General features: G+C 44.4%; 1 protein-coding gene across 1 annotated transcript; it reads left to right on the plus strand.

Moving 5' to 3' along the window:
• The first annotated feature begins 17,556 nt into the window (after positions 1–17,556).
• Positions 17,557–91,834, plus strand: MRPL44 (mitochondrial ribosomal protein L44). Its single transcript, XM_069213737.1, has 4 exons — positions 17,557–17,815; positions 27,853–28,321; positions 42,595–42,773; positions 90,811–91,834. Exons 1-4 carry the CDS (start codon positions 17,640–17,642, stop codon positions 90,980–90,982), a joined length of 996 nt encoding a protein of 331 aa, XP_069069838.1. The 5' UTR covers positions 17,557–17,639; the 3' UTR covers positions 90,983–91,834.
• Positions 91,835–144,179: the final 52,345 nt, after the last annotated feature.

Raw genomic sequence — 144,179 nt, forward strand, 5'->3', positions numbered from 1 at the left:
AGTGAGGTGCTAGGGTAGCAAAGTTACTGATGAGATCTGCAGTTCAGGTTTACCTGTCCAGGAGCATCTGAGTGCAGTGGTGTTGGTTGTGTCAGGTTCCTGTGCACTAAACACTTAGGGGGTCATTATGAACTACCGCCAACAGGCTGGTGGTCTGGACCACCTAATAATGAAGCACATGAAAAACAGGCAGCCTGAAAAACACCCACTGCCAGCAGAGGAGTGCCGACAATGACGGAAGAGGCCGCCCACAGGCCGTGGAAAGGCCCCCCGCCCAACAAATAATGAAGCACAGGATTGCCATCAGTTCCGGGGCGGGAACCACCGCCACTCAAAGCCTGGCGGAAACAAACCAAATAAAAGGAAACACTCACCGTAGGCACACACAACACACCAAAGCAGACATGGAGAGAGAATTGGAAATCATGCCAGTGCTGCTCCTTGCCATATACCTCCACGACCGTGAACGGCAACGATGGTAAGTACCGCAACCTACCAAACATGGGACAGGCACAGTTACATACCCACCCACCCCGCAACACACCCACAACCCCTCACAACATCACAAGCCATACACACCTGAGCAAGAGGTACTTACCCGACACAAGGCCAACACAACCTGCCCAAAGTACACACATGTGCACAACACCCCCCACAATGAAACAATGAACCACATATCCAGAGTGTGCCAATACCAACACTCGGCACACAAACTTTATTACATTCGAAGTAACATCAGATTGTCCAAATAAGGTCATCGGCCAGTCCAACTCAATAAGGCTGATGGGCCCAAATGGCCTGAACTTGACTCCCACATGTGCACATGGTACGCCACCATAAAGTGACATCAATGGGGCAGCCAGGCACCTCAGGGAACAGGGGCATGAGGTGGCGGGGTGGGGAATTACATCTGGGAGGGGGGCTTGGGCTTTTGTTTGGGAGGTGGAGGGGTTTTGGGTTTAGCCTTGGAAGGTAGGGGAGCGGGCTTGGACTGGGGCGTGGCAGATGGACCAGGGCCAGCACGTGGCTTCTTGCTCACTGGGGAAGGGACAGGGGAATAGGAAGGGTGGACAGGGGCAGACATGGACATGGAAGGAGTGGACAGGGCAAGGAGGTGGGCACGTTTAGGGACGAGACCGGTGGGCCAGTGGGTTCAAAAAGGTCAACACGGGACAGGAAAAGTTTTTTAGGGGCAGTGGGGTGGACTCGGAGGAAGGTGTGGGAGTGGTTGTAACAGGTGTAGGTGTGCGTGATGTGGATGCAGCTGCCTGTACAGTATTCTGAGGTGTGGTGGATGTATGTTGGGTGGGTTTCTGGGAACATTTGAGTGTCCTGGAAGGAGGGGGGTGGACACAGTGGGACAAGACAGGCTGCCAGTGTAAATGGATGTTGTCTGGGTGTCTGCAAGTTTGGTGAATGTGCTGCAAGTGTTACTCAAAGTTGTTGTGGTGAGTGCAGGTGTGGTGTTTGGGGTGCATGACAGGATGTCTGATGTTGTGGTGACTGCAAGAATGGTGCCAGCAACAGGGAATGAGGGTGCATTGCTTGTGAGTGAGTGTGCATGTAGAGGTGACAGACAGGGATCCGAGAGAGGTGGACACATTGGGGGAAGTGGATGTTGTTGTGTGTGCCTCTGTATGCTGGCTGCGTGTATGCCTGTGGTGGGAAGTGTGGTGCTTGTGTTTCTTTGTGTTTTTGTGTGTTGAGGTGTGTGCATGGCTGTCTGAACGTGTGCTTGAGATGGGTGAAGGGAGTGGGGAGGTTGGAGGGGGGACGGAAAGACCAGGGACACTGGCAGCCATCAAAGAGGAGGCCAGAGCCTGAAAGATCTCTGTAGGCCATACATGGCACCATGAATGCCTTCTAGGTATGTATTGCACTGCTGCATCTGGGACACTAGCCCCTGGATGGCATTCACTATGATTGTCTCCCCTACAGAGATGGTCCTCAGGAGGTCAATAGCCTCCTCAGTGAGGGCAGCAGGGCTGACTGGAGCAGGGGATGAGGTGCCTGGGGCGAAGGAGACTCCCACCCTTCTGGATGAGCAGGCATGGGCAACTGGGTGGGGTACAACTGGGAGGGCAGTGATGGTATGGGGGTGGCGGAAGATGTCAAAGATTGGGTGGTCCAAGTAGGGTCCACCACCACCAGGGAGCTCCCATCGGAGGAGGTATCAGAGTCACTACCTCCAGTGGTAGTAGCCTCCCCCGTGGTACTCCCCTCACCCTCCAACCCACTGGTCCCCTTGGCGTCCGTAGACTCTACCTCCTTGGAACCGTGGGCCGCTGCTCCCTCAACAGATGATGCTGATATACACAGACAACACAAGAGTACAGGGGTGGGGAGACAAAACAGGAGAGAAATATGTTAACATCTGAATGGATGTACATATTTGGTTCACTCATACTCCCACCCAGCTAATACACCAACATGCAGCACCTACAGCTATAGTCATGCCTATGCCCCTGACTAGTGGCAACAACCCTAGCATACAACCAGCTCGCACATTACAGAAGGACCTGAGGAACTGCAGACCTGTCCCTTATCATCTAATTGCCCATGGGGGCCATATTGCTATTAGACACCAGTCAGAGTCCCTGCCACTAGACAGCATACATACTACAGCACCCTCAGACATCCATCCTTGTGTCTGCTGTGCAGCCTTCAAGCGCCCATCCAAGTCTGGATATGCCACCACCAGAATGCAGCGCATTAGGGGGTCAGAGCCTGACGGGCACCCTTTCCTCGTTGGGAGGACTTCCCTAGCTGGGCCTTGCAGGTCTTCCTGGCCCAGCGCTGCAGGTCCCCCTACAGCTTCCTGCGGTGGGTGCTCCGACGGTTGCAGACCCCCAGGTTCTGCACCTCCCTGGCGATGGCCTGCCAGAGTCCCCTCCTCTGATGGGCGCTGACCTGTAGGGGACACACAGAAAAGTAACATAGAGGTCAGACACTGACCATTTGATACCGTTGGCTATAAGTCCCCTATGGGACGGACACTTGACAACATCATTCCACCACCTCACTCACGTTGATTGGCAAACATTCAACGCCTGTGAAGTTACAAATCGTACACACATGCATACAGGCATCCACCACCATCACAAACATCCATGCATCCCATCCGCCTACTCACCTGCACCTCTGGTCGTCCATACAACTTGGCATACATGGGTAGGACCCCCTCCACCAGCTTCTCCAGCTCCTCCGTGGTGAAGGCCGGGGCACTTTCCCCTGTGACTCATGCCATTTGAGTAACCAGAGTCAGGACACAGCAGGACACTCAGTGGAGTACTTGCATGCACGGAACCCGGGAGTCAAGTGAACCTGGGGTAACGAAATGGCGTACGCTCCGCGGCGGTGTGCACCATCACCGTCGGCGGCGATCATGATAGGCCCTTATTCCCCATTGACATCTATGTTAACCAATGAATGGGTGCACGGCAGTGAACACCGCCTTACGACATAATAACAACCGCTAGCGGTATGAGGTCACTTCCACTGCTATATATGTAGATGACCGGGGGCTGCCATTTTGCAAGTACTATGTAGATTTTTCCTGGTCATGGGCCCCATGCAGGCCCTATGGACCCCAGCCCTCAATCCCATGCCAAAATTACTATTTACTCACTACAACAGTCCAGACGCATCAGTTAAAACATGTCACTCCAGTTGTAGATCCTACAATGCTTATGTGTAACCTACATGTTGGACAGCTGTGTTTAATACACAACAGGTTGTGCAAATTAATGTGTATCCCTCACGTGTTCTCCACTCCTCCTACGCACAGACCCATGTGGCGAGGGAGGGCCCCATCAGTGTACAGATCTCTTGTTGATTTGGAGACTATGGTGGAACGTCACATCAATTACAGACTCACTCGTGCTACTATCCATGAACTTTGTGCATTACTGGATCCTGCACTGAGACCCACAAATCGGAATCTGCATGCCATCCCTATTGAAGTGCAAGTGCTGTCTGTACTCCATTTCTTTGCTACGGGCTCATTTCAGGTGACAGTGGGCATGGGTGCAGGGTTCTCACAGCCAATGTTTAGCCTCATCCTGTCCAAATTCCTGGATGCATTTGTACAACACCTGCAGACATATGTGAGGTTTCCACAAATTGCTGAACTCCCTGCCATCAAGTCAGACTTTTATGCCTTTGCCAACATTCCCCATGTGAAAGGTGTCATTGATGGCACCCACTTAGCTCTCACCCCCCCCAAGGGTAGATGAACTGGTGTACAGAAACAGGAAGAACTTCCACTCCATGAACATACAATTGGTGTGCACTGCAGACCAGTGCATTTCACATGTGAATGCCATGTTCCCTGGATCAGTCCATGATTCATTTGTCATGAGGAACAGCAGTGTGCCACACATGATGGAACAACTACAAGGGGATAGAGGATGTGTTTTACACTCTTTCTGTACATAGCTGACAGCCAGGCTGTCTGCAACTAAGGGTGTTTTTACAGTCCTATTTTACCCACTTTTGCAGGTGATTCTGGCTACCCCAACATGCTTTGGCTCCTGCCGCCAGTGAGGAATCCTAGGACAGATGCTGAGAGGAATTTCAATGAAGCCCATGGATGTATTAGACAGGTGATAGAGCACACTATTGGTCTCCTGAAGGCTAGATTTAGTTGCCTCCATCTCTCTGGGGGGATCCCTGTGCTATGGCCCTGAGAACGTGTGTAGAATAGGGGTGGCCTGCTGCATGCTGCACAACGTGGCTGTGAGGAAATCCATCCCCCTACTGGAGGAGGAGGGTGCTGTATATCCAGACCAGCTTCCTCTGAGAGGGGATGAGAGTAATGGGGATGACGAAGAGGGGGAAGATGTTAACTCCAGGAACCAACTGATCCAACTATACTTCCAGTGACTATGAGGTACTGTTCACTGATGATGTTGTCTGCACTGCATAATGTCAGTCTGACTTATTCTCAATGGGGATGTGGGGTCTGTAGTCATTGACACTGTTACATGAATTTCAGGTACCATGTGACATGATAACCAACAAAGTGTACATTTCTGTTTACTCCACACAGTGTTGAGCGTGGGGTGCCATTCCTGCAATAAAGATCTGACTTTTAATTTAACTGGCAAATGCATTCACACTTACAATTGATTCAACATAATGACAGGGCACATAGAAATTGGTGTACGTGTGTTTTAATAGTTGTCAGGGATGCATTGGTGCTCTTTACAGTGATAGGGAGTCGGCTGATGGTGGATGTCCATACTGGCTACATGGTTTCAGCGATTGGTGGCAGTGGGTATATGTCCATCTGTACCTTGCAGCTTGTTAAGTTGACATTGGCCGATGACGATGGTAGCACAGTGGCACACTTGGAAGACAGTTTGTGTCAAAGTCACTTCTTTGAGGGTGCCTTGGTCTTGGCAGGTGTTCCAGTGCCATACCTGGGTCTGAGGGACCGTTTTAGTGTTTGGTGCTGGGCTGTAGGGGTGCTGGTCTCCTGTGTGTCCTTAGACAGTGACACCAGTCCAGTTGCTGCTTCTGATGTTGATGGCTGGTCTGTGTCCTGGGCAGTGGTAAGGGCTTCCTGGTTTGTAGGGGTCTCAGGCTGGGTTGGGTAGTGGTGATGTAGCACCCCTGCAATAGTGGCCATGGTAGCATTGAGTTGTTTCCACTGCTCCATGGTCTCTTGATTTTGGGCTATCTGCAGCCTTTGACTCTGCTCCAGGGTGGCCAGGATCTGGCCCATCCTGTCTTGGGTATGGTGGTATGCTCCCAGGACCTCTGATATCACCTCCTGGGCTGCTGCATCCATATTTTGGCCTCCCCTCTGGGCCACTGATGCCCTCCCACTGGGCCTAGCCCCCTGTGCCTGTGTCCCCTGCACAGGTTTGGCGGTACCACGTTTGCTGGGGCCATCGTCATCCTGCCTGTTGGTAGGTGGAGACTGTGGCCTCTGTACTTGTGTTCCACCAGTCTGTGGCCTGGATACACTGGTGTGGGGTCGATTGGCATGTGCAGATGTTGGCTGGGTGGCAGGGGTGGCAGTGGTGTTCTGGGTGGGGCTGCTGGAGGGTGACAGTCCAGGACCGTGTGACGGACCAGGGTATTCCTAAGTGTCCACTGTTCTCTCTCCAGTGTCCTGAGTGGTACCTCTGTCTCCATGTGGAGCGCTGCCACTCCTTGTCCTTTCTGTCAGGGTGGCATGGATGGTGGTGCCTGTGGGGGGGAATGGACATGTATGTTACATCTACTAATTCGAATGAGGGTGCACAGGTCAGGCCTATTGTGTGCAGTTTAATCCCTGTTGTGCCATGCAGGGACTTTTTGTGGGGTTGCCATTGCATTTTGCATGGGATGTGGTGGTGCATTGTGGGCGGTGTAGTGCCATTGTGATACCTTGCAGGGGTGGGTGGCTGTGCACAGGGGCAGGGATGTGGGCCTGTTGATGGTTTTATGGGCATGCAAGGTGACTGGATGTAGTGATTGAGGCCAGGGTGGGGTGTGATCCTGGTGGTAGTTGGAAGGGTGAGGTGGTACATGCATTACAGGTGTGGTGGATATGGTGTAATTGTAGATAACTTACCCGAGTCCATTCCTCCAGTGAGTCTAGTGAGGCCCTCAGGGTGCAGGATGGCCAGTACCTTTTCCTCCCAGTCGGTGTATTCAGGGGGTGTAGGTGGGGGTCCTCCCCCAGCCTTCTGGACTGCAATGTCGTGCCTCGATGCCATGGACCTCACCTTCCTGCTCAGGTCGTTCCATCTCATGCGGATGTCGTCCCTCATGCGTGCATGGTTTCCATCTGCGTTGACCTTGTTCACTATAGTCTGCCGTAACTCCACCTTCCTGGCGATGGGTGTGTGCTGGACCTGTGGCCCGAAGATTTGCGGCTCGACCTTGAGTATCTCATTCACCATTGTTCTTAACTCCCTTTCTGTGAAGCGTGGGTGCTAAGGAGGTGTCATGGTGTGTGTTGTGGATGCTGTGTTGTGTGGATATTTATGAGGGTGCTGTTGTGTGGTTGGGTGTGTGAGTTGTGTGACGTGGAGTTCAGTGTCTGCGTCTAGTGTTGTCAGTCTGGCTTCTCCTATTGGCGATGCAAAGGATTGTGGGGTGTGTCTGTGCATGTTTTATGGTGTTGTGGATGTGCGTCAGGTGTGTGGATTTCAAACTTGCCAATGTGTGCATTTCTTGCTGTTGGGTCCCATTGCTAGCCGTGGCGGTTTGTACCGCCAGTGGTCGTTCGACTTCCACTAACCGCCGTGATGATATGTGCATCAATATATGGTGGGAAGGGGGATTTGTGTGCTTGGCAGTGGCGGGGTGGGATGTGCAGCCTTTCCGCCGACAAGGTCTTGGCTGTGGCTGGTGGTTGCAGAATTTTGGGCGGTTTCTGGATGTGGCATCTTTATATGGGGGGTTTTTGTTCGCCGCCAATGGCGGTCTTCTGTTCACCATCGCCACAGCGGCCGACGGTGTTTACCGCCATGTTCATAATGACCACTTAGTGATGAGGGGGGACACCTGGAAAATGCATGCAAGGGGAGACTTGGGGGCAAGTCCATGAACTCCCCATGGAGAGGTCTCGGTCAGTGGGAGTCCATAGAGCAGAGCGGGATACCATTGCAAGTCGTGGACCCAGGCTGGGGTGCTCAGGTGCAGTGGATCCTTAGTGGATGGTGCTCCTGCGACAAGGCACGCACAGATCTTTTGAGGACAAGCAGTACGAGAGACAAAACAAGACAAATGGACGACTGTGAAGGTGGTTGTAAGGAAATGCCTCCTTGGCATGGTTACCCCTTGACTTTTTGCCTTTGCTGATGCCAAGTTATGATTTGAAAGTATGCTGGGACCCTGGTAACCAGGCCCCAGCACCAGTGTTCTTTCCCTAAACTGTACCTTTGTCTCCACAATTGGCACAACCATGGCACCCAGGTAAGTCCCTTGTAACTGGTACCCCTGGTACCAAGGGCCCTGATGCCAGGGAAGGTCTCTAAGGGCTGCAACATGACTTATGCCACCCTGGGGACCCCTCACCCAGCACATACACACTGCTTGCCAGCTTGTGTGTGCTGGTGGGGAGAAAATGACTAAGTCGACATGGCACTCCCCTCAGAGTGCCATGCCAACCTCACACTGCCTATGGCATAGGTAAGTCACCCCTCTAGCAGGCCTTACAGCCCTAAGGCAGGGTGCACTATACCACAGGTGAGGGCATATGTGCATGAGCACTATGCCCCTACAGTGTCTAAGCAAAACCTTAGACATTGTAAGTGCAGGGTCGCCATAAGAGTATATGGTCTGGGAGTCTGTCAAACACAAACTCCACAGCACCATAATGGCTACACTGAAAACTGGGAAGTTTGGTATCAAACTTCTCAGCACAATAAATGCACACTGATGCCAGTGTGCTCTTTATTGTAAAATACACCCAGAGGGCATCTTAGAGATGCCCCCTGAAAACATACCCGACTTTCAGTGTGGGCTGACTAGTTTCTGCCAGCCTGCCACACACCAGACATGTTGCTGGCCACATGGGGAGAGTGCCTTTGTCACACTGTGGCCAGGAACAAAGCCTGTACTGGGTGGAGGTGCTTCTCACCTCCCCCTGCAGGAACTGTAACACCTGCCGGTGAGCCTCAAAGGCTCACCTCCTTTGTTACAGCACCACAGGGCATCCCAGCTAATAGAGATGCCCGCCCCTCCGGCCACTGCCACCACTTTTGGCGGCAAGGCTGGAGCAGATAATGAGAAAAACAAGGAGGAGTCACCCCCCAGTCAGGACAGCCCCTAAGGTGTCCTGAGCTGAGGTGACTCTTACTTTTAGAGATCCTCCATCTTGTAGAAGGAGGATTCCTCCAATAGGATTAGGGATGTGCCCCCTCCCCACAGGGAGGAGGCACAAAGAGGGTGTAGCCACCCTCAGGGCCAGTAGCCATCGGCTACTGCCCTCCCAGACCTAAACACACCCCTAAATTGAGTATTTGGGGGCTCCCAGAACCAAGGAAGATAGATTCCTGCAACCTAAAGAAGAAGGACTGCTGACCTGAAGCCCTGCAGTGAAGACGTAGACGACAACTGACTTGGCCCCAGCCCCACCGGCCTGTCTCCCTACTTCGAAGAAAACTGCAACAGCGACGCATCCAACAGGGCCCAGCGACCTCTGAAGCCTCAGAGGACTACCCTGCATCTAAAGGACCAAGAAGCTCACGAGAACAGAGGAACTTTGAAAGAACACACGTTTCCCGCCGGAAGCGTGAGACTTTCCACTCTGCACCCGACGCGCCCGGCTCGACCTGTGGGAAACCAACACTACAGGGAGGACTCCCCGGCGACTGCGAGCCTGTGAGTACCCAGAGTTGACCGCCCTGAGCCCCCACAGCGACACCTGCAGAGGAAATCCAGAGGCTCCCCCTGACCGAGACTGCCTGCTTCAAGGAACCCGACGCCTGGAAACCACACTGCACCCGCAGCCCCCAGGACCTGAAGGAACCAAACTCCAGTGCAGGAGTGACCCCCAGGCGACCCTCTGCCTAGCCCAGGTGGTGGATACCCCGAGGAGCCCCCCCTGTGCCTGCCTGCATCGTTGAAGAGACCCCCGGTTCTCCCCATTGATTCCTATTAGAAACCCGACGCCTGTTTGCACTCTGCACCCGGCCGCCCCTGTGCCGCTGAGGGTGTACTTTCTGTGCCTGCTTGTGTTCCCCCCGGTGCCCTGCAAAACCCCCCTGGTCTGCCCTCTGAAGACGCGGGTACTTACCTGCTGGCAGACTGGAACCGGGGCACCCCTTTTTCCATTGAAGCCTATGTGTTTTGGGCACCACTTTGACCTCTGCACCTGACAGGCCCTGAGCTACTGGTGTGGTAACTTTGGGGTTGCCCTGAACCCCCAACGGTGGGCTACCTTGGACCCAACTTTGAATCCTGTAAGTGTTTTACTTACCTGTGAACTTAACATTTACTTGCCTCCCCCAGGAACTGTTGATTTTTGCACTGTGTCCACTTTTAAAATAGCTTATTGCCATTTTTGTCAAAACTGTACATGCTGTTGTGATTATTCAAAGTTCCTAGAATACCTGAGTGAAATACCTTTCATTTAAAGTATTGCTTGTATACTAAGAAAATATATTTTTCTATATAAAAACCTATTGGCCAGGAATTTGTCTTTGAGTGTGTGTTCCTCATTTATTGCCTGTGTGTGTACCACAAATGCTTAACATTACCCTCTGATAAGCCTACTGCTCGACCACACTACCACAAAATAGAGCATTAGAATTATCTCTTTTTGCCACTATTTTACCTCTAAGGGGAACCCTTGGACTCTGTGCACACTATTTCTTACTTTGAAATAGTATATACAGAGCCAACTTCCTACAGTTGTCCTCTGCGATGCTGATGTTCCTTCCTGGCAGGTCTTCGGATCTGCTGTTGGAGTCCAGAGTCAGCTTTAACAAGCCTTAGTTGGGTCAAGGGGTCTAGTACCCCAGGTGTCGGTGCAGCTTGGCCCCGGTGGATCCTTGGGCCTTCTCACTTGGTGGGGGGACAAGACGGACTTCTTGGAGCACGGAGATCTTCTTCTGGTGACTGATGCGATGGTGGACCCAGGGGTCAGCCTGCTGGTGGACTGGACATTTGTGATTGGTGCCTGCAAAAAGTAGGGAAGTGGCTACTCCACTGCCAGGGAGATGCTGACGGGCTGGCGAAGTGCTGGAGAACCTCCAAGGCTTTTGGAGTCCCCACCACTGTAGGCCGAGTCGTGGTGTTGGGATTGTTGGGACGGCAGCAGGCAGGGTTTCGCACCCAGAAATTACCAGGCATACACAGTTCTCAGTCATTGGGAACTTCTGTGTCCTCTTCTTGTTGTCAGGGGAATCTGGCTTCTGGTGTTGGGGAGCTGCCTAAATACTGAATTTAGGAGTGTTGTAGGATAGTAACAAATTAGCTACTTACCCTTGGTGGTGCCTATACCCCATTATGACCACTTTCTGTGAGGAGTAGGCATATCCCTATCCCAGATGGCCTAGTTCTGACCAAAACCAAGATGGTGGAACCCTTCTTCAAGTGTCCACCTCGGTAGCCCACCTTAGGGATGTATTTAGCTCAGAGGTGGTACACGCCCACTGACTAGCTAATTTTCCCACCTGTCCTGGTGTCAAATGGGACTCAGGGCAGGGGGTGGCTACACCCAGGAATGGGGAAGCTGGGTCTGTGCATACCAAAGGTGGCAGGGTCTTTGTTAGATCCTGGTCTTGATTTGCAGATCTGCTAGCCATCCTGCTGGAATGGGTGGTAACACCCTCTCGAGATCAGTCATTGTTTCTACCCTCTGAGAACGCGGGCTCTCACCTCCAGGAGGTCAGAAACCCATCTGGTGGTGGCAGACTGGACCAAACTAGTCAATCACCACAACAAGAGACTGGTAGGGTTCAGGGGCACCTCTAAAATGCCCTCTGGGTGCATATCCGAACAGACCCAAGGATGGCATCAACCTGGATTTGTTAAGACGAGGCTTTTGATACCAAAAGCCATAGGGTTCAGTGAAGCCATTATGTGACTGGGTCACTCATGTTGTCAAGTATCCAGCACATGCCTTAAAGTGGCTTCCTGGTTCATTTGCAATGCTCAGCAATGGGGTTAAGCATCACATGGTCATATCCACTCATGCAGATATGGCCATGCAGTAAGTGTACTGCACCCTGTCTTAGGGCTTCTAGGCCTGCCTTAGGGGTGACTTACAGACACCTAGCTGCCTTGATGGGGGCATGGCGCACCAAGGGTGTGCATGTCATGTTTACTCCTAGCTTGAACCAGGGCACGCAGACTGCAATGGCAGCTGTGTGCTTCTAATTTTTGGGCGCGCCCCTGAGGGTGGCACAAGCTGTGCTGCAGGACTTAGGAATCCACTCCTCTACCCAGGCCCTAGGTACCAGGGGTACCACTTGCTAGGGACTTACACGGGTGAAGGAGTGTGCAAGTTCTACACCATGTTACCTATTTTTGGAAAAGAGCACTGGCACTGGGGAGCTGTTTAGCAGGAAACCAGTGAGTCTATTTAGCAGGAGCTCAGGGCACCTCAGTCTAAAAACCTCAGCACCAGTGGTAAAAAGTGGGGGTTGATTATGTCAAAAAGGGGCATTTTCCTACAAGAGCTAACTATAATTTGCGCCTCTGTTATGCACTGCTTTTTACCTCTGTCATGCACTGCTTTTGACCTGACACATTACATCACAGATGACATGTCCTATGTCATAATTTATAACATCTCTGATGGCATCTAAAACGACATCACTGACGACCTCACTGATGACATTATCCAATGAGTGTGCTAGTTCGTTTTATGGTGTACATGGTGGCAGGCAACTACCATATTACTTTTCTTCCCAGTTTTGTACAGTTTGGGTCCAGCTAATGGGTGTAAGTGTTTACAAAATGCATGTGCTCATAATGCATCATAGGTGTGTAGAGGTATTGAATATGTTATAAATGTTTGAACTAAAGAGTTACACTGTGTGCGGGTGAGAGTTGACAACTTGTGTCTATTATGTTTCACACACGTTTTTAGACTCTGCAGAAAAAGGTTGCAACAGGGCAAATATTCTACATACAATTTACTAAGTATCCTTGAGTTATTAGACAGAATCTTCTCAACATGACAATTTCTTCTTAACATAGAAGACTGTGTGCACCAGTGTAGGGAGCTGGGTTTTGGTTGCAGTACCCCCGACTTTTTGCCTGGTTTTTAGATGCAAATTCGACTGAAGTGCACTGGGTTCCTACTAACCAGGACCCCAGTGTCAGTGTTCCTTTCCTAAAACAAGACACCTGGTCACTTGAACCCCAAGTGACCAGGCCCTTCAGCCCCCTATAAGTCCCTAGTAAATGGTACCCTTGGAATTTATGTCATGGGTACTGAAGAAAACCCGTCAGAGCCGCAGCACAACTTGTGCCACTCTGAGGGACCCAGCACCAACCTTATGCAGATTGCCATTGTAGGCTGCAGGACAAGGTGCTTCCAAAAAAGAAAACACAACATCGCACACAGTCTGTGTGTCATTTCCCCTAAAAACTGCATGCAACATATGTAACTTACCGTTCTAGCACGCTTTACAGCCCTAAAGCAGTGTGCCTTATATTACATGTGAGGGCATATCTGCATGAGCAAATATGCCCCTGCTACGTCTCTGTCGATTCTCAGAAATAGTAAGTGTCCAGGGAAGCCATTTTAAATGCATGTGCTAGACACTGGTCATGACGAGTTCCCTAGCTACATGATGTCTTCTCTGAATCCTGGGATGTTTGCTATGAAACATCTCAGAATAATAAACCCTCACGACCCCAGTGATGGATTTATTAAAAAATGCACCCAAAGGGCACCTTAGACGTGCCCCCTGAAAACCTACAAACTGCTGGTGTACTGACTGACTGGTCCTGACCAGTTCAGCCACCACAGACGCATTTCTGTGCCCCCCTCCCTCCAAGATGAAAGCCAGTGCTCTTGAGGGCGAGGGGCTGAGACAAAGGCCTGCACTGAGTAGAGGTGTGGCCTCCTCTCCCAGGCAGAATGGACATTCCAGGATGGGGAGCTTCAAAGGCCTTGCCACCTTTGTAATGCGACCCAGGTCTCTCCAGATGGTGGTGGTGACTAACCCCCCTGTCCTGACCCCACTTTTGGCAACAGCACAGGCAGGAAAATTAGTTAAATTAGGAGGAGTGCCCATTTCATGCCAGTCTCAACCCTAAGGTGGACGACCTGAAGTGGGCATTACTTTAATTCCTCCATCTTGCTTGGAGGGGATCGGGTCACTAGGGTGAGAGTTATGCCCACTTACCTGTGCAAGAGGTCATAAGAAGGGTGTAGTCACCCTAAATCTGATCAACCCATTGGCTAAGGCCTGGCACTCCCTGTAATGCCCCTAAACTAAGTATTTCGGTGACACCCATGAACCCTAGAACTCAGATTTCAACAACCTAAGAAGACCCGGACAAAGAAGAGTTGCACCCGCAGAAGAGGAAAAGACAAAGTAGCTGACCTTGAACAAGCCCCTTCGGCCTGCCTGCTGACATCGAAGGATCCTGCACAAGAATCCAACTCGTCCAGCCTTCAATAAAGACTTAAGATTCCTGTGGGCGGCGGACTTGCCCTGCAACAAGAAACTTCAAAGAAAAGACACCATGGCTGCTAGAACCCTGGAAACCTGACACCAGAAGTGACCACTGCACCGGACGTCCATGACCGGAGGTGAAGCCAACCGGCTGTGCCACAGCGGGTCCCGAGCTGACCAGAGGCTGAGTCCAGTGTGGTCTCACCCATCTTGGACTCTCCCAAGACACCTGCAGCCTCTGCATGCAGCCCCCCTCTCCCACAGGCTTTTGGAGAGAGAAAATCCGGCAACTCCAGCAACCACTACACCCTTGACCGCAGCTGAGGTGGGTCAATGGTGCCAATGATGTCCTGTGGCTCCTAAGAGCTTGATTCCACCCTGGATCCACCCCTGCTGAGTACCCCACAACACCTGCAGCCTCAACACACAGGACCACCGACCGTAAGTGCTCCTGGACGTGAAAACCTGATGCCTAAAGTCACCCCTGCATTCGTCGCCCCTGGGCACAAAAGAAGAGGACCAAAGGTACACCTACATCCCCAAGCACCCCAAGTTTACTACCTACCTGTGTGTTGTCCCAGACTTCCTCCCAGCCAGAGCCTGCAGCCTTTTTGTCACAGGGTCAAAATCTCATAGAAAACCATTGGACACCCGACACCTTGCTGCACCTCTGCAGAGCAGCCCCTATGCTGCCTGGTGGGACCTGTTGGTGTAGTTCTGATTAGTGCCCATTACTTACTGTAACTCCCTGAGACTGGCTTCGTAAGTGGTTGTTAACCCTGTGTTTACTGAACATTGTTTTTCCTCAACAGGATAACATTGAGAGAACTCTGAAAATTTAACTGTCTATTTCTGATACTGCAAAGTATTTATACTTAAAAGTCTACTTACCTGATCGTGAAGTTCTTGGCTTTGAAACATGCATAAAAAATGTATTTCTCTAAATTGAGCACGGATTTATTCTTTGAGTCTGTGTCTCATTTATTGCCTTTGTGAGTACAACAAATGTTTAGCACTATCCTCTGATAAGCCTAACTGCTCGCCCAAACTACCACAAATAGAGCATTAGTCCTCTCTACTTTTGCTTCTGGAATACTAAATTGGGGATCCACTGGACTCTCCGCACATTGTACTTCATTTAAGTGCACTATATAGAGAGCCAACTTCCTACAACCAGGTATTAAGGTATGTACCTGTGCTTGGTTTGCTTCAGAAGATGAGTTATCTGTAAAGTTTTCACCACAGTATGAAGACTGCAGGCAGTATAATCTTGAGCACTTTCAGACGTTGCTAATTATAAGCGAATATTGCCTTTGGCAGGGGGTTGTCTATGGCCAGGCCTTGTGCCCATCCCCCTACAGACAGCGAACTCCATGCTATGCACTGCCAAAGGCCGTGCGCAGCGGGCGGGCCACTGGGCTTGGCCTGCTGCCAGGTCTTTTGGCAATATTGGTAGTGTGTTTTTGTAGGTTGTCCTTTGCGAGGACTCACTGTCACTGGTTTGATCAGTTCCTACTACGGGCACTAGGGACAGTCACACTAGTTGGGTAGTGTTTTTATTGAGACATGTGTGGGAAGACTGGGTGGCAGAAATGTTGTAGATCCCTGCACAATCCAGAACTTTTGTTCACAAAAATGTGAGGAATATACATGATGTAGGCAAAGTTTGAGGTTTGCATGGCATTGTGTGTAAGAAAGTGTTGTGGGATCCATGAAAGATGGGCACACTAACCTGTATTTCAGTGGGTGTCTAGTTTTCGAAAATGTCTGGGTTTAATAGGCCTCTATAGGAGGCCGCCAGGCCTAGGCACAATAAAGCAGCTCCCTTATTGACAAATCATGTCTTCCTTGTGACAGGAAATGTTTATGCCTTCACATTATGTTTTTGGGCCTTTCCTGTCATGGGCACGAGGCCCACTCAAACAAGTGGGGTATCTTTTTTATCAAGAGACATTTGGTAATGCTGTGTGGTAAGAATTTTGTGGATCCCAGCAAACCCTTGAACTTTCCTTCACTTATATGGGAGGATCATGTTGTATTTAGCCAAAGTTTGAGGTTTGCAAGGACTTCTAAGTAAACAAAAACCCTCCATATCACAGCATCCGGAACTCTCCCCAGTATCTAGTTTTCAGAAATGTCTGTTTTTTGTGGGCTTCCCTGGGTGGTAGCCGAACTCGTGCCCGAAATACGCAGCTAACCACATTTCAAAAATATAATTTATTTTGCTGGGTGAAATGTGATGTCTCCAGGTTGCCTTTTGATGAGTTTTCTATCACATGCGCTTGGCCCAGCCACACGGCCCAGCCACACAAATGCAGTCCAGTTTTTATTGGGAGCTTTTGGGAACACAGAATAGTAGAACTTTTTGGTATTACCAATTGGATTTCTTAGCATTTGTGGCTTCCAAAAGTAAGTCATTGTGTAAAAACCAAGATATTTTCAAAAGGGCCCACAAAGCACAATATTATGGGTAAGCACAAATTCAGAAGTGCACAAACAAGCGCTGCTCCTAAATGCAGAATCCTGTGTACATTTTAGAAGTGCATAGGTTTCTCTCATAGCCATTTTTCATTTGTTATATTGTATTATTTTAATTGCTGTATAGTCGGTACACAGTGAGAAATCCTTATGAGGTACAGCTCAGTTGTTGGCTCTGGGATTTTGTGTTTGGAGAACCAGCTAATCCTATATATTCCTGTAACCAGAAGAGTGTATTGGACGTAAACAGCATTGCTTTTGTAAATCAGATAATGACGAAATAATTATAGAGAAAGGGTTGTCTAAATAGCAATTTTTCTCTGCTCATTTTCATTCTTTTTTCATTTAAAAAAGTAGTGCCTCTAGGAAAACCTGAGAGGTGTATACAAATGAACACTTCCTGAATTCAAAATTGTGTCTGTTTTTCAGAAATGTATAGCCTTCTGGGATCACGCCTGGGTTACAGACATGGGTTTCATACCTGTTTTCACCACAAACTGCAAATAGTTTGAAGCCAGAAATATTATGGGAAAATGGACTACCTCTTAGAAAAATGCAAAAATTGTGGTGGTATTTTTAAACAAATCTACTTATCCTGGAAAACTGTGAAGATGGTGATCCTAGGACAACAACATTTTCGTTGATAAGATTGTTAGAAAAACAAAAACATTCCTTTACTTGCACAAAACTTTCCTACCCCCCACCCCCTTAAAATTGTCCTATTTATGCTATATTCTAAGTTAGCTCCAGAGGTACCTATAAACCCTGGGTACCGTTAAAATCCCCGGGATGTTGGGGCTGAAAATGACACAAATGTGGGGCGGATACCTTTAGTGAAAAAAACAGTTATGACCGTTTAAACGTGAACTACTGTAAATAGCCAAACAAGGTTTAAGCACCAAATGTGGAAAGACTTTACAGCCAAGAGTGTGTTTGAGTTGGCGTTCTAGTTTTTCCATCAGTGGGCACATTGTATTTGAAGAACATTGTCCGGTGCTTCCGGGTCAGGCGTGTGTGTTTCCGGTTTAACAAGGCAGCGATGTGTGCAGAGCACTCCTTGTCTTGACCCAGCAGCTCGCTATGGCCTTCCGTTGGTTGTTGAGGGCTGGACTCTCTCCTCTTCTTCGTGGGTGCCCGCCATGCCCCCACGGAGTCTTGCTGAGTCACTCTCGGGGAAAGAAGCGGTGGCTGCGCCCTTATCTCTTGTACATGGCAAACAAGAGCAAGTTGGAGGTTCCCCCGCCACCAGTCCCTCGGTACGGGTGGGGAGGGTGTGAGGGGTGCGCTGCTACAGAAGGTAGAGGATTCAGATGTCGTATGGGTAACTGATGGGAATCAGTGGAGAACAGCAGTTGAACACCGGAGCATTCTAGCAAATCATGCGGTGACCCGTAAGAGGGATGCTGCGGGGTTAGCATACCTCGAAACAGGAAGTGGTGAATGGGCAGAGCATGGTGGGATATTAGGGTATAGATTTTGAAGATATATGGGACTCTATAAGAGGGGAGGAGTTAAAATGTCTGTATTCAAGGCAGGGTGTTTGAACGCTCGTAGGCGAATAAGTGGTGTATAATGTGATAAGGTGGGTTCAAGCGGAACGGTGGCCTGACTTGTTATTCTACTGAAGAACCCTTCACTCACAAGTGCAAGCCAGTATCTGATTTATCCAATGCACTTTCGGCCACTTTCTCTTGGTGTCCTCTTGAAAAGTATACACTGTTCTAAACTCCGTTAAGTAGTGATCCCATTGATCCACCAGTCAGTAGGGGTCAAAATACCTAATTATGAAGGTCTTTCGGTGCCTCATATGACATCTTTTTTTTCTTCTTCCATGCCCCCCCTTTTTACGCGAGCAGAGTGCACAAGAGTCTCGCATCTATTTTTGCTAAGCTCTACTCAGATGGAGCTAGCTGCAGGAGTTGATTAAATGAATAACGTCTTTGAAAGGCAGCAACATTGATTAGCAAACTAAGCAGTCGCTGCTGACATCTAATGTGACCTCCACGTCATGATGAGTTTGATTCCCACAAGGGCCGACCCAGACTTTCAGCATTCTGACGTCAATACTTTTAGTTCCATTGCACTGGCTAATAGGGACACCAGTTTACAGAGCTCGATATTTTACATAGCGCCGCATACAATACCGGGGTTCTCCACCAAGAAGTTAACAAATACATTGCGTCAAACACTGCATTTTTGAGCGCAGAGTCAGGAAAATGAATTAAATCTGGTATGATTCAAGTTACTCTAATTTTCGGGTTTGGAATGCCCCTTTTTTGTCAGTGTTGGGTACATTCACGTATTTGCTGTTCGCTTTTTAGGTGTTGTCATATTGTACTTTTTATAAACATTTATTTCCTTTTTGTGTTGTTTTATGTACATTCACATCGCGCCCCACGAGTGTTTCTTTTAGTGTTACGGCAGCTCGCGCTTGTAGAATAATCACACCTCGGCAGGTAAGTAGAGGAGATCCTTTATTTAAGAGCAGGCCTTCACACGTTCATCCTGGTCATAGGCTAACGGCCGTCTGCCAGCCGCTGCCTCCCACGTTCTCGAATTCCCCCCAACAAAATTCCACACTGTAATCACGTGGTGATGTTTGGCACGTGCTACGAACACCACAGCACACTTGTTAGCTGTACTGTCTGCATTTTGGTGGGAGAATATCAATGGTTGTGGTCCACCCACCATTTCAATAGAGACTGATATCATCTTATTGGAAAGTCAGGAAAAGTTTTTTTGGAGCCTAAAGATTGTTTGTGGTTCAGACTTCTTTTAAACCTTTGCATATGCCAACTGTACTAATAGCCAGTATGCGTGCTGTTTCTTCATCTCAATTGCCCCATTTGTTAATTTCTGTTACCTTTTGTCGTTTTGTCTATTTCTCATTCCATTGTGTTTCTTCCTTACCAACATCATACAGCTTCTATCACATTGAGCAGGATTTTATCTGTTCAGAGTTTGCTTTACTTCATCTAGAACTCACATCTTACCACCCTCTATTTTAGGCCCTTAATATCTATAGCACAATTGTATTATAATGTGTCTCTTCAATCTATAGTTTCAAATTGTCAGTGAATCTAACTACCAAGGTAGAATCGTTTTATGATCACCAGCTAGTTGCATCTTTGGTTATTCAGAATATTTAAAGCTGCATTATTAGCCCTGTATTTATTCCTGCAATAATGGTTAAATCATGCTTTAAAAATAATAGGTCGTGATCATTCTCTATTTGAGGTCCTTTCTACACGTTTACAAATGAGAACCAGTGCTTATCATCAGAGAAGTGCTTACCATTGAAAAATATATAATCTCAGTTTTTTTTAAACTGTATTGATCTATACATACACCAACTCCTATAAGGAGGCTTTTGGGCAATTGCAAATGCTGGAGAGCCAGAAAATATGCCTGTCTGTGGGAAATTTTGTTTGCCTTTCACCGAGGGCTAGAAATAAATATGGTTCATTGTAATCCCTTAGGATTTGACTTCGTTTTTAAAAAAAAAACTTTTTAATTTCTTATGTATTAGCTTGTAATCTGCCACTGGCATGTCCTAGATGTATTGACTCTAATGGATATAACTGATTTTATTTTTTATTTTATTGAATGTTTTGAATTCTGCTATATTATGGAATGCAGGGTTCGAAAAATCGACGCAACTGATTGCTATGGTGAGTCATTTTTTATGAGGTCGAGCTATTTTTAGAACCTACTCACCCCTTCTTGCGAGCGGACAAAGAACAGGTGTTTTGTTCAGACAGAAACTGAATTAGCAAGTAATATGCCTTTAAATCTTTTTCTTGTCACATTTGCTGTGTGTTTAGAGACAGAGGTCAAAAGTCAGTTTGTGTTCTCGCAAACACATACTTTTCCTTGTGACTGCAGAGGTCCAGGATTTTGTAAGGTGAACTGCCTGACCTGTGTGAAATGAAAGGCTGTGGATATCAGGTCTTTCCTAACACACAACATTTATATAACTAAGTCAACTTAACAAACATTTCAAACTATATTTCAGTAGCTATGAAATATCATTTTGTGTACTTGTGTGATGAAAAAAATATTTTAATAGGATAAAAAAAAAGTCAGAACACTTTACTTGGTGATGTGCAAATGATATTTTTTCTGAAACCTAATTTTCACAGATTGTTAATATACTATAGTTTTATCAGTAAAGCTGCAAGTTAGTGGGAAGGTTTTTGGACATTTCTTGGATATTTCCTGTCTGTAAATGACAGTTCGCTACCACATCACGCTTTAGTAATATACTTATTAAAAGTGAGTGTTTAAACATAAACTGAGAAACACTCCTGCTCTGATGGCAAAGCTATTAGAAAACTAAGGGGTAAGTCATGCATGGATCATGTGTACCCTATACGTGGGTAATATTTATTATACTTGGAGCAAACGTTTAGTGTATTTAATCAAACAAAAGAGGACTTTTTTTTACAACAGAAATGCTGAACTTGCATATTTGAAGGTGCATTCCTTTTAGAATTAAGAAAAAAGCGACTGTAAAATACAATGTTTGCATAGGATCACACGATTTGAGACTCTTTTCTGGGTCAAGTACGTTATAGTTAGGTTGAGTAGATTGTTCAAGCTACTCGACCTGCAGTTCTAGCAACATTTTAATGAATTTTCGAGGCCTAATGGAATGTTTTTATCATCTGTACTTTTATGGTTGTGTACAGCAGGATAAAGTTCCTGTGACTGACTGTCTGATCTATATAAATCCTGTTGTCGAATGTCAGATGTTTCCTGCCATTAAAGTCACATATCCCCCTCTCAAGTGACGGCATTGATAGCGTAATTGCTGTCATGGTTCAGGGGTGGCTTATTCTAACCTGGTAATACTTTTTCCTCCCTGCTAATGCCTTGATTGAGCTGGCCCTGTATTCAACAGCCCTCTGAACATAAACATTTGTGCAGAAGGTGTAACTTCCAGTGCGTAGACATTTTCCCTCCATTACACATCTGTAGTTAAAATCTGCCAATATGTACCTTTTAGTTCAAATAATAGCTACAGTTTGTGATTTTGTCTCTGCAAAGGTTGTATTTTTTATTATATATATTACTTATTTCAGAATCGGTGATAGCCAAGTGTTTGGTAACCTGGTTATGGTATCTTTAGTTAGATTCGAGGTGCAACCGCAATGGTTTTCGCATCTAAACTCAGTAGATGGTTTTGCTGACGACTCATGTTATTAGGTTGTTTCGTAATTCTGGCATCTCGTTTCCATCAATCACTTGAGATCTAAAAATCATTCAGACTTTCTTTTTGTAAGACCAAGTACTTCACATTTTCTCCTCTTGGATGTGGGCAGACTGTCAGTAATATTACCACCCACATCATTTTCACTCTGAATATTATTCAGCCTACACTTTTCTTGTTGCAGTTACTGCATTCTTTTTGGATTGTTTAAACCCTCCCATTTGACTTTGGAGTCCATTATGGCCAGTTACAGGTCATGCAGTTATGACTTCAGTGTTTTCCATCAGTAAGAGGTAAATTCAATGCTTTCATGGTTATTTAGGGTTTTCTTTGATGTTACTAGGGTTCGCTTTAAATTCTTCTTTTTTTTTTTTTTTTGAAATGCTATTTTAAGGGACTCTGCCATAGTCTTTAGCATTCGCTACTATTTAACTATGATTTTTATGTATTTCTTTGTTGTTCAATGAAATTTTGTTAAGACATTCTGAAGGTGTATTCCCTGGTTTGGGTGTAGGACTGAGGAGTGCTTCTATTGGTTTGTACTATCTTGGTTTAAGAGCGCTTTTTAATATTTTTGTGCTTTAGTCTGAGAGAGCCATTGAAACATTAATTTATGGAGGTGCTAAAGTTGCCTAACAATTCTGCTGAGGTGGACTCTAAAAAGACAAAATATGGGGATACACTATTGTCTAAAGTACATCTTGCCCATTACGGTATATCATAACATATTTAAAACGCCAAAAGATTACAAGAAAGCAAACTCAAATGGGCCATGATTACCTCTATTCACACAAGCTTATAAAAATGTTTATTTTGTGTCAGTGGTATTCAGCACTGATTTTTTTCCCCCACTTATCCACAAGCATTAATTTGTTTAAGGTGACTGGGTACTTGATCGGAAACACAAATTTCACCATACTCGATGTTTTTCATGAATTTTCTTTGTCTATTCTTGTACATAAAGGAAGAGAAACAATATCAAAACAAATGTATTAGTTGTGTAGTGAGCAACTTGATATTTTAATTAGACATCCTAATAAAAATGGAGACGCTAAGACTTGTTTTTGCACATTATTCTAGCTAATGCTTTTCAGGACCGATTGGGGGTTCCTATAACTTAATGTTAACATTTTACCACCTTTGTTTGAACATGGCTAAACCTCTTTATCTTTACCTTATTAAAATGCAGACACTGATAGTCAGGCCTCCTGTAAAATACATATTAAAGTGCCATTTATAATTGGTTTAAAGTTATGCTTTATGACTCTCTGCACCTCTCCTCAGTGTGCAATCAGAGCGCTATGGACCCACTGTAGACAATCCAAAAGGGCCTGTGTAGAAATATAACTACTGAAAGAGTCGGGTAGTTCCTTTCTACGGCTATGAAAGGGCACTATGAGGCTCTTGATGAGGGCCGACATATTCTTTATTGGGTTGCAGCACTGCACGCCCCTCTCTTCAGCTCTGAACCTTATGTACTGCTACATTCTCAATTGACAGTGGGTGTATCTATCCATGTATCTGAATAATTGTAAGTAGTAAAATAGAAATCTATATTTTTACAAGTTGCTCTTTATTTGCATTTTATAATTTAGATTGTATGTCTTTTATATTAAGAAAGAATACTATCTGTTCTTACAGCAATATGATTTTGCTAAAGTACACCATTTTTTTAAACACTTACTTACAGCTGAATGTGTGTGTTCCCCTCTGTGGAAGTCATGTGTAATAGTTCCTTCATTCTCATATTCACTGTGCAGTCAAAACATAAAGGTAGCGAGAAAAGAATAGGAAAGTAAAATGGAAACATCTACCTGGTTGTCACTTTTTAACCACACATCTTCCTCCACATTTTAAACTGCTACCCATGCATTACAGTGGGTATATATATAACTGTCAGACCACATGTAGCTCTTATCACCCATAATTTATAGTTTTATATCACTGGTGAATAAAGTAGTTCATCATAATGAGAAAACCTCTGCCCGCATCTACTCGTCATTCACTTCCAGTCTTCCTTAGTTCAAGGTGGCCTCGTGTTTCCATCTCCAGCATAGGATTGTTCCAGGCCACACCTCCTGGTGACCCCCCCCCCCCCCCTTTCTCTTCTGCAAGGCTGCAAGTATGTCAGCCTTAGTAGTGGCTCACTTTGAGTACCCTGAGCCAGGCTTCTACCTTTGGTACCCCAGCTGATTTCTACAACATGGCCATGCGGCCAATAATCAGAACCAGTGGCAGTTCTAAACCTGGGTAAATATTTGGTCTTTCTATACCAGGCTAGTGCCTTCAGAGCCTCCACCAAAACTGTATTGTTATGGGCAACACCACATATGATATCCACCTACCCCTGGTGACATTGGGGGCTCCTAGTACTGGCTATCTCAAGAATATGTGCAGTGTGTTTAGGGGTGAGGTATGTCTGGTATAGAATGTTAAATTGTGTATATTTAAATTTTGGGTTTGGAGCGACCTGTGCAAATTTCTGACTAAGGGACTGTCTGGTCTGTAATATCTTGCCATATATGTTGCAGCTATTTGTCCCGCTAAGTCAGTTGGCCAGTGACATGTAGTATCAATGATAAAATGTATTGTCCGGTCACTTTTTGTTGTTGCCAAGGGTAAGCATAAACTTGAGGATGTATTATGATTGTTTCAACTTTGTTTGACCAGGTGTGATGCAGCATGCATACCAGTGCATTATATATGAGGAACTGGCCAGGCCCCAAGTCATATTTGTCTTGGATGTCTTGTAACGTGCCATCCCATGTATGCAGAGGTCACTCATGGTTCGTATCCCAGCTTCCACTCAGTCTGTTGCCATGTGTATTGGTGATTGACCTGAATGCGGGTATAGACCACGGAGTGTTGTCTAGAGTGTAAGTGTACATGTGCCCCCTCGGCTGGACAGAACACCGCCAGCAGATCTTGGCAGTCTCTACCAATCTGTGTTCTTTGCCGTCCCAACCCTGGAGTCATCAGACACTTTAGTGCCTTGGTCCCATGCCACTCCTCCACAGTCCGTGCTTGCTTGGAGTGCGGCGTACTGCTCAACTATTTTGTCACCCAGTGCAGTTGGGCCGTCACATAATACAGATCATAGTTTGGTGCGCCCAACCCGCAACCCCACCCACCCCCCAGTTGGATTCTGTAACTTATGTATTGCTACCCTTTTCCTACCTGACCTCGATATCAGATGTGGCAAATTCACTTTGAACTCTTTGAACAACCACTTCGGCAGTTTTACGGGCAATGCTGAGAAAAAGAATAACAGTCAGTTCATTCTTTATTTGCTGCATTTCTGCAGCATAGAAGCACAAATACAAATACATCAGCAATCAACAGAGCTAATTTATAGTAAAAAGAATAAAAGTTGATAACAATTATTAATAAAAAATTAATAAAAAACATTCATACAGTAGGGAGAGAAAACCATGCCTACGCTTGCGTTACTCTCGCTACCTACCCCCTATGCACCAAATCTTAGTCTAAGAAATTTTCATAAAGATAAAAAGAAACCAGCCATCATGAAAATACACCTAAAAGTACCATATAGAGTGTGCATTCTTAATAACTGGCCAAACAACTACCTGCAATCCTTCTTAGTTTCAGTACTTGCCAAATTAAGTTTGGCACCGAGTTGCACACCAGAGGACACTGCAATTGCTGGGGAAATAAAAGCGCTGGTTTACATTGACAAAAGTTAAATAGTTTAAAGATTTTTTCTGGGTGTTAAGTAGAATCGGCAAAAGAACAAAATGTGCAGGTTTCACTGAACAGATTTACCATCACGGGGACAGAGGGCCAGCTCTGAAAAGAAGTGGCAGTTCGATGGATATCTCCACATAATCAGAAGATAATTAAAACAAAATCTTGTAAGCATAAAACGATGTTGAGGATTTCGAATCATGGCTAGATACAGTTGGATTTCTCCCTGTGGGAATAACTGTTTGTAACTAGTCCCTATGGTTTTGTTATAGTCGGCAGCTTCTCAGTAAGCCAGAGTTCTCCCACGAACTTCTCTAGTAGCCTCACTGCTACAGGACCTGGGTCAAGTAAATAACTCAGGTAGCTCAATGTCTTCTAGAGTTCCTTCGCATACTCTAGCCAGGGGATCTCAAGAGCTGTGGAACATTTTAAACAGTCCTCAATGACCATCTGATTTAGCGGGCAGATTCCCTGGCCCAAATAGATCGCCAGAGCGAAAGCAGTGCCAGTTTAATCTTGTCTTCAATGTAGGGCATGCCTAGCTTCCCATGGCACATGGAGGTGGGCCATCCTCCTGGGATGGCTAACACCCTTTTGAAAAAGGCATTTTCCATGTGCTGAATCCCAAGAGTATCCACCACACCTCATATGCCGGCCCCATTGATAGCAGTAGACACCGATTTTACCAATAGAAGCCACCAATGGCTCCTTCACAGGTTTGACGCCCAGTTTTTCTTTTATAGAAATTCTGTAGCCCTACTATGGTATTTTCAAGCATAGCAAGCCTGTTAGACACCATTGGCTTCCATGTGCATTTAGTTAAAATAGGACACCAAGATACGAAAAGGCCGCTGTCTCCACAACTCTGATATTATTAATGTGAAATAATGGAATTTTCTTAGGTCGCTTCCCACACCTCATAATAAATGTTTTACTTTCATTGACCTGTAAATTGAGGCTGGTGTAATCATGCATTAACCCCTTAAAGCTCTCCCCGTTCTTGCAACAAAAAATGCATCATCGGCGTGGTGCAAAAGCGGGAGGGGACGGGTTCTCACATAAGGGCTATATGCAGGCATTATCAGTTTAGAGGTTCACAGTCTGCCACTGGTAGCTCCTTCGGATGCCCCAGCCTCCTATTCCTTTGCTCTGCAGGTGACAAGCCAGCGAGTTCATGGGATAGTGAAAACGAGCATAGAGACTTTTTGATTAACATCTAATTAACAGTACTGGAAGTGCTACAGCAGTCAGTCCAGTTCACTGTTCTTACAATTTCAGAACAAAGCCGCAGTCCCCAACTTTTTTGATCAAGCGGAATCATTCGTTAATTGGAAATTCGCAGGCACTAATTTACCACTCCCAGTTGGCAGTTGTGGACTCCATGATTATATCTATTCCTCCCCAGCCAAGGTATTTCCAGTTTCTCTTCTCATCAACTCCCTCTGCTCTTGTGACAACATGACATATTGCTGTCTTACGACAAATTACCTGGGTCTGTTGGTTAGTGTGGGGGGGGGGGGCGGGGGTGATATTGATTCCTTTTTGGTTGACACTATCTTGTTTACTGGATTCACACCTTGGTGATTGTTTATTTTAAAACAGCTTTTAAGACTGCTCTCAAGTCAATCACTAAAAGAGTTCCTGCTGATGGAGAGTCAGACAAATTCTTCTCAAACATGCTGTGGAATGAAACAAGTTGAAAAATATGTTAACTTTCAGAAAAGGGATTAATAGCTTTCTGGCAACCTTAGTATAGATCAAAACCCCAAATAAAGGAACAATAGAAACATCCTAAGAACTCAAGCAAAGGTGATGTTGGAACATACCTGTTCAGATGTGTTTCCTCTTATGAAGAGAAGCCCTATTTCATTATGCAGTGACTTTGTGGAAAAAAGAATGTTAGTCATGATCTGAATAAAATACGAAATCAATGAGTTGAACTTCAGCACAGTGTTCCATTATAATCTTTCCTGCATGAAAGATGGAGCTGTTGCTGACAGTTGGGACTAAGCTAAACTTTCTTTACTTGTTTTAGTACAATTAGAATATGAATCTGCTCTGAGATTTTACTTTGACTACTTTTGTTTATGCCCATCTGTCATTTGATCAATTCTATGAGGCAGTTGCAAGACTGACAGGTTTGATGACATATAGCCGTCCTGCCACATTAGTTTGAAGGCAAGTGAATTTACATGTATTTAATCTCTTTGTAATTTGACAAACTTCTGCTTGTTAATGGAAACAAAAGACCCTGACTTGGAGTACTTGATGTTTTGTTTTGTCTTCAGGCATTGAAGAAAGCATGTTCAGGTGTTACCATATACTTAAGTTTGTCCTACTGTTCCTGTCTAAATGTTTTTTTTTTGTCCTGTTTAGTTCAGAGAAGCCAAACTTTGACTATCATGCTGAAATAATTGCGTTTGGGCACCGACTGCATGAAAACTTCTCCCTCAACCTTCTCAAAAGAGCCTTTGTGAATTCCTGCTATGTCAAGCAAGAAGAGGCCAGGAGACGTGACCTTGGTGTGGACAAAGAAGTAGTTGCCCTAAACCTTCATGACAACCAAGAACTGTCTGAGCATGGGCTCTCCTTCACTCATTCTTATCTAAAAGCATGCTTCGAAGAAGCCTATTCAAAGATGCCTCAGGCAGGGATTGAAGCAATTTTACATTTTCTCACTGGTGAACATGTTGTGTGTCGTGTTGCATCCAACTTAGGAATTGAAGACTTGACTCTGAGCTCAGAGTTTCCTGTTCCACAGAACGTACTTCAACAGACCTTCTTTGCTGTGATAGGAGTTTTGCTCCAGAGCAGTGGGCCTCAGAAAACTGGAATTTTCATAAGGGTACGTTTTTCATTCTGTTCTATGTTTCCTTTGTCCGCTGTATAAAAGTCCATATACCACACGGTTTGAACTAGCATCAGTTGTAGACCTTTGGTTATATGGTGGTGTTTGCAGTTCTATCTTGATGCAGTAGCATGCCAGTGATGGGAAAGAAAGAGTGGCAAACGTTTGACTTTGTGTCATTTTTTAGGTAAGTAGGCCTTGTTGTCAGTTGGGTTATTAGGGCAAGTTTAGTTTTAACCACAGATTTTGTAGCAATGAGTCTTACTAGAGTCTGACTGGAATTAGTGCATGAGACTGTAGTGAGTGTTTGGATTGGAAGGTTACAGAGCTCTGGAATCATTTGGTTAATTTTAGAGGCCCTGTTAATGAGCTGATTAATATTATCTCAGTGAGTAGAATGCTCTTTGCAGTGCTTAATAGTACAGTATTGTTACTGTTGGGTAGTGTTTGACTGTGCAATTGTTTGAAAGTCTGTTGTGGAGAAAATAAGAGAATTTGTTTGTAAATGGAGGTGTAAACTTTAAGGCTTCACAGTGTGTGGATTTTTTTTGTTAATTTTAGATAGGACATTTTAATGGGAGTATCTCAAATGTTTGAAAATTGGGCACAATTTGAGCGCACAGGTCTTGTATCACTCAGAAGATTAATAAGATGTAATATGATAAAAAAAAAAACAACAACTTTTAAGCAGTAAAGAATGATGCATTGTGAAGGGAGGTGGGTTAAAAGTTCCTCACACAAGCCCCACATCACCTACTAGTTTGTGTTTGGCATGTTTTGCTGCATGTGGGGAAGATATTTGGAAAGCTGTTAAATCGTATTTTTTCATGGTTCGAATGAAAGAACAATTTCATATTGCCAAGTTAATTGTAAGGCTGTGCCACTGAGCAATGTTGTTTATGTGAAAGAATGAGAAGTGAGGCAACAATGATATCACAGTGGCACATCTACACTAGTTGGAGTAGTAGCAACGTGATGGTCCTCAAAAAAACAGTACAACACACCTGTTGCCAAGATGCGTATGTATCGATCAGAGTGAACTCTGCCCAAATTCATATGAAAAGAAGAAGTAGCAGAGCAAATATGTTTTTTCTAAAAATAAGGTCCAGGAATATAAGCGTACTATCCTTATAAAGTATGTTGCATTCATGAGAAATACAAAAGTTGATATAGTACAACAAAAATATTTAGAAAATATTTGTTTGAAATGAAGGTTGTGAATTGTTACTTAGCGAAACATTCTCTTACATATAAGTAATAAATATGTGCAATGTGTACAGCAGCACAAAATTATGAATATGTTGATCGAAAGAGGACTGCAGGCGACACGTATTTCGTCCCTTCCAGGGACTTTTTCAAGGCTGATAATAAAATTAAGATTAAAATATAGTATATTAAAAAATGATACCTTAACATTGCCATGAAGATAAACTTTGTAGTACAGAATGCTAAGTCCTAGGTTCCACTATCATAAAAAAATAAAATAAACTGAAAACACCAATGTGTATATCAATCCTAAGGGTGAGAAAAAAAAAATAGAAAATAAAAAATTAGGACAAGATACACATGGATGAGAACTCCCATGTGAGTGATATAAATGGTGATTATCACCACCTGAACCTGTTCAAACCAATTAATAATTCAGACCAGAAAAGGGAATAGAAAAATAGCAAAATAATAGGTTGTATAAAAATGACATTCAACCTCATGTCTGCGTAAAAAAACTATATACAAACTCCACAGGCCCAGGCATAGTGAGCATACAGCCCCAGGAGAAACGTGTGGGGTGCTGGTTCTCGAGTGTTAATTACCAAAAAGTAGCCTTTAGTCAGCAATAAAGGCGCAGCCTTTAGAAGGATAAGGACCCTGATAAGTCCATTTAGAATGCCTTTAGATAAAACATGAAATGTATATTAAGGATTGAAGTATATACGATTGTAATGCTATCTGTATTTAACCACTGATTCTATCTTGACCATTGACTCCCTTTTGTGCTTAGCTTAGCTTCAAATGCTGTCTTTGGGCAGGTATTTTTCCATGCTCAGCTTGTTTTCCACTTTGAACGTGATTTCACTCTTCTCACCAGAGAAGGGAACATATCATGGGGGATGCAACGGTAAGAGTGTACACGGATAAGAATGTTTGTAGCAGAGAAGGGTACAGCTCTGTTTTGGAAATGCACATTGGGATCTGGCCAAATCTTTTGTGTGTTTTTCAACACAGACCAAGTTCAGTCAGCGCTTGAATTTCACAACTTACTCAAAGGGAGAGGGACGGTGACCAGAGCCTTCCTCTTGGGCTTGCTTAAGTTATATAAGGAGGGGAAACATGGCACTGAGGCAGAAGAAATTAGGTTTTGAGGATGGACGCACTACTCGAAACAAATCAGTCCCACTGGGAAATATTTCACCTGTCTCAGTTGTCCAGGGTTCCACAGCTTGATTTTGGCAAGGAAAAGCATGATGTTAGATTTGACCCCCATAGTGATGCATTTTTATTTCTTAATTATCTAGCTTTGCTGAGGCATGGATATTTATATATTCACTGCATACATATTCATTTTCATATATTGCACTTTTTCTTCTTGTTATTATTCAACTGCTGTGATTATTTTAGTATCTGCACATGCTTTGCTGCTTTCAAGTTAAATGCTCACATTAATATTTATGTATGCCCTCGTTTGAGACCTGGGAAGTGCCTCAATAAATTCATCACTCAGACTAAAAGTGCTGGATTCTTTAGCCTCTTCCCTCTTAGTTTGAAGCTAAGCAGAACACTGATACAGAATATCCGTTGAGTAAAAGTCAGTCAAAATACTATAAAATCTATGGCCACTCCGTAAAAGTCGATATACTATCTAAGTAATGCACCTAAGGCACCTTCTTTGAAGTATATGTAAACCTTTCTAAAACATATAAACAACTATAACCGAAGTGTAATGAGCAAAATTACAGTACATAGAACAAGACGTGTGCCCACAGGCACTTTACCAGGCTTAAGCTATGTAAAAGGCAATAATCGCGTTCGCAATACAATGCCAGTGGAAATCAGCAGACAAATTTGCAAGCCCCGGTGACGATGTTAATAAAAATTTTGTCGCTACGATAGTTTTGCTTCACTAATGACCAAGCTGAAACACTCATGCACTGACAGAAATCTCTGGAATGCACTTCTTAGTCTACAGAAGACATTTATTATTTCACTTCGCAAGGTTCGTAAAGGAAGGTCAGCATGTTGAAAGAACACGTTTAAAAATGGACACAGCAATGAAATGAAAACGTACAAATGGTTCCCCATGGCAATATTCACATCAATTATATGTATCTGTGTGTGTATATATGTTCGATGGCATGTGTAGCTGCAGATTCACATGCTTTGCACATCCCGCCATCTAGTGTTGGGCTCGGAGTGTTACAAGTTGTTTTTCTTCGAAGAAGTCTTTTCGAGTCACGAGATCGAGGGACTCCTCCCCTTTCGGCTCCATTGCGCATGGGCGTCGACTCCATCTTAGATTGTTTTCTTTCCGCCATCGGGTTCGGACGTGTACCTCTTCGCTCCGTGTTTCGGTTCGGAAAGTTAGTGAAAATCTCGGAAAATTTGATGGTATTGTTTGCGTTCGGTATCGGGTTAGTTACAACAGATCGACACTGAATTTTGAAGAGCTCCGGTGGCCCTTTGGGGTTTTCGATTCCCCGGCGGGGCCTGGTCGGGCCGACCACGTGCGTCTTCAAGGCTAATGGAACGGACCCCATTCCGCTTCTGCCCGAATGTCACAACAAGTATCCTTATACAGATCAGCATCTGGTCTGTAATTTGTGTTTGTCTCCAGAACACAAGGAGGATACCTGTGAGGCCTGTCGAGCGTTTCGGTCCAGGAAGACCTTAAGGGACCGAAGAGCAAGAAGACTACAAATGGCATCGGTGCCGACAGGACAAAAGCACGTCACGGAAGAAGAAGAAACCTTCTCCATCGAGGATTCGGACTCTGAAGAGGTCGATCCTGAACAGACGCCGAAAACCGCGAGTAAGACGTCGATACACAAAACTCACGCAAAGACCACTAAAGCCCAGGGGACGCCACCTCCGGCAGGCCATGGCTTAACCCGAAAAATAGGTGACCGAGCATCGGCACCTAAAAAGGGCATGCATGTGTCGAAGTCATCCGACTCCGGTCGAGATACCGGCACAGAGCAGACTCGACCCCGCAACACCGGGTCAAAGCAATCCCGGCACCGAAACAAGTCAGCACCGAGAGATCAGTATGCCGAAGAGCAAAAAAGTGTCGTCTGAACCAAAAAAAGCAGCCGAAAAGGTTTCAGTACCGAAACATCCGGTCTCGGAACCGAAAACAAGTTGCTACACAGAGGAACAAGGCCTGTCCTCATAAATGCAAACACATAGATTTGGTCAGGAGCTAGAGACAGTGGAGCCAGATTACACTCAAAGAAGGCTCCACATTCAAAAGGAGACAGGGAAGACCAGTACTCTCCCTCCGATACGATTGAAACAGAAATTTGCCTTCCAAGAGAAAGACAAGCAGCCACAGGCAAAGGTGGCAAGACAAGTAACCCCGCCACCATCTCCACAGCGCTCTCCACAACCATCACCGGTAGCCACTCCGCCAACTCATACTGGGATGAGTCAGGATGATCCCGACGCGTGGGATCTTTATGATGCGCCAGTGTCAGATCACAGTCCTGACTGTTATCCAGCTAGACCGTCACCACCCGAGGACAGTACCGCCTACACACAGGTGGTGTCAAGAGCAGCGGCGTTTCATAATGTCACCCTGCATGCAGAGCCATATGAAGACGACTTTCTATTTAACACACTGTCGTCCACACATAGCCAGTACCAGAGCCTCCCCATGCTACCTGGAATGCTAAAAGACTCCAAACAAGTGTTTGAGGTGCCTGGGAAAGGCAGGGCCATTACTCCAAGGGTGGAGAAAAAATATAAACCGCCACCAACAGACCCTGTGTACATCACACAGCAGTTAAAACCAGACTCAGTTGTAGTAGGGGCAGCTCGCAAGAGGGCAAACTCACACACCTCAGGAGATGCACCACCTCCAGACAAAGAGAGTCGTAAGTTCGACGCGGCAGGGAAAAGAGTGGCGGCACAAGCAGCCAACCAGTGGCGCATTGCCAACTCACAGGCCTTGTTGGCGACATATGATGGGGCTTGTTGGGACGAAATGCAACATTTTATAGAACATTTGCCCAAGGAGTTCCAAAAGAGAGCACAACAAGTGGTGGAGGAAGGACAGAGTATCTCGAACAATCAGATACGGTCAGCAATGGATGCAGCAGAGACAGCTGCTAGGACTGTAAATACAGCAGTGACAATACGGAGACATGCATGGCTGCGTACATCAGGATTCAAGCCGGAAATACAACAAGCCGTGCTGAATATGCCATTTAACGGACAGCAGTTGTTTGGGCCGGAGGTGGACACTGCTATCGAAAAACTTAAAAAGGACACGGATACGGCCAAAGCCATGGGTGCATTCTACTCCCCACAGAGCAGAGGCACTTTTCGGAAATCACAGTTTCGAGGGGGGTTTCGAGGACAAAGCACAGAACCCACAACCTCACAAACAAGACCCACTTATCATCGCCAGTACCAGCGGGGAAGTTTTCGGGGACAATATAGAGGGGGATAGTTCCCAAAAAGTAGAGGGAAGTTCCAAAGTTCCAAAACTCCACAAAATAAACAGTGACTTCGGTGTTACAAATCCCCAACACATAACACCAGTGGGGGGGAGACTAACCAAGTTCTACAAAAACTGGGAGGAAATAACAACAGACACGTGGGTCCTAGCCATTATCCAGCATGGTTATTGCATAGAATTTCTAGAATTCCCTCCAAATGTCCCACCGAAAACACAACATGTCAAAACAACCCATGGATCTTCTACAACTGGAGGTCCAAGCCTTGTTGCAAAAAGATGCAATAGAGCTGGTACCAATTCATCAGAGAGGAACAGGAGTTTACTCACTGTACTTTCTCATACCCAAAAAAGACAAAACTCTAAGACCTATATTAGATCTCAGAACATTAAATATCTACATCAAATCAGATCACTTTCACATGGTGACACTGCAGGACTTAATCCCATTGCTCAAACAACAAGACTACATGACAACACTAGACCTAAAGGATGCATACTTCCATATACCGATACATCCTTCACACAGAAAGTACTTAAGGTTTGTATTCCAAGGGGTACATACCAATTCAAAGTGTTGCCATTCGGGATAACAACTGCGCCAAGAGTTTTTACAAAATGCCTGGCAGTAGTGGCTGCTCATATCAGAAGACAGCAAATACATGTGTTCCCGTACCTATACGATTGGTTAATCAAAACCAACACGCAGGAACAGTGTTCACAACACACAAAGTATGTCATAGAAACCCTTCACAAACTAGGTTTCTCACTCAACTACAACAAGTCATACCTTCAGCCGTGTCAAATACAACAATACTTAGGAGCGACAATCAACACAACAAAAGGGATTGCCACTCCAAGTCCACAAAGGGTACAGCCATTTCACAATGTAATACCGGCCATGCACCCAAAACAAAAGATACAAGTCAAGATGGTGATGAAACTACTAGGCATGATGTCCTCATGCATAGCCATTGTCCCAAACGCAAGATTGCACATGCGGCCCTTACAACAGTGCCTAGCATCACAATGGTCACAGGCACAGGGTCAACTTCAAGATCTAGTGTTGATAGACCGCCAAACATACACCTCGCTTCAATGGTGGAACACTATAAATTTAAACAAATGGCGCCCTTTTCAAGACCCAGTGCCTCAATACGTAATAACAACGGATGCCTCCATGGTAGGGTGGGGAGCACACCTCAACCAACACAGCATCCAAGGACAATGGGACACTCAGCAGAGACAGTTTCACATAAATCACTTAGAACTACTTGCAGTATTTCTAGCGCTGAAAGCATTTCAACCTATAATAACCCACAAACACATACTTGTCAAAACAGACAACATGACAACGATGTATTATCTGAACAAACAGGGAGGAACATACTCAACACAGTTGTGTCTCCTGGCACAGAAAATATGACATTGGGCGAATCACAACCACATTCGCCTAATAGCGCAGTTCATTCCAGGAATTCAGAACCAGTTAGCAGACAATCTCTTTCGGGATCACCAACAGATCCACGAATGGGAAATTCACCCCCAAATACTAAACACTTACTTCCAAAGATGGGGAACACCACAAATAAACCTATTTGCAACAAAAGAAAACGCAAAATGCCAAAACTTCGCATCCAGGTACCCACAGGCTCAGTCTCAGGGCAATGTGTTATGGATGAGTTGGTCAGGGATATTTGCATACGCTTTTCCCCCTCTCCCACTCCTTCCATATCTGGTAAACAAATTGAGTCAAAACAAACTCAAACTCATACTAATAGCACCAACTTGGGCAGGACAACCTTGGTACACAACACTACTAGACCTCTCAGTAGTGCCTCATGTCAAGCTACCAAACAGACCAGATCTGTTAACTCAACCCAAACAACAGATCAGACACCCAAATCCAGCATCGCTGAATCTAGCAATTTGGCTCCTAAAGTCTTAGAATTCGGACATCTAGACCTTACACTGCCGTAATAATCAAATTCAACCCTTACACGCATCTGCTAAATACATCGTCAGCTACCTACTGCACTTACAAAAGTCAAAGCTAGCTTTTTCATCCATTAAAATGCATCTCACCGCAATTTCAGCTTATCTGCAAATTACGCACTCAACTTCACTATTTAGGATCCCAGTCATTAAAGCTTTTATGGAGGGCCTGAAAAGAATTATCCCACCAAGAACACCACCAGTTCCTTCGTGGAACCTCAACATTGTCTTAACACGGCTCATGGGTCCACCGTTTGAACCCATGCACTCATGTGAGATACAACACTTAACGTGGAAAGTAGCATTTCTAATTGCCATCACATCTCTAAGAAGAGTAAGTGAAATACAAGCATTTACCATACAAGAACCCTTTATTCAGATACACAAGCATAAAGTAGTTTTACGAACAAATCCTAAGTTCTTACCAAAAGTCATATCACCGTTCCACTTAAATCAAACAGTAGAACTTCCAGTGTTCTTTCCAGAACCAGATTCTGTGGCTGAAAGAGCACTACATACATTAGACATCAAAAGAGCATTAATGTACTACATTGATAGAACAAAGGAAATTCGAAAAACAAATCAATTGTTTGTTGTTTTCCAAAAACCTCATACAGGGAATCCAATATCCAAACAAGGCATTGCCAGATGGATTGTTAAATGCATTCAAGCCTGTTATCTCAAAGCAAAAAGAGAACTGCCTATAACACCAAAGGCACACTCAACTAGAAAGAAAGGTGCTACCATGGCCTTTCTAGGAAACATTCCAATGACTGAAATATGTAAGGCAGCCACATGGTCTACCCCTCATATGTTTACCAAGCATTACTGCGTGGATGTGTTAACACCACAGCAAGCCACAGTAGGACAAGCAGTACTACTAACTTTGTTTCAAACAACTTCAACTCCTACAGGCTGAGCCACCGCTTTTGGGGAGATAACTGCTTACTAGTCTATGCAAAGCATGTGTATCTGCAGCTACACATGCCATCGAATGGAAAATTTCACTTACCCAGTGTACATCTGTTCGTGGCATGAGACGCTGCAGATTCACATGTGCCCTCCCGCCTCCCCGGGAGCCTGTAGCTGTTTGGAAGTTGATCTTGAACATTTGTAAATTTGTAAATATATTGCTTTAAACCACATTATGTACATACATATTTACGCCATTGCATGGGCACTATTGCTATAATACACAACTCCTACCTCACCCTCTGTGGGGAAAACAATCTAAGATGGAGTCGACGCCCATGCACAATGGAGCCGAAAGGGGAGGAGTCCCTCAATCTCGTGACTCGAAAAGACTTCTTAGAAGAAAAACAACTTGTAACACTCCGAGCCCAACACTAGATGGCGGGATGTGCAAAGCATGTTAATCTGCAGCGTCTCATGCCACGAACATATGTACAATGGGTAAGTGACATTTTCCATATATATATCTATCACAATGCAAAGCAGATAACATGAATTAAATTGTATGCATCACCATGAGGCAAGGGCACTTAGGCTTCATCTCCCTCCTATCAGCATCAGATCAGAATCGATCAAGGCGAGGTAGAGATCAGTTATCCTCACGGGAAGGATGAGACACCCCAGTGTCCTGGGCATGTCGGAGGTCTGAATCACTCTCCCCGGTCCATCTGGTCTCGGCCTCTTATACTTTGAACAATCAAGAGAGGAAAATTCTAGAACCTCCCTCTCACTGCAGAAGTTTATTATTAAAAAAAATGTGGATTACTTTAGGCCAGCTTTGAAAAGAACATGTCTGGACTTAGCCACAATCCCAAGGTGCCCTTGCAAAACAAGACCGTTCCCTGCCGTCCTAGTACATTCTTATCAGCTTAAGACCTTGGTGGGAAGGAACACTAAAAATAAAAACATGAGCACATTGCACAATGTGGAAAACTACTTGCAGCTTTTAATGTGGCGGTGGCTAATGCTAAAATAAAGTCAATAGGCAAAATGAAGCTGGTGGCCACTAATGTAACGGTGCACTGCTAGGCTAAGTGCAACATGGGGTCAGTGGTCAAAACACCAATATCATTACAATGATGTGTTAACTAACACAAATGCGGGCGCACCCATGATAATTCTTAAATATGTATGTAAACCTTCCCAAACATATAAACACTCTAATCCCCCCCCCCCCCCCCCCCAAAAAAAAAACCATGATGAACAATTTTCTGATTTGGAGAGTGGGACATGCACCCACAAAAGCCTCTACCAGGTCTATGTTGTGGGGAAGGGAATGTTATTTAAGCGAAATAACAATGCGAGCGAAAATCAGCAGGACTGTCATGCAAGTACTGGTAACGATGTAAATAGAGAAGTGGTCACTACGGTGTGCTAGATAACACAATGAAAACGCTCACACATGAGTCCAAACTTCCCTCTGAAGGCTTATAGAGCGCAAACCAATATTTAAAGAATGCCACAACTTCAGGATACCAAAAAGATCCCATTACTGTCAGTTATGAATTCATAAAGTGGCTACTTGTCGAGGCAAACCTGTCTTTCATATAACTTAGTAAAAAGAAAAGCCACCATTAACAATTTCATTTAAAAATACAAACAAACATTACTAATTATCCCAGCTTACCATATTCAACACTGCTTGCCGTGCGACCCGACTGTCTTCTCCCAAGTCCAGAATACACAGCGGCAGACGCACCCCATATTTAACAACACAACTACGTGCTCAGGTAGCTTAAACACAAAAAAGGCCAATGGTAGAAACAGTTGAGATACTAAAAAGTACCAGGCAGCAACTGCATGTTCCAACACATTCGCAAGTCCTACATCTACAATATACTGGGAATGGTGGAAATGCCGTAAAAGCCAATTTAAGATTTATTGAAGTATTTTAGACGTGCAGTCCTAATTCATATGTCAGTTCTGATTCATTCAGCTATATGTCTAATATAATTCTTTAGTACAAATGATAACTAACATTATCCACAAAAGATCAAGCCAGACAAAGCAAGAAAAAAGATAGAAAAAGACAAAAGGTGTGCCTATAAAATAAAATCAAAATAATTTCACTAGCATGTTCATAATTTAAATATGTACCATGACAGCCACAGCAAATATCAGATTGTCATGACATCAGGGAAACTGAAGATGAGTTCAGAATCACCAATATCCAGGGACCATAGCACACCCATGTGAAAGTTTTAAAAAGCAGAAATAGTATTAAAAACAAGGCATTAGACAAGCCTGAACACAAATATGACACAATTTGTAATACACTTACCCATAATTTGAAATTGGGAGCATTCCACGCCATATTAGTTGATAATTGGCTGAAAGTGAAGAGCAGTTAATAGCAGAAAATGAGTAATGGACACATCCACATGTAGTAGAATCATCCATCATGTTGAGAATGTGAATGTACATAAAAAGCACCCATATTATAATAGTTGGCATGACCATATCCAAATCAGTCACTGTAATAATAAATATAATCCTTTATAAAACTGACAATTGCCTAATAATGAAGGGCAGCTAATAACAAAAAATGAGTAATGGACATATCTGCATGTAGTAGAATCGCCCAGTAAAGTGAGAATGTGAATATACACAAAAATCATCCATGTTATAATGATTAACGTGATCATATCACAATCAAAGTCACTGAAACAATATGCATAATCTTTTATAAAAAAATTTAAAAAAGTGCTACATTTCACTGCTCTCCATGGTCCTTAGTTTAATTATCCATTGCGTCTCAGATCCGCTCTACGAACCCCCACCCTAGGATTGGGTTCCGTCCGGCTTATTCCCAAGAATTTAACAAGTGGAATTTCAGATATTGAGTGCATTTCATTCATGTGCCTAACCAGTTGGGAAGATAGATCATTATGTCTTATGGACCACATGTGTTCTTGTATGCGTTCTTTCAGGGCCCTAACTGTGCTACCAACATGTATAGCCCCACAAGCACAAATTAACACACAAACCACATACTTGGTGTTGCAATTAATGAAATATTCTGTCTGGAATGTTTTGCTAAAAGCTACGTTTTGGTAACTGTAATACTCAAGAACTGGCACCCCACACGTTATCATTCTAGATTGACTGTGAATTGACTGTTTCTTAACGATGCAGGATATTGTCAGTACTTATACCGTTCCCGACCCTACCCTTTGTTGGTGCCCCTACGAGCAGTGAATAATAAATGATTGGCTCTTGCCACTTGTTTTATATTCATTGTCCCTTTTTTTTTGTTTTTTGTTTTTACAAATTACATTATTATTGTGAGTGTCTTTGTCCCACCTGGGACACCCACCACCTTTTTTTTTTTTTTTTTCTTCTCGTTGGCGTCCTGGGTGATGTCCCTGGTGGGCCCTTGCTGTCCTGCTGGCTCTTTTGCCAGCACCCATCCTGGGTGCCAGGGAGGAGCCGCCAATTCTATTTTTTTTTTTAAAACAAAATGTTTTAATGTGTGCCGCAACCCCCTTCCTGTCTTGTGGGACCCCATTTCTGGGACAGTATTTATTTACTTTTTATACGGAGTAGGCATGTGACCTAACTCACGAGCCAATACTGGCCATGGGGACCCTAATAGAAGGTGGTGCTTGGCTGACCTCCCTGCGCCACCACTGGCGCAGGGAAGTCCCCACCTCAGTCCCCCATGCCCCCTCCCAACAAGACCTAGGAGGGGCAGAGTATCCTTAACCTGCCCCTGTTTTTTTAAACATCTTTTGGAAATAGGTAACTCAGTCCTAGAGTCCTAAAATGGCTACAGTCACATCATTTTTCATATGGTGGCAACCAATCAGCTCTCATCTTGAGATCTGTTGGCTCTGCACAACCTCTGCAGCTTGAAATATACGAAAGATTTGAGTCTTAATTTTTCAAAAACCAAGATTGTGTGTGTGTGTGTGTGTGTGTGTATATATATATATAAATTTTATATAATTTTGGTTATTAATATTTATCTATATATTTGTCTATTTTAGATATCATTTTTATGGGTATCCTTTTCTGAGAATTAATCGAATTTATTCTATTTATCTAGTCATTTATTTATAGCTTGTATATAGATTGAATGTTGTGTAATGAATTGATAGCACATATATTTATTATATTATTTATTTATATCAGGCTTTTAAAACTACTAGGTAAAAAGTGGATAATATGTTGACATTAAGAGCAAAAGGTAAAAGGAAGAGTGAAAAAGAGGAAAAATATCACATATGGGATATTCTCTCCCCTGTATTTAACAATTATTGACTGTGATTATAATCAATTTTTATGTATGTATAGGCGACCAGATCATATTTGTGATATTGCATTATAACATGAAAGAAATATATAATGTCATATTTGAATTTTTATTCTAAATATAACACAGGATTAGAAGTTTATTATTACTTCTTAAATATAGAACTGCCACGTTACAAAATGTCCGCACCGTTTGCACCTCTCCTAAGTCATGTAGTTTACAACAAAGAAGGACTATATGGTTTAAATAGTTGAGTGTAAAAATGGTTGCCAATGTCCTGTTGAGGGCTTCGGCCGAAACGCGTAGACATTTGGTGGGGACAGCGTGTGTTTTTTGTATGGTGGGCACATTATTGATTTCCTTTTTGTGCTTATGTACCAACTTTTGCGGGTTCTTATTTACCTGCATACAAATCTTTTTCATTAAATAAGCAGCCGATTAAATTATTTAAAAGTGTTTTTTGATTATTTTACGAGCTTGTTTTGGATGATGTGCAGCCCTTGGTGTGCGATTACAATGCACCAGTTTCTTTGAATAAAAAAAAAAAAAAATATATATATATATATATATATATATATATACAGAGCATATGTTCAAAATGTTATCACTACATAATGATTTTGTCTTGTGTGGAAGCAGCGGAATGCCTTTTTTTGGTATTTTTTTTTAAATGCCTTCCTCAGTGCAAACTTATACAGCACAAACACTCCATCCCTCTTATTTGAACGGTATACCTCTCTTTAATCTGTGCATTCTAGTTGTATTTTACAGTTTCAGGCTTAGCATGGTTCACTAATAGAGTCTCTGGAAAGATAACCTTGCTATTGAGAAGATGCAGTTCTGCAAAGGAGTACTGTAATTTAATTATGTATATGTCGCATAGGAGTCACTTTGGGATTCAAGTAATCATCTGTAAAAAATAAATAAAAAAAAAGATGCATCTTGTTCAGCGTTCGTCTGAACTTTGTGTGCTGTTGTGATGTAAGTGGCGCTCTGAGAACTCGGACTCTGAAATAACTGCTGCTTTAAAAAATGGTGCCTCGGATACATTTGCAGAAACAAGATATTTTCACTACTAGAAAGGAAACCTTTCCACCTCAGTCGACTTACATTATAGTAAGCGTGTTTTCGTTTTCTTCTTTTATGTGAAATTCCTTCCCTCGGTCATCAGTTTGGGATGCTAACCAACAGGGTACAATTGCCATCAATTTTAATGCCTAAAAATAGCAATCATTAGCCGAACTTTTTATCCATTTGAGCTGTGAAAACCGTTGTTTTCTCTAATCAGTAAATAATGCAGTGGATGGTGGATTATTTTGAGTGTTGCAAATGCACATGCTTATAAACCCATTTGTATTGTGTTCATTTATTTTTTAGGATTTTTTGATTACTCAGCTGATTGGGAAAGACATCTTTGATGTCTGGACTGTTTCAAATCCCATGGGGTTACTCGTAGAAGAATTAGCCAAACGCAATCTTTCTGCTCCAGAGCCTCGAATCACCAGGCAGTCAGCAGCCAGCACAGTGCTACCAGTGTTCTTTGTAGGATTGTACTGGTGAGTGCAGTTGTCATTTGCAACCATCACTTTTGTACAGTTCAATGCTGTCTGTTTTTTTCTACTTGTTTAGACTTTGCAAATTGTATGCTTTTTGAAAGATCAATATTGTAATTTTAATTCTAATGTTGTTTTTCAGGTTTTCTAATGAAAATAGATTTCCAGTCTGCTGGAAATGGCTCAAGGTTTGACATGTTATTATTTGCTATCTCAAGCAGTATTTTTTTTATTGTAAAAAAAATATTGCCTATAATAGCTGTATAATACCGAAAAGTAGCTTTAAAAAACATACAGTGATATAGCAACTGGAACCCATTGGATATTGAGTAAAAATATTTTTTAATGGGGTATTTTTGTATGACGGCTGCAAGTCAACTAGCTCCAGAGGGTAGTGTGGCATCTTGGGGTAAGGGACAGTGTCATACCACACAGGGGTTGGGTATGAAACTGTTTGGGAGCAGATTAGGGGCAGGTTAGCATTGCTTTGTCCAAGGGGGTTCACTTAGTGTATGGTGTAGCAAATTCATGTCCTGAGTCAAGCATTGTGTATGGTATGAGTGAGCTGAAGCATTCCGTAGAGAAAGATGATGTCTCAAGAATTGCTGGAGGTTTGGAGAGGTGCAAAGACAGGGACATTTTATTGTAAAAAAATATTGCCTAAATGTAGGATGCTTTCTTATCCACCTATTGTGTAGCTTCTGGAATTTCATTCTTACTAGATAAGTGCTCTATGTGGTAAAAAGTGATCAGGGATTCAGGATCTACTAGGTACCTGTTACTTGGTGTTTATGGCTTTGACCATGATACAGCATTTAGTGGAAGGTACTGCACTTTTTATGTATTTGTTGGTGTTAATCATCTGGTTGTAGTTCGGTTGAACAGTTTTTAGATGAGTGGCTGCTTAAAGGACTGCCTTCGGAGTGACCAAAGTGGAGTCATAGCAATTAGTAGAGTCGTTATCTGTATGTGAAAATAATGGGACCTGGACAGAGAAATGGGAGTTGGCAAGTTGAGTAGAAGGTCCCCAAGAAACAAATCAGAACCCTGTTGTGTTCTTTCTCTTCTTCTGTACCTTGAAGTAATCCAAACAACCTTACATATTTGGTAAATGTGACAGTCAAAGTACACAGAACCTGGTTGGTGGGGCACCCCTGAATCCTGGTGTGGGAAAATTCTTCATTCCTAAGAATAAACTTTGCACTGTTGGGCTTTATATGTGTATGTGTGGAGAAAAACCAAATTATATGAAGATCAAGCTGTGTCTTAGTCACAGGAGATAACACTTTGAAGTAAAGGTGTGCGTCCTCTGGATGTTGCTTTCTCGTTGTGTAAACCAAAGTCTTAAAAGTTCTTTGTAGCCACCAACCAAAATTAATTGAGCTACGATGAAGTCCTTTACAACACTGCAAGCCACTGGAAGTGGAGAACGTTTTAACTATTCTGTTCAAATTGGTGTCCACTTGAGAAGCACAAGGGAAACCGCTCAGAGACAGTGCAGAGAAGCCTGTGTAGCAATGTAAATTGTGAAGAGTATGATAATCCACCATGGTGAACATGGTTACAACGTGGAGCGGAATTTATGGTCAGGGACCTCTGTTGTCTGCAGTTCTAAGAGTATTCATGACCAATTAGGTTAATGGATAGGCATACAGGGAGTGCAGAATTATTAGGCAAATGAGTATTTTGACCACATCATCCTCTTTATGCATGTTGTCTTACTCCAAGCTGTATAGGCTCGAAAGCCTACTACCAATTAAGCATATTAGGTGATGTGCATCTCTGTAATGAGAAGGGGTGTGGTCTAATGACATCAACACCCTATATCAGGTGTGCATAATTATTAGGCAACTTCCTTTCCTTTGGCAAAATGGGTCAAAAGAAGGACTTGACAGGCTCAGAAAAGTCAAAAATAGTGAGATATCTTGCAGAGGGATGCAGCACTCTTAAAATTGCAAAGCTTCTGAAGCGTGATCATCGAACAATCAAGCGTTTCATTCAAAATAGTCAACAGGGTCGCAAGAAGCGTGTGGAAAAACCAAGGCGCAAAATAACTGCCCATGAACTGAGAAAAGTCAAGCGTGCAGCTGCCACGATGCCACTTGCCACCAGTTTGGCCATATTTCAGAGCTGCAACATCACTGGAGTGCCCAAAAGCACAAGGTGTGCAATACTCAGAGACATGGCCAAGGTAAGAAAGGCTGAAAGACGACCACCACTGAACAAGACACACAAGCTGAAACGTCAAGACTGGGCCAAGAAATATCTCAAGACTGATTTTTCTAAGGTTTTATGGACTGATGAAATGAGAGTGAGTCTTGATGGGCCAGATGGATGGGCCCGTGGCTGGATTGGTAAAGGGCAGAGAGCTCCAGTCCGACTCAGACGCCAGCAAGGTGGAGGTGGAGTACTGGTTTGGGCTGGTATCATCAAAGATGAGCTTGTGGGGCCTTTTCGGGTTGAGGATGGAGTCAAGCTCAACTCCCAGTCCTACTGCCAGTTCCTGGAAGACACCTTCTTCAAGCAGTGGTACAGGAAGAAGTCTGCATCCTTCAAGAAAAACATGGTTTTCATGCAGGACAATGCTCCATCACACGCGTCCAAGTACTCCACAGCGTGGCTGGCAAGAAAGGGTATAAAAGAAGGAAATCTAATGACATGGCCTCCATGTTCACCTGATCTGAACCCCATTGAGAACCTGTGGTCCATCATCAAATGTGAGATTTACAAGGAGGGAAAACAGTACACCTCTCTGAACAGTGTCTGGGAGGCTGTGGGTGCTGCTGCACGCAATGTTGATGGTGAACAGATCAAAACACTGACAGAATCCATGGATGGCAGGCTTTTGAGTGTCCTTGCAAAGAAAGGTGGCTATATTGGTCACTGATTTGTTTTTGTTTTGTTTTTGAATGTCAGAAATGTAGATTTGTGAATGTTGAGATGTTATATTGGTTTCACTGGTAATAATAAATAATTGATATGGGTATATATTTTTTGTTGTTGTTAAGTTGCCTAATAATTATGCACAGTAATAGTCACCTGCACACACAGATATCCCCCTAACATAGCTAAAACTAAAAACAAACTAAAAACTACTTCCAAAAATATTCAGCTTTGATATTAATGAGTTTTTTGGGTTCATTGAGAACATGGTTGTTGTTCAATAATAAAATTAATCCTCAAAAATACAACTTGCCTAATAATTCTGCACTCCCTGTATATTAGCTGGTGCCTTCCTGCAGGGTGTCAGCTGCCCTTTTGGGGCAGCATTTTGGGAGTTAAAGCCGAATGTAGGTTTCATTAGGAAGAAGATGATTTTTTTTTTTTAAATAAAGGGAGGGTTTAATTCCTAGGGAAGTAATGGGGAATGCATGTAAGTGTTTCAGATAACCCAGGTTTTATGAGGCGCAAAACCCTCATGCCCCCCTCAAGGTTGTAGTTGCAAGTGAGTTCCCATTGTTTACAAGGTTGTCGCATGCCATTGGTTTGAATGTGTGCCTGCTTTGAGTTTCTTACATAGATATGCATGGGTTGTTGGTGAAATCCATGTTGGGAAGTGAAGTATTGAATGTGGAGTGGGTTGGTGCAGTGCTTGATTGCCTTCAAGAGGACCTTCCATTTGTATAAAATAGAAGTCTTATTTTACGTTGTTTTGAAGAGCATAGGCACTGTTTTGAGTGGTCTGAGACATAAAGAGTCGGAGTTGCTCCTTTTTGTTTTAATCTCTGCCACCTGTTATTGGTCCTATTCTTTCATGTATACCAAATGACTGATGAAGTAGGTTGGGTATTGGGGCAGTTGGTGGTGTACTGTGGGCCTGTCAAAGGATGTTTTTTGAAGTGATGATGATTTACATTGCCTTGCTCATCCTTTTATAAGGCAGATTGTGCTGTGAATATTAGACTGTGTGGAAAAGTGGGTTCTACAGTTCAGATCTAGAATGTGACTTCTGTTTTGCAGGAAATGATTTGGAGAATGTTTCCTTTGGATTGAGTATATGAGTAATGACCCGAGTTGTCTGCATCACTCAGTCAAAGACCAACAACAGGGTGTAACAGTGTTTCTTAAAGTGGTTTCGCCAACTCACCAAGCGGACGTGCTTGATTCATGGCTGGAGTAGGTGTAGAAACTTTGATATTTTTTTTTTTTTTTTTTTGTAATCTAACTCTCACCCAGCAATTATGACACTTTAAACTATATTCACAAGCTCTCTGAGATATGTTTGAAGGAAATCTCTGGCCTCTCATAAGTCACCTGACTTCCTCACACTTTAAACCCCCTTCCGCATACCTCCTTATAACCTCTTCTAGGAGTATATGCCTTACATGAAGTTTACACCCCCCCTTCTACACTGGAACTCTTAGTCTGTGACATGGCCACTGCATCACCTTTGGACTACAACATCTTTGAACTACATCTCTGGTCCTTACTCACCACACCTAACATTTGCTGCACAGCGCACAATTCATCTGCACTCATGCCTCCAATCACTCCGAAACAAAGCAATGATGCTACAGTGCTGCATCCAGGGGCAGTATTCGAACTTTACTAATACTAGCTAATATAAAATAAGGTAGCAAAGGAGATCCAGTGAAGTGAAGCGCTCCATGAAGCTTTCTTTCCTATTCTCTGGTGAGGGATTCCCTGGCAAACTAAGGTCTGTGAAACAGGTTGTGTTGCTGATGGTTTGGTGGTGGTTAAGTCCAGAGTCAGTGGTGAGTCTGATTAATGACAGAGGGCGTGTTCAGTTATTACGAAAGGTTAATCAACCATTGCCTTACAGTCAGTAGTGCGAGTGTGAATCACAGAAAGCAGCAGTCACCTGCACCTTTCTTTTTGCACAGCTTCATCCTGTTTGAGTTGGAGCTTCATTTACTTCGAGCGTTGAGTAGAATAGGCTGTTTATACTGGAGGGGTGAGCATGTGTTAGGGTGAAATTACTTTACTGTTCTATTCCTGTCTTGCAGTGCCGACGGGTAGTCTTACTTCTGGCTCATGTTGGCTTATTTGGATATTTATCCAGGTTCATGCTTTGCCACCTACTTTAACCTCTTTCTGCCTTCAGGTAACACAGGCTTACTTTTCTTTTTGTGCATCTCCTTATTCCTCAGATTCCCTCTACAGATTTTGTAACTAGGGCAAGGAACACACATGGTTGCAGGTACATGGTCAGAAATATGATTACTTCCCTAATGCTTCACAGGAGTGGACAGCAGACAATGCCAAACACATTGGGACAGGGTTCCCCTGCATAATCAGCTGAACTGCTAATGAAAATGTGATTTCTATGTTTGAGGACGTAGTCGTCATGTAAATAATTGAAAGACTTGTTAGTGTTTATTTAAACCAGTGCTGGATTTGTGCTTCAGGGTCGCGAAGGCAGCTCTGTAACCAACCTCATTAGTAGTGGCACATGGAGGATTCTCTTGGCACTGCTCTGACCTGGTGTCAGAAACCTTCTGAAAACACAATACCTAATTTGAGTATTACTCAAGCCCACTTTATCTAGACTGCAAATTTCAATAGAGATGAAGCTAGTGGTTAGTGCACTGGAGCTTTGGCAAATCCAAGTCAGGGTAGTGAAACAAGGGAGCAATTCTGATCTAAGCAATCCATCTTGTCTAAAGATAACAGGCTTGTTTGAATGAAACATTTTCCTGTCAAGCAGGAAGGAATTGTTGGTAGAGTAAAAGGCAGAGTTATCGCCATGCATATCTGAGGATAAATCCTGCATCTTGTATCTGGCAGTCTTCCATTCCAAGCTCCTCATTAACCTTTTTCTACTTGGTAATAAGATTGGAATATGAGGCCCAATAAGGATACTCTGAGTCATGATTCCATCTACTTTCTGTCTTCTGTATTGCAGTCTTATTTTTTACTGACTGAGTAGCAACATAGACGCCAGTGGCTTTTTGTTATTATAAAGTGCACCTTTTAGGACACTTATTAAAGCACTGCTTTGTAACTGACACAAGGTGGTCTTACTTATAGTTCCTAGAAGAGGTCCTGCCTCCGATCGTATTTTTTTGATGGAGATAATTTGTGATCTGTATTTTGTGACATCCACCATCCTTGAGCTCTGCTGAAGGACTGAGGCAACTGATGCTATGGAGGTGTTTAATCGGTAGTAAATGATGAATTGGTAAAAAAAAAAAAAGCAGTACTTGTTCTGGTTTTCTGACATTCTAAAGACATGAGCCTCAAACTATTTAACCCCATGTTTACGCTGAAGCACTGAATTAGACAGTCCCAAACAGATTTTTTTTCTGGTTCTTGAAAAGTCTACAAATGAAATGTCTATGGTACCTTGGGACTGCACCTCTGTAATTCTTTGGATAGAGGGGCGGGTGTATACATAAAATATGCTCAATCTTTTCATACACATTTAAAAACACCATAACATGTCCAAATCAATTAATTCAGTGAATTTGCTGAGAAAAAGTATACAAGAATTTCAGTGGAAAATCAAAAATAATAATTGGAGTAATAGCTCTTTACTACATAATGCTTTCTCTGTAGCTCAGGAATGAGAGGGTGAGAGGGATTTAGGGCCACATGTACAAAAATCAGGTTTTGCAACTCGCAAATTGCGAGTTAGAGCGACCCGCAGTTTGCGAGTCGCAAAACCTTATGTACAACAGTGTCAATGACACCGTTTGCGATTCCCATTGGGGTCGCAAATGACCTCCCTCATGAATATTCATGGGGTAGGCTGCAATTTGCGACCCCATTGGGAGTGGCCACCTTCACAGGGATGGGGGCCTGCTGGAGACAGCAGACCACCATGTCTGTGACTGCTTTTAAATAAAGCAGTTTTTGTTTTTTGAAATGCAGCCCGTTTTCCTTACAGTAAAACGAATGCATTTCAAAATCAAAAATGAAAAGTTTTCTTTTCATTTTTTCAGAGCAGGCAGTGGTCCGTGGGACCACTGCCTACTCTGAAAAAATATTTTCGCTACCATTCACAAAGAAGAAGGGGTCCCATGAGGACCCCTTCCCGTTTGCAAAGGGTTACCACCAGTTTGAAATGGGTGCTAACTGCGATTGTTTTGCGACCGCATTCGTGGTCCCAAAACAATCATACATACCATCTGGATTCGGTATTAGGAAGGGATGCCCTTTGTCACAGCCCTTCCTAATACCGAGTTGCAAAACCCAAACTAGGATTCGGTAACAAGTTACCGAATCGCAGTTTGGTCTTTGTACATCCCAAATAGCATTTTTCAAGTCTCAAATGGGCCACTTTGCCATTTGCGACTTGAAAACTGCTTCGTACATATGGCCCCTAGTGTTTAGCAGAGGTCTGAAATCTACCCTCCTGTTTCAAAAAGACAAAATCACACCATTGCAGAACCAGCAAGAAAGTGTGATTTAAAAGAGGTCGCCAATGATACTGAAATAAATCTATTTATAGTTCAGTTTAACTGAGTGCACAGGTACTAAGGCCTATGAGAGTTCCATCCCAAAGAGCTTTGTATGGTAATTGAACCCATTCCAAGTGAAGCCTTTCACTTTGTGTGAGAAGCGGGTTCGATAATGAAGCATGCCATCTATTATGGGTGAGGGCTCAGTTATCTGTTAATCAACACTTGATAAAATCCCATACAACTATTAGGAACATAGATCTTTCAACTTGACTGATGACCTCCTAGTCACACTTTGCTTCTGATTCTGAAGTCCTATGGTTGATCAGTGCTGACACATGGCAAAACAATGCAAGGACGAGCAATCAAAAACTAAGATTCTTCCTTTGTAAAAGTGTATGTAGGAAGCTGGTTGTGCAGTGTACCGAATGTAGGAGTACATTATGCAGATAGGACAGACTATCCTTTTTGCTTTCAGGGCTTAAAGTAATCCCAAAAGCTCTCTTTGTGGTACTGTGGGCGAGCAGTTACACTTTTTATGAGAGGGAAGTGCTAAGCATATGTTGAGCACACAGTCAAAAAATAAGATGCACCAAAGAAGAAACTCTAGACCAATGTTGATAAAAATATAGTTTTTCTTTATAGGATGTTTCAATACCAGAAAAACGTCAAATAAGGTAGGTACAGTTTCAGTTGTCAATTTTGCAAATAACAAACACTTTTACTCAAATGTGCTTTTACGTGGTAAAGAATCTAAAGTACTTTTACTGCAAGGGTGTCGTTGCAGGCGTTCTTGGGGGTCCCATGTAGATTGTAGGTTGCTAGCGGAGCAAGATCACTAAAACACCAGCAGTACAGCTTTAACTGCCCTGGAGAGTCTGGGTGCAGTGATGCTGGTTGAGTCAGGTGCCTTGTGCACTGCGACAAGGGCAGCTAGAAAAAGACTGCAAAGGGGGACTTGGAGACAAGTCCAGGAGCTCCCAAAGGAGGGCTCAGGCAGTAGAGGTTCTGGGGGCAAAAGGCACAGTCAGTTGTCGTGGTGGTGGGCCGTGGAGCTCACGTGCAGCAGGTCTTTGTCGTCAGTGCTTCTACACCAAGATGCCCACAGTTCTTGAGTGGACCTGCAAAAACAGGGACAAAACAGGACAGCTGGACAACTCTCAGAGATCTTCTCTCTGATGCTCATGTCCCCCCAGCGGCTGCTCTTCAGATGCGGCGTTGGAGTCCGGATTGGACTCTAAACACGCTTTGTTAGTACGAGGGGCCTGGTACACCAGGTATCCGTGCAGGATGGATCCGGTGGGTCCTGATGTCTTCAGTCTTGGTGGGGAGATGGATCAGACCTCCTGGGGCACAATGATCTTCTCTTTGGTTGCTGCTGCGTCATTGGACCTGGTGGTCAGCAGGGGTCGCATTTTAAAGGAGGCAGGAGCTTTGTAGCCCCTGGCTCTGATATGCTAATTCACTAGCCATCCTGCTCAGGGAGGTGTTATCACCTTTCTCTGGAGCAGGCTTTGTTTTTGGCCTATAAGAGCGTGGTCTTGCGCCTCAGGGGAGGGAGGGGAACTCGTCTATGGTGGCGGGCAGATCGTGGCGTCAGCCAGCACACTAGAGGACTAGTAGGTTAGCCCTCTGGATGCACATCAGATTGGCATCAGCCTGGATTTAAGACAAATTGTTTTGTGCGAAACACAATAGGTTTCAGTGTAACCCTTATATGTAGCTAGTTAACTCGTAATGACAAGTCTCCAGTACACACCCTAAGATGGCTTCCCTGTTCACTTGCAACATCTACTCGAACATCTGTCTAACTAGACACTACAGGGGCATGTCTGCTCATGCAGATATGTCCACACATCGAGTATCATGCACCCTGCCTTAGGGATCTAAGGCCTGCTGTAGGGGTGACTTACATATGCTTAGATGCAGTGAGGGGGGCATGGCACACAGTTTGGGCGTCATGTCTTGTTTTCTGTCATGGCTTGCACCATGACTCACAGTGTGTGTTGGCAGGCTGTGTGCAATTTTTAAGGGGGTCTCTGAGGGTGGCACAGTACATGCTGCTGCCCTTGGGGACCCTCTCCGGGTACCCAGGCCCTAGTTACCAAGAGTACTGTTTACTAGGGACTTACAGTGGTATTGGAGTGTACGCAAATTGAATGTAATTGGACATTTCATTCGTTTTAGGGAAAGCGCACTGGCAACCTGTTAAGCAGGAAGCCGGTGCACCTCAATCGAAAAAATCTCTGTGCCAGTGAGCAAAAAGTGGTGGTGACCATGTCCAAAAGGGGCACTTTTCTACAGTGTACAAACCGCTGTCTAATGTTGCAGTGAGCTGCAGTTTTGCTGGATGTGCACTGATTGCTTACACCTATGCGAGGCACAGAACAGTTATTGTAGCCTCCTTTGGTTATGCTGTACCATGGTAAACAGTGATAGACTCTTCTGTCCCTTGTTGGCTTGCCAAAAAGTCATCTTTAGCCGTGGAAGCTTATCAACATATGTTGAAGGCTCAGCCAGCTTTGTGAGGATTCAGACTCTACCCGCAACACTGGCAGATATTCACTGTGATCATTCAAATCACTCTGCTTGCTTGCTGCTCTTTGCTGGATACTTTCATCCTGTTACCACCACATACATGATGCAGGCTGACCTGTAGGTTAGGTTTATTTGTTCATAGTTAGTATTTCAACCAGCAATGTTGGCAGGTCATAGGGTGCTTAAAAAGATGTAGTGATGTTAGGGTATCAAAAAGATATAAACAGGGTCAGACCATAGATGGCTTTATATTTCATAGTAAGCAATTTGTATTCAGCACTGTATTTCGCATAGAACCATTCAACTTGCTGTAATTTGTAGAAAATTTGTGTGCATGTTTTTGTGCCATTGTGTGCGATTATGTGGCGCTTAAGCTGGCTATTGGTAAGGAAGCTTATCAATTGTCATGGGGACAGAACAATTTGTTTAGTAGGCCAACCAGTTGTCAATTTTACTTACAACTAGTGTGTTGATTGGAACTTTAGACATGTGGAATTTAGCAAGTGAATGATTCTTGCAGTTGTTAAGCCCCTAAAACGTGACGAGCTTGGCAGTGCAGGAAATTAATTTATAAGGCACAGTATGAGGGTAACGATAAAACAAAGCATGTGTGCAGAATGAGGTGGCATGATTACCTAATGTTGGAATATGATATGTTTTCGAATAGGGTGGTAAGAGCAGTCTCGACTCTAAAATCATTTGCAAGCAAAGTAACCAATTCTAGTGTGTTTGATTACAGACAGGCCTTCCAAAATCTGGAGCTGATATTGACGAGACACCAATTGTAATGAGCAGCTAAATTGGGTGTAACCCACAAAGTACCAGTATGAGAACTTGAGAGGTGGTTTTGAGTTGAGAAAATGGCCAAGGACAGAATTGTGGAATGTGCTAATGGATAAGAGGTTGGCTGGAAATTTGACACACACCGGAGGCTGAATAATGTTAGTCAGAAACGGATGATGTGATCAAGCTTAGTGCCTTGCTGGAGATTGTAGTGATGCAAGTAGAATGGGATGTTATGTTGGTTGTCTTTATTCTGCCTTTATTATAGTCTCTTGCACTAATGGAGTCTGGTATCTTCCAACCTTTTTCAAAGATTCCATCACAGACTGAACCCTAGTTTGATTTATGAGCTTTAACATTGGTAGTTCATTTATGATTGTTTACAATAGGTGTATTTTAACCCCTTGGGTACCCCAGACGAGGTGGTCTTGTCCTCGGCACCGGTTGCCCAGTGGCGAGGACGAGACCACCTCTTCCGGCTATGGGCCCCCGGGGGAGAGCACTAGCGCTCCCCCCCGATGGCCGAGAATACCCCTCCCCTGGGCAGAGATGGAAGGGGAATCGCTTCCCCTTCCAACCCCTCCCATCCCCCCCCCCCCCCCTTGTAGACCTGCCTGTGGCGTCAGATGATGTCAGCGCACTGACATCATCAGAGGCCTTCCCCCCCCGGAGCTGGAAGCTGAGCTTCCAGCACTCAATCGAAGGAGAAATGCAAAAGCATTTCTCCTCTGATCACGTGGAGGGGGCAGAGAGGCGTGAAAGGAGAGGAAAGGCCTTTCCTCTCCTTTCATGTCTCTCTGAGCATTTCTGCTGCCCGATTGCGATGCGATCTGGCAGCAAAAATGCCACTAGACACCAGGGAATATTTTTTTTTGTACTTGCGCATAAGGGGAATGGCCCCTTGGGCAAGGGCCGCTCCCCGGGGGGGGTGTAGGAAAGTACCATCTTGCCTGGCATGTTACCCCCATATTTCACTGTATATATGTTGTTTTAGTCTGTGTCACTGGGCCCCAGTGCTCATAAGTATGTGCCCTGTATGTGTTCCCTGTGTGATGCCTAACTGTCTCACTGAGGTTCTGCTAACCAGAACCTCCGTGGTTATGCTCTCTCTGCTTTCCAAATTTGTCACTAACAGGCTAGTGACTACATTTACCAATTCACATTGGCATACTGGTACACCCATATAATTCCCTTGTATATGGTACTGAGGTACCCAGGGTATTGGGGTTCCAGGAGACCCCTATGGGCTGCAGCATTTCTTTTGCCAGCCATAGGGAGCTCAGACAATTCTTACACAGGCCTGCCACTACAGCCTTAGTGAAATAACGTCTACGTTTTTTCACAGCCATTTACCATTGCACATAATTTATAAGTCACCTATATGTCTAACCTTCACTTAGTGAAGGTTGGGTGCAAAGTTACTTAGTGTGTGGGCACCCTGGCACTAGCCAAGGTGCCCCCACATCGTTCAGGGCAAATTCCCTGTACTTTATGAGTGGGGGGGGGGGACACCATTACACGCGTGCACTGTACATAGGTCACTACCTATGTATAGCGTCACAATGGTAACGCCGAACATGGCCATGTAACATGTCTAAGATCATGGAAATGTCACCCCAATACCATTCTGGTATTGGGGGACAATTCCATGATCCATCGGGTCTCTAGCACAGAACCCGGGTACTGCCAAACTGCCTTTCTGGGGTTTCCACTGCAGCTGCTGCTGCCAACCCATCAGACAGGTTTCTGCCCTCCTGGGGTCCAGGCAGCCCTGGCCTAGGAAGGCAGAACAAAGGATTTCCTCTGAGAGGGGGTGTTACACCCTCTCCCTTTGGAAATAGGTGTGAAGGGCTGGGGAGGAGTAGCCTCCCAGGGAAGGTGCCCAGAGCCCCTCCAGTGTGTCCCAGACCTCTGCCATGTTGGAAACAGAGGTGTTGGGGGCACACTGGACTGCTCAGAGTGGCCAGTACCAGCAGGTGACATCAGAGGCTCCTTCTGATAGGCTCTTACATCTCTTGGTAGCCGGTCCTCCTAACTTGGTAGCCAAACCTCCTTTTCTAGCTATTCAGGGTCCCTGCTTTGGGAAATTCTTCAGATAACGAATGCAAGAGCTCACCAGAGTTCCTCTGCATCTCCCTCTTCACCTTCTACCAAAGGATCGACCGCTGACTGCTCCAGAACGCCTGCAAAACCGCAACAAAGTAGCAAGACGACTACCAGCAACATTGTAGTGCCTAATCCTGCCCGCTTTCTCAACTCTTTCCACGTGGTGCATGCTCTGTGGGTAGCCTGCCGGTGCAGAAAACCACTAGACACCAGGGATAAATTGTTTTGTTTATTTTTATTTTTTATGTTTGGGGAGCGACCCCTTGGGCAAGGGTCTCTCCTTGGAGGGGGGAGAGATGGGGGGGGGGGGGTGATAGGGTGTCAAATTATTATTAGGCCATTTCTTCCCTAAAGGTGGGGGGGGGGGGGGGAATCAGCCTATTTTTGTTAGGCCAATCTGTCCCCAAAGGGGGCAGAAACCTCTAGACACCATGGATTGGTGTGTGTGTATGTGTGTGTTTTGTTGTGGGGGGCAGCCCCTTGGGCAAGGGTCGCTCCCCATGGGGGCACATTACTGTTGGCCATAACTGCCCCCCTTGAGGGCAGATTAGCCTTTTTTTGGAAGGCTCATCTGCCCCCAAGGGGGGCAGAAAGCCCACCAGAGACCAGGGAAGATTTTTTTTCTCCAAAATAAGTGGTTGGGGGTATGGCCATACCCCCACCCCAAATAAGTGGGCCCAAAGTTGTTTTGCCCACCAGTGGGCAGATAGGGCAATTACCCTTGATCCACACCCCGGGGGGTGGACAGAAAGTCTACTAGATGCCAGGGAAAAAAAACAATAAAAGAAAATAGTTGGGTGATGTCTACCAACAAGTATGGGCCAGGTTATGCCCCCTCCCGAACTTAAGGGGCTAACAGTCATTCAGCTCTCCCCCGCACACTAAAACATCTTATCCCAAGGCAAGCAAGAGGACATTTGATTATTTTTGTTTTTTGTTTTACATTTGGGCCATGAGAGCTTGGTAACTCTCAACATCGTCCCACTTGGAATGGTGAGGGCTGCACTTTTTTTTTTTTTTTTTTACTTTGAGAAGCTGCCATGTAGAAAAATCCACAAGACCTAGACACATCTGAAAACTAAACATCTAGTTGATTCCAGGGTGGTGTGCGTCACATGCACCTTGCACTATTTCCTTACCCAAAATGCTCTTCAAACCTTCAACTTTGCTGGAAAGCACGCATTTTTCCCACATTTTTGTGATGGAACCTTCCGGAATCTGCAGGAATCCACAAAATTCTTACCACCCAGCATTGTCTCATCTGTACTGATAAAATTTCTGCTGCACTTGTCTGCCTAAAAATGTTTTTTTTCAAACTGCCCTTTTGAACCCACTTTGGTTCCCCCTCAATTTTGACGTGTTTTTGTCTCTTCCCTGTCACAATCACTTGGCCCACCCACACAAGTGAAGTACCATTTTTATCGGGAGACTTGGGGGAACGCTGGGTGGAAGGAAATTTGTGGCTCCTCTCAGATTCCAGAACTCTCTTGTCACCGAAATGTGAGGAAAAAGTGTTTTTTAGCCACATTTTGAGGTTTGCAAAGGATTCTGGGTAACAGAAACTGGTGAGAGCCCCACAAGTCACCCCGTCTTGGATTCCCCTAGGTCTCTAGTTTTCAAAAATGCACAGGTTTGGTAGGTTTCCCTGGGTGGCGGCTGAGCTAGAGGCCAAAATTCACAAGTAGGCACTTTGTAAAAAACACCTCTGTTTTCTTTGAGAAAATGTGATGTGTCCACTTTGTGTTTTGGGGTATTTCCTGTCGCGGGCGCTAGGCCTACCCACACAAGTGAGGTACCATTTTTATCGGGAGACGTGGGGGAACATAGAATACCAAAACAAGTGTTATTGCCACTTGTCTTTCTCTACATTTTTTCCTTCCAAATATAAGACAGTGTGTAAAAAAAGACACCTATTTGAGAAATTCCCTGTAATTCACATGCTAGTATGGGCACCCCAGAATTCAGAGATGTGCAAATAACCACTGCTCCTCAACACCTTATCTTGTGCCCATTTTGGAAATGCAGAGGTTTTCTTGATACCTATTTTTGACTCTGTTTCAGCAAATGAATTGCTGTATACCCGGTATAGAAGTAAAACCCCTGCAAGGTGCAGCTCATTTATTGGCTCTGGGTACCTAGGGTTCTTGATGAACCTACAAGTCCTATATATCCCCGCAACCAGAAGAGTCCAGCAGACGTAACGGTATATTGCTTTAAAAAATCTGACATTGCAGGAAAAAGTTAGAGTAAAACGTAGAGAAAAATGGCTGTTTTTTTTCACCTCAATTTCAATATTTTTTTATTTCGGTTATTTTCTGTAGGAAACCCTTGTAGAATCTACACAAATTACCCATTGCTGAATTCAGAATTTTGTCTACTTTTCAGAAAAGTTTAGGTTTCTGGGATCCAGCATTGGTTTCACACCCATCTCTGTCACTGACTGGAAGGAGGCTGAAAGCATAAAAAAACTTAAAAATTGAGTATGTCCCAGTAAAATGCCAAAATTGTGTTGAAAAATTGGGTTTTCTGATCCAAGTCTGCCTGTTCCTGAAAGCTGGGAAGCTGGTGATTTTTAGCACTGTAAACCCTTTGTTGATGCCAAATTCAGGGGACAAAACACAAGCCTTCTTCTGCAGCCCTTTTTTCCTTTTTTTTTTTTTTTTAAACAACATTTTCACTGTATTTTGGCTAATTTCTTGGTTTCTCTCTGGAAAACCCACAAAGTCTGAGTACCTCTAGACTCCCTAGGATGTTGGAAAAAATGGACGCAAATTTGGCGTGGGTAGCTTATGTGGACAAAAAGTTATGAGGGCCTAAGCGCGCCCTGCCCCAAATAGCCAAAAAAAGGCCTGGCAGCGAAGGGGTTAATGACTATTATGTCATTGTGTTGTAAAGTTTGATGGTTGTTGCTGGAGATTTTGCCAAAATGCTTAGGTACTGCCTCGATTTGTTTTGCATGTACATTCGAGCATGATGTTGTTGTGAACGTCTTAAATGGTAGGAGAGGGTGGGCTTGGGGTAACCATAATCTACTGGCTAATCTGGACAGTGCTGACTTGGTATTGGGTGTTATGTATAATTGCTTTATTAGTTTGCAGGTTGAGTATCGTGTGTATGGTTTTGTGAGCATGGGCGTGTACAAGTGTGCTGCAACTTAACTGTGGTGGGCCGGTGGGTATGTGTTGAGGTCTTTGCCAAGTAAGTTGTATTGAACATTGAGTGTATCTTAGTTGTTAGTGTTACTGTGAATATGATGATTCCAAGCTATATAGCATGTGTTAGGTTGGATGTTTGTAGAATTCTGCCAAACAAATGCTGTAAGATGTTTCGTCAGGGGCACATTGGTAAAACGTTCTTCGGTCTATGCTGTGTTCGATGGGTGCCGCGTGTAGTGCCAAAAGTATTCTTTAGAATGCTGGTCTAGCCTAAGAATACTGAATGACACTGCTGGCCATTTTATCAGAGAAAAGGGCAGATGAGATGCTTCTGCTGTCCTGGCATTACACAAACACTGACATGGCTGTACTGAGTCAACGTGATTATTTTACTGAAGTAAATGTGCGAGGTTTGTATCGGGAAATGTTGTCTCCCCCTGAAAGTATCAGCCTGTGCAACACACTTCTCCCAGACTCTTGCAAGCATTGTTTGAGTCCCAACAGCCCTAGGCACAGATCGTGCACTCTGCCCATTCTAGGAGGGTAGTATGAATGAAGATACAGTGATATGCCCATCCAAAAGAATATGTAGAATTTACCATGCCAGATAAATTCCAAACCTGGGGGTATTGGATTTTATGATGTGTGGTAAATTCAGACTTCTCTCTGCACTTGTCTTCAGGCCTTTTGAGGGGTATGTCTCTCCACATTTCCCTTAAAAGCCAACTACTGTGTCCATAGGTAATTGGTCTCACAAGATTGAATGGGGCACATCAAACAGAATGCATTTAGAGCACTAGCCAAAGCAGAGCATGGCCACAGACCTCAGAGTTCTCTTGTCGCATTCATCACATCATTCTTTTCATTGCATCACAAATTAAATTCACTTGAAAGGATACTCATTCAGATAATGATTTAATGTTTTCCAGATGCAAACTACCATAGCAAATTAGTAAACTCACTGTATTCCCCAAAAATTGCACATTCTATGTTTGCATGGCCACCAGATTCATCCATCACATCTGAATGCAGGTTCAAGTAGTGTCTAGCATCCACAGATAAACATGAATGTGTGGTAATACGAGAAAATATACATTGTGTACCATAAACCGGACACATCTGTACCGAAGTGAAAGGCATGATATTGCTTTGGCATAACCAATTGCTAGGAGGTGAGACAAACTCACACTGCCTAGGTCAATTATTTCCCCTCATAAGTTGCTTTCTGCCTAGAAAGTGAGGCATCCCAGAGCTACTTGTTTGTTGTGGAGAAGATCAATATTTGAATGTTGTATTCATGGCTTAGTTTCCTAGCATGATGCAGCAACACCAAAGGCCTAGCAAAATTACAAGAATTGATGGATGAAATGCTTGTATTAATCGTGCCACATGTAATTACTCTGGGCTGCTTTCCAGTTTTCTTTTTTTGCTCAGTATGCCACAACTGACAGTGACCATCTATATATTTGTTTCAGTTCACCCGAACTGGCAGACCATATGCCCTGTGCATTGGAACACAAGCAGTCCAAGAAATGTTTGACATAATCACTGCTGTGCAACTTCAGTCCTGTGCCACAGTTAGTTAGGGGTCTCTTTTCTAGGCATGTGTGTTGAATGTGCACTGAAGGGAAAATTGGAATGGAACCCTTGGATGGGTATAGAGCTATGTTTTTGAAGATCATGTCAGCTGGTAGTTTTCCAAGAAAGGTGATTGCATTCTCCTTCCAGTAGATACCCTCGCTCCTGCTAATAAGCATGGATGATTACATTAGAACAACATCAACTCATGACCTTACTAGGATCTACAACCATTAATAGAAACTACATTCCTGGTTCTGGCTCACCATCTTCTTTTCTGATGCAGTTGTCCGGTTATGGGCCAAGAATATTGCACCTCCATTTTGTATCATTAGCAGACTTAGCAGGTCCATGCTTTCAAATAAGAATCTTTTTAGGAGTTGGTACAATAAGGAATGTTGTCTGTAACATTCCAGCTGTGATACCTCATCTAGAAAAGAAGCACAAGGCTCTGGATTCAGCTCCGGCCTGTCTCACTTGTCTGACTAAACCAGATTCAGTAATTACTGCAGTGGCTCAAAGAAGAACCAGAACCCCAATAACGCAGGCCTATAGTCTGCCTGACAAAGATAGCAAACGCATTGATAATCTGGGCTGGAGAATATCTTTTGTGGCAGCAACCACAATAAAGACAGTCAATGCCCCAGCAATTCTAGGGAGTTATGATCGACAGATGTGGCATGACATAGCTTCATTACAGGATCTAATTCCTGAGGGTAAGAAGGAAATGGCAAGAGCCACACTGAAGGAAGAACTGAATTCTTCTTTAATTATTGAAGAAGCGATGGATGCTTTGAATACAGGCTTTCGCCAGTTGGCAGGAGGTACTGTGCTAAGGAGGCAAGGGTGGTTAAAATTTACAGCCTTCTATACTGATATTCAATCTAAGTTGTTGGGCATGCCTTTCGATGGCCAAGCTCTATTTGTTAAACGTGTTGAAGAGGCTTTGAAGGGCCTTAAGACCGAAATTGATACTGCAAAGGCGTTCGGACTCTTGCAGTCTCACAGATTTGGAGTTTGTAATTTACATGGAGCAAGAAGATCTCAACACTTCAGAGCAGGATTCAATCAGTACAGAGTCAAGGGTGGTCATATTATCCTCAAAGATAGTCTGGATATGTTAAAGGATATTCCTTCGGTCAAAACCAAAGGCAAGCTTTTGGGAGGTATTCAGGAAGGAAGAAAAGTTCCTTATGGCCCACTTTTTCATCTGGACTTCAAAAGTTGGTGGTGGAGAGTTTCCCTTTTTTCTCCCACATGAAACTATAGAACATCGGACAAATGGGTGAGACAAATTGTTTAATCAGGCCATACTTTGGAGTTTATTCAGAAGCCCCTAGTTTGTCCACCAAGAAAAGAAGATCATCTTCATCCACCAAAAAAGGAACATCATCTTCATCTGAAGGAGCTGCAAAAGGAAATTCTCATGCTTCTCTTCAAAGGAGCCATAGAGATTTTCCCCAAAGCGCAAAGAAACCAAGGAATTTTATTCCTGGTTCTTACTAATCAAGAAAAAGACAGGACAATGGAGACCATTACTGGATTTGAGAGAACTCAACAAGTTTCTAAAGAAACAGTCATTTTGGATGCTTACCCTCCAAGAAGTTCTTCTGTTAATGAAATGGGATTTCTTGACCTCCCAGGATCTTCTGGATGCTTACTTCCACATTCCTATTCATCACAGACGCATACAGTACCTGTGATTTTCAGTAGCGGGTCAGCACTATCATTTCAAAGTGATTCCTCTAATCAGCCCTGAGAATATGTACCAAGTGCCTCGCTTCAGAAGCTGCTTTTCTTAGGGGAGAAGGTTGTTACCAAATCTGGACGACTGGGTAATCAAAGCGCGATCCAGGGAAAGAGAAGCAGCTTCCACGAATGCTTGCTTCAATCTCTTCCAAAGTTTAGGTCTCACTCTCAACAAGGAAAAGTCATTGTTTGAACCGTGAACAAAGATCCAGTTTCTGGGAGCAATAATCAACACTCAGTTAGAGAAGGGCTTCCCCTACATGGAAAGTGTGACAAAGTTACTTGCAATGTCAAGAACTATTGCCGGAAAGCAGACGGTCATAGTGAGGCGTTACAAATCCCTTATAGGCCTGATGGGTTCATGAATGTGCCTCATCCCCTTTTGTAGACTTCATATGCGACCTGTTCAGCAGGAGCTTGATTTCCAATGGTAACTGGCAGAAGGTTCATGGGAGTATACGGTCTGTGTCACAAGGCATTTGAAACGGGCTCTAGTGTGATGGAGGATTCTAGAAAACCTAAACTCAGACCTTTCTATTTTATGGATAACAGAAAGGTTGTTACTTTCCTCAGATCCATCCATGAATGGATAGGGAGCTCACCTCCAAGAGCTTTCAACCAGAGGTCTTAGGTCAGATTCAGAAAATAAGTTGCACATCAATGTTTTGGACATCTGCACCATAAGACTAGGTTTACAGCGTTCCTTTTCAGATTGGAAGGTTAAGCAGTCTTAATCAGATAAGACAACACAACATCCATGTTCTACATAGCCAATCAAGGAGGAACATGGTCCAGGATCCTTTCAGAGGAAGCACAGCTGCTGTGGAACTGGGCCATTTCTCACCGGATAGACATTACTGTTGAACATCTGCCAGGCTGCCGGAATGATCAGGCGGATGCACTCATCCTACAATTGACGGATTGTCCTAAGTAGGAATTGGAACAGAAGGAGGTAAACTACATCCTCAGTCAGTGGGGTCACACCACATATGTTTGCCACTCTAGACAACAGGGAATGCCCCTGCTTCCCAAGCAGTTTTTAGCATTCAGGGATGATCGGCAATGCTCTTTCGATCAGTTGGTCCAAGATATTTGCTTACACCTTTCCACCTTTTCCTCTGATTCCAGGGGTGTTAAAAGAGGCAAAGGTAGACCATTGAACTCTGATCCGCATTTCTCTGACGTGGCCTCACCAGTACTGGTAAAGTAAGCTGCTGCAGGTGGCAGCATTTCCAGCCATTCCTTTAAAAATGCATCCAAGGATGTTATACAGACATCAGGGAGAGATTCTCCACCACAAATCTCAAGTCACTAAATTTTACAGCATGGTACCTGACCTAGAATTTGGCTATCCTGATCTTCCACAGGAGTGTAAACCGATTCTGGCGCAGTCTCGTGCACCTGCGACCAATAAGACTTATAACTCTAAATGAAAGCATTTCTGTGATTGGTGCAAGGGTAATGGTCATCTGCTTCACATAAAGCCTTCTCAGATCCTGTCATGTCTGTTAAGTCTGGCCAAAAGTGTTCTCAAACATTATTCAGTGAAGGTCCATGTGAAAGATTCAGGCATTCACCATCCGAGAACCATTCCTTTGCTTCCCTAAGGACAAGGTTATACTCAAAACTAACCCTAAGTTCATTCCTAAGGTACCTACTGACCTCCATTTGAATGAACCTGTCATTGTTAAATTTTGTTTTCTAATCCATCCTCATCAGCAGAAAAATCATTTCATCCACCAAATTTGGACAGCTGAACCTTTAGACAGTCAGGATTACTTTGGTCCACCACCTGTGTTCCAGGGACCATGCTCGTTAACAGGAGTGGCGTCCCAGAGTACCGGTTGTTGTTGCAGGGAGGTGCCTGCTGAAGCAGGAAGTGACTCCGTCACTCCACAGGAGATTCCTTTGGTCCTTCTGGTGCAGAGTGAAGACAGGCAGTCCTCAGAGCGTGCACAACCTGGAAACTGTTGCAGTTGCTGGCTGGAGCTGAAGTTGCAGGGTCACAGTACCCTTCCCGGATACTTTGTTGCAGTTACAGCGGTCCTGGAGCAGTCTGCTGTTGATCTGACGGTCAGAAGCTGAAGCAGAGGATGCAGAGGAGTCCTGGTGGAGTCTTGCAACCGAATTTGAGGAAACCCCCAGAGGAGAGACCCTAAATAGCCCTGAGAGAGGGATTGGCTTCCTACCCAGGTATGCACCTATCAGGAGGGGTCTCTGACGTCACCTGCTGGCACTGGCCTCTCAGATGCTCCCAACACCTTGGAATACAAGATGGCTAACACCAGGGACACTCTGGAGTAGCTCTGGGCACCACCCCTGGGGTGGTGATGGACAGGGGAGTGGTCACTCCCCTTTCCTTTGTCCAGTTTTGCGCCAGAGCAGGGGCTGGGGGTTCCTAAACTGGTGTAGACTGGATTATGCAAGGAGGGCACCGTTTGTGCTCTTCAAAGCATTTCCAGAGGCTCTGGGAGGATACCCCTCCCATGCCTGTAACACCCATTTCCAGCGGTAGAAGGTGGAACACCCCTCCCCTTAAGGAAATGCATTGTTCTGCCTTCCTGGGATTGAGCTGCTCAATCCCCAGGAGGCCAGAAAAATGTCTGTGAGGTGGCAGCTGTTGGGGCTGCAGTGGAAACGTCAGAGAGCTGGTTTGGCAGTACTGGGGGTCCATGGTGGAGCCCCAGGATGCATAGAATTGGCCCCCATACCAGATTTGAATTGGGGGTTCAATTTCACAATCTTATACACCTCACATGGCCATATTCGGAGCTACCGTTGTGAAGCTACATATATGTATTGACATATATGTAGTGCAAGCTTATAATGGTGTCCCTGCACTCACGAAGTCCGGGAAATTGGTCCTGGACAACGTGGGGGCACCTTTGCTAGTGCAAGGGTGCCGTCACACACAGTAACTTTGCACCTAGCCTTCAGTAACTGAAGGTTAGACATATAGGTGATTTATAAGCTACCTGGTGCAGTGAAAAATGGCTGTGAAATAGTGTGTGCACTATTTTACTCAGGCTGCAGTGACAGTCCTGAAGGAGTGTTTGTATGAGCTCCTTATGGATGGCAAAAGAAATGCTGCAGCCCATAAGGATCTCCGGGAACCCCAGTGCCCTGGGTACCTAGGTACCATATGGAGTCACTAGACTATAGTGACAAATTTGGTAAACAGAGAGAGCATAAGCACTGGAGTTCTGGTTAGCAGAACTCCAGTGACACAGTCGAGCATACTGACAACACAGTGAAATATAGGCCACAAACTGAGCTCTGGGGTCCTGACTAGCAGGATCCCAGTGTGACAGTAAAAACACACTGACAAACAGGAATATGCCAAGAAGGATGTAGTTTCCTACAAACGCCTACAAGAGATGGACATTAGAGATGGGTGGGGCCTTGGCACTGTTTTTCCTTCTTTAAAGATAGGTCTCCTAGGGTTATGTTGAATCAAAACTATTCAGATGTCTTCTCCTTGCCCTGTGGAGTACCGCAGGGCTTTTCTTTGAGCCCTACATTGTTTAATCTATATGTTTCTCCATTCGTCACCAGTATCCGTTCCTATGGACTGCAGGCGATATCCTATGCGGATGACACCCACATCATTGTGGTGATTCTCAAAAACTCTGCTGCCACAGCAGTGAATTTCTTACATTGTTTGTCTGAAGTATCCGAGTGGATGGGAAGAAATTTCCTTAAACTCGGTGGTAAAAGTCGGAGGTGCTGCTTTTTGGAGCGCACTCCTCGATCTGGAACAAAGCTTGGTGGCCATACTCCCTTGGAACCTTGCCTGTCCCAATTGATAAGGCTAACAATATTGGAGTGATTCTTGATACAGAGCTCTTGCTTAATGGACAGGCCCATCACACAGTTGCTGCATGTTTCTGGCTTATTAGAAGGTTGAAAAAAATCTTTCCCTTCATTCCCATTTTGGCCCGGGAGCAGGTTGCTGTGGGGTTGTTTAAGTCAAGAATTGATTATTGTAACACTCTCTGTCTGGACTCTAACGTCACAACCCAAGTAATATTGCAAGTAGTTCAGAACGCTTTTGCTAGGGCTGTTCTGGATATTCCTAATCGTCTGTCTGCGTCAGCGGGGCTGGGTGAGCTTCATTGGTTTCCTATTAAAAAGTGTTTAAAATTTAAGGCCATCTATATGGTAAATAAGACTTTATCAAGTTTGCCCAGCTGAGACCTATGTTCTGCCCTTCGCAATCTGGTTACTATACCCATAGTTCATAAGGTGAAATGGGGTGGTAGAGCTTTTTCAGTTGAGGCTGCTAGACTGGAACTCGCTCCCCCAATCTTGGACTTCTATCAAAGGACATTTGCCATTCAGAAAAGCATTAAAGACCTGGCTGTGCACTTTGTAGGCTGCTCCCTTTTTGGCCTTGTAGCTGTGATTTACCGCTGGATTGTGTGAGCGACTGTTACTAAAGCGCCTTGACGCTTACGGGCAATTGTTGAGCTGTATAAATTTAAAATCAGTCAATCATGCATGTAAATTGTGTTGCTAAAGACTTATATGCATTCAAAATCAGAACATGACCTCCTGTCGACTGTAATATAAATGAAGCTTAGTTTATTTAGCATTACTCGTTTCAAACGTCGTGTCATCTAAAAATGTAAAGACATGCCTTCTAGTAATGGCATGTCTTATGCAAGTAGAAACAGCACAAAACTTAACAGTGGTCTCCAGTTTACATAATAAATTAAATGCATCCTGATAGAATATAAAAATCTCTGGTAAAAAAAAAAGTGGGCGTAAACAGCACTTTCTAATATCATTATAAAATTTACAAAACAATTTAAAATGTACTGTGAATTTAGTAGCTTTCCCGTCACAGGGACGCTTCTGTACATTTTTTTTTTTCTTGTCCATGTCCCCGACTTCGGGATTGCAACTAGGTTATGCAAAATTCCCAACTTTGGTCTAGTAAGATAAAATCTCTTCTGTGTGTTTTGTTACTGTTATCAAATAGCACTCCAGGCCTTGTTGCATGGCACCTGTCATGTACCTGGGTACAGTCAATTTCTAGCTTTCTCTACTTTCTCTTTAGTATCCTGTTTGTTTGTAATAATCTTTTCAAATTCTTTTTACTGTACTGCAGGATGCTTGCAGGTCTCTCAATAGAAAAATTTTCACCCATTTTTTAGGTAACCTGCCCATATCAGCCAACCGAGGAATCTTGCTGTGGTGCTCAAGGGCAAGATAATCTTCAATAATTTCCTTTGTGAATTTAGTACCTAGCTTGCTTCAGATATTCTACCAGGTAATAATTATGCTTAGGTAAGTTAGGTCTTCAAGATAAGGTATATCCAGTTCCATGCGTCATAGGGTAGCCCCATGTATAACAGTAGAAATGCATTTTGTCCTATACAGCTGCACCATTTCACATACTGGTTTGTTCCCTAACCTTTTAGCAAATCTAAACAGGACTTTGATTGTTCTTGTATATTTACGATTTGCTATTCCTATATTTTTTGGAGGGAGGGGGGCATATGCCAGTTCCAGTTTGTGAAAAGAGTATGCCCAGATAGGAGCTGGTTTGCACCTCCTCTAATTTACAGCCCCTGACATAGTGAGTCATTTTCCTCACTTTCCCCTTATCACATACCACTGCAAACGTTTTGACCAGATTTACTGTTAGATCTTCCACCTCCATGTATGTGATGAATATGTTATTGATCAGATGTTGTAGACCAAGAGTGTTTCTCGATATTAAGGCCATGTCATGCTCATACAGGAGCACAGGGGATGGACGCGAGCCGACTTGGGACAACAGCTTCTGCTTGCTGTAATAACCTATCTACCCAGTGTAGGAAAGTGCCCCTTTTTTATATCGTTAGCCCCCACTTTTTGCATGGTACCTGGCGTGATTGTGACTGAAAGTGCGCTTGGTTCCTCCTAACCAGGACCACAGTGGCAGATATCTTTCTCCCAAAACTGTACACTTGTTTCCCCAGTTGGCAAAACTTTTAGCACCCCCTGTAAGTCCCTAGTAAATGGTACCCCTGGTACTTAGGGCCTGGGCACTAAAGAAGGTCCCTTTGGGCTGCAGCACAAATTGTGCCACCCTAAGGGACCCATCACCAAGCACATGACAGGCTGTGTATTGATGCAGATAAAAATGAATTCACGACTGTCCCCTAACACTACATAAATAAGTGTCACCCCTCTAGCAGGCCTTACAGCCTAAGGCAGGATGCATTATATTACATGTGAGGGCATATCTGTGAGGGCATATCTGCACAAGCATATATGCCCCCGCTATGTCTTTGTCAATTCTCAGACATAGTAAGTGACCAGGGAAGCCATTTTAAATACATGTGCTGAACACTGGTCACTATGAGTTCCCCAGCTACATGATGGCTTCACTGAAGATAGGGATGTTTGCTATCAAACATCTGGTATTGGTGAACACACACTGATTCCAATATTGGATTTACCGATACACGCCCCCAGAGAGCACCTTTGGTTCCTCCTGAAAACCTACCAACTACTAGTGTGTTATGTGTTAGCTGAATGGTCCTGACCAGTATAGTCCCGTTAGCCACGTTTCTGACTCCCCAAGGTGACAGCCAGCGCTCTCGGGCCAAAAGACTAAAGCTTGCACTGGACAGGAGTGTTGACACCTCCTTGAGGCAGGATGGACATTCCAGGGCAGGAAGCTTCAAAGACCTGGCCGCCTTTGAAATGCAACCCATGTCTCTCCAAATGGTGGAGATGACCGACCCGCCTGTCCTGACCCCACTTTTGGCAGCTGCAAGGGTGGGAAAATTAGGCAGATTAGGAGGTTTTTCCACTTCATGCCCGTTCTACGCCTAAGGTGGACAAGCGGAAGTGCACACAATTATTTTTTAAACTCCTCCATCTTGGCTTGGAAGGAATTAGGCCACTAGGGTCATGCCCAGTTGCCAACAGAAGTGGTTATAGAGAGGGTGTAATCACCCTAAAGGTGGTCAGCCCATTGGCTACCACCTGGCATTCCCTTTAGCACTACTAAATTTAGTATGTAGGCGGTACCCTAAAACTCAGATCGTGACAGCCTAAGACGAAAAGGACAAAGAGACACACTTTGCGTAGGCTCTCATTGTTCTAATGAGACTACTGGATTTGAGTGGCATAATCACCTGCGGTGTGGGGGACTGAGTCTCACCCACTACAGGTGACACCGATCGGTCTAATCTGGGTTTTGCACAGGCTAACTAGCAGTGCCCCATCTCTACCCAAGAGCAGGGATGATTGGGCGGCCGAGAGCATGACACAATTGATTCCTCAGTGAAATTGTGGTCAATCAGATCACATCCGTTTCACATATACAAGGACAATCGGAGGCAGTATATGTTTCAATAAGATTTTAATGAAGCAACTGCATCTTAGAAAATAAAGCATGTACTGCAATAACCACGACGATGAAGCATGACCGGATTAAAATTGTGACAAGGAGAATAAAGCATAAAAATAACGTTACCATTTTGGCACTAGAGCCATTAAAAATAATTCCTACCTAGGCTGTGTTAGAGCACAGCATGTTAAGCACTAGTTCTGTCCTTCAGGTTTCCCTGGGAAGACATCATCCCTCATACGTGAGCAAGAGGCCTGTAGTTTACAGAAGCAGCTGTAGTGAAGCGTTCAGCAATCAGCATACAGTTGTGGTCATCTGACTGGAATCCCCATCTAACGTGTATGGGACAGTGAAGTGGTTTTATAATAAAACAGCCCATGTTCCAAGATATTGTCCCTACGTAAGGATATGTATGTTTCTGTGAACACCAGAGACAAATCCTTACCACGTTTACCTGCAGCCTTGAAAAACGCACAGAGTGGAATAAGTGTCTCGTTTAAGAACGCAGTGCTGACCTAGGCAAAGAACAGCTAGATAGAGAGAAATGAAACAAGACCGCAAATGTGGCTATTGTTAAAATAATAAGCAAAGCTGAATAAAATATATCTAGGTTATAATGCACAGCCACAGGCCTGATTTGCTAAAATAACATGTATAAAGCTATAACTAAAATGGCTACACAACAACACCAGCAGAAGCGAAGGAGCAGCTGACCTGGTACCAATCCCACTGGCCTGTCTGTACTTCTCAAGGGACTCTACCCCAAAAGACGCCTTGTCCTGCAGCTGAACCTTCACAAACCTGGGAGGAATGCCTGCTTTTGTAAAAGACAAGTCTACCATGAGCAGCGGACCTGCTCTCCAACTAACCCAAAGGAAAGGACTCTGCAGCTTCAGGAACTGCACATATCCGACACCTGTAGACACCACTGCACCAGCAGCCACCCATGCTAGTGGGAATGGACCTCCGGTGCCAGCAAGGTCCCCTAGCTGTCCAGAGTTTCGAGTCCACTGTGGTTTCACTCCTCAAGGACTCCCTGAAGTCACCTGCAGTATCTGTACGCAAGCCCGATCTTCCGCAGCTTTGGAGGTGAGAGAAACCATCTAAAGCAACCACTGCACCTGTTGCCGCCAGCCTGAGTTAAGTGGACCCTTGGTGTCATTGATGTCCCCCGGCTCTTCTGAACTGGAGTCCACTGTGGTTTTCACCCCACCATGACTCCGCGACAATGCCTGCATACTCAGACCACAGGATCTCCCCAACAGTGAGCCCTCCTGAGCAGAGAAACCAGACACCAAAGGACACCACTGCATCCATTGCCCAGGTGAAGAGGACCAAAATTGCACGTATGTCCCCGTATGCCCCCGAGCATCCCACGTTTGTGACCTACCTGTTGGTTACCCCCGACTGGCCCCCCAGCTGAAGCCGGCAAACAAAATCAACAGAGACCAATCCACATTGAAGTACATTTGCACCCGGCACGTACTGCACCTCTGCTCCGGGCTGCCCCCAGTGCTGTCCGGAGTGACCTGTTGGTGTGGTCCTGACCCTTGCGCAGTACTTAGCTTAAGTCTACAAGATTTGTCTCGTGAGTGGTCAAGAAGTGCTTTGTTTGCTGACTGTTTTCCTCCCATAGGTTAACATTGAAGACCTCTAAAACTGCACTAGGTGTCAATTTTTGCAACAAAAACTTATTTATGCTTGTAAACGTACTTAGCTTATAACAAAGTTCTTGGGTTTAAAGTATCTATAAAAGAAGTGTTATTTTTCCAAATTGGTCTCCATTATTCTTTGAGTGTGTGTATTACCTCTGTGAGTACAACAAATGCTTATCACTACCCTATGATTAGTCTAACTGCTCGCCCACACTACCACAAATTAGGGCATTAATCCATTCAGTGTAGAAAACAAGCTTTGTGGAAAATTCCTGCGCCACCGATGTGACGGCACCTGAAGCGAAGCACCAAATGGAGTCAATGGTGAAGATGGTCGGTGGTTATTTACAAATAGCATTACATCTATCTGCGAGGAACTCCTAGTTCCTCGAAAAGTGGGCAGGGAAACATTTTCCTTTTTAACACATCGTTCCAGCAATTCTAAGTTCTACTTATAAAGAACTTCATTTATAGAGTCTCCGTATCTGTCATAGGGAAAATGAGGCTAAGGCATCCGTGTAATCACATACACCTATTGGGTGCTTGAAGGAGGCCGGCCTGGCTTATAGTGGGTATCTTGTGGTACTTACACCTTGTGCCAGGTCCAGTTATCCCTTATTAGTAGATTAGAGGTGTTCTAGCAGCTTATAGCAGAGCAGCTTAGGCTGAACTAGGAGACATGCAAAGTTCCTACTATACCACTTATATCACTTAGTACTATATCATAAGAAAACACAATACTCACAGTTACTAAAAAATAAACGTACTTTATTTTAGTGGCAATATGCCAAAAGTATCTCAGGATATACCTCCCTTAGGAGGTAAGTAATATACATAAATTATATACACACAAACCAAAATCACGTAAGTAACAATTAGAAAAGTAGTGCAAACAATGTAAAATCACAATAGAATGCAATAGGGAGAAATAGGCCTAGGGGCAACACAAACCATATACTCCAAAAGTGGAATGCGAACCACAAATGGACCCTAGGCTTAGTGTAGTGTGTAGAGGGTCGCTGGAAGTGTAAGAAAACACTAAGGGTGTCCAAGATACCCCTCCCCAAGACCCTGAAAAGTAGGAGTAAACCCCAGAAACACAGTAAAGTAGAGATAGGGGGTTCTGCAAGGCCAACAACTGACTGCAAAACACTGAAGATGGATTCCTGGACCTGAGGACCTGTAAAGGAAGGGGACCAAGTCCAAGAGTCACGCAAGTGTCCAGGGGGCAGGAGCCCACTAAACCCTGGATGAAGGTGCAAAAGGGCTGCCTCCAGGTGGAAGAAGCCGAAGAGTCTGCAACAACGGAAGGTGCCAGGAACTTCCCCTTTGGTCAGAAGACATCCCACGGCGTGCTGGAGGATGCAGAGTTGTTTCCACGCAGAAAGACCACAAACAAGCTTTGCTAGCTGCAAGAGTCGCAGTTGAGGATTTTGGGTGCTGCTAGGGCCCAGGAAGGACCAGGAGGTCGCCCCTTGAAGGAGGAGACAGAGGGGGCGCTCAGCAACACGGAGAGCCCACGCAGAAGCAGGCAGCACCCACAGAAGCACCTGAACAGGCACTAAGAAGATCTGAGGACAGCTGTCGACTCAGAGTCACAAAGGAGGGTCCCCCGACGTTGGAGTCCAACTCAGCGAGTTGGGCAATGCAGGGCGGAGTGATGGGGGCCTGGGCTAGGCTGTGCACAAAGGAAGTCTTGCAAAACTGCACAGAAGCCTGAGCAGCTGCAGTTCACGCAGTACACAGGATTACTGTCTGGTGTGGGGAGGCAAGGACTTACCTCCACCAAATTTGGACAGAAGGGCCACTGGACTGTGCGAGACACTTTGACCCAGCTCCTGTGTTCCAGGGACCACGCTCGTCAGGATGAGCGGGGACCCAGAGGACCGGTGATGCAGATGTTTGGTGCCTGCGTTGGCAGGGGGAAGATTCCGTCAACCCACGGGAGATTTCTTCTTGGCTTTCAGTGCAGGGTGAAGGCAGACAGCCCTCGGAGCATGTACCACCAGGAAATAGTCGAGAAAGCCGGCAGGATGAGGCGCTACAATGTTGCTGGTAGTCTTCTTGCTACTTTGTTGCGGTTATACAGGCGTCCTGGAGCAGTCCGTGGTCGATCCTTGGCAGAAGTTGAGGAGGGAAGTGCAGAGGAACTCTGGTGAGCTCTTGCATTCGTTATCTGGTGAGATACCCACAGGAGAAACCCTAAATAGCCCTCAGAGGAGGATTGGCTACAGAGGAAGGTAGCACCTATCAGGAGGGGTCTCTGACGTCACCTGCTGGCACTGGCCACTCCGAGCTCTCCATTGTGCCCTCGCACCTCTGCATCCAAGATGGCAGAGGTCTGGGACACACTGGAGGAGCTCTGGGCACCTCCCGTGGGAGGTGCTGGTCAGGGGAGTGGTAACTCCCCTTTCCTTTGTCCAGTTTCGCGCCAGAGCAGGGGCTGGTGGGATCCCTGAACCGGTGTAGACTGGCTTATGTAGAGAGGGCACCATCTGTGCCCTTCAAAGCATTTCCAGAGGCCAGAAGAGGCTACTCTTCCCAGGCCCTTCACATCTATTTCCAAAGGGAGAGGGTGTAACACCCTCTCTGAGGAAATCCTTTGTTCTGCCTTCCTGGGACCAGGCTGACCGGGTCCCCAGGGGGGCAGAAACCTGTCTGAGGGGTTGGCAGCAGCAGTAGCTGCAGTGGAGACCCCGGAAAGTTAGTTTGGCAGTACCTGTGCTCTGTGCTGGAGACCCGGGGATGCATGGAATTGTCCCCCCCAATACCAGAATGGTATTGGGGTGACAATTCCATGATCCTAGACATGTTACATGACCATGTTCGGAGTTACCATTGTGACGCTACATATAGGTATTGACCTATATTTAGTGCACGTGTGTAATGGTGTCCCCGCACTCACAAAGTCCGGGGAATTTGCCCTGAACAATGTGGGAGCACCTTGGCTAGTGCCAGGGTGCCCACACACTAAGTAACTTGGCACCTAACCTTCACCAAGTGAGGGTTAGACATATAGGTGACTTATAAGTTACTTAAGTGCAGTGTCAACTGGCTGTGAAATAACATGGTCGTTATTTCACTCAGGCTGCAGTGGCAGTTCTGTGTAAGAATTGTCTGAGCTCCCTATGGGTGGCAAAATAAATGCTGCAGCCCATAGGGATCTCCTGAAACCCCAATACCCTGGGTACCTAGGTACCATGTACAAGGGAATTATAAGGGTGTTCCAGCGTGCCAATCAGAATTGGTAAAATTAGTCACTAGCCTGCAGTGACAATTTTAAAAGCAGAGAAAGCATAAACACTGAGGTTCTGGTTAGTAGAGCCTCAGTGATACAGTTAGGCACCACACAGGGAACACATACAGGGCATACTTTGAGCACTGGGGTCCTGGCTAGCAGGATCTCAGTGACACAAGCAAAAACAAACATACATACAGTAAAAATGGGGGTAACATGCCAGGCGAGATGGTACTTTCCTCCAGTGCTGACATTTACCAACATTAAAATCCCCCGCCCACATATGCACACACTCTGCCTCATTTCACTTAAAAAGTTATTCATCTCACCCAGCAAGCAGACATCCATGAAAGAGGTAAGAAGGTAAATCAAGCACAAAGATGAGCAGATAGTGATGGCTGGTAAAACTCTCAAAGGCTACAAAGTTAAAAAAGTGCCCACCAGGTATTTCTTTAGGCTTTCAGATTAAGAAATCTTTCTGAATTCATGTGCACTTTATGGTCTTTTTACTTCCCGGAAAGCAGTGGGCACTAGTTGATGCACGCCTGATCACTTGTAACCAACATCCATTCATGTACATACTAAAACCGTGTTTGAAGCATCATTTGTTGCTTGCTCATCTTTCTCTGGTGCCAGTTTGTATCATGATCCATCTGTTGTTCTATAGATTTCTGCTACCTTTTGATCAGAGGCTGTGCTCAAACCCGTGCAAGTGTACTCATCTGTTGTAATGCTTTCTTTGTCAATGTCAGCAGTTGTATAGCACTGTGAGGTTTGGGTGCCTATGTGCCCTGTTCTTGAGAATCCCATCAAAGATCAGCATATTGCTTGGCTATATGCCATATGAAAAGTTGGACTGTTATATACTTAGCAACTTCTAAATATCTGTCTCATCCTTGCTGTTCTTTGACTTTTGATGGATACTTCCACTTGCAGATTCCTCATCTCATGAATATCTTCCAGTTGCTAGATTTGATCTGGGAAATTTGTAATAGCAATACTGTAGAGGCTGGTGGCATTATAGCTCAGAATCTGCTTTTACAACTCCCTCGATGTGTCATCACAGATCTATGTGTGACACCAACTGGTGTTCTGATGTGTATTCCCATGCCCTTTGAGCTCTCGCCTGAAGTTTTCTTCTGTTCAAAGTGATTGTGCAGTGCCTGTAGATGTTCTTTCTGGTGGTTTGCTCTTCCTTTCGATCTCTTACCGTTGTGGATGCTGCCGGTCCAGATATCATTCTAGATTCTACTCCAGAGTTAATCTCAAAAACTATCCCCCACCTTGGGGTTGCCCACTTTAGGTCAAGCCATCTGAGGTGACCCTCATGTCCAACGTCACTTTCTTCCTTGGGGCAGGTTACCATTCAACTGTGACCCAGTCTTCAGATTCTACTACTGCCCAGCTGGACAGAGGCCAGGTGCTGGTGCCAGACACTGTTCTGGTGCTACCCCTTAGGCTTCCAGATACACTTCTTGCTTTTCTGGCACTTGTTACTGACTGTTCAAATAGTGGTGTACGGCCGTGGTCCTCTTAGCCTCCCTGTGGTGCATCTTTGGGCCGTGAGGAGCTTTTTTGTGTGCTGTATGCCCTCCCACTGGCAGTCTCTACCCTGGCACTGATTGTTGGCTCCGGTCAGCTGGTGGGATTTGTCTTGTCCACTTCTTGTTCACTTTGAAACCAAAGCCCTTGTCAGTTTCTTTGTCCTCAGCACCAGTGATGGCACCGTGGCTGTGATCTGCACAGGGTCTTCATCTGGCCTTTGAGGCTTCAGTTCTTCCATTGCTCAATCAGCCAGGCATTTAGGGCAGATTTTGCGGCTGTCTACTCATGATCTCAACTCAGAGTCCTAGGCTCTAAGCTTGCTTGTCCGATACTCCCATGCTTCTTGAAAGATGGCCCTGGTGACCCTGCTCCTTGCTGATCATGTGAATGGCCTCTTTGCTGAGGTGGTTTATGATGGACTTAGGTTCCTTAACCTCTTCTTAGGTCCTGTCTTGACAAGGTGAATTCAGTGGCCTGTTCTATCGTCTTCTTTATATTGTACCAATGTATGGCTGGGTTTGGTCCCTCTCATCTTATGAGGACTGCTGATGTTGACTTGTTAGATTTACTGTTTAAAGGTTTCTGTTCGTACTCTCATTTTAGCATCAGTATAGTGTGTTTGCACTCAAGTGTTGTGGATAGCAAGGGTATGTCTTCTGTTCACAACGGTTTTGCCAATTTTGTTGCTAACATTCTGTGGGGACAGTGCCTTGTTTTACTTGAAGTCCTTTCATAGACCATGGCTGCCTAAGCCGACATAGGATGCCATGGCTCGGCTTGTTCCTTTGTTGTCTTCTCCATACCGCAATAATATTATTTTATTGATACTATACATTTTATTAAGGAATGCCCTCCATGGGTTTCTGGTTTGGGAGCCTATTTGCGTCTGCCTTGGGTTGCTCTTCGTTGCTGAAGTCTACAGCTGGCTGGTCGTTAATTGTTTTGGGTTTTGTGCTGTTATTCCTTCCTTCTTTCATTTTCTTCTTCTGAATTTTATGTCTAGCTTTAGGGGTTGCAGATTAACTATTTCTGTGCCGATTCTGTTGGTTGTATGCTGCTCAACCATATGGGGTGCTTCCCTGCTTCCACTTCATAGTTTCTTGACCTCTGGAGGAGTGTTGGAAGGCCTTCCTCTTGACCACCTTCTGTTGGTAGCTTGAGCAGGTGACCTCTAGCGGCTTCTTTCTCCTCTGCGTTATAAACCGGTCTCTGGTATGGTGCATTGAGGTTGTTACTCTATACGTGTCCTGTGAGGCCTTTTTGGCTCGTTCATTGTCTTCCCCTTGTTTCTTAATTTCTTTGTTTTTCCCCTTGGCTCTGGGACGGGACCAGAGTATGGGCTACATTTGCTGTTTGGGCACTTCAGTGGTCCAGGTGAATGGATCCTCTCTGGACACTCTAGTATTCAATTTTCACTTCTGCAGGTGGGTGTCTGTCACTGACTTTGAAATGTAATCTCTCCCATCTTTGTTTTCTTCATTTGCCTTGGCATTTGTTTCTTATTTTTTTTTTTTTTTTTTTTTTTTTTTTAGTTTTTATTGATTTTTCAAGAGAACCATACATTATACTACATACAGGTGTTATCAATGACAGGATGTTAATGGTTTCAGTAGATCGTTAGGTTCTCACAGATTAAGGTTAACAAACAACTAAAGACATTCGTACACTTCCAGGTCTGCACAATCTAATCAGTATTTTTGGGTCTTGCCGGCGCAAGTGCTTGGCGCGTTCTATTGTGGCGGGGCTCCAACGACGCTTAAGATGGGGCCCCAATCTCCGTGCGGGGAGGAGGAAAGGGGGGGGAGGAGGAAAGGGGGGGGAGGAGGAAAGGGGGGGAGGAGGGGGGGGGAGGGGGTGGCGCGGAACGCCGGGGTGCTGGTGTCTATTGATTAGGCGTACTGGCCTGTAGGTACTACTTGACGTGTGTGCGCTTGGGGATTTGGTGTATTATCAGTAAGGTCGAGGCGTTGTTGGCAAGTGTGTGTGCATCCCCTGACGGAGTGCTGCATTGTAGCCGGATCCGAGCCCGTGACCGTCTACGTGATTGCGGCTGTCCACAGTTCAAGTGGGTCTTTCATCGTTTTTTGCCTCTAGTCTAGAAACTAGCGTGCTCCAAGTTTCGCAGCCCGCTTGTCGCAGTCCCCCTCGCGCTAGGTTCATTAGTACCTGGTACTCAGCACTGGTCCAACGTAGCGTGAGGGTGAGCCAGGCTTTCAGGTCGGGTGCATTGGGGGCCTTCCAGTTCATGGCTTTCAGTCTTTTGTACATTGCATAAGCTACGTCTACGAACCTGTGTAAGTGTTTTTTTTTTTTTCGTCCTTGTCCTGAGGCCAAGTAGGCAGGACTTGGTACTCGCGTCCAGGTCGAGACCCGCCATTTCTGTTAATGCTTTAACCACCCCAGCCCATTCCCCTTGTATCCGCGGGCACTCCCAGACCATGTGATAAAACTGTGCTACTGGTGTTTTGCATCTGGGGCAGGCCGGGTCCGTCCCGGGAAACATACGTTTGATCCTGGCTGGCGCCAAGTATGTCTGATGTATGTAATTAAACTGTGTGTATCGGAATCTGGGGTTTCTTGAGACCTCACGGGTGTGGCTCAGGGCTTTTGGCCACTCTGCCCTTGGGATCGGGGTAGGCAGTACGGCGTTCCACCTCTCCCAAGCTTTTTGCAAATTGGATTCCGGGGGCTTGTTCAGAAGTTTATGAGTTTGAGACTGCTTTTGCTTGGATATCACAGCTCAGCATATGATGGAGGGTAGCTGAGGTGTCTGGCTCTAGATCTCCAGACGTCCATGTTTTTCTAATTGCGTGGCATATAGCATGGTAGGCCAGGAATTGCCCTGGGTTGACCTCTGTGAGGGCCTGCATGGATTCAAAGGACATTCATTTTCCTTCCTCGAAGCAGTCTCCCACTCTATTTATGCCCGCATCTATTCAGGTTGTGAGCGAATGTGATCCAGTTTCCGCCCACCCCGGAAGCCGTTCTAGCGGGAGAAGCGGTGAGTAGGGAAGTTCTTTTGCGTCTTTTTGAATATGCCTCTCCCAGCATGCGTGTGCCGCTGCCATCAGTGGGTTTTCGCGTGTGCTTTTGGTTTGCTTGTTCATAAGCCATACGAGCAGGGAGACTCCGTGAAGTCGGGATTTCAGCCAAATAGATTCCGCTGAGCTGGGTCTATGGGCCAATTCAATATCCACTGCAACTGTGCGGCCGCGGAATAGAGCTCAAAGTTTGGGGCGCCCAGCCCTCCCGCAACCACCGGATAATGTAGCGTGGTGAGTGCGACCCGCCTTCTGCCCTCTCCCCACACAAGTTGCAATAGGATAGTGTTCAGACTGTTGAAAAAGCTTTTGGGAATAATGATTGGCAAGGGCGCGAAGTGATACAACAATCTAGGTAGTATCAGCATGTTTGCTAAAGCGACCTTGCCCAATGGTGAAAGTGGTAGTTTATTCCAGAATCGCATTGAGCCCTTCATAGAGGTCACCGCTCTTCCCAGATTACCATCCCTGAGGTCTTCTGCTCTGTGGTAGATATTGACCCCTAGGTATTTGAATGTGTCGAAGCACCATTTTAGGTGGCCTGACGGGGCATTCTCTTGTTTCGCTGAGGGCCAATTGGCCAGCGGGAATATACAGGATTTTCCCCAGTTGACTATTAGGCCGGAGATCCCTCCAAACTCAGATAGCAGCGACATCACCGGGGGCAACACCTCCTCCCCTCTGCGTATGTATATCAAGGCATCGTCTGCGTATAGTGATATGGCGTGGAAGGTGCCGCTCCTTACTACCCCCCCATTCTTCTTTTTTTGCACGAACGCGTGCGCCCAGTGGTTCCATCGCTAGGGCGAACAAGAGGGGGGATAGGGGGCATCCCCGTCTTGTACCCCTGCTGATCGAGAAGCTCCCTGATATGACTCCACCTGTTTTCACCCTGGCCTGTGGGTCAGTGTACAGTATGCGTACCCAGCGTGTAAATTTTGGGCCAATACCCATTAGCTGCATGGTGGCAAACAGAAAATCCCATTCTAGTGTATTGAACGCTTTTTCGATGTCAAGTGAAATCACCGCTTCCTCAGATGCGTTCGGGGGAGTGTCGCCCATTACGCTTAATAGCCTCCGAATGTTGAGGAAGGTGTTGCGCTTTAGGATGAATCCGTTCTGATCCTCGTGTACCAGAGTGTGCATGTAGGGAGCTAACCTATTGGCCAGAATTTTACCAAGTATTTTACAGTCTAGGTTTATCAATGATAGGGGTCTGTAGGATTTAACGTCAGTGGGGTCACACCCCTGCTTCAGGAGGACCACTATCATTGCCTCCCTCATTGTGGGGGGTAGAGTCCCGTTGACCCCTGCCTCTTCAAACACTTTCAGGAGATGTGCGTTAAGGTGTGTCGCAAAGGTAGAATAGTATTCTGATGGTAGGCCGTCTGCACCTGGAGCTTTATTCCTAGGTAGTTGTTCAAGGGCCTTGTTGAGTTCTACTAATGACAGGGGGGCCTCTAGTATCTCTCTGTCAGTTTGTGTAAGTTGGGGCAGGGAGGAGTCTGCCAGAAAGGACCTGAGTTGTTGGGAAGTGCATGATGTACGTTTAGCGTATAATTTTGTATAATATTCCCTGAACGCATCGTTTATTTCTTCCTGTGTGGTTGCCAGTACGCCTGTGCCTATCCCTATTGCTCCGATTGGGGGGCGCTGCCGGTCCTCACGCAGGAGCCATGCGAGTAGCCTACCCGATCTGTTGCCTTCCATTTGTAGACGGGTCAAGTGGTATTTGTAATCGTGGAAGCGTAATGTGGCGTCGGCGGTAGCGTATTCTGCGCGCGCATCTTTTAATGTTGTGTATGGTGTTTCGTTGCAGGCTACTGCATTTTCTAGTGCTCTTAGTTTCTTCTCCAGCTTGCTGACCTCTGCATGGAGTGTACGTCTCACCCCCCATGTAGTAGAGATACAGTGACCACGAATCACTACCTTGTGTGCGTCCCACTCCACTGCTCTTAAATTTGTGGTGCCAGTGTTTAATTCCCAGTACTGTTTTAGCGCTTTTCTCAGTGTGTCTGTGAATGCTGGGTCGTGTAGGGCTTCCACTTGTAGCCTCCATGTTGGGATCGCTTGGCGCTTCCTACCCCAGTTTGCGTTGGCATTTGTTAACACTTTCTGAATCTAAATCTGTTTTCTCCTCTTTGAGGTTTGCTGTCATTTTGTTTTTCATTCATTGTGCAGGCCAGCAGACATGACCTTTTGGGGCTCCATGTTAAGTGTGGTCCTGCTGCGGACGTTGTTTCAATTGTGCTGGTTTACAGGCTCTATTTGCAGATTATCTTCTTTATACTACTGTTCTGTGCAGTATGGTTGGAGTTCTAGCATTTTATAGAGCTGGTAGATGTGTGTATTTTCCTGACTGATGTTTTCCTTACTTGTATGTGTGTGTGTGTATGTATGTATGTATGTATGTATGTATATATATATATATATATATATATATATATATATATATATATATATATATATATATATATATTTTAAATAAGTTCAACAGGTGCTTTTACATGGCTAGGCCGTTGTAGTTTAAGGGGTGGTTGCTGCCTATAACAAAGTACCCTTCTGATGTTCCTTTTTATCGGACATGATTGTTTAATTGACTCATTTTATTCTGGGCTGCCTTTTTGTTCAAGGATTGGGGGGTTTGAACATGACTATTTTACCATCAGCTTGTGTGGCTTTTGTTTTAGTCTTTTTTCGATGGGCATTGCTCTGTTGTCTGCTCTGCCATTTTTTTGTTTTCGTACTGAGCATTACTTTCTATGTGTTTATTACACTTTTCTGCTATGCACTGGTGTATTACAGTGATTTCTAGTGTCCAGGAGTTGGTAAGGGTACGTTCCACTGCTTAAGCGTACTGCCTTGGGACTGTGATGTTGTCTTTGACCACTCCCAGACTAGTATCAGAACAGCATTCCTAATTACACAGCGACTGTCTGTTGGTTTCTATGAATAGATGGTCACATAATTTGCTGTGGTGAGGATCGTTTGGCTTTTTATCTTCAGTCTCCCCTCCACGAGCTCTGTTTTGGTACTAAGTCCCTGAGGTAAGGAATTTGCAGATAGAAGTAGCCTTCAAAATATCCACCATATTAATTTCTTCTAAAGAAAAATACCTTTTTTTCTGCTGGATACTTCTTCCTGCAGGTTCCTCAACCACCTGACTGCCTCACCACTGTGAGTGGTTACTATACTGTCAATGTAGTACCCCAATGGTTTTGTGCCCTGCATTCCTTTGAATTCACCTAGCTCAGCTCTGCCTGTAAAGGTGTGCAAGGGAAACAAGCATTTGCATTGCAATAGGTCTTGCATTTGTTTGAGTTAGAGCTATTGGCATTGTAAATTCTTAACTGGACTTTTCTTGCCACATAAATTGGTCAACCCTGCTTCATAATTTCGTCTTTTACTGCCATATAATTCCAGTGGCCCTGCATATAACTAAAGTACTTACGTTTACCTTCTTCTCCTATCAGCTGCTAAAAATAATTTTTTTGCAATTTAGCATTTTTATTTAAATCGGCCATGCTATTTCCAATGGAATGCCACTTTAATCACCCCACCATCAGAGTTGCTGGTTGGCTAGCACAATTCCCCAAAAAAGATTAACGACAGCCTCAGAGGAGAAATAAACTACAAGGGTCACCCAAACATATGAAGAGTGTTCAAACAGTCATAGTGTTATAAGGATTATGTTGGCCTGAATCATGGCCATAATTGTAATAAGGAGAGATTATTAAAACATTTACAATTATCATATAAACCTTTATCAGAAATACATTTTGGCATTAGGCTGTAATGTTCCAAACAGCCCCTGGAGGGCACCATAACAAAAACATAATTTCTAAGAAAGATGGTCATGTAACCATATTGTTAGCCCCTAGCGATCATAACCCCATGAAAAAAACAGGAGAAAGTAATGCAGTCTGACCATATATTTAGCCCATAGAGGGTGTTTTAGGGCTAGCAGGCTTACTGCTATGATACTACAAACGAGACCTTCAAAACAAAATATCTCTCACCTGTAAAACAAAGGTTCTAGCCATGAGAAAGCTTAAAAGACACTGAATGGTTGTAGGGGTTATTTTTGGGGGGTTCCCCACTAACCTAGTATGGGGACCCAAAAATGATGTAGACTGAGCGTTTTGAAGGTGGTCACTTCTTCCTAGGACAACCACAGGTTGAGTCATGAGTAAAAATGTTTTGTAAAAGTAATGCCCTGCAAAGCATTATGTGGGGAGTTTTTGTGCTGTGAGTATTGTAGTATGTTGACAGCAATGCTCAGAACTGCCCCTAGATGACACCACAATAGAAAAAAGCATTTTGAAGAAAGATGGTCATGTAACTATACAGTCAGCCCTTAGCGAGCATAACCACATGAAAACAAATGAGAGAAGGTAATGCAGTATAACCATATATTTAGCCCCTAGGGGGCATAGTACACTACACATTTTCAAGGCTAGCAGGCCTATTGCAATGAAATTACAAACAAGGTCCATAAAACACAATTTCTCCCAGCTATCGATCAGAAGTTCCAGCCATAAGAAGGCTGAAAAAGATAATGAATGGTGGTAGGGGTTACTATATTGGAGTCCCCGCTAACATAGTGTGTGGACCCAGAGATGATGTAGACAGAAAGGGCACATTGTGGTCAATGTTTTGAAGGCGGTCCCATTGTCCCAGGACCACCATAGGTGTGTTATGAGCAAACCTGTTTTGTAAAAGTAATGCCATGCAAAGCATTATGGGGCACGTTTCCATGCCACAAATATTTTAGTGTGTTGATATGACTGTAATGCTTAGAACAGCCCCTAGAGGGGCAGTACAATGAAAATATCATTTGTAAGAAACATGGTCATGTAATATGTAGTTAGCCCCAAGAGAGCATGACCACACAAAAAGAAAATGGCATCAAATAATGCAATGTAACCATGTATGTAAGCTACTCCTTGGAGAACAGATAGACATTACAGCAATAGAAATGGCAATGAACAATCTGCTCACAGGGAAGGCTACTGGCCCTGATGCTATCCCCTTAGAATTTTATAAAGTTTTTAAGTCACCTTTGCTTCCGGTAATGTTGGAGTTGTATGTTCAGGTACAAAAAGGAGGGAAAATCCCCCCGTCTTGGGACCTAGCTAACATAGTCATATTCCAGAAGAAGGGCAAATCCCCGTTAAATCCTGCCTCATATCGATCGCCCGATCACATTAATAAATAGTGATGCCAAGATATATTCAAAGATCTTGGCCGCCCGATTGTCATTGGTGATCAAAAAGCTGGTTTCTCCGTGGCAGCACGGGTTTATTCCAGGGAGAGACACGACTAATCATATTCAGAGAGTCCTAGCACTCTTCGACTCCACGGAAGCTGTTAAAGAGCCTATGGCGGCTATCTTTCTGGATGCAGAGAAAGCTTTTGATCGGGTAAAGTGGAAGTACTTGTGGTTTGTAATGGAACAGCTTGGGCTAGGGAGGCAATTCATTATAGCAATTAGGGCCTTATACAGATCCCCAGCGGCGACAATACAACTAATGGGAGGACAATCTGAGACTATATTGATTAGGAGAGGAACCAGGCAGGGGTGCCCCTGCTCTCCTCTTCTCTTTGCTCTGTATATAGACCCTTTGCTGAGACAATTGGAAGCGAATAATAAGATACCACCAATTCACAGGCAGGGATGGGATACCAAAGTTCTAGCATACGCAGATGATATAGCCATACTAACCCCATCCCCTGATTCAGCACTAAAAGAAATAGAAGTGGTGGCGAAAAAATTTGGTCGGTTTTCTGGATATTCGTTAAATGGAGCCAAGACACAACTGTTGGCTAATCAATATACAAATATTAAAGATACACGGAGGGTGGATCATGCAGTATACCTAGGTATTAATATCACACCAAATGTAGATAAAGTAGTAAATTTAAATATAGATCCTATACTTGCTAAATTTAGAGAAGATGCACGTAGATGGGATAATCTACATTTAACTATTGTAGGACGATGCAATATGATAAAGATGATTTTCCTTCCGAAGCTGTTGTATTTATTTCGCACTATCCCATTGTATTTCTCCAATCTAAAATTTAAAGAGATCGACAGAATGATCATGAGGTTTATATGGGCATATGGAAAGTGCAGGAGAGCGAGTAAATATATGTCTCTTCCACGGGAAAGGGGTGGATGGTCCTTACCGAATATAAAATTATATCAATTGGCAGCAGCCTTTCAATACATGCGTCCACTATTCGGATTTGATATGGAAGGTACTACAATTGTTGACAGCCCCAACATATATGAGCTGCAGATAGGAGAAGCTGCCAATGGGTGTCTAGTAACATACCATGAGCCTGGATATTACAAAAAAACTAGGTATAAAGTGTTAGAAGCCGCTCACAAGTGGTGGCGATTTTGGTGTAAAAAAAAAAGGACTAGGTAGATATAATTATTATACTATGATCAAGAAGAATCCATTACTCCCAGAAATATTTCACGATAAATATATGGCGAAGTGGTGTACATTAGGTGTAACTCGGTTAGGAAATTTTTTTGATAACTCGGGGGTCAAGACATTTTGAGACCTACAGGAACAGTATGGGCTACAGAAAAGAGATTTTTTCAAATACTTACAGATAAGGGATTTTTTAGGGAAAAAAACAGGGGGGGCTCAGGGATTTAAAAGTATCCAATTGTTGGACGACATGTTGGCAAAACCCAGCTTAGCCATTAGGTCAACCTACCCTATCTTTTTAGTAGAACAAGCTGACGATTTAGAAAAACACAAGGAGAGGTGGAGTAAGAAAATGGCAGAGGGTAGTAGCAATTTCCTGAGTTCATTGGAGTTGGGATGCACTACTTTATTATCATCTTCCCTACAAGCGCAGCATTATAAGACTATATTTGATTTGTATTATTCACCAGCCCATCTTGTCAAATGGGGATGTACGACAGGAACAAGCTGTCCGAGATGTGGGATGTACGGAACAGATATTATCCATATGATGGCTACCTGTGGGGAATTAAAAGCTTTAAGGGAAGGGATCCAATCTGTTTTGAAGGAAGTAGTGGGCTATGATATAGACCTTACACCTGAAATTATGGTCTTTGGGACAGATGGCGAAATCGCTGGACCTTGTAGGGCATTTATATTCATAGCCATGGCGGTGGCTCGAATTTGTATAGCAACGGCATGGCTGGATCCACGACCCCCGTCCTGGCAACAATGGTTGGCTAGGTTGCTTTCCTCTTACTACTTGGAAAAATCATTGTATGAACGGAAGGGGAGACAGGCCAGGAGGAAGGGGAAGACAATATGGGGTCTGTTTCAGGCCTGGGTACAGGCCCATACCGGCTGGGGTCACCCATCTTCGAATTAAGGGGTACCATTCCCAAGTTAGTATTTGTGGGGTGGTTAGGCTTTGTATTTGATATGAATGATTTAATTTGGTGATGTTTTTTTTTTATTCTGTACTTTATCTTTTATCCCTTTTTCGTTTATCTTTTCTCTTTACCCCCATAGATTATCTTACTGTAAGTTTTCAGTCTATAATGATTTAAAGATGTATATGTAATATGTTTTCTTCCACCAATAAAAATAAATAAAAAAATAACCATGTATGTAGCCGCTAGATGGCATGGTGAATTACACATTTTCAGGGGTACCACGCTGATAGCAATGATATTACAAACAAGGCCCTTAAAACACAAACTATCCAAGCTTCAAAACAAACTTTCCAGCCATGGAAGCACTTTAAAAGACACTGAATCGTGGGAGGGATTATTTTGGGGTCCCCACTAACCTAGTGTGGGTACCCAGAGATTATGTACACAGAAAAAACACATTGTGCTGAATGTTTTGTAGGTGGTTCCATTGTCCTAGGACCACCACAGGCTGAGCAAAAATGTTTTGTGAAAGTAATGCCGTGCAAAACATTACGGGGCGAGTTTCCAGAGTTCAGTGAATATTATAGTATCAGCTCTACTGTAGGAAGGTAGCCTCTTTCTAGCCTTGTTACCCCCACTTTTGGCTTGTTTGTGAGTATATGTCAGGGTGTTTTTACTGTCTCACTGGGACCCTGCTAGCCAGGACCCCAGTGCTCATACGTTTGTGGCCTATATGTGTTCCCTGTGTGGTGCCTAACTGTATCACTGAGGCTCTGCTAACCAGAACCTCGGTGTTTATGCTCTCTCTGCTTTTAAAATTGTCACTGCAGGCTAGTGACTAATTTTACCAATTCTGATTGGCACACTGGAATACCCTTATAATCCCCTAGTATATGGTACCTAGGTACCCAGGGAATTGGGGTTCCAGGAGATCCCTATGGGCTGCAGCAATTCTTTTGCCACCCATAGGGAGCTCAGACAATTATTACACAGGACTGCCACTGCAGCCTGTGTGAAATACCATCCATGTTATTTCACAGCCATTTTACACTGCATGTAAGTAACTTATAAGTCACCTATATGTCTAAACCCTCACTTAGTGAATGTTAGGTGCAAAGTTACTAAGTGTGAGGGCACCCTGGCACTAGCCAAGGAGCCCCCACATTGTTCAGGGCAATTTCCCCGGACTTTGTGAGTGCGGGGACACCATTACACATGTGCACTACTTATAGGTCAATACCTATGTATAGTTTCACAATGGTAACTCCGAACATGGCCATGTAACATGTCTAAGATCATGGAATTGTCATCCCAATACCATTCTGGTATTGGGGTGACAATTCCATGCATCCCTGGGGCTCCAGCATGGACCCCGGTTACTGCCAAACTAGCTCTCTGGGGTTTTCTCTGCAGCTACAGCTGCTGCCAACCCACAGACAGGGTTCTGCCCCACTGGGGCCTGGGCAGCCCAGTCCCAGGAAGGCAGAACAAAGAATTTCCTCTGAGAGAGGGTGTTACATCCTCTCCCTTTGGAAGTAGGTGTGAAGGGCCTGAGAGGAGAAGCCTCTCCTGGCCTCTGGAAATGCTTTGAAGGGCACAGATGGTGCCCTCCTTGCATAAACCAGTCTACACCGGTTCAGGGATCACCCAGCCCCTACTCTGGTCCGAAACTGGACAAAGGAAAGGGGAGTGACCACTCCCCTGTGCATCACCACCCCAGCGGTGGTGCCCAGTGTTCCTCCAGTGTCCCCCAGACCTCTGCCATCTTGAATGCAGAGGCGTGAGGGCACAATGGAGACCCCTGAGTGGCCAGTGCCAGCAGATGACGTCAGAGACCCCTCCTGATAGGCTCTTACCAGGTTAGGTAGCCAATCCTCCTCTGAGGGCTATTTAGGGTCTCTCCTGTGGGTTTCTTTTCAGATAACGAATGCAAGAGCTCACCAGAGTTCCTCTGCACTTCCCTCTTCGATTTCTGCCAAGGATCGACCGCTGACTGCTCCAGGATGCCTGCAAAATCGCAACAAAGTAGCAAGACGACTACCAGCAACATTGTAGCGCCTCATCCTGCCCGCTTTCTCGACTGTTTCTTGGTGGTGCATGCTCTGAGGGCTGTCTGCCTTCACCCTGCACTGGAAGCCAAGAAGAAATCTCCTGTGGGTCGACGGAATCTTCCCCCTGCTAACGCAGTCACCAAACCTCTGCATCACCAGTCCTCTGGGTCCCCTCTCATCTTGACGAGCATGGTCCCTGGAACACAGGAGCTGGATCCAAGTGTCCCCGACAGTCCATTGGCCCTTTTGTCCAAATTTGGTGGAGGTAAGTCCTTGCCTCCCCACGCCTGACAGTAATCCTGTGTACTGCGTGAACTGCAGCTGCTAGGGCTTCTGTGCACTTTTGCAAGACTTCCTTCGTGCACAGCACAGCCCAGGTCCCCGGCACTCCGTCCTGCATTGCCAAACTCGCTGAGTTGGACTCCGACTTCGTGGGACCCTCTTTTGTGCTGAGACGACCGCAGTGCTCAGATCTTCTGAATGCCTGTTCAGATGCTTCTGCAGGTGCTGCCTGCTTCTGCGTGGGTTCTCTGTTGCTGAGCGCCCCCTCTGTCTCCTCCTCCAAGGGGCGACCTAGGCCTTGGCAGCACCCAAAATCCTCAACTGTGACTCTTGCAGCTAGCAAGGCTTGTTTGCGGTCTTTCTGCGTGGAAACAATTCTGCATCCTCCAGCACGCCGTGGGACATCTTCTGACCAAAAGCACCTTCCATTGTTGCAGACTCTTTGGCTTCTTCTACCCGGAGGCAGCCCTTTTGCACCTTCAGCGGGGGTTTAGTGGGCTCCTGCCCCCCGCCCCCCCAAGACACTTGCGTGACTCTTGGACTTGGTCCCCTTCCTTTGCAGGTCCTCAGGTCCAGGAATCCATCTTCAGTGCTTTGCAGTCAGTTGTTGTCTTTGCAGAATCCCCTATCTCGACTTTACTGTCTTTCTGGGGTAGCAGGGTAACTTTACTCCTACTTTTCAGTGTCTTGGGGTGGGGTATCTGGGACACCCTTAGTGTTTCCTTATACTCCCAGCGACCCTCTACACACTACACTAGGCCTGGGGTCCATTTGTGGTTCGCATTCCACTTTTGGAGTATATGGATTGTGTTGCCCCTAGGCCTATTTCCTCCTATTGCATTCTATTGTGTTCTACAGTGTTTGCACTACTTTTCTAAGTGTTTTTCTTACCTGATTTTTGGTTTGTGTGTATATTTTGTGTATATTACTTACCTCCTAAGGGAGTATATCTTCTGAGATACTTTTGGCGTATTGTCACTAAAATAAAGTACCTTTTTATTTTTGGTAACTCTGAGTATTGTGTTTTCTTATGATATGGTGCTATATGATACAAGTGGTATAGTAGGAGCTTTGCATGTGTCCTAGTTCAACCTAAGCTGCTCTACTATAGCTACCTCTATCAGCCTAGGCTGCTAGAACACTACTAATAAGGGAAAACTGGACCTGGCACAAGGTGTAAGTACCATCAGGTACCCACTATAAGCCAGGCCAGCCTCCTACATCTACCACTGTGCCGGGAGAACAGCTTTAGCTTTGAGGATTTTTGTTTTACGTAAAGCATTTACCAATTTTACGTGTTTTAAGGGGAGAGCCACATGAAATGACTCTGAGTAGGTAACTGTGAACAATGTGACCAGTGCTCCAATACTGCCAATCGAGTTCATGCTGTTGTGCCTGTTCTCGCATTAAGCGCCATGCTGTATGAAAGGGAGAGACAAAAGAGAAAAATAGTTTGCCCATGCTAAAGTATATTGGCAATCGTACAGTAATGCATGTAACATGGGCAAGTCTGCAAGGCATGGCAAAAACAGCCTCAAGGCGGGACAAACCTAAAGCATTTACCAATGACATCTAGTGATTTTTGGAAGGCAAGTCCAGGAACGAATGAGTGTGATGGGCGTGGTTAAAGCCCCACAATAATTACAACAGGTCAGAGCGCTTGCACACTTGACCTAAAAAGGAGAACTAGCATCAGCATGGCTCTTTGTTACCATACAAGATGTGAGAGCAGATTTTGAGTCATGGCGCCACATGTTGGCTCAGGAGCACTGCTGCACGTTTGCTATACCTAGTTTGGCAGCTAAAAAATTAGTGTTTTAAGGTAGATGGAGTATCCCCCTGTGACATTGTTTCTGAATATAAGTAACTTTTTCATGCTGCTCAGAGGTATGCACAACTGTGTTTACTGTATGCACTGTTGATACCTGCAAATGTGAAATATTTTGAGCTTAACAAACCAAATGGTGGCAAAGAGCTATTCAATTAACAGATGAATTACAAAACATCTGCTTTAGCTGGCATTGCTTTTCTAGTGCATTCATCTGCTGACTCCTGTGCACATGGAAATATTTTGATTACACAATTATATGGTGGAAATTACAGATTGTTTGATTCAGGATGATTTACAGAATGAGCCATCAGTGAATGCTTCACATGTTGTATATCTAAATTCACCCGCATCTAACTGTATTTTGTATTGATTTTTTTGTTATCATTTGTTAGTGATAAGAAGATGATTGCAGAAGGACCAGGTGAAACCCTGTTCGTAGCCGAGGAGGAGGCGGCTCGGGTCGCCCTCAGGAAAATTTATGGATATACTGCAAACAGGCGGCCGTGGGACTATTCCATACCCAGTCAAGAGCAGGCATCTATACAGGCCTTCAGCAACAACTAGATTGCTATCTGCTTTTCAGTGGCATTCAGTTCTTGTGGTCTGCAGTAGCCAAGTGCCACAAATTAATTATTGACTTCCGTGTTCGAATTGTTTTACCACTGAACACTTCTGGTGTATTCTTAAACAGATATGTTTTAGTAGCCAAAAAAACAAAACCATTTTGTAGATTATAACAGCGAGTATTCCAATTACCTCCAAATGCACCGGTGAAGAGTGAAATCTGCAAACACTGATCATCAAGCAGTACCATTTTCTGCAATTGTTATTGCAGACACTTGGGTGGTTCATGGTTTTCCATATTTGGACTGGTGTAGTACATGTATCCTGTGTAAAGGGCCTTCGATTCTGCATAAAGGTTCCTTTCTCATCATTGTTCCGATTAAGTTTTGTGCTGGAGCTACACACACACACCCTTTATTCAAAATGCTGTTCCAGTTACTCTGCATGTCCTTAGTTTTTGATTTTTTTTTCAGGCCCCAATTAATAACAAAGTGTCTATTGAGACAGTAAGTAAACCTAAGCCAAATGAAAGCATGGGTTTCTCAAGCTCATCTGCATAATATATTTGTGTGTTGGTCTGATGTTTTCCCTGATCTTGCCGACTGAGCCAGTTGAAAAGGTTTACCCAGATATGCATTTTATCTAGGGTTGTGAATAAGATAAATGTTTGGGAACCTTTTGGGTCCCTGAGGATTCCTGCACATTATTTTGATTGTAACTTTCATTTTGACCTTCTAAATGAGTGCTGACTTTTCTGCTAACAATGTTTCCTAATTAATTTTGGTCATTCTCCCTCTCAAAGAAGAAACTTGTGCTTTACAGTTATCACTTACAATAAAACTTTCCACAGTATTGTGCGGTGATATCCATCACAATTTGAGTTGATTTCTGCTATTAACGTTAATTTCCTATATTTGAACAAAATCTTCATAAATTAGTTTGCCCATTTGGATGCAGCCCTTGTAAATCAGGCAGATGATTCATTGGAACGCTGCCTGAGATGCACAAATGCTGATGTAACATATTAAAGCCCTTCCTAAGGGTTGGTCAGTAGCAGCAAATGATTGCTTTCTGTATTGAATGGAAATAGCAGTAAAAGAGCAGAATGTGACAGACTGTGTTGTTTGAGTGCACTTTTCAAATGTAAAATGGTGCCTCTGGTATTCCAGTGCAGGCACTTCTTAGCATTAGGGCTCTTCCTAGCATGGGAAAGATGCACCAAACAACCGGAAGCATAAGGTGAGAGATTTAAATATTCTTTCAGTGGAGTTTGGCTCAGTCCAAGAATGCTCTTAAAGAAAAGGGAACAATATGTCTTGTGGGCTACATACACTACCTCAAAAGAGCATTTGGGAATTTTGTTTTAAATTTTTTTTTAAAGTGGGGAGTGATGAGTTTACACTCCCAAAAATAAAGTAAGGATGTGTAATGATTAAATAAAAAGATGGGTACCCCCAAAACGGTAAGATAGAGCATATGTAAAATAAACAAGCATTGGCAAAGCCAGTAGGTCTCGCATACGTGAGTGTTGGTTTTGGTCATAGTTTTTTGGTTCCACACAGATCCCCTCACAGCGACATGGCATTGGCTGTCAGCCAGCGAGGCAATATAATGAACTGCTGATGACACTGGTCTTGAGGACACTTCTTTAGACTAGATAGTAAAAAGGAATGATTACCAATAAATCAAATTATTTTAGGATCTCCATTGAAGCGAATCCAAACAGCCTAATGGTCCCCAAAATAAATGCAAACATGGTGAAAGAGCTATGCATTCTGGGGATGTAAGTAAAATATTTTTATTTTCAATGTAATTTTCATTTATTACAAAGTGTGAGCTCGGCCCAAGAGGTATTGGAGCACTTTGAGCACCAGATGCATTAGATGAGGTCAGATTTCTTTTTATTTTATATAAAATAGCACATGGAGTTAAGTGCCAAATACAGAAATCTGCATTGATTTCGACTGTCACAAGTGTAGGTATGTGTGCATCAAACCTTATTTTACTGACGCCACGGAGATATGTGCGTGTTTTTTTTTCCCCTTTAAAAAAAAAAAAAAACAGTCCTGTGTGAGTTAATTTGCAAGTTGAGAAGCGAAACTACATATTCCCTAATAGAAAGTGCTCCTCACCTACTGTTTCACAAATAATATGGGGCCTAACGGCAAAGATCCCACGTTCAGTCACGGCAGGGATAATTCGAGCGTTCATCTGTCTTGTTCTATTGACTTATGTAATATCAAAGGAACAACTTCAGCAAACATTTCTGTGCAATACACAAGTTCATTATAATTTTCCTGATCTTCCTCAAATTGCCAGAACCCTCGCTTCAGCACTGCAGCCTCCAGTGGCCTGGACATCTTCAAGGGTTCGTGGTGGGGGCCCCTTCTCACTGCAGCCCATTTTAGAGCTGTCTTCAAAAACGCTATGGCTTTGGGCCCGCCTAAAACCGGCTCTAGGATCTTATATAGGGCTTTTATTTAAAAGAATGCCCTTTTAATGATACAATTGTGGACTCGGAGAGGGAAAGTTGAAAAAGAGTGCAGGGTAGACAGAATGAGAAAGGAGGAGGAGGAGAGCACGAGGGAAGAGAGATTGAAAGAAGCGGGGCAGGGGAAAGGACAAACTTTGCGACAGACTGCACATAAAGGTTCACCCCTCATGCATTAAGCAAGAGTCCTATTTGCTACAATGAAATCAATACAGGATGACCCGATGTGCCAAGAATGCTGCTGAGGTGCCCCAACCAGCCACGGTAGCAACTGCTGGATGTCTAGCGTCTCCCACACAATGCCAACCAACCAGCCAGGGTAGCAACTGCCAAGTCTCTAGTGTCTCCTGCACAACCAGCAGGGGCTGCCGGGTGGTGGTTGCCTGGGGGAATCCACGTCAGCTCCAAGCCTCAACCCCCTGGCCTTGATCTTTGTACGTTCAGTAAGGCCTCGGGATTGTTATACTGGCAAAGGAACTAATAATCATCTGACAGAGTGTGACGTTACAGTCATCCGGGAAGCAGATGACTTGCTTGGAATGTATTGACCTCTTCCCGGATGTGGGCTCAACAAAATTTGGCAGATGGGCCCCAAAGCGACGTGGTCGATATTTTAAATGTTTATATTTCCCCACGGTGTTCCCCCAAGGTGCAGGTGAATTAGGGGAGTTTTGTTTCTTACATTGATAGTATAAGGAAGGATGAGGCCATTTGCAGGTGGGTAGGGGTGGGCAAAGGGGAGAAGTATACACTGTTGATATGCCGGGATTTTTAACACACAAGTGTCCGATGCCATTCTAAATTGTTAGGTTTTAAAGGAACATAGTAGACGAGGTATCCCTGAGTCAGCTATAGGTAATTTGAAATCTACCCAGGAGGGTAGCGTGTTCTCTGAGTTCCTTATATACTATCAGCTACACTTCCTCTGTTCCCCTACTCCCTCAGATAGCGTTAGGGCTGCTTTTATTAATGGGAAAAGCTTATCATTAATTGATTTTATTTTAGTTAACATAGAGGGAAGGGACCAAGTGCACAATTTGTCTGCTGCCAGGAAAGTGGAGTGACCACGATCCTGTGGTACTCTCCTTGAAAGTATGTCTGAGGGGGGGGGGGAAGTTTCAACTATCTCAAGGGAGAGGAGCTACGGGCAAACAATTGTTCTGTTTAATAACAGAAAGAGAATAAGATGGAGCAGTGAGAAATTCTCATGTGAACTCCCTCTGTTAGAGTGTGCAGTGACTAACTATGGTTCAGTTATTGTGTATTCCCCCTCTGATTACAACAGTGTAATTTTAATGGATGATGGATGGGATGGTTAATGGACTGAATTCTATATGCTCTAGGCTTGTTGGCACCAATTCTGCAAGGTCAATGGAAGGGAAACCGAGTGCAAGGGCAAGCTGGTATGACGAATGACGTAGAATGAATGAAGTTGTGTTTTCTGCTGTAGTAGAGCGTCGCCCTAAGCAAGTTGACATTCTGAAAGTATAGGGGTGAATACAAACGCCTTTTGAAAACCAAGAAGTCATTGTATCAATTGGCCTTCTGGTAGGAATTGAGGGAGGCCTTGTATGAAACAAATTCCAAACTATTCTGGGAATAGTACCATAGAAACTACTTATATCTGTCCTACTGCTTGGATCACTCTCTCTAGTGCACTTTATAGTCTTTCTTCCCCTGTCCTGGGGCAGTCTGAGAGAATGGTTCTGCTGTGGCTTATGCAACTAATATTCTAGCACCTGAGGTGAAAAAAGCTATCCTTGAAAATGAAGAAGCATAAGGCCTCAGGCTCAGACATGGTGCCTAGCGACCTATATCGAAAGGAACCCCACTTGTGGGCTAGGATCCTCACTAAAGTGTTTAATGCAGCACTTGCTGGAAATGCTGTGCCCTGTTCATGGTGCGCAGACAGTATTGTTCCGATTTATAAGAAGGGTGATTGATCTGGCCCAGCCAACTATCGCCCTATCTCCTGCCTGGATGGCACAAGTAAAATCTTAGATAAAGTTCTGCTCAATCGCCTCCAGGAGTGGGCTGATGCCCATAACATCTTGACGGAGACGCAAGTTGGCTTTCGGCCGCTTATAGGGTTTATTGACTAGGCGCTCTGTTTATTCATGATTTCTCACAAGTGTACTGTGGTGAGGAAGTCATCGCTGTACTTGATATTTGTTGATTGGAAAGTAGCATTTGACTTAGTTGTCATAGAAAAGTTGTGGTGATCATTGGCAGATCTAGGAGTGGATGCCTCTTTAATAATGGCCATTAGGGCTTTTGTAGGAGGCTGGCCTAGTTTGTAGTGGGTACCTTGGGTACTTACACCTTATATCAGGCCCAGTTATCCCTTATTAATGAAGTAGTAGTGTTCTAGCAGCTTAGGCTGATAGAGGTAGTTATAGCAGAGCAGCTTAGGCTGAACTAGGAGACATGCAAAGCTCATGCAATACCACTTATAGTTACACAGTACTTAGACACAAGTAAAGACAATATTCAGTGTTTATTTGGGTGACACAGTACCAAAAATATCTTGGAGACAATACTCCTTCTGGAGGTAAGTATTATACACAATATATACACTAGACACCAAAATTAGACAAGTAATTAGTCATAGAACAGTGCAAACAATAGGAAATGTTATAGAATGCAATGGGAGAAAATAGGTCTAGGAGCAACACAAACCATATACTAAGAAATTGGAATGCAAATCACAAATTCACCCCTAGACACGTGTAGTGTGTGCAGAATTGCTGGGAGAGTAAGAATACAGCAAAGGTAAGAAAATTACCCCACCCCAGAGCCAAGAAAAGCAGGAGTAAAGTACTGCAAGTTTCCTTATGACACACGACACCAAGTCTGCAAACAAAAACTGCTGGATTCCTGGACCTGAAGTCCTGCAAAAGAAGGGGACCAGGCCCAGAAGTCGAAAGAAGTTCCAGGAAGGGCAGGAGCCCCTGCCAACCCAGAAGAGGGTGCAAAAGAAGAGTCCCCGGTTGGACGAAGACTGGAGAAATGCACCCTAGGAAGATGCCAATGGGTTCCTGCATGATGCAAAAGATGTCCCATGACGTGAAGATGGATGCAGACGTGATTTCGTGTTGGAAGTCACCAACAAGCCTTGGGTACGACAAATATGCGTTTTGCATCAAAATGCGCTGGCTGGACCCAGGAGTGACCTGGGGGCCTCAACTCTGTGTGAGAAGGAAGAGGGGGATCCCAGCACTTTAGAGAGCCCTCAGGATGCAAGGCAGCACCCTCGGGAGTCCGAGGACACAGGGACAAAGGAGGTGCAAAACGTGGTTGGTGCAGCCCAACAAAGGAAGGTTCCACGCCATCGGAGAACAACTCAGTGAGTTGAGCATTGCAGGATGGAGTGCTGGGGTCAGGCTGTGTGCGAAGGAATTTTGCAAATAGTGCACAGAGGCCTCAGGAGGTGAAGATGATGCAGTACACAGGGTCCTTAGGGCAGTCTGTATCGATGGGGTCCACCCTCAGTGTCCTTAGGAGCACGCTCATCATGGTGAGAGGAGTCAAAGGGTACAGGTTGTCTTCTTGAAAGGTGCCTGCGTGAGCAGGGGAGTGACTGTCACCCCACAGGAGATTTCTTCGGTCCTTCTGGTGCAGGATGAAGACAGGGAGTCCTCAGAGCGTGCACACTGTGGAAACTGTTGCAGTTCCTGGCTGGAGCTGAAGTTACAGAGGAAAAGTATCCCTTGTGGATACTTTGTTGCTGTTACAGCAGTTCCTGGAGCAGGCTGTGGTTGATCAGAGGTCAGAGGATGAAGTAGTAGTTGCAGAGGATTCCTGAAGGAAACTTGCAAGCAGAATCTGAATAGAACCCACAGGAGAGACCCTAAATAGCCCCGAGAGGGGGATTGGCTACCTTATCAGGTATGGACCTTTCAGGAGGGGCCTCTGATGTCACCTGCTGGCACTGGCCACTCAGAGCCCTCCAGACTGCCCCCACACTTTGCAAAACAATATGGCTGAAGTCTGGGACACACTGGAGGAGCTCTGGGCAGTGGAGTGGTCACTCCTCTTTCCTTTGTCCAGTTTCGCGCCAGAGCAGGGGACAACGGGGTCCCTGAACTGGTGTAGACTGGCTTATGCAAGGAGGGTACCGTCTGTGCCCTTCAAAGCATTTTCAGAGGCTGGGGGAGGCTACCCCACCCCAGCCTGTAACACCTATTTCCAAAGGGAGAGGGTGTAATATCCTGCTCTCAGAGGAAATGCTTTGTTCTGCCTTCCTGGGACTGAGCTACTCAGACCCCAGAAGGGCAGAACCCTGTGTGGTGGCAGCAGCTGTAGCTGCAGTGCAAGCCTCGGAGAGCTGGTTTGGCAGTACTGGGGGTCCATGGTGGAGCCCCCAGGATGCATGGAATTGGCTCCCCAAAACCAGATATGGAATTGGGGGACAATTCCATGATCTTAGACTTGTTACATGGCCATATTCAGAGTTACCATTGTGAAGCTACATATAGGTATTGACCTATATGTAATGCACGCATTTAATGGCATTCCAGCACTCACAAAGTCCCGGAAAATGGCCTTGAACAATGTGGGGGCACCTTTGCTAGTGCAAGGGTGCCCTCACACTTAGTAACTTTGTACTTAACCTTCCGCAAGTAAAGGTTAGACATATAGGTGACTTATAAGTTACTTAAGTGCAGTGAAAATGGCTGTGAAATAACGTGTGCGTTATTTCACGCAGGCTGCAGTGGCAGTCCTGTGGAAGGGTTTGTGTGAGCTCCCTATGGGTGGCAAAAGAAATGCTGCAGCCCATATGGATCTCCTGGACCCCAATGCCCTGCGTATCTAGGTACCATATACTAAGGACTTATAAGGGGGGTCCAGTGTGCCAATTGAAATTGGTAAATGAAGTCACTAGCCTACAGTGACAAATTTAAAAGCAGAGAGAGCATAAGCACTGAGGTTCTGATTATTAGAGCCTCAGTGACACAGTCAAGCACTATACAGACACACATTAGGCCATAAACTATGAGCACTGGTGTCCTGACCAGCAGGATCCCAGTGAGGCAGGCAGAAACATACTGACATACAGGTGAAAATGGGGGTAACATGCCAAGGAAGGTGGTACTTCCTACAGCTTTGCCCTCCAGCAATATGGCCACAGTATGGTATGGCCTGGGTGGGGAGTGTACTGATCCCTTCTCGGTTGAAAAGGGTGTCCAGCAATAATGTGTGCTAGCACCTCTGCTGTTCAGCCTCTTCCTAAATGAAGTTGTGGATTGTCTTATGGTAGTTCAGTTCGATGTTCCCATTATTGCTGTGAAGAAGGTGCCGATCCTATTATATGCGGACGACGCTGTTCTCATAGCGCTAACAGAAATATCTGCTCATAGGCTATTAGAACGGTTTGAGAAATATTGCTGTGAGAAGTCACTGACCATTAATGGAAGTAAAACTAAGTGTATGGTTTTGAGACCTTCCCTTAGCTTTAAGTGGAAGCCCTCGGTTGAAGGTGTACCCCTGGAAGTTGTCAAGCAGTTTGATTATCTGGGAATTCGATTCTCAGATAATCTCTCCTGGGATTGCATTTACAGAAAGCATCATTAGTATTGAAACAAATGATAGGCACAATCTTAAAGTTTAGACAAGGTGGAGCTAGAAGTATTCGAGTAATCTTGTAAATATACAAACAGAGGGCAGTGGCAGCTGCTCTGTATGAAGCAAAGCTATGCGGGTACAAAGCTTTGAATGAGCGAACACTCCGTGTAGCTGATAATAATTTCTTAAAAGCCTTGCTTGAGCTTGGAGCTGGCACTCCTTTAGTGGTGCTGTATGCAGAGGTACATTTTAGTCCGATATTGGGAACTGTAGCCCTCAGGCCGACTCTTTACTGGGTTTGATTAGTCCGGCACCCCCAGGCTGCGGTTTACCTGGATACACTAAAAGTCACCCCCAGTGTTATCGGCTGCCGTCACACATGGTACGAGCTGCAGGTGGTGTCCCTGTGGAAGCCCCAGGTAGAGTTAGGCAGGATACCACGGATTCGATTAAAGAGCAGCATTACAAAGATGTGCAGTTAAAAAAAAATGCTTGGAGCTGAAACCAGACACCATTGCAAGTGATTACTTCTGTAAAAGCTATGGTACCTCCTCAGAATACCTTGATATGTTGCACACGGAGATGAAGTGAACACTGTACATAACATTTCAATTAGGTATTCTGTTTACCAGGTATTCTCTTATATGAATCCATATGCTTGATGTTAGTTTTGATCAATGCGGTTGCAGTTTTGGAGGCTCATATAATTTAGCCCATTTTGGTCCGTTACAAATATGATGCTGCACGGAGTTGATGGCTTGTTCCCCTTTTAAAATACTTTGGGGTTAGACATGCTAAGTCAGCCATGGCACTGTGCGTTAAATCTGATTGTGTCTACATGCTCAATTATGTAGCGTCTTTTCTGTGAGCAAGGTGGGCACGCCTGAGAGAACTCCCCGCAGTGCTAGTCACTAGTCTACCCGGATAGCTACAGTGAATTTGCACATATCATAGGCCTTAGTATGCTGCTACCCCTTGTCTCACTTGAAACCCCTTGCATCACTACGCACTTGCTCTTTTTATATTAAGTGGGCGGTAAAATGTCAATACGAGGAAGGATTATTGCTCACGCCAGAGAGCTCCCGCTGTTCTAGGCACTAGTCCATCTAGATAGCTACTGTGGATTTGCACGTATTTCAGGCTGTAATATGCAGCTATCCTTTGCTCTCATTTGAAACCCCTTTCATCCATATGCACTTGCACTTTCTTGTATCAAGTCTGCAGCAGAATGTCAATCTGAGGAAGGATCACTGCTTTTGAATGCTCTCAAGTAATTAGTGTCGGTGAGTTACACGTTTCTCGCTGTAACCGTATGACTGGATTGTGTATATATTTACTCTTTTATTGCATCATTATTTTAATATATTTAATTAATGTGTAATTCTGTTTAGGTTGGGAATCGAGTGTCACTTTTTGCCATAGAGCTGAGTTTGATTACCGTTTTTAATTAGTTTTAAAAAAATATTGTATGACTGTCAGCTGAAACAATAAATAATAAACTATACAATACAGGAATAAAAATAACCCAGTGAATTCTCCTAAAAATTCCAGGCTGTATCAACCGTCATGTTGCATGACCTGGGTTTACATGAACAGGTTCAAGCTTTTTGCTGTGCTGAGTGAAGTTGATATTTTTGTATGATATGTCCAGTCAGTCACTTCACGGAAGCAGTGGCATGTATCTTGGACCTCCTATTGTACTATCTGAGCCCCGTTGAGATAGTAGCTATCGGCAGAGGTTCAAAGTCTGTGCCAAGAGTTTTGAGCATTAGATTGCATCGGGCCTGGACCCTCCTTGCCTTATAACTTGACCTCTAGCTTCTCTGTAGACAGAGTGCCAGGGCCTGTAAGATCTTTGTACACCGAGCGAGGCTCCTGTTTTAAGGAATGCTGCAGTCTTTTTTTTTTTTATTTTTTTTTTATTTTTTTTTAGGTGGATACTGGATGAGGGCTCTGCCGTGTGAGGCCTGGGCCCGGAAGGTGGTTAAAACCTGATATCTAATGCCCAGTTACTTCAAAGCGGTCCCACCATAACTACAACAGAGAGTGCACCAAGATGAGAGGGCGCTGCAAGCCTTGCTCTAATCATTTTATGTTTTTTTTTTCATTTTGTTCTATTTGATGTACACCATCCCATCCCATCGCACAGTACGAGTTTAACTTGCAGCCATTTACACATTGACTCGCTGGAGATAAGTCCCTAAAATGGAAAACGGACACCTCTTTAGACCCCGCCCCCCTTCCCTCATGACACTGACCCAGAGCTCACAGGAAGCCCGAAGTCATACTGGAAACAGAAATGTTGTAAACCGTTTAGTGAGATTACTAGAAAGAAACAACGCGCATGTGAAGATACAGGCAAATGGTTAGGATAGTTTTTAATTTCCAAATAACAATATGTAGAAGCTACTCCACATATTAATTAAAGTAAATCTAAACGTTATTTTATGTTACTAAAAGAAATGCAGTACAGGACAAAACAAGTGAATTATTGTGTTAACATTCGTGAAATTTTTAAGCAGTGTACACTCTTCATTACAGTTTCAACTTCTGCTGGCAGTAAACTCAACCAGCGTCATTCTATCATGATTTCATTAATCACGTTCATGTTGTCAGCACAGTTGTTTTTAGTGGGAGCTTGAATGTTGGGAGGCGGGAGGAAGGACAAAACCAGGCGGTGATGCACATTGGATGCCTGCAGTCCTGCATTACTAACAGTATATGACCAATAACCATTATTGGGGACAAGACGAGTAGTTAAAGTCAGCAAAGAGAACGAAAAATATCCAATCTACAAGAATGAAACAGTTCTCACTTTTAAGTGAAGTACCTCAGAAGTCAAAACCCTGAAAAGGAGTGGAAAGGGGTGAACTGGCCAGTTTGACGTCAGTAGATTTCTGGACAGCGTGGAGTTTATAAAAGCCTGGAAAGGTCGGTCCCAGAGATCGGCCTCACATTCTGTTAAAAGGCATTACCAGTCCATTTTTCTGGCTTGGGCCGGTTCTATCAGCCTTTGACAGCCTGTCCATGTGGTTGACGGCACCCCAGCCTTTGGAGGTAGAACCACTGGTCTGTACGTGTTACTGACTTTTCTCAAGCGCTTCCAGCAATACAGGAGTGCTTGACTGTATGCAGCTAGCTGACTTTCCTCGGCCTTTAAGTCCACCATCATTATCGTATTTGCTTTATAAGGCTGACTAGTTTTAAATGATGCATACCCTAATATAAACACGCAAAGAAAAAAACAACCATATTTTCTAATCAGCGTCTTTTCACAAAACCTGCATCACGTGCTTCCTAAAATAAAACATCTGTTAGTGTCTTAATGTAACTTGTACAAATCTAAGCGCTTTCAGTGACTAATTTAGGTTTGATCATTGTCCTTAAAAATGTTAGAATGTAATGCATTTTACACAGCGCTTGTGGGACCTTCACAGCACTGCATATTATGGGTGTCACTGTCATCCAATATATCATCTTTTTATAGACCCTGAAAGATTTTGAATTTTAACTGCTGGTAAAACTGATGTTTGTTGCACCAACATCTTAGTCCACTCACCGCAAGCGATGCCTTAAAAAGAAGGCACTGAGTCCTGGCGCTGTGAATTTTTCTGGCAACTCTTTCAGTTTTACTAAAAAAAAAAAAAAGTGTCGTTTTTGTTTACAGTGAGAGTTTGTCACTGTTCTCCAAATACATGTTATATATTCAGCTCTTCTTTTTATTCGGGCGATAGATACTCTCTAAGGAAAGTAGGTGGTCCTTAGTCCTGAGGCAACATAGGAAAGAAATGCCTAACTAAATCTAGGTATTTTTCAGCTCTGCGCTACCCAATAACCTTTTTTCTTTTTATTACAAGTTGCTATCGGAGTTGACTGAAGTAGCAGCTCATTTGTCAAGCTCATTATTTTTTTTTAGCTGAAATAGGTGCTATAGACTGGAGGTGAGTCAAGTCAAGGCTCTCCCATGAAATTATAAGGTCTGAAGAAGACCAAAGAAATACGCAATTGAGCGGGAAGGGGCGCATTGGAGAACAAGCATTTTTAATGCAGTGGGCCTCGCGTTTGCTGGAGTTATAGCTATCAGGGTAAATTCCTAACTGGGCGTTTCTTGCCACATAAAATGAAAAGTAAAACAGTTGACAGAAGCAAGCCGGCTCAAAACACCACGGCTGCTGAGAGCTCTAAAATTATTGGCTCTCTGCGTGAATGTCTAGAAAAGATCACGGCTTGGATGAAAGGCAAACCGGAGGAGGGGCCATCACATGCTGTGACAGGAGGAAGCGTAACCTAGTGTGATGGCCAATAAAAATGTTCACTTAGTGAAATCCCCTGGAAGGGAACTCAGCACACAAAGGAGAGACATTTCACAAAATGCACCAATAAAAATTAAGCATTTAAGACCAGCACAACAAAGAATGAATAGCAAGAGTGGGTGTGGTTAAAAGCCCTCAGAGACTGCAACAGGCCAGAGCACTTGCGTGCTCAACCCTAAAAAACAAGTACCTCAAGGCAAGCGACCAGTGGATGGACAACTAAATGTATCCATCAGTACTTGGCCCATGCGCTTTATCAAAGGGACAACACGAAGAAGAATGTGAAAACGGGTGTAATGCCCCCAGGCAATGACCAGTCAGTAAGCAATTACATGAATGATCATGAAGAGAATAGATAGTAAGAAATGGGTGGGCTCTAAGTCCCTTTTTGAGTGTTTTTTGTTTTTTATTTAATTATTCAGTAACAGATTCTCCCCAGGGGTGTCCTCCACAACTCAACATAACACATTGAAACAAATATACCATGCAGAATGTCATGACACTGTGCTAATTGTAATCTTAAAAAAGTATGCTAGAAAAACTGATATTTGAGGTGAGCAGATTTAGACTTTTGGAGGTATTGCACAGTGCTCTATGTGAAGAAGCTGCTTTCCAATTAAAACCTGGGAACTACCCAGAGTTCCCTAGTTCTTTTTTGCTTAATTTATGTGGCGCTCCAAGCCAAAAAGGGCATTGTTTGGGTTTATACCAGATATTCCCTTATGTCTAGACAAAGCTATGTTTGACAAGTTCTAACGAGCGAAACACGTTAGGAGATGCTTTTATTTGTTCTAGGTTGGCTTGGACAGTTTTACTAGTGGTGTGGTAAAATACTTTTTGCCATTTTTCAGATCGGTGTGAATAGCACTAGATAATATTATGTTCAAGAACTTTGTTGCAAACATGGAAAAATACATTGTTGCTTTTCTACCTCAGTGTGGGTGGCATTGTTCTAATCAAAAGTGTAAAAACTCTTCTGTAAAAAGACTTTTGAGGTGAACAGATGTAGTGTCAGTTTTGTTGTAAAGAAGACATATGCAAGCCACTGAAAGCTCGAGCCAAATGCATGGACGTGACTTAGATCAAGATCTGCCATTATTTGCTGCATGATCTGCAGTTTTTAAGGAAAAAAATTGTAGCTCAATCTGATCAAACATTACTAAAAACATGGTGACATGTTCCCGCACAGTGGAAGGCCCTTTGGCACCAATGAGGTGCAAAGTTTGCTCAAGGTTCCCTATTTCTTTTTTGCATAATTTCATGTGGCAATCTAAGCCTAAAGGGCATTGTTTGGGCGGGGTGCTCCCCAATGCCTAGACAAAGCTGTCTGGATATAAAATGACAAAATAATGAAGCAATACTATCACAAAGAGCGCTGCATTATGCCATGTAATTTGCGCTTTCTTGCCACACAGTTTAGAGAAAAAAGTTCCAAATTTGATACTTTACTGCCATATAATAGTGTCCCTGCCGTTGATGTAAAACAGAAGAGCGAAAGAGCTACCCATCTAGTGGCGGAATTGCAGTGTGAAACCAGAAAGCATGGGATTTATCCCGGCTTCACTGATTGACCAAACTGCTTGGTACTAGGCAATATTTTATTTCATTTGTCCCTTTTGCCTCATTGCATTTGAGAGCACTTTGAAATACTTGTATTCAGCATGTGCTCCACTAATTCCCCGTGTTTCATTTAAATATACTGCAATGTTGCTCCATGTAAGAATCTAGCACACTTATAAGTGTGCATTTGACAACTAAGGACTTATTTTACTAGTGGCTTTGTCGTCATGGCGTGGGTTGCAGTAAAAAAATGTTCATATTTAAAAGCTATCACTTCTAATAAATGCCTCTCAAAGCAGTGATATAATCTGATGCACTGAAGTGAAACACTTATGCATGTTAAAGAAATACTGTTTTGAATCGTGAACAAACTTGCAGGATTCACAAGCATATTCTGGGCTTTGCTCTTGCACTGGCTTTCAGAGCCAAGCCAGACCTTGGCTCGTCTGACTTGGCTTTCCCTGCAAAGTTATTGGCTTGCTCACCTTTGTTGTAAAGTGCTCTATATTAAGGAACTGTTTTCCACTTAAAATGTGGGAACTACGCAGGGTTCCCTCATTGTTTTGCATAGTTTTCAAGCACATCGGTTGCTTGAGAAATTTTGATGGAATGATCAATAATTTTGTTGAAATAGGTTCTGGTCAGCTAGTTTTGATCTCACAGATGTTCTTGGAGCTGGTCAGTGGTAAATAAATGAGGCAAACTGAGCAGATTTCTGCTAGAAAAATAAAAGTTACACGGAGTAAACCTGTGTTTGTGCTCAGAATATAATCAATTGCAACCTCAAAATTCCCAAAGCCAAACTCTTCAGCGAATGCAATGATAATAGACTAGTCAGGGAAAATGCCATACCATTTTCAACTAATTCCGATTCCTGCCTTATCAGACCTGAAGCAGAATGAGCACAAGGAGAACATATTCCTGACCACACCAATAGTGTTACCCTGATTTCCTATCCCATCAACCTCACTCGATCCTCCTGCGTAGGCTTGACCTATTCAGGATGTCAGGCAAGCTCTGCCTTTCATTGCTGAACTTCACCTCCTGGATACATGCTTAAGAACACTCTGCATTTGGCATAGAGGGACTTCCAGTCCCAGGAGAAATCTCACCTGGAGGTGCCATTTCCAGAGGCACAGGAGTAGGTGGCCACACACCCTTGACATTGCTACATAGCAACACGGTTCCCACTGTGCTGGGATACTCTGCATTTGGCACAGAGGGACTTTGAGTCCCAAGAGAACTTGCGCCCAGAGGTGCCATTTCCAGAGGTAGGGGAGAAGGTGGCCCCACCCCTCTGACACTGCTACATAGGGAGGCATGAGTCCCGCTGTGCTGGGACACTGCATTTGGCACAGAGCGACGCCTTTCTTTGGACTTAGAATCAGGCCCTAGTAGTCCTGGTAGGGCTGCATTCAGGTTCTGTTACTAAAGCCCCACCTGGTAACTGTGGTCCGCCGTGTACTGTGGCTGCAGTGCAAGATCATCCTCCACCTGTCACTTCCCTGCCTTGCAATTCCGATGTAATGAACCTTAGTGACAGTGAGCTCATTGCCAAAATAAAGCGTAAACCTAAGCAAGGGGCCCATCCCAAAGTTCTAACAAGTCTTAGGCCCACTGATAGACATATTGATCTTGCAGACCTTTCCCCATTGCAGTCTGGTCTAAATCTTTCTGAGGCCAATGAAGGGAACTGCGTACCTCCCAATATCGACTGAGACGGCCTTTTGGACACTTTTTAGACACTGGTGATTGCCTGTGTTACTCCTTTGGTGTGTAAGAGATGCTCCTTAGAAGACATGAGCAATCAGCTAATCTTAACCAGCAAAAATCCACTAGTACAGCAGGCCTGTGCTCCCTTACCCACCCCGGAGATGTCAGGTGCTCGTCCACAAGCACTGCACTGAATGCTAGTCTCCTACCATCTCACATAGGAATACCTGTCTATGAAGGTCAGTCCCAGCCCATGCTAGCCACTGGCACTTTGAGCCTCATGGAGACTGGCGACAGAGAGGAAGGTGGCTCTCTGGAGCGACTTAAAGGCCCTGAAGTTGTGACTAGGCTGTATACACAAGGGTGTAGCTCTCAGGCCCAGTCTCTCCCCCACAGTCCAGCTTGAATCTCCCCCTGATTGCTGCCCTTATGTAGCCGTCCTGACTGGAGTACCTACTCCAAATCGCCCTAAGAGGAATCAACACTGCAGCTTTAAAGCAAGGTGTGCCATTGGCTGACTCTGCACACTCATTTTAAAATCTCCGATTATGATGATATTTTGTTTGTAAGTAGGGTTGGGTGGGTTGGCCCTTTGACTTGGCCCTTTGACAAAAAACATTAGTGGGGATTGTATTGTTATTAATTGTAAAAACCCAGGTCTGGCTTGCCACTAGTTAAATGTGGTGCCAGGGGACATTTGATGAGAGCTAAAATGAATAGTGTTCCCTTAGGCTTTTTATATAAACATTTGCAACCCAGGCAATGGGTGGGGCATGGGTCCTTGCTAACTAGGGTTGATGTATTGAACGGATTTTCTGTTGGACTACCAGATTCCTCCCCTTTTCAAGTCTGGACAACAGATTGATTCCCAACTTTAACTACAGATGGCAGTGACTCTTCTGCCAAAAGATCAGAGGAGGTGAGTGTTGCTCCCATACTTTTAGCTCATACTATTACTGCTGGATTGGATTCCACATCCTCTCTAGTCCCTGACGTTGCCAATTCTAGTGCTCTTATGTCACACTGTACTTCCCACACTAAGATAGGGTCTTAGAATCTTGTTGGAATAGTGTCTAGATTTTCCTGCCCCGAGTGGGACCAGTTCGTTGAAATGTTTGACATCTGTCTGTTTCAGGCGACATTGTCTCTTACCCTTAGTTTTGATCTGGCTTTAATTTTTCTCGGCTGCAATCTCTTCAGGGAAGGGCAGACTGTCTAGCGGGGTTATCATTTTGGATAAAACTACCTTGGTGTGTGGCCAAAGAGATCGACCTGGACTATCTAGATGTCCAGTTTGTCAGTCTGATGTTTCTTTCTGGTGGTACTTATCTCCCTTATAATGTCTATTGTAGCCTGAGGGGCAGTGGAGTGGAGCTTCAAGTGTTTTACATATGGTAACCTTACCATTTGGTTACTTCAAAAGTGTGGAAGGAGACTAACAGTAAATTTGAGCCACTCAGCACATATTTCAAGGTCCTTACTGGCGATGAGGATCAAGTTTGATCAGTGCCTGGCCTCACACTCCCACCCCTGTCGAGATATGGACTGCTGTTGTGTTACAACTAAATGCTTTTGTTACAACTAAATGCTTTTACACTCCGTAATGGTTTCTAAACCTGTAATGGGTGATCCAGTTCTGACAAAGAAGGAAGACACACGTTCAACCGTTTACACTGTTTTATTCTTATGGATTACATCCTGTTGGACATAAGATTGTGGCCTTTTATGATTGATATGTCTGTGGCTCCTCAACAACATAGTAATCACAATGCTTTGGTCTCAAAGCTGGGGGCTCTGGGCACCACTCTATGAAACGTTTCTGCTGAACGCTTGGATAGAAGACTCTTTCCTACCAACAAACGTTGCAGGCTAAATTGCAGCTCCTGTGTGGAATCCTCGGAAGCTCTGAGAAATGTTTGAGGCTGTGACCACTGGTCTTGATGCTGTGGTGGCTGTCTTTGGGGAATATTGATTTCTTGCTGAGACTTGGTGTCATACGTAACTCTGTTCCCCTCCTTAAGGAATCTTTTCTTAGAGTCTAAGACCATTCCCAAAAGGAAGAAAGAGGCCCTCTGGTACTCTAAACCCTGTTGATCTGCCAGGCGTGCTCTCTCTAAGGCATCAAAGCTTGTAATAGAAATGCAATTCTGGAAGCCAGGTTGTCCTTCAAAGCCTCAATTCTTAGCTCCAAAAGAGCCTGGTAGTAAGCAAAGTGGGAATTTATGTTGTATAACATCAAAGGCAGGAACCATCGCTCTTTTTGGCGCATCCTTGCTTGTGGTGGCTCAGACGACCATGTTCTGATAGACAACCATATTTCTGCTGCTGCCTGGGTTGACCATTTTTCAATGTTATACTCTGAGGTCGCTGTGCTGGATTGTCCTGAGGATGTGTCTTCCGGGCAGACGGATGAAGATAAGGGCTGTGAGGCAGGCAGTGTGGCCATAGTGGCATCCATTTCTGGATCAAAGCCCCCAGAAGTCTGTCATATTTCCAGCACTGAGATTAGTAAAGCTTTAGATTGGATTACTCCTAATAAAGCCCCTGGGTTGGATAAGATTTTTTAATGCATACAAGAATGCCTGGTGCCCCTACTTTTTATTTTTTAAATGCCCTAATGAAAGGCGCTCCTTTGCCCCCAACCTGGTCAGTGGAAGAGATCATCCTGACCTTTAAGAAGAGCTGTCGGTCCTTACCTTCTAACTACAGGCCCATCAGCCTTATCAATAGCTCCCAAAAATTGTTTAGTTGGATTATTTTGGACAGGTTGAGTGAGTGCATAGCTGATGATGGTGTGCTGGCTCCACTGCAAGCTGGCTTCAGGGATTTCATTAGTACCATCGACCAGGTGTTCCGTCTCCAGTTGCTTTACTTGAAACACGTTACCCTGGGAGGAAGCAGACTTTGTGATCTAAATGGACCTTCGGGCTGCATTCGACCTTGTGCCTAGGGAGTCTCTGGAATGTGCTGGCAGAAATGGGGGTTCCATCATACCTCTTGAGTGTCCTCATCAGGTTAAATACTAACAATCTTGCCCAGGTCTGATGTAAGTCCCAGGGTGAGTTGACCTCCCCATCCCAGTCAAACGGAGCTTGAGGCAAGTGTGTGCTGGCCCCCTGGTTGGCCCCAACCCTTTCTCTTCTCGATATTAACGACCTAGTGCTTCAGCTATAGAAGTGTAAGAACAATGCCCTGAGCCTAGCTGGGGTGAAGGTTTTGTCCCGTCCCGTCTGTTTGCGGATGACACACTCCTGATATCAAAATCTCCTATGGGGATCCAGGAGCTTCTGGGTTGGTTCAGGTTCTTCTGCAAGCAGAGGGGCCTGGAGATCAACATCAGCGACACCAAGTATATGGTTTTTAATCCATGTTCAACGACTCAATCCAATCCTACGCTCAATGGAGTACCGCTGGAGAGAGTTCATGTATTTGATTACCTTCGGGTTACATTTACAAAGCATTTTGATTGGTTACCCCACATCCAGAAGTGCAGGCTTTAATTAGAGCAATATTCTGGGGGTTTTGTGAGGTCCCAACGTGGATCTTTCTTTCAACCAATATTACTAGCTCTTGAATTCTACAAATGCCAAGCTCTTGTGGTGACTCTTTATGGCAGGGAACTCTGGGGCCACAATGACATTAGATCCTTGGAGATAGTAGAAAAAAATCTTATGTGAAACTTTAATCTCTGTCAGTATCTCGCTTACTCCTTTATACCTTAACCTCAGCCTTAGATCTATTGTTGACAAAATGGGTCTTAAACCCTTATTATATTGGTGGAGATATTGGGTGTTTTCTTAGCTTTTGCCCTACCGAATGGGCTTGGGGGACGTCTTGGGGCAGTTTATCGGGTCACAACTGCTCCACATTGGAAATGAGAATCTTTGTTTCACTCCCTCAGAAGCCTGAAAGGTTCCTGAAAGTAATGTTAAAGGGTTTCTCCTGGCGCTTCATAGTTAGAGTTTAAGTCCTTCTCCTTTCTGGAGCAGAAAGATGATTATAGGTTAGATAGAGTCCCCTTTTGCTAAGATACTTTATATAACATTTTGTATGGGGACATTGCCACTTTGCTCTGTTTCAGCAAAATGGAAGCGGGACCTTAGTAAATCAGATGGGTCTTGTCCCTTTTGTCGCCAGGCAGAGGAAACCATCGATCATGTTGTATTCTTCTGTCCAATTTATCATGGTTACAGAAGGAAGTGAATCCTTCCGGTATGTTGTAATTTAGGGATTTAGGGATTATAGAGCATTGTTCAGAATCTTAAGAAGCAATCATATTTGGTGTTTCTCGGTTCTTGATGTTCATGCGGAGGCTCAAGCAGAAGAGGGTGGCCTGTTAACAGGCATGTGCTTGCACACTCCTCCCAGTCTCAGCTCTGACCTCTGTTTGTAGTTCGTGTAGCGTAATGTAAACAAATGAATTGTATTCCGTGAACGACCTGTTTTTATCTTGTATTTGAATGAATTTTATTCCTTGAACCATTTTTATTGTACAGTATTTTAATGCTTTTATGTATTCTTGTATACTGTGACATTTCTATGTGCTTTAATGGCTGTCTAGCTGAATAAAGACTTTTGATTGATTGTAAGGATACCCGAAGCTACTGCCAGAGTGCATAGATATTTTGAAGAAGGCACAGCACCCTTCCACAGGGACATCTTATGCCTTCAAGTGGAAGAGTTCTGCATATGGTGCTTAGAGAAGTATTTTGAACTGTGAACATGTTAAGAATAGACTGTGCTGCCTTCTCTTATATTTTAACTTCTGTGCATCTATGGGGTCATTTTTCACAATCTTGGTGTTTAAGAATTTCTTGGAAAGATTTGAAGAGGTAATCCCCATTCCCTAGACAGGTGTCTTTATTTCCTTGGAAATTAAAGTACTAAAATATTAAAGCTTTCATTTTAGGCAATGGGCAAAAAAGAGCTCTGCGTGTTAGCCACGGCAACAATCCTGGATGGTGAATTAAATGTTGGCTTTTTGCATCCATGGGCCGAGCACTTTATCTCTATAAAGTCAATTTTTACTTAGGACCTGTTCTTCCTTCTTACACTGGGTTATTTCAGATTTCCATATACATCAAACCTTTTTGTTACCTTCTTTCTTTCCAAATCCTGTATGTATGGTGGAGAGGATTATGCATATTTTAGATGTTGAGTGCTCTAACAGAGCAGTGCATTACAAAGTAGATTGCTTCCCACTTAACTAAATACCACCAAAAATCTACCAAACTACAGGAAGGAAAACCTAAGGCACACTATAGAGAAAATGTGACTACATATTTTTGTATATGAGGAATGCACTGATCTCAGAAATATATAGAGGAAATATTTCTCAGTGTGAGTTTGGTGCTCTATTCTAATGTTTATGAATATCAAGATAAAACCCATAATAAAGAAGGATGTATTACTGACTTGTAATACTTGTTCTGTCCTCTGGCTGTTTTCTTTTAATTCATAAAAATTCTGATGTTCCAGCAACCCAAAAGAATACATTAAAGCCAATGGGAGGGATTCTTTTGCAGCTTGTTACATCAAGTGCATCTTAAAGAATTCTTAAAGAAGAAAGCTCCACATTCTTTTCTTTTAAAAAACGTATTTTTTTCTCTCTGGGAGAATTTGGAAAAGATGACTTTGCATAGGCATTGCAATTGATGGCTCTAATTTTTAATAGCGGGATGTGGCGTAGCAACTCCAGCTGCCGTCTTTGAAACCTGGGGTGTTGGGTTCATTTCCTGGCCTTGGAGGTAGACCCAACTTAATTTGATTCCAGACAAATGACTTAATCTCCCTATGCCCGTGTGTAAAATGTATTTATGTAATCCCCACATAATGTACACAATCATATCCCAAACCCTGTAGATGCACATGCTTTGCATACTCCTGCCCTCTAGTGTTGGGTCCAGATGTGTGTTTTCTTCAAATAAATCTGTTGACTCACGAAGTCGAATGATGACTCCTCTCTGTGGTAATGCGCATCGACTCCATTGTTAGATTGTTTTCTTTCAGCCATTGGATTTGACATGCGTGCCTTTGCTCTGTTTTGACTCTGTTATGGTTCGCCTTTCGTTTCGTGTAGTCCATTCCCTTCATCGGTATTGATTTAAGGGCATTTCCCATCTGCGTATGAAGTTACATCTACATCAGTTCGGTTCAGTTGATTGCCGCCCCTGCAGGGCCCCGACCCAAGCGGTCCTGTTAGAGAGGTCGGTATAGGCGCACAGAGAGCGCCCACCTTTGATGCAAGTCGGACTATAAGGGGACGCTCCCTCTCCAGGATACCAGAGGCTAGTAGCCTTGTTTGTTAGGGTCCTCCCCAGGTATTCCCTTGGCTAAGGTAGGCCCTTCCATCCCTTCCCACGTTTTTCTCCTACTGCTTGACCCAAGTGGTCCTGTTAGAGAGGTCGGTATAGGCGCACAGAGAGCGCCCACCTTTGATGCAAGTCTGACTATAAGGGGACGCTCCCTCTCCAGGATACCAGAGGCTAGTAGCCTTGTTTGTTAGGGTCCTCCCCAGGTATTCCCTTGGCTAAGGTAGGCCCTTCCATCCCTTCCCACGTTTTTCTCCTACTGCTTGACCCAAGTGGTCCTGTTAGAGAGGTCGGTATAGGCGCACAGAGAGCGCCCACCTTTGATGCAAGTCTGACTATAAGGGGACGCTCCCTCTCCAGGATACCAGAGGCTAGTAGCCTTGTTTGTTAGGGTCCTCCCCAGGTATTCCCTTGGCTAAGGTAGGCCCTTCCATCCCTTCCCACGTTTTTCTCCTACTGCGATTTAAACTGCAGCGCGCTATAAGCATCTGCAACAGGGATCCAACGCCCTGAAGAATGCCCAGAGACCCTCCATAGCTCAATCACAAGGGCAGAAACATGTCGGCTAGATAGGTGACCTTGTGAGTCATTAGTCTCACATTGGTCTCCCACTTCTTTTTAATCACACCACACAGAACCTTCTATTAAACTCACCTTGGTACCTGTGTAGGTGTTTTTATTCCCATAGCTTAGCTGGATCCCTACTTTCCAGAAATCAAACTAATTTACGCACTCCCTCCTGTTCCTTTAACAGCGAGGTTGAGTCCGCCCAGGTGGTATTGTCCTACCTGGGTGGGGCTAGGTGGTCATATGATGAAGCATGACACTATATAGTGTGTGAGACCACCTAGTCCGTAAAGGAAATTTCCCCCCCCACAGACCTTTAACCACCCCTCGTGTTATCTCTAGTCGAGATTTAGGATTGGTATAGTGACGCAATTAGCACACTTCTTACCCATTTGTAATTTCAAAAAACCCTGTACTCTCTTTTGTGATTTAGTATTGTGTTTGGGGAGTCGAGTACGTTGGGTGTCTTCTCCTGCTCCCTTATACTCTCCCTTTGTGTACTATCATACTCTCAAACACAGACATGGCTACACAGTCTTTCCCTATGTTAAAGGGCATGCTACAACACACGTCAGATATATTTAAGAATCCTATTAGGGCTAGGGTCATTATGGCCAGAGTTGATACAAAAAAATACAAGCCCCCCCACAGCTGATCCCATATACTTTAGGGGCCAGTTACCATCAGACTCCCTCATCAATACCACTGCTTGCAAATGTGCCAACTCTCAAGCAAGTGGGGATACTCTTCTCCCTGATTAAGAGAGTAAGTGTATCAATGTTGCAAGGAAGAGAGTTGCAGCACAAGTTGCTAATCTTTGGCCCATTGCCAACTCTCAGGGCCTTCTGGTGCATTACTACCATGCCCACTGGGATGAAATGGTGGATCTCCAATAGCTCCCAGATGAGCATAAGAAACGTGGGCAAGAACTTGTGGCAGAGTACAAACTTATCTCCAATACCTCAATACATTGTGCATTAGATGCTGCTCACAGCGCTGCAGGGGGATTAATATGAGCATTTTGCTCAGGCGTCACGCATGGCTTAGAATTTCTGGTTTTAAACTAGAAGTACAACAGAATGTACTTAATATGCCCTTTGCAAGGAATATCTCTTTGGGCTTCAAGTAGATGCCACATTAGAGAAGATCAAAAAAGATATGGAGACGGTGAAAGCAATGGGGGCCCTTCAGACACCTGCTCCTATGAGCACTTTTTGTCATCCCCATTATCGTGGGAGCTCAAAGGTGACCTTCTCGGATGCCTCCACCTCCTATCAATGTCAGCAGGGCCAAATAACCCCTCAAGGGGCAACTAACATTCCTACAGAGGCAACAGTGCCAAAGGTAGAGGTAAGGGTACCCCCGCATGTAACAGCACCCTCCACCAAACAATGACTTCCCTCTCCTGTCCCCGATCATATAACACCTGTCGGGCTGATAACCTGATTTTCTACTCACATGACAAGCAATTACATTAAACCAGTGGGTGTTAGCCATTATCCAACATGGCTGTTGCTCACTACCACATCTCCCATCAACCCACCTCACATTCAGAGGCTATCATTGGAACATTACACATTGTTTAAACAAGAAGTTCAAGCTCCTCTTCTCAAAGGAGCTATAGAACCCATCTCTCTTTAACACCAGGGCTCAGGGGTATACTTTATACTTCCTAATCCCCAATAAAGATGGGTCTTTACGGCCAATCCTAGATCTCAGGCCACTAGACAAGTACATCCTATCAGAACACTTCCACATGGTCACCTTGTAAGATGTTGTGAGAAGGTAGCCTCTTTCTAGCCTTGTTACCCCCACTTTTGGCCTGTTTGTGAGTGTATGTCAGGGTGTTTGTCACTGTTTTCACTGTCTCACTGGGATCCTGATAGCCAGGCCTCAGTGCTCATAGTGAAAACACCATGTTTTCAGTATGGTTGTTATGTGTCACTGGGATCCTGCTGGTCAGGACCCCAGTGCTCATAGGTTTGTGGCCTATATGTATGTGTCACTGGGACCCTGTCACACAGGGCCCCAGTGCTCATAGGTGTGCATGTGTATGTTCCCTGTGTGGTGCCTAACTGTCTCACTGAGGCTCTGCTAACCAGAACCTCAGTGGTTATGCTCTCTCATTACTTTCAAATTGTCACTGACAGGCTAGTGACCATTTTTACCAATTTACATTGGCTTACTGGAACACCCTTATAATTCCCTAGTATATGGTACTGAGGTACCCAGGGTATTGGGGTTCCAGGAGATCCCTATGGGCTGCAGCATTTCTTTTGCCACCCATAGGGAGCTCTGACAATTCTTACACAGGCCTGCCACTGCAGCCTGAGTGAAATAACGTCCACGTTATTTCACAGCCATTTTACACTGCACTTAAGTAACTTATAAGTCACCTATATGTCTAACCTTTACCTGGTAAAGGTTAGGTGCAAAGTTACTTAGTGTGAGGGCACCCTGGCACTAGCCAAGGTGCCCCCACATTGTTCAGAGCCAATTCACTGAACTTTGTGAGTGCGGGGACACCATTACACGCGTGCACTACATATAGGTCACTACCTATATGTAGCTTCACCATGGTAACTCCGAATATGGCCATGTAACATGTCTATGATCATGGAATTGCCCCCTCTATGCCATCCTGGCATTGTTGGTACAATTCCATGATCCCAGTGGTCTGTAGCACAGACCCTGGTACTGCCAGACCGCCCTTCCTGGGGTTTCACTGCAGCTGCTGCTGCTGCCAACCCCTCAGACAGGCAGCTGCCCTCCTGGGGTCCAGCCAGGCCTGGCCCAGGATGGCAGAACAAAGAACTTCCTCTGAGAGAGGGTGTGACACCCTCTCCCTTTGGAAAATGGTGTGAAGGCAGGGGAGGAGTAGCCTCCCCCAGCCTCTGGAAATGCTTTGTTGGGCACAGATGTGCCCAATTCTGCATAAGCCAGTCTACACCGGTTCAGGGACCCCTTAGCCCCTGCTCTGGCGCGAAACTGGACAAAGGAAAGGGGAGTGACCACTCCCCTGACCTGCACCTCCCCTGGGAGGTGTCCAGAGCTCCTCCAGTGTGCTCCAGACCTCTGCCATCTTGGAAACAGAGGTGCTGCTGGCACACTGGACTGCTCTGAGTGGCCAGTGCCACCAGGTGACGTCAGAGACTCCTTGTGATAGGCTCCTTCAGGTGTTAGTAGCCTTTCCTCTCTCCTAGGTAGCCAAACCCTCTTTTCTGGCTATTTAGGGTCTCTGTCTCTGGGGAAACTTTAGATAACGAATGCATGAGCTCAGCCGAGTTCCTCTGCATCTCCCTCTTCACCTTCTGATAAGGAATCGACCGCTGACCGCGCTGGAAGCCTGCAAACCTGCAACATAGTAGCAAAGACGACTACTGCAACTCTGTAACGCTGATCCTGCCGCCTTCTCGACTGTTTTCCTGCTTGTGCATGCTGTGGGGGTAGTCTGCCTCCTCTCTGCACCAGAAGCTCCGAAGAAATCTCCCGTGGGTCGACGGAATCTTCCCCCTGCAACCGCAGGCACCAAAAAGCTGCATCTCCGGTCCCTTGGGTCTCCTCTCAGCACGACGAGCGAGGTCCCTCGAATCCAGCGACACCGTCCAAGTGACTCCCACAGTCCAGTGACTCTTCAGCCCGAGTTTGGTGGAGGTAAGTCCTTGCCTCACCTCGCTGGGCTGCATTGCTGGGAACCGCGACTTTGCAAGCTTCCCCGGCCCCTGTGCACTTCCGGCGGAAATCCTGTGTGCACAGCCAAGCCTGGGTCCACGGCACTCTAACCTGCATTGCACGACTTTCTAAGTTGGTCTCCGGCGACGTGGGACTCCTTTGTGCAACTTCGGCGAGCACCGTTTCACGCATCCTCGTAGTGCCTGTTTCTGGCACTTCTCCGGGTGCTACCTGCTTCAGTGAGGGCTCTTTGTCTTGCTCGACGTCCCCTCTCTCTGCAGGTCCAATTTGCGACCTTCTGGTCCCTCCTGGGCCCCAGCAGCGTCCAAAAACGCCAAACGCACGATTTGCGTGTAGCAAGGCTTGTTGGCGTCCATCCGGCGGGAAAACACTTCTGCACGACTCTCCAAGGCGTGGGGGATCCATCCTCCAAAGGGGAAGTCTCTAGCCCTTGTCGTTCCTGCAGTATTCACAGTTCTTCAGCCTAGTAAGAGCTTCTTTGCACCAACCGCTGGCATTTCTTGGGCATCTGCCCATCTCCGAGCTGCTTGTGACTTTTGGACTTGGTCCCCTTGTTCCACAGGTACCCTCAGTCAGGAATCCATCGTTGTTGCATTGCTGATTTGTGTTTTCCTTGCATTTTCCCTCTAACACGACTATTTTGTCCTTAGGGGAACTTTGGTGCACTTTGCACTCACTTTTCAGGGTCTTGGGGAGGGTTATTTTTCTAACTCTTACTATTTTCTAATAGTCCCAGCGACCCTCTACAAGGTCACATAGGTTTGGGGTCCATTCGTGGTTCGCATTCCACTTCTGGAGTATATGGTTTGTGTTGCCCCTATCCCTATGTTTCCCCATTGCATCCTATTGTAACTATACATTGTTTGCACTGTTTTCTAAGACTATACTGCATATTTTTGCTATTGTGTATATATATCTTGTGTATATTTCCTATCCTCTCACTGAGGGTACACTCTAAGATACTTTGGCATATTGTCATAAAAATAAAGTACCTTTATTTTTAGTATAACTGTGTATTGTGTTTTCTTATGATATTGTGCATATGACACTAAGTGGTACTGTAGTAGCTTCACACGTCTCCTAGTTCAGCCTGAGCTGCTTTGCTAAGCTACCATTATCTATCAGCCTAAGCTGCTAGACACCCTATACACTAATAAGGGATAACTGTGCCTGGTGCAAGGTGCAAGTACCCCTTGGTACTCACTACAAGCCAGTCCAGCCTCCTACATTGGTTGTGCAGTGGTGGGATAAGTGCTTTGAGACTACTTACCACTCTTGTCATTGTACTTTTCATAAGAGAAAAATATACAAAACAAGGTCAGTGTATATACACATAGCCAAAAAGTTTTGCATTTCCTCTTTTCACTCTTTTCTAAGTGCTGAAAAGTACTTCTAAACTTTCAAAAAGTTCTTAAAAGTTTAAAAAGTTTTTTCTGTCTTTCCAAAAAGTTCTGAAAACTTTTTTCTCTTTGTCTATCACTTTAACTCTCTCTAAAAAATGTCTGGCACATGCCAAAAAGTTGAACTGTCCAAACTTGCATATGATCACCTTAGCTGGAAAGGAGCAAGGAGTCTCTGCATAGAGAGAGGTTTGAGTGTAGGGAAGAATCCTTCCTTAGAACTGTTAATTAATATGCTTAGAGTACAGGATAAGGCCATTAGTGCCCAATCTGTAGAAAAAGTAGCTAATGGTTCTCAATCTGATCCAGGGACTCCCCCAGGAAAAGGTTCAGGAAAGAAACTTCTCAGCCTGCCCATTACTAGACAGTCTAGCATAGTTGGTACAGAGGTTGAATCACATCATACTGATGATGTGCTCTCACATTATGCTGGTAGCCAAGCTGTTAGGGTGCCCTTGGTAAGGGACAGGTCTCCTTCTGTTCATTCCCATCATACCTCTGTATCTAGAAATGTCCCTACCACACCACGATGACAGATTGTTAGAAAGGGAGCTCAATAGATTGAGAGTGGAGCAAACCAGACTGAAGCTCAAGAAGCAACAGCTGGATTTGGATAGACAGTCTTTAGAAGTAGAGAGGGAAAGACAGAAGTTGGGTTTAGAAACCCATGGTGGCAGCAGCAGTATTCCCCATAGTCATCCTGCAAAAGAGCATGATTCCAGGAATCTGCATAAGATAGTTCCCCCTTACAAGGAGGGGGATGACATTAACAAGTGGTTTGCTGCACTTGAGAGGGCCTGTGCTGTACAGGATGTCCCTCAAAAGCAGTGGGCTGCTATCCTATGGCTATCATTTACTGGAAAAGGTAGGGATAGGCTCCTTACTGTAAAAGAAAATGATGCTAACAATTTCCAAGTTCTTAAGAATGCACTCCTGGATGGTTATGGCTTAACCACTGAACAGTACAGGATAAAGTTCAGAGATACCAAAAAGGAGTCTTCACAAGACTGGGTTGATTTCATTGACCATTCAGTGAAGGCCTTGGAGGGGTGGTTACATGGCAGTAAAGTTACTGATTATGAAAGCCTGTATAACACAATCCTGAGAGAGCATATACTTAATAATTGTGTGTCTGATTTGTTGCACCAGTACCTGGTAGACTCTGATCTGACCTCTCCCCAAGAATTGGGAAAGAAGGCAGACAAATGGGTCAGAACAAGGGTGAACAGAAAAGTTCATACAGGGGGTGACAAAGATGGCAATAAGAAGAAAGATGGTGAAAAATCTCAAGATAAGCATGGGGATAAGGGTAAAACCAAAGATCCCACTTCAAATCTTAAACACTCTTCAGAGGGTGGGGATAAAACAAATTCTTCCTCTTCTTCCCAACCTGCACACATTAAAAAGCCTTGGTGCTTTGTGTGTAAAAACAGAGGCCATAGGCCAGGGGATAAGTCCTGTCCAGGTAAACCCCCTGAGCCTACCACCACTAATACATCAAGCTCTAGTGCCCCTAGCAGTAGTGGTACTAGTGGTGGGACTGCTGGCAACAGTCAAGCAAAGGGTGTAGTTGGGTTCACTTATGGGTCCATAGTGGAAACTGATGTAATCAGTCCCAAGACAGTTTCTGTCACACCTAGTGGCATTGGCCTTGCCACACTGGCTGCTTGTCCCCTTACAATGGATAAGTACAGGCAGACAGTTTCAATAAATGGTGTTGAGGCCTTGGCCTACAGGGACACAGGTGCCAGTTTCACTTTGGTGACTGAAAACCTAGTGCCTCCTGAACAACACATCATTGGACAACAGTATAAGATTATTGATGTCCATAACTCCACTAAGTTTCTTCCCTTAGCTATAATTCAGTTTAGTTGGGGTGGAGTTACTGGCCCTAAGCAGGTGGTGGTATCACCTAGCTTACCTGTAGACTGTCTCTTAGGTAATGACCTAGAGGCCTCAGGTTGGGCTGATGTAGAGTTTTATGCCCATGCAGCCATGCTGGGCATCCCTGAGGAATTGTTCCCTCTCATTTCAAGTGAAATGAAAAAGCAAAGGAGAGAAGGCCTGAAAACTCAGGATCCCTCTCCATCAACAGGTAAAAAGGGTATCACAGTATCCCCTAACCACCCTACCATTCAGGATACTATTCCTGTGGTGGGAGAAGCCTCTCCTGGGGTGGCACCTGTTCCAAGGGAATCATCAGCTGGCAAAGCTGGACTCCCTGAGGTGGAAGTACCTCTCTGTGGGATAACTAACATTGGTGAGAAAAACAGCACCATTTGAGTTAACATGGAGCATCCCTCCAACCCTCCCAGAGAAACTTTAGTGCAGAAACCCTGCACTACCTCACAACACTTAGGACAGCATCCCTGCCCTAGTGTGGAGCTCATAGGACAGCATCCCTGCCCTGCTCCAACTCAAGAGAAACAGCATCCCTGTTCTCTCTTCCAGCCAGATGGACAAAGTTTTTGCCCAGCTATGGCTTTTCTGAGACAGCATCCCTGTCTGGCATTTCCATCACTACAAATAGGTTCAGTGGACAATTCCCACTGCTCTAACCTAAAACTTACTGATAGAAACTCTGAAAATACATCTTCACATTGTTGCTTAGCTAAAAAACTTCAAACAGGGTGGTTTACATCCCCACAGGGAAGTAACCATATAGTGGATGATAAAGGGAGTAACCAGTCTATTGCAGAGCTACTCTCTACTTATCACCACTTAGACAATAAAGTCTCAACTGGCCAAGGTTAGCCTTATTGTCCTTCGTTTGGGGGGGGGGGTTGTGTGAGAAGGTAGCCTCTTTCTAGCCTTGTTACCCCCACTTTTGGCCTGTTTGTGAGTGTATGTCAGGGTGTTTGTCACTGTTTTCACTGTCTCACTGGGATCCTGATAGCCAGGCCTCAGTGCTCATAGTGAAAACACCATGTTTTCAGTATGGTTGTTATGTGTCACTGGGATCCTGCTGGTCAGGACCCCAGTGCTCATAGGTTTGTGGCCTATATGTATGTGTCACTGGGACCCTGTCACACAGGGCCCCAGTGCTCATAGGTGTGCATGTGTATGTTCCCTGTGTGGTGCCTAACTGTCTCACTGAGGCTCTGCTAACCAGAACCTCAGTGGTTATGCTCTCTCATTACTTTCAAATTGTCACTGACAGGCTAGTGACCATTTTTACCAATTTACATTGGCTTACTGGAACACCCTTATAATTCCCTAGTATATGGTACTGAGGTACCCAGGGTATTGGGGTTCCAGGAGATCCCTATGGGCTGCAGCATTTCTTTTGCCACCCATAGGGAGCTCTGACAATTCTTACACAGGCCTGCCACTGCAGCCTGAGTGAAATAACGTCCACGTTATTTCACAGCCATTTTACACTGCACTTAAGTAACTTATAAGTCACCTATATGTCTAACCTTTACCTGGTAAAGGTTAGGTGCAAAGTTACTTAGTGTGAGGGCACCCTGGCACTAGCCAAGGTGCCCCCACATTGTTCAGAGCCAATTCACTGAACTTTGTGAGTGCGGGGACACCATTACACGCGTGCACTACATATAGGTCACTACCTATATGTAGCTTCACCATGGTAACTCCGAATATGGCCATGTAACATGTCTATGATCATGGAATTGCCCCCTCTATGCCATCCTGGCATTGTTGGTACAATTCCATGATCCCAGTGGTCTGTAGCACAGACCCTGGTACTGCCAGACCGCCCTTCCTGGGGTTTCACTGCAGCTGCTGCTGCTGCCAACCCCTCAGACAGGCAGCTGCCCTCCTGGGGTCCAGCCAGGCCTGGCCCAGGATGGCAGAACAAAGAACTTCCTCTGAGAGAGGGTGTGACACCCTCTCCCTTTGGAAAATGGTGTGAAGGCAGGGGAGGAGTAGCCTCCCCCAGCCTCTGGAAATGCTTTGTTGGGCACAGATGTGCCCAATTCTGCATAAGCCAGTCTACACCGGTTCAGGGACCCCTTAGCCCCTGCTCTGGCGCGAAACTGGACAAAGGAAAGGGGAGTGACCACTCCCCTGACCTGCACCTCCCCTGGGAGGTGTCCAGAGCTCCTCCAGTGTGCTCCAGACCTCTGCCATCTTGGAAACAGAGGTGCTGCTGGCACACTGGACTGCTCTGAGTGGCCAGTGCCACCAGGTGACGTCAGAGACTCCTTGTGATAGGCTCCTTCAGGTGTTAGTAGCCTTTCCTCTCTCCTAGGTAGCCAAACCCTCTTTTCTGGCTATTTAGGGTCTCTGTCTCTGGGGAAACTTTAGATAACGAATGCATGAGCTCAGCCGAGTTCCTCTGCATCTCCCTCTTCACCTTCTGATAAGGAATCGACCGCTGACCGCGCTGGAAGCCTGCAAACCTGCAACATAGTAGCAAAGACGACTACTGCAACTCTGTAACGCTGATCCTGCCGCCTTCTCGACTGTTTTCCTGCTTGTGCATGCTGTGGGGGTAGTCTGCCTCCTCTCTGCACCAGAAGCTCCGAAGAAATCTCCCGTGGGTCGACGGAATCTTCCCCCTGCAACCGCAGGCACCAAAAAGCTGCATCTCCGGTCCCTTGGGTCTCCTCTCAGCACGACGAGCGAGGTCCCTCGAATCCAGCGACACCGTCCAAGTGACTCCCACAGTCCAGTGACTCTTCAGCCCGAGTTTGGTGGAGGTAAGTCCTTGCCTCACCTCGCTGGGCTGCATTGCTGGGAACCGCGACTTTGCAAGCTTCCCCGGCCCCTGTGCACTTCCGGCGGAAATCCTGTGTGCACAGCCAAGCCTGGGTCCACGGCACTCTAACCTGCATTGCACGACTTTCTAAGTTGGTCTCCGGCGACGTGGGACTCCTTTGTGCAACTTCGGCGAGCACCGTTTCACGCATCCTCGTAGTGCCTGTTTCTGGCACTTCTCCGGGTGCTACCTGCTTCAGTGAGGGCTCTTTGTCTTGCTCGACGTCCCCTCTCTCTGCAGGTCCAATTTGCGACCTTCTGGTCCCTCCTGGGCCCCAGCAGCGTCCAAAAACGCCAAACGCACGATTTGCGTGTAGCAAGGCTTGTTGGCGTCCATCCGGCGGGAAAACACTTCTGCACGACTCTCCAAGGCGTGGGGGATCCATCCTCCAAAGGGGAAGTCTCTAGCCCTTGTCGTTCCTGCAGTATTCACAGTTCTTCAGCCTAGTAAGAGCTTCTTTGCACCAACCGCTGGCATTTCTTGGGCATCTGCCCATCTCCGAGCTGCTTGTGACTTTTGGACTTGGTCCCCTTGTTCCACAGGTACCCTCAGTCAGGAATCCATCGTTGTTGCATTGCTGATTTGTGTTTTCCTTGCATTTTCCCTCTAACACGACTATTTTGTCCTTAGGGGAACTTTGGTGCACTTTGCACTCACTTTTCAGGGTCTTGGGGAGGGTTATTTTTCTAACTCTCACTATTTTCTAATAGTCCCAGCGACCCTCTACAAGGTCACATAGGTTTGGGGTCCATTCGTGGTTCGCATTCCACTTCTGGAGTATATGGTTTGTGTTGCCCCTATCCCTATGTTTCCCCATTGCATCCTATTGTAACTATACATTGTTTGCACTGTTTTCTAAGACTATACTGCATATTTTTGCTATTGTGTATATATATCTTGTGTATATTTCCTATCCTCTCACTGAGGGTACACTCTAAGATACTTTGGCATATTGTCATAAAAATAAAGTACCTTTATTTTTAGTATAACTGTGTATTGTGTTTTCTTATGATATTGTGCATATGACACTAAGTGGTACTGTAGTAGCTTCACACGTCTCCTAGTTCAGCCTGAGCTGCTTTGCTAAGCTACCATTATCTATCAGCCTAAGCTGCTAGACACCCTATACACTAATAAGGGATAACTGGGCCTGGTGCAAGGTGCAAGTACCCCTTGGTACTCACTACAAGCCAGTCCAGCCTCCTACAGATGTGATTTCACTTCTCCAGCAGGGCAACTTTATTGCTACACTGGACCGAAAGGATGCCTATTATCACATACCAATACACCCAGCTCATCACAAATATCTGAGATTTGAGGTGGGCGGCAAACACTATCAATTCAAAGTCCTCCCTTTCGGGGTGACTACAGCACCTCAAGTATAAGTGTTGCGTTGGTAGCAGCCCATCTACGCAGACAAAAAGTCCACGTTTCCTTATCCGGGTGATTGGCCTATCAAAGCCAACACTCACCAACAGTGTCAACAACACACTCAGATTACAATAGATCTGCTTCACTGCTTGGGATTCACCATCAACTTTCCCAAGTCTCACCTACATGCTCTGCAGGTTCACCCTTATCTACGGGCTATTGTAAACACACAAATAGGATTAGCCTATCCCTGTTCCGTAAGAATCCAGAATTCTCAGACACTATAACCCCAATTTCATGAGAATCAACAACTCACAGTGAGGACAGCCTCTTAAGGAGTGCATCTCCTGCATTGCCATAGTACCACATGTGTCCGGCACAGGAATGCTTGGCTTGACAATGGTCTCAGTTGTAGGGTCAGTTAGAGGATCTAGTGTTGGTAGCTGACCAAACTTATCACTCTACAATGGTGGAATACCAGCAATCTATTGAAAAGTTTTTTTTTTCTCCGCCCTGTTTTCCACATCACTGCCACATCACTCACGGGATGGGGTGCACTTTGAAGAATCTCATTACAGGGTCTCTGGGACGCTAAGCACCAGGGTCTACGCATCAACTACCTAGAGCTTCATGCTGTTCACATAGCATTGAAAGCTTTCCTACCTCACCTCATTCATAAGGTTTTCCTAATCAGGATGGACAAAAGCAGGTGAGGACACGGTCTCCTCAATTATCTCATCTATCACAAACCATCTGGAGGTGGGCTGTACATCACAACATTCACCTGTTAGCAGAATATCTCCCGAGCCCAGACAAAGATTTTGCAGACCTCCTTAGTAGTATGCAGCAACAAGTCCACAAGTGGAAACTCTCCCCACAGGTTCTCCTCCCATACTTCCACAGATGGGAGTTCTCCCAAATAGACCTTTTTACAACTACAGAAAACACAAAATGTCCGAACTTTGCCTCCAGGGTCCCACACCCACTATCCAATGGCAATGCACTTTAGATGAGTTGGTCAGGGATATTTGCCTACGCTTGTCCTCCTCTCCCTCTCCCTCTCCTACCATTTCTGGTTTGGAAGCTCAGGCAAACATCCCTCATAATGATACTAGTGCCTCTCCCTTGGCCCGTCAGCCCTGGTTCACAATCTTACTGAACCTCTCTGTATTTCTCCACAAGAAGCTCCCCAAAGGGCCGGACCTTCTCACTCAGAACCATGGAGAAATCAGCCACCCAGATCCCAAAGCTCTCAACTTGGCGATCTGCCTCTTGAGGTCATAGAGTTTGGCTACCTCAGTCTACCACATGGATGTATGACCATCCTTAAAGAAGCCCATAGTCCAACCACCTGAGCATGCTACGCTGTAAAACTGAAACGGTTTGTCTGTTATTGTCATTCAAAACATATTGATCCTTTCAATGCTAATGTACAAGACACTGTTTGCTACTTGCTTCATTAACACAAATCTGGACTAGCATTCATGTCTATAAGATTATCTCTTACTTCAATGGCTGCCTATCTACTGAATAGGCAACACATCTCTTTATTTTAAATAGCAGTCATTAAAGCCTTCATGGATGGGCTCAAAGGTTATTCCAACACTGGTCCCACCTGCATCCTCATGGCACCTTAACATTGTTCTTACACAACTTATGGGCCGTCCATTTGAGCCACTGCTTACATGCCCTCTTCAGTACCTGTTTTGGAAGCTGGCATTTTTAATTGCTATTACCTCACTTAGAGGTGTAAGTGAGCTTTAGTATTTACCTTGGAAGAACCTTTCTTCCAGCTTCATAAAGACAGGGTGGTTCTCTGCACCAATTCCTCCCTAAAATTCTGTCATTTTCACCTCAACCAACCTATAAATCAAGTTACCTTATTTTTCCCCACAACCAGATTCAGTTGTGGCTAGGGTTCTCCACACATTAGATGTTAAAAGGGCCCTTAAGTTCTACAGTGATAGAACTAAAGCTTTCAGGAAAACTAAACAGCGTTTTCCTCTACCCATAAAGGAAAGCCTACATCGAAATGAGGCATAGCCAGATGGCTAGTTAAGTGCATTCTACCTACACCTCCTAGAGCCCACTATACTAGGAAGGAAGTATCATCCATGGCTTTCCTAGAAAATATTCTAATACCTGACATATGCTAACCAGCTACATGGCCTACACCACTCACCTCATTAAACCTTATTGTGTCGATGTTTTAGCATGTCAACAAGCCAGTGTGGATCAGGCAGTGCTACGTACACTTTTCCAAACAACTGCAACACCCACAAGTTAGCAACTGCTTCTGAAGGGGGCTGCTTTAAAGTCTATGCAAAGCATGAATATCTACAGCCACACATGCCTCGACTGGAATATGTTACTTACCCTGTAAGCATCTGTTCATGGCATGTAGTGCTGTACATTCACACCTTCCTCCCCTGACACCTGTGACGGTTGGAGTATCTTACTTTATATTCACATGGACATCTCATTACTTACATTTATTCTAAACTCCATTCTCACCTGCCTGTGGGAAGACAATCTAACAGTTGATGCCCATGCGTAATATCACAGAGAGGAGTCACAACTCTACCTTGTGGCTCGAAATACTTATTTGAAGTTAATCAACCTGCACACATTCGGACCCATCACTAGATGGCAGGAGTGTAGAAAGCATGTGAATCTATAGGTCTACAAGCCACAAACAGATGCTTACAGGGTAAGTAACATATTCCTTCTTGGCCAGCAGAGGTTCAGGTCTGTTGCCCTCTACACCGCCTCTTTCTTACACGTGCTACAGCATGGGCAGAAACATCACTCACACGTCAAGCAAGTGCAAAGTATGGAAAAGAACAATCAAATTCCGATATGTACAATGGGAGTGAAATTATCAGATTACAGTTTTCAATAAATTACAGAAACAAACACATCATGGGGTAATTGAAATGGTGTTTTTGAATATGAATAATGAACACTGGGCCTGCTTTATTTGTTTCTGGTGTACTAAAAGCAATGAAAGTACACGGCAGCATTATTGATTTTATTCTTATTAACTCCTCACTTTCACGTTCAATAGTGGATTTTAAAATTAAATCTCACTGTGCCAGTGACCATAACCCTTTGAGTATAAAATTATCCTTTAAAACTAGAGTAATCTTACCTAGGATTGCATATAAAGGGAAAGAGGTGTTTAAAAGAAATTCTGGCCCTCGCATAAGGTGGGAGAGAGTAAACCCTAACACTTTCCATACGAACCTTATTACTCAAAATAAGGCTGACATCAACACTTGCTTGTCCCTGCAATCCACTCCATTCCACCTTATAACTGCCTTTGAATCTTTAAGCTGTGCTATTTCTCAGGCACTGATGTGTGCCCAATATCCCAAAGGTGCAAAACCTCAACGGTGGTATTCTGCCTGTACGGCTGCCCATAGAGATCTAAAGTCAGCGATCAAAACTATTCCATGTAATCGGGATTTAATTAAACAGGCCAGGGGCCGATATAAATCAGTCCTTGAAGAGAGAAAGAATGAAATACGCACTAGCGCTTGGGAAGACCTTATGGCAGCGACGGAACTACGGGATCCCTCTCAATTTTGGAAGGTGGTTAATCACCCATATTTTTCAGGAAAGGAAAATAGGGATGACGACTGTTTGATACCAGAGGGGGTTTGGGTAGACCATTTTTCATCTGTATTTCAATCTGCAAATAACCCCAATGACGGAGGGGAGGTATGTGGCGTCCCACGTTCGGCTACTCCAATTCCAGTTAAGAGCGGCATTTTACTTGAGGCACATGAGATCAGTGCAGCAATAACTAAAATGAAACTAAGGAAAGCTCCTGGCCCTGATGGGATACCGGTGGACCTATTTAAATCTCTACCTGATCTGTGGGTTCCATTAATCACAAATGTTCTGAACAGTGCTATTCAAAGTGCTATCCCCTCCTCATGGTTAATGGCAATAATCGTTCCGATCTTCAAAAAGGGTAACAGGCTTGACCCCTTCTGCTATAGACCCATCTCTTTAATAGACTCCACGGCAAAGATACTGGGGAGTGTCATTCTGATCCGGCTCGAGGATTGGGTTGTAAGGACAAACATTTTATCGCCAATTCAATATGGGTTTAGGCCTGGATTAGGCACAGTGGACCAGGCCCTAAATTTACATCTTATCCTCAGTAAATATGTTATTGCCAAAAGGGAACCTATCCACTTAGCATTTATAGATCTGTCTAGTGCATTTGATATGGTGAACAGAGCAAAACTGTGGGACATAATGGATACAATGGGGATTGAGCAAGATTAGTTAGTTTTGATCAAACGCTTATACTCTGACCTCTATATTTTAATTCAGTTTGGACAACACGGCGAAAGGTCCCATCCCCTTGTTTCCAATCGAGGTGTTAGACAGGGCTGCACACTGGCACCTTTCCTGTTTTTACTGTACATAAACGGCTTGTATAATTGTTTGGTCCAAAATGGTAAGGATTTCCCAAGGATGAGTTTTAGACAATTGCCAATTTTATTATATGCCGATGATGCTGTTTTAATTGCCTGCACGGCCAATGGTCTACAGACTCTCCTGGATCTTTTTTTAACACACACACGAGAGCTTGATTTGAAAGTCAATTTTAAAAAATCACACGTTATGACCTGCGGTCCTAAAAACACTCGTACCAGATGTTTTAGAATGGGGGGGAATACTTTGACAAAGGTAAAAGACTTTTGCTATCTAGGTCTGTATCTAAGTTCCACTCTGTCTTGGAAATTCCATTTGAATTTTAAGTTTCAACAACTGGCAAGAAATGTTGAGGCAATCTTTTGCTTTGCCCGCAGATTAGGGCATAGACCAGTCCACCAGATCCTCACGCTCTACAACTCTAAATGTGTTTCGGCGGCGATTTATGGGGGTGGCCTTTGGGGATATACCAGTCCAAGCATTTTACAGCTTGCAGAGAATAAATTCCTTCATCGGTTACTTATGGTACCTAAGAACATAGCGAACATTTTATGCCATGAGGAACTGGGAATCCGCTACATTACAGATTTGATAGATGTTGCCCCACTTTTGCTATGGATAAAAGTATGGTCAAATCCGGCGGCTACTTTAACACACGATTGTGTAAAAGATTGTATTTCACTAACAAACTGTAACAAAATTCCATGGCTAAATTTTGTTCACAATGGCTTCCGAAACTTGGATTTGGAGTATATATATTTTAAACCAGAGCTCCTGCCAGTTAATGCGAAAGAAATTGTTAAACTTTGACATAAAGAGCATGTTATGAATCTTAGATACCAAGTGGCAGAGAAATTGAGCTCTTTTAATTCATACATACAAATTCTATCATCAGACTTGCTAGAACCTTATTTTGTTTGGTTCCCGACCCCTTCTTTATACTCTTTACTCGTACTTTTTAGATTTAATCTGATCCATTTTAGAGTGGCGTTCCCGATAAAATGTGTGTGGGAAAAAACACTACCGCCATGCCCTTGTGATAACTTTTCGAAACAAAGTACTTGCCACTTTATTTTATTCTGTAAACTTTACTCAGTTCCCAGGAAATCCTTTTTATTACCCATTTTGCGTAACTTGCACACTTCTTCCTACAAAGAAGGATTGACTGGCATCCAAAGCCTCTCATCCAAACAAATCTGCATTTCTATTCTTAGTTTTATTAAATCCGCTATCACCATTAGAAACCGATATGAACTGGTAATGTGACTATTTATTAAGAGAAACTAGGCATTGTCTTATTACTATATTGTCTTATCATTATATATGCTTTTATAAGTATTTATTATCTTATACTGTTTTAGTAAGCTTGGGCGGTAAGCTTAGACTTAATAGATTTGCTTTTTATGAATGCCATAAGTACTGTATTTTATGATGACTTTTATGTATGTATGTATACTTTTATGGCTAAACGCCGAATAAAGTTATTTTGACTGACTGACTTGACTGACTGAAAGTACACCTCTCACACTGTACCTCATATTACAATTCACATTTCATTTTCACACTTTGTAAAACATTCAGGGCAGCAGCCGGAAATTCTTATTTAGAAACCCATGCAATATAAACATCTATTAAAAATTAAATCTGCCTCTCTGTAAGAGAACACATAGTGAAATGTGAAAACCTATGTGGGAGTTATATTAAAAAACTGAGAACTTAAATTATTACATTACAAACTTTTACAGACTTAAAATATCTTTTTAATGGATATCTCTAGCTGCAGATTCCTCATCTTGTAAATAACCCAAGATGCAAGACTAGATCCTTAGAAATTTCTCAGCAGTTCCCTCATGTGGTAGGTGGCATGTGCCTGCGTGTCACTCTCCCCTCCCCGGAAAAGATACCAGAGCAACATATAGTCACCACACATGCGCTCTGATGGCAGTTCCTTTCTTACAACACCTTAGGATTCATATCACGATCTTGCTCCATTGAATTTCTGTCACTTGAGAGACATTTTTGTCAAAAACGTTTCAACAATGTACAAGGGATTATGCCCCCCCTACAAAGACCACAGGAATGAAACCCTGCAAAGTCTGTCCCAAAAGGATGTCTATGACAGACCCCCACCTGATTTGTCCCTGATGCCTGGGTCATCGCACAGTTTCAATTTGTGTTGGGACTGTGCAAGGAGGAATCTCAAGGTGATCCAGGATTGCAAGGCCAAACTCTACATGAATAAGGACTGGTCTTGAACAAAGTAGAAGACACAGATGCATTCTCATGCTTGTTCACTCTCAAGATAGGACCTCTTACCACTTGAAGTCAAGTTCTTTCTCAAAATTAACATGTTCACCATGCTCACTTTTGCCTAAGCTCCTTCTGCCTTTGATCCAGGCACCTGGATGGTGGCAATGGATTTGCAGAATGGCTATTTTCACATTCCAGGGCTGCAGTCCAACAGATATTACCTGCAGTTTAGTGGGTCATGAGCATTTTCAATTCTTTGTGCTTCCTTGTGGTCTCCCCAGTGCCCCTCAGGTGTTCAAAAAAGTGATGGTTGTAGAATCTGCACATCTTTGGAAGTTGGGAATACAAGGCTTCCCATACCTTTGGCTGGCTGTTGAAGGGGGGCTTGCCACAATCATTCATAGGCTGACTTCAGGCAATTGTGAACCTCTTCGCATCTTTGGGGTTCTTGATAAACATGCGGAAGTCACACCTTACTCCTTAACAGAGGCTCCCTTTTATTGGAGTTGTTCTGGATACAGTACTTTTTTAAGCTTTTCCACTGGCTCAATGAATCCATAGAACATTCAGGCTATGATGTCAGTGTTTCAGCCTCTGTCCTGGGTTTCTGTGAGAGCAGTTCTGAGATTTCTTTGCCTTCCCACATCTTTCATTCTGCTTTTTTGGACATGACGTGTGGACTCCGTAACAGGATCTGAAGTCTCAGCACTAAGGAAACTAGTCTGATTCTTTCAGGTTTTGAAGGGGATTGGGAAAGACCTTCAGTGGTTGCTACTTAACCACAATTGGATAAGCGGCAGACCCCTCTTCGTGCCCCACTCAGTTGACGGTTGTGATGTCTCATTACTTGGTTTGAGAGGACATTTGGGAGACATGGATATCAGAGGACTCTGGTCTCTGGTGGAGACATGTCTCCACATCAGTCTGTTGCAGTTGCTGTCCATCGTCCATAGCACTGAAGGCATTTTATTTTTCAAGGGGATGCTGGTTCAGATGCTCATGGACAACTCACTTGCCATGTTATACTGCAACCCACAGGGCGGAGTGACGTATTGGGTTTTGTGCCAGGGGGTTCTGTGCCTCTGGAACTGGATGAGCTGCTAGGGCATTACCTGGTATCCAACCAAGTGGCAGGTTCTTTAAAAGTCAGCACATTCTAACTTTGTCAGCATCGTGTAGTGGACCACGATTGGCTGTTACATTCTGCTATGGCGAGGACGTCTTCCAGTGATGGGGCGACCCTGGCTCGATCTTTTCTTTACTGCAGAGTCCAAGCTTGTATGTGTTGTGAGTTGCCAGAACGTTTGGCGTGGAGCTTAGGACTCCTGTATGTCTTCCCACCTCGACCTCTCCTGCCCAAAGTTCTGAAGAAGTTCAGCAATGACTTGGTGCAGGTCCTCTTAGTGACTCTGGATTAGGAGATTCTGGTACCCAGAACTTCTAACCAGGAGCATGTATCATCTGATCAGGCTGCTGGTTCAGGAGGATCTTCTGTCACAACAGCAGGATACCGTCCTGCAGTTTACCATTTTTGACCTTCCTCCCAAGTATATGTTATCTTTGCAGGTAGACACCCATCTCTGAAATCTGTCAATGCTGGGAGAAGTTTGTGGTTTGGTGCACCTCTCGACAGATACTACTCCTGCAAGCAAAGCTACTGGTTGTACTTGCTTTTTGTATTGTTTCTAGCCCAGAAAGGACGTGCTTTGGCTGCTGTTAAATGTTACTTGTTGTCCTTTCTGCAGTTACCAGATCCGCCATGATTGTTCTAATCACCTGTTGTGATACATTTTTTGAAAACATTTACCCACAGGTTCCCACCTAAACCTTTCTTGATGCCACAAAGGGACATTAACTTGGTTCTCACATATTTGATGTTTTCTCCATTTGAACTGATACACAGTTGTCCCCTGCATTTTCTGCAGCTGAGAACAGTTTTCCTCATAGCGTTGTCAGCTGTTCGCATCAGAGAATTACTGGTGCTGCCTGTCCATTACCTATATGCCACCTTTTTAAAAAAGAATTCCAGACAAACCAGTGTTTAGGACTAGAGTTGCATTCCTACCGAAGGTTGTGACTGCCCTTTCACATTTAACAGTCGATCACCCTTCCAGGGTTCTTTTTTCTACCTCGTACATTAGGAGAGGAAGTGAGGCTGCATTGCTTGGACCTGTGAAGAGGCTTGAGCGTTAATATTGATCTCACCAAGGACCATTGTGTAGATCAACTCTTTGTGGAGTTCTAGAAGCAAAGAAGGGTAAGGCACACCAGAAAAGAACCATTCAAGGAGGATAGTTCTCTGCATCAAAATCTGCTACCCCCTGGCCAAGAAGCAGCTCCCAGAGAGCTTAAGAGCTCGTTCTAGCAGGGCCTAAGCTGCTATCACTGTGCTGATGTACACAGTGCCTTTCTTGGATATCTGTCAAAATGCACCGTGGATGTCTGTTCACACATTCACAAAGCACTACTGCCTTGGTAGCCAGGTTCAGTGGGAGTGGCACATTACCTGTTCCTTTCTGCAGGACTTTTTGGTCCAAGCCATTCCAGAGACCCTCCACCTTGGGAGGTACTACTTTGATATATATTGATGAGGTGAGGAACCTGTGTTTAGTGTTGTCCATCAGACAAATAAGTTACTTACCTTTGGTAACACTCCTTTTGGTGTATACTCTAACCACAGATTTCTCACTGACGCACCCATCTCCCTACTCTGCCAAATGAGTTTGTTTTGTCTACCTAAAAAGGTCTCAAATTAGAGATCTGCACTGTCTCTACTCTGATCAGTTAATGACTAAACAGCCAATGGTGAATTCAGAAAGCAACTGGTGTCTTTGTAAAGGAGTGGTGGCTATATGTTGTTAGGGTGTCATCTCTGGGGTAAGATAGTCAGTGCTGATCTACATGATGCATCTAGCAGCGTGCTATTGGAATTGTTGAGAAAATTCTCCAGCTCCTGTTGGGCACCTAATCAGTAGTTAGGTAGAGTATCCAATGGAAAGAGAAGAACCACCAAAGGTAAGTAACTTATCCATTAATCTTTCTAACCTATGACACCTGACAGAATATTTGAACTGAAAGCATTTCAGGCAAGCTGTTTTCTGTCCACCTTCTTATTTAAGTCACTGACAAATCAGGGGTTGAGTTACTCTGGCACTGCTTTTGTTCCTTGTGTTGGCAGCAAAGCAACAATACCAAGAGTCATCAACACAGAAAGGGGACCAGGTTAAGTATGGCTATTATATTGGGCATTGTCTTGAACTTGGCAGCCTGAAAAGTGAGTACAGATAATGAAGTCAACTGCCTCTGTAAATCAGACCGCTCAGAGGGAAATACGTTACCAGATGAAATCTACCTTAATTGTAATTAATGCATATATCTTTTCAATAGCTCAGACAGAAGGGGCTAACCTTTTCAAAACTCTAGATAAAATCATATACCATATATTTGGCATTACCACCCAAATTCATTGGTTGCCTTGGCATGATATGTTAATCTTTGGTTAATCCCAACTAATGTGGTCCAAGTACAAGGTAATTTGTTAAGTGATAGTATGAACTGAAAACTGGCTTCTTACAAGTGACCATCACAAAAGTCGCTGTCTCCTATTAAAGTTCATCATACAGTCTGTGTATGTTGAATGGCCGGCTTCAGTCTGACTCACCTGTGCCACAAATGTACTGCTTCAAAATTATATAAATCTTATTACTAGTCTTTTTACCAGTTATTTTCGAATGAATTTCATTATTGTATAATACAGTTTGGATATTTAATTGTTGAACTGAAACTATTATCTCCACCCCATTATTCCTCAAAAATTTAAATTTAAAGCTATTTGAAAAGGTCTGTCTTGTAGTGGAAAGCCAACTGAGGCTACTGTTGAAAAAAATAATATGCACAATGTATATAAATATAAATTACTTTGAAAATAGTAAAAAAAATCTAATTGCTGAAAATAAATCTGCATACTTCTCCACAAGTTGGGCTTTAGTGACAGACTTCATTTACTCTGATGATCTCTGGGAATTCTGGAAACCTGTCTGCCGATCCACCCAGAAGTATCAATCATTACTACATTGTGTACTACCTGAGTATTCTTGGGTTGTTACCTAGACAACTTTTATGCTTCTTACGCATGGTTTCTCCATTTTCAAGTTTTATTCGTGACAACGCTTTGGTTAATATGTTCTCTTTGGAAGTAGTAAGAATCACTATCTGCTTCCTAAAGCTGACAAGAGTAACCAGACCTGATCATCTTCCAGCTGTTAAAATGAAAATCAGCTTAGGCTGGTAGGAAAACATTATTTCCCTTTTTTCTGTTGGTTCACATAAATGGGTAGTTTTCCAGTATGCAACAAATGCGCAGTCGTTAATGCCATCATTACACCCATTTACAGAAAAGTTGACCCGAATCTTCAAAAAAACTACTATTTAGTTTGGTTGATGTGGGGGAAAACTTTGCTAAAACATATTGCAAACTGAAAGGATGCATTAATAACCATTATCAAATTCCAGTAGAATGGGGTGATTTTTGGAAATGATCATTCAACCCTAAATTGTTGTTTTAAGCTTGTGGGCAATGGCACGGAAATCAATTGATCAGTTTTTGTTTTGTTTTTTTGTGTTGTGGATTTTCGGGCCTCATTTGATTTGGTGGCTAGGGCAATTGTTTGACAGATGTTAGTGTCTATGGCCTTTCTTGGGTGTTGCTTTAAAAGTTTAAGAGAACTCCATAGATCAAACTGAGCACAGGTGAAATTGGAGCACATGGAATTTGAAACCATTAAGTTTTAGTTATTAATGATTGAGGCAAGAATGTGTCCTGGTAACAACCCTCTTCCCTTTGTATTTAACAGGCCTATCCAAGTCATTAATGAAAACTTTTTTTTTTTTTTTTAAAGGGATGGTATTCACGTTCCATGTGTTATAGGTGGGAAATTTAGTTATAATAGATTATACCCTAATAAGCCTGCAGTGAAAATTGAATGTTTTCTCTAATTGTTGTGCAAAAAACGGTTAACTATCAACATTGATAAATTAAGTGTATGAAATTAATTCTACTTTTTTGGTTGATTTGAGAGCTGAAACTTCAGGGGATAATAGGTACCTAGGGATGTTGTTTCTTAAATCTGTGAAATCGGCAATGCACTTTGTTTGTCAGAGTATTACCCGTTGGTGGTCTTAAAAAATGTAAGATAGACTATGGGGACCGTTTAATTCAAATAGTTGACTTACTAACCTTTGATGTAAAAGCAAATTAGGAACTACTAGAGAGCGGTGTGTTGAAACATCTATTGTCCCTTCCTTCCTCCGCTATGGTGCAAATTACGGACTCAAAATGAGTAGCGTGGCAAATTGCCTACACATACTATGAGGCATTTTAACAATATTGTCTGCTCTGATCAAAATAAAATCTCTGTACACTGTTGGAAACATCTGATTCGCAGCAAGCACCTCTGGGCCCAAATAACATTAAGGAAGTTTGGATTAATATGGGACTTCTATTTTTCAAGATCAAAATAACGTGTTGGCCCCTCGAAATAAATCATAACTTGAATTGAAGTCTTTGACCAGCCTTATTTTTAAGCAAATATATTTCAAAGTTGTGAAATACAGACAATCTGTCTTCTTAGTCCCTCTTGGAACAGCTCAAAGAGTTATTTCTCCCTACTATATCACGAGCAGAGGGTTTAAAATTAGGAATTGGATTACATCCTGTTAGAAATGGAGTCTCTAGTTGGCAGTCGGTTTGCACCCTGTCCAAGTTGGGACCCTCACTCTAGTCAGGATAAGGGAGATACCCGCTCAGATAACCCCTGCTCACCCCCTTGGTAGCTTGGCACAAGCAGTCAGGCTTATCTCAGAAGCAATGTGTAAAGCATTTGCACATAACACAAAGTAATAAGTGAAAACACTACAAAAGGACACCACAGCAATTTTAGGAAAATAGCCAATATTTATCTATATAAAACAAGACCAAATACAATAAAAATCCAACATACAGTAAGAAAAATATCAATTCTGCAAGATTTACTCAAATCTACACTTCCTTGAAATCGATAGGTCCAGCTGGGGCTATCACGGCGTCGTGATCAACAAAACCAACAGTTAAGGCCATCCGCGGCATTGCGGGCCAGCTATGGTGTTGGGAAGACCCGCAAACAGTACCTTGGATTTGCAGGGTGTCGTGATCCTCGCGGTGAGCTCCGGAGAGCAGTGTCACTGACGTCCGAGTGTCAGTTCCGGAGTCGGTGCAGGAGTCGTAGGGCACTTGAGGTCACACGCGTTGCAGATCAAACTCCAGGCTGATGAAGTCAGATGAGCCGTTGTGGATGGCGTTGGGGCTGCGGTGCGAAGCGGGACAATGCGACTTGTGGTGCCCACAGGTCACGGTGCAGGCAGCGGCTCGGTGACGGCATCCAGCGGCATCAATGAGACCAGGGCTGCGGTGTGAAGCGGGGCAGTGCAACGTGCGGTGTCCACAGGTCACAGTGCAGGCAGCATCGTCGTCGTGGCTGAAGCGCTGTCCTCGGTAGGCCCATGCCAGCGGTGCGGGATGGGATGGTGCTTCGTGACCCTCACAAGCGGTGTCCACAGGCCACGGTGCAGGCAGGATGCCTGGTGACGACACAGGAGTCGATGGTGCTGGGGTCGGGGGATCGGGGCTGCGGTGTGGGATGGGACGGTGCTTCGTGTACCTCACAAGCGGTGTCCACAAGCCACAGGCAGCAACGCCGGTGTCAGCAGGAGTGGTGTCATCGGGGATGCCCAGGCTGTGGTGTGAGCAGGCGATGCTGGAGTGCGGGGCTCACAGGTCATGGTGCGAGCAGCGACTCAGTGAAGTAGTCCGATGACGGCGTCGGTGAGACCAGGGTCGAGATGCGAAGCGGGGCAATGCGACTCCATGTGGCATCGGTAGGTCATGGTGCAGGCCAGCGGCGTCGTTGGCGGCGGCGAAGTGGTTTCTCCTCTTGAACAGCACAAAACACACAGTTCCCAGTGCTGCAAGTCAAGGAAACTGAAGTCTTTGGTGTCCCTGAGACTTCCCACAGGAGGCCAGCTCTACTCCAAGCCCTTGGATAATTTTCTGAAGCAGGACACACAGCAAAGTTCACTCTTTGCACTCTTTTCAGGCAGAAGCAGCAACTGCAGGCCAGTCCAGCAAAGCAACACAGAAAAGGGACAGTACTCCTCCTTCAGCTCTTCTCCTGTGCAGAGGTTCCTCTTGATTCCAGACAGATTCTAAAAGTCTGGGGTTTTGGGTCTTCTTCTTATACCCAGTTCTGCCTTTGAAGTTGGCAAACTTCAAAGCAAAGTCTCAAGTGTTCGCAAGATCCTTCCTTGTCCAGGCCAGGCCCCAGACGCACAGCAGGTGGTCGGAGACTGTGAGGGCCGGCATAGTCCTTTCAGGTGTGAACGGCCACTCCTCCCTCCTCTCTAGCTCAGATGGCTCATCAGGATATGCAGGCTACACCCTGCCCTCTTTTGTGTCACTGTCTAGAGGGGTGCAAAACAGCCCTACTGTCAAACTGACCCAGACAGACAATCCACATCAGGCAGAGTTACAGAATGGTAAAAGCAAGAAAATGCCTACTTTCTAAAAGTGGTATTTTCAAACAGACAATTTAAAAACCAACTTCACTAAAAGATGTATTTTTAAATTGTGAGTTCAGAGACCCTAAACTCCACATTTTTATCTACTCTCAAAGGAAATATGCGCTTTAAGGATATTTAAAGGGAACCCACATGTTAACCTATGAGAGAGATAGGCCTTGCACAGTGAAAACCGAATTTGGCAGTATTTCACTGTTAGGACATATAAACATGCTAGTATATGTCTTACCTTAAACATACACTGCACCCTGCCCCTGGGGCTACCTAGGGCCTAACTTAGGGGTGCCTTACATTTAGTAAAAGGGAAGGTTGAGGCCTGGCAAGTGGGTATACTTGCCAAGTCGAATTGGCAGTTTAAAACTGCACACACAGACACTGCAGTGGCAGGTCTGAGCCATGTTTACAGGGCTAGTAATGTGGGTGGCACAACTAGTGCTGCAGGCCCACTAGTACCATTTGATGTACAAGCCCTGGGCACCTCTAGTGCACTTTACTAGAGACTTACCAGTAATTCAAATATGCACAATTTCTCTAGGGAGCACTTGCACTTTAGCACGGATTAGCAGTGGTAAAGTGTGCAGAGACAATCAACCAGCAAAAACAGACCTGAAAAAATAGGAGGAAGAATGCAAAAAGTTTGGGGATAACCCTGCAAAAAGGGCCATTTCCAACAGATCCTCTTTATGTAATTCCTTTGGCAGCTCTCAAATTACAGCAAAATGACGGGTACTGTTGGTGTATCTTAAAGGGGAAATGTACATGTAAAAATGTAGATTGCCTGGTGAGCAGAAAATCTGGATATTATTAAAGATACAGAGGCTAAGATTATGCAATACTCCTGGTATTTGCCCACTCACAGCAGCAGCAAAACAGAACTTAGAACCTTTAAAACATTTTGGCAGACTTTAAAGTCCAGGAACACACAACTATCTTCCTATTTTATAATCTACAAACATGATAAAATGCAAAAACCAAGGCTCCAAATCAAATAAATCTTTTTCTGCCAACACTCCAACTTTTCTTCTCTGGTCTTCTTACTCTGAAAGAAGTCAGAATAAAAAGTATTCAACGAGAGTGGGTTATTAATGTGGTAGGATAATCTTATCCTCTGTTTTTTTGCCCACCGGGCTATGGAAAATCTACATTTTCTGTTAAGCCACGGAGGCTAATATTACGCAAGTTAAAGTCCAGTTAAAACATTATCAATTGCATTCACCACAGGTTTAAAGTAGCAACTTCTAATCATATTCTCATTAGACGAGTCTACAGCCCTTAAAATCCACCACCAAAAATGAATGCTTTTGATGCTGAAGAACCTCTAACTGAACGTGCACCAAACCTACTCACACCCACACCTGCTTCTCTCATAACCTCTTTCATCCATCTAGCCAAAGATAGTGGTGAAATCGCCCTATAAGGCCATCTGTAAGAAATTAATAACTGGGCCATACCATTCCCTAAACTCTGTCCTCCTCCTATACTCCTTTAAGCATTTTACCACACTGAGCCGATTATATCTTGAACGAGCCACTTCCTGCCCCTACTGTAGCTTTGTGGGAGCAAATTTTATGTACTTGGCCTACTGGACTTAGGTAGTGGATAGACTAGTGCGCACCACGGCACTGCAGGTGCTCTCCTGCATCAGTTTTGCCTTTTGGGCAGCATAGTGAGACCCAAGGGGAGTAAAATGGCTTGTATGTTCCTACAACTAGCTTTGGTGTTAGCCAGTAGGCATGTTGCTATTGCGTGAATGGGGACAGTGGCACCGTCACTGGAAGGGTGGGAGAGGGATTTGGTGAAGTGGACTTTGGCAGAGGTAATACATAGTAGAAAGGACAAAAAGCTGCAGGAGGATGTGGAAGCATGAAGGCATTGTGTGATCATTTTCTGGCTCCTGGGGATGTCCTCGGTGACGAGGATGTCGATATTAATGGCTAGTTCAGCGAATGCATACATCACTGGTATCCCAAGGATATTGTGTGACTTACTACTTGTATATATATGTTCCTTCTCTGTGCAATAATAAGCCTGGCTTGTATTGAGATGTTTTGACTGGCAAATGCGGATAGTAGCTATGTTTGATGTTCTAACTGCACCTCTGTTTTAAATCACTATATATATGATGTTCATATATCAGGTTACTGAATAAAAAAGTTTTTAAAGAAAATATTTTACCACACAATCTTTAATTTGATCTAAAGTATGGATAGAATATTGTTTTTTTCCATAACAATTGAGTTTTACCAGAAAAAGTTGTCCATCCAAGCCAGCTAATAAAAATAGGATAAAACAATATGAATGTCCATGAACGTTGCTACAAAACTCACCCATACAACCCCACCTATCCCAACCAGCCACCAGATAGCAAATCGTGGAGTCCACAACAACTAGATCTTCAATTTTACATCCCATTTCCACTCTCTGTGTCTTCGTACACCTGAACCTCTTCCTCAAAAGAGCAAGTCAGTACCAAAACAATTCCCCTGTAGTCTGCCCACCTCTGCCCGATTTTGCGGTGTTTCTGGGGACAACCCCTTGCCGGATATATTGTGACCTCCAGCCTCATGCAGTGAACCAGCCCTTTCTTCCATATTGCAAGGGGAAGGGGGTCTTGGCTTTCCATGCTTTGGCAATGGCTCTTTTTGCCAGTATTAAGCCCCAAAACAGGAGTGCTTCTTTATATCTATTCCCCAAGATAATTTGAGACATGCAGAAGGACCAGTTTCGGGCCCAACAGGATCGTCCAGGAGAGGACTTCACCATGGCAGGAGGTTAAGCATTACCAAAAATGGTCCAATACCGTGCAGCTCCCATACCGTGTGCAGGAAAGTTCCCTCTCCCTTCTGGCAGCACAGGCCTATTGGAGAACCCAGCACCCCCATACTTCACAGACGGTATCTCATGTAGTAAGCCCTGTGGAGGTATTTAAGTTGCATGAGTCAGAGATGGGCTGATGTAGCAGCCTCTCGAGGCACCCTCAGAGCCTTAGTCCAGTCATTGTCATCCAAGGTGTCAATATCTGATGGATCGAATATTGTTTTTGATGTGGCCAATGTGTTTGGGATATGGATAGGATATTGTTTTGTTTATAATGTTTTTGTCCTTCAAATGTAAAAACAAATGTCTTCAGGTTGATACGCCCTTTTGTAACATCCAAAGCCCTCTGATGTCCTCCTAAAAGATACCAAACAAAGTAGCAGTGTCAGTTTCCAAGATAACTGTCTCAGTCAGGTCTATATTATCACTCCAGGTCACCAAGACGTCTAACACCTGTCTTACACCCCATAATGAAGTATATTTCGCCATGGGAGGGTCCAACACCCGCATTCTGCACATTATTTTCTTAATAATTAGATTTTGCCCAACAGACACACTATTTACTAAACAGACCTCCTGCTATAGCTGAACTGTAGACAATCACAGTTATGCTAGTCCTTTTTTTTAAAAACATTTAGAGTTGTTCTTTTAATAATTCTGTTAAATAATTAATTAAATGAACTATACCTGTTGAAATTTGAGCATAATCCCATCGTATACACCAACAAACTTATTTCTGCCAAGCCAATCTATACGCCTTTCTACTTCTGAAACCCAAGAATCTGATATATCTGAAAGCCTCTGATGAACGTCCCGGCATTTCGCACTGTCTTCTGAAATCCTCCATGACATCAAAACCAGAAGCCTTTGCTCTACCAGACTGTGATACTCTTGGCCTGGTCTTAGAATTATTTCTCCGAATTTCTGTATCAAAACTGTATAATCTCCCATCTCCATCATGATAGGGAATCAAGCTTGCGACCTCCAAAGCAGAGTTATAATTACCATTGTTTCCCTGCAGCTGCATATCTTCAGCAGTATGTGCAGCAGAAGTGTCTGCAACATCACAAATGGAGGGAACGCATAAGATGCTAGTCCCCCCTATTCTTGCAGGAAAGCATCCACTCCCCAAGCCTCTGGGTCTGGCCTCCTGATGAAAAACTTCCTTAACTGTGCGTTCAATTTGTCCGCAAAAATATCTGCACTTAAAGGGCCTCATTTCTCCTGGGTTCTCAGAAATACCTCTCTGTTCAATTTCCATTCTCTCGAATGTTTGATATTCCTAAACAAAATGCTACACCATTGCTTAGACCAGTAATATGCTCCGCCACAATCTAAATTCTTTTGCTCAAGCAGTATTCCCATAAATCTTTTGACCAATCTGTCAAGCACTTTGATTGTGGTCCACTCATCCTGCATTACTCAACACCTCATCCTTCCTTGAGTAAAACAACATCTTGCAAACCTGCCAACAATTTCAATCAATTTATATGTAACTTTTTCTCTTGAATTGTCCAACCCATGGATAAGTTTCCAAATCTTGCTCCATATTGTTCCAAACTTGCATCTGACTATTCCTGATCTAATGCTATCATTTGAGAATATGACCAACTCACTCTCAAATTCCTCATTCTCAGTCTCTGCAGGGCCCTGTAGTACAGGAGTCCTGAAAATATTGCCTGAATTTTTTAAGATAATAGACCGAGACTGAGAATCCTTGCCAAAACCCTCAAAGGTACCTCTTCCATTCTCTAACACCTTTCTCAACTCATTCTGTAACCTCTTCAACTTCTCCCTCTGTAACTTCAATTCTGCCTGAACCGTATCCACAACAAATCCATGAAATTGAGTTTCTTCCCTCTGAATCAAACAGGATTTCTTTTTCTGATTGTCACAAAACCCAACAATCCTAGCAACTCCATAGCTATCTTTATGTGTTTTAAAACAACCTCTTTGTCCTGACCCATTATTAAAATGTCATTCAGATATATAATAAACCATATTCCTCTTGAACGTAGTCATGCAACCACTGGACAAAGCACTTTTCTATACCACTAAGGTGCCAAGGATAGTCCAAATGGGAGACTCCTGAATTGCCATAACATAACAATCCATCTGAACTGAAGGTCTTGCTGATGTGGGTCCAAAATCATAACCGTCAAGAACACATCTTTCAGATCTAGAATTCTTAGTCAATCTCCTTTCCTTAACACATCTCTTAAAAGATGAATCTGCTCCATCTTAAAATAATGGTATACAACCCACTCGTTCAACTCTTTTAAATTTAGCACTGGCCACATGCCTTTGTCTCTTTTCTCTACCAAAAATATATTACTGATGAACGCTAGAACACTATCCGT

The sequence above is a fragment of the Pleurodeles waltl genome, chromosome 11, assembly GCF_031143425.1.
Source record: "Pleurodeles waltl isolate 20211129_DDA chromosome 11, aPleWal1.hap1.20221129, whole genome shotgun sequence".
In the NCBI taxonomy this organism is placed as follows: Eukaryota; Metazoa; Chordata; class Amphibia; order Caudata; family Salamandridae; genus Pleurodeles; species Pleurodeles waltl.

Coding starts and splice junctions, on each gene's coding strand:
- MRPL44 (XM_069213737.1), top strand. CDS start 17,640: ATGGCCTTCCGTTGGTTGTTGAGGGCTGGACTCTCTCCTCTTCTTCGT. Junction 17,816..27,852: donor CCCCCGCCACCAGTCCCTCG/GTACGGGTGGGG, acceptor TGTCCTGTTTAG/TTCAGAGAAGCCAAACTTTG. Junction 42,774..90,810: donor TTCTTTGTAGGATTGTACTG/GTGAGTGCAGTT, acceptor ATCATTTGTTAG/TGATAAGAAGATGATTGCAG.